Source organism: Parasteatoda tepidariorum, chromosome 1 (assembly GCF_043381705.1).
Source record: "Parasteatoda tepidariorum isolate YZ-2023 chromosome 1, CAS_Ptep_4.0, whole genome shotgun sequence".
NCBI classification, from domain to species: Eukaryota; Metazoa; Arthropoda; class Arachnida; order Araneae; family Theridiidae; genus Parasteatoda; species Parasteatoda tepidariorum.
The window spans coordinates 70,075,009-70,219,187 of NC_092204.1; the positions used below are offsets into that span (position 1 = coordinate 70,075,009).

The 144,179-nt window shown below is 28.9% G+C and overlaps 5 protein-coding genes across 5 annotated transcripts in view; 3 read left to right on the forward strand and 2 right to left on the reverse strand.

Annotated features, from left to right (window-relative positions):
- The window catches only part of LOC107437063 (desmosome associated protein-like protein pinnin), a 10,225-nt gene extending 6,086 nt beyond the window's left edge, over nt 1-4,139 (forward strand). Inside the window, exons 6-8 of the mRNA XM_043038982.2 lie at nt 496-651; nt 1,316-1,454; nt 3,259-4,139. Coding sequence (XP_042894916.1) covers nt 496-651; nt 1,316-1,454; nt 3,259-3,668 — 705 coding nt within the window. The 3' untranslated portion in view covers nt 3,669-4,139. The remainder of the gene's footprint in view (nt 1-495; nt 652-1,315; nt 1,455-3,258) is intronic.
- A 28,655-nt stretch (nt 4,140-32,794) lies between these two features.
- LOC139426500 (protein FAM200A-like) lies at nt 32,795-33,844 on the reverse strand. The gene has a single exon (XM_071185661.1). It carries the CDS (start codon nt 33,842-33,844, stop codon nt 32,795-32,797), a length of 1,050 nt encoding a protein of 349 aa, XP_071041762.1.
- A 1,359-nt stretch (nt 33,845-35,203) lies between these two features.
- Nucleotides 35,204-95,556, forward strand: LOC107437070 (VIR_N domain-containing protein). Its single transcript, XM_016048954.3, has 41 exons — nt 35,204-35,412; nt 35,916-36,028; nt 38,808-38,894; nt 39,529-39,577; nt 42,438-42,585; nt 44,304-45,484; nt 47,405-47,488; nt 49,079-49,221; nt 49,864-49,943; nt 51,110-51,270; nt 52,294-52,492; nt 53,263-53,330; nt 54,077-54,165; nt 56,365-56,569; nt 58,642-58,739; nt 59,633-59,813; nt 60,699-60,816; nt 61,698-61,853; nt 62,787-62,930; nt 64,027-64,212; nt 66,370-66,467; nt 67,943-68,089; nt 69,237-69,332; nt 69,424-69,496; nt 69,730-69,866; nt 70,535-70,643; nt 70,936-71,026; nt 72,527-72,733; nt 74,110-74,215; nt 74,916-74,990; nt 76,202-76,362; nt 77,129-77,420; nt 80,304-80,409; nt 82,576-82,733; nt 83,654-83,784; nt 83,865-83,941; nt 86,131-86,315; nt 86,402-86,522; nt 87,627-87,735; nt 88,607-88,804; nt 95,323-95,556. The coding sequence occupies exons 1-41, from the start codon at nt 35,350-35,352 to the stop codon at nt 95,402-95,404; spliced, it is 6,312 nt and encodes a 2,103-aa protein (XP_015904440.1). The 5' UTR covers nt 35,204-35,349; the 3' UTR covers nt 95,405-95,556.
- A 5,519-nt stretch (nt 95,557-101,075) lies between these two features.
- LOC107437069 (ras-related protein Rab-43) lies at nt 101,076-107,101 on the reverse strand. Its single transcript, XM_016048952.3, has 4 exons — nt 106,888-107,101; nt 105,327-105,489; nt 103,461-103,580; nt 101,076-102,836 (listed from the first exon to the last, which is right to left on the reverse strand). Exons 1-4 carry the CDS (start codon nt 107,077-107,079, stop codon nt 102,691-102,693), a joined length of 621 nt encoding a protein of 206 aa, XP_015904438.1. The 5' UTR covers nt 107,080-107,101; the 3' UTR covers nt 101,076-102,690.
- Nucleotides 107,102-107,250: 149 nt separating this feature from the next.
- Nucleotides 107,251-114,123, forward strand: LOC107437068 (zinc finger protein 28-like). The gene has a single exon (XM_071182071.1). It carries the CDS (start codon nt 107,476-107,478, stop codon nt 108,883-108,885), a length of 1,410 nt encoding a protein of 469 aa, XP_071038172.1. The 5' UTR covers nt 107,251-107,475; the 3' UTR covers nt 108,886-114,123.
- The last annotated feature ends 30,056 nt before the right edge of the window (nt 114,124-144,179 follow it).

The window sequence follows — 144,179 nt, forward strand, 5'->3', positions numbered from 1 at the left end:
GACCGACCACTTAAATCGAAAATTTGCTCCCACAGCCCAGGGTTAAGAAAACTAGGATGAGCACAATATGTCTTGGCCCTCTGTAGGCTGTAGTGTTTCTGAGTTTAGTTTTTTTTTTTTTTTAATTTTTTTATTGAGATTATAGTTCTTGAAATTATGAATGATAAGTTTTTATTAACTGAGACATTAAGAGTTAAAATTTATACTCCTGGATTAAAGTAATTACTGTTTGATTTTGAAAAATTCATCATGTTTGAAAGTTCATTATAGGCATTATTAAATTTTTAGTCACAATTGTTTGAATGAACAATCGTAAATTGATTGATTGATCATTTAATACATTCTATAGATGTGTTCATTTTCATTATAGATTCATTACAGATGTGTTCATTTCATTGTGTTTTTTATTTAATTAATGTTAGTATAATAGTGTCTCAATTATCAATATTACATTCTAAACTGAAGCAGTCTCAATTAATTTAAATCTTCCCATAGGACCAAAAGCGGGCAGAAATTGAACAAAAAATTGAAGCTGCTTCTGTAGAAGAGAAAGAGAGAATTAAAAAAGAAAAAGAAGAATGGTTTCAAACAAGACGTGAGAAACAAACACAATTGAGATGTTTAGAAAAGAAATTGGAAATTGCTGAGCTTGTATGTTAATTTATTGTTGTTAACTTGTGCCTATGAAAACTTTTTTTTTACTGCTCTTAAAAAGTTAAATTAAAATTATTCTTAAAGCTATATAAAGTATAGACTATTTTAAAAAAAATTCTATTTATATGTATAATTTTGAACAAATTTTGTCAAAATGAGGTGTTAGTGAATCGCTTAAGACTAGTTACAAGAGCTAATCAATTGCTTACAGAAAGTTTTTTGGTTGAGATTTTGTATTTGCAGAAAGTTTTCATTTTATCTAAGTCTGTTGTTTTATATTTCTAGTCTATTTATCTTCTAGCTGAAGGATAAAACTTTTTTTTTCTTCATATTATCTGGCTCATATCTATTTTTTAATACGTGTAAAATTAACAAATATGTTTTAACTTATTTAGCAGAACTGTGTAACTATTCTGATTATAATACCAATTCTGATAAGCTTTTTTATCAACTATATTATTTGTTAAGATTAGTAGTTTCTATTATCTGCTCTCATGTAAAAAATATTTAAAAAAAATAGTTATGCTTACATAAGTAATTCATATTACTTTCAAATATGATCTAAACCTTTACAATGCACATTAAAAGTTTAAGCTATAAATTGATAAGGCTTGTATTGTGATTATTTTTAAACTTTAAATTGTTCTTTTCTTTATTTCAGCATGAAGTGTGGGAAAAAAATCAAAAACATTTGATAAATTTCATTGTGACTAAAACTCAGCCACCTATTACATTTCTTCCCACTAGTCATACTCCTGAATCTTCAAAACTCTTGAAAGAGTCCAAGGCTAAAGTATTGGGTAAGATGATTTTAGAAATTTTTTTCTGAAGAAACTATAAAATTTTCCTTTGATTTTATCAGATATGTTTTTGTTATCATGCGTTAATCTATCGGTGCATAGCATTTATTTATCATCATATAAGTCAATAAAGTCATTTTTTTAAAATCAATTTAAAAATATTTATGTAATTTTTAGAAAGATATGTATATATATATTTTAATTATTTCTCTGCGTTTCCCAAAAGAAGACAAAGGGACAGAACAACTTATATCGATTTTTTAGAAAAATGACGATTATAACACCGTAATATGAAAAATTGGTTCTCTATAAGAATTATTACACAGTTAAGATGCATTGTACTTTTCTCAGAATCAACTTTAATGAACTTAAACTGTTCTTACCCCGTTATAAGTTTTCATACATTTCAACTTTTCAAATCAAAAATGGCACTGATTAGATTATATTAATATCAAATTGAGGATAAATAAGATCTGCATGTAGAAGGTTATTAAAGAAAATTAAGCTAACCATTTCACTAGAGCTAGATTTTTTATTTTAAAAAAATTGGGAAAAAAGTATGCATCTCGTTGGTGAGTTTTTATGGCTGAACAGAGCACAAAAGAATTCATTATTTTAGTTTTCAACTCAAATGAACAACTACACAAGGAATTATATGCTTAATTTTCCTAACTTATTTGAACACTAATTGTAATTATTGCGAGACAAAGTTCAGGATTGGATTGGCTAGGTATATTATCAGTGTAATTTTTCATGTGACATCTTTGTGTAGAGAACTCTAAGCAATAAACTGAGTTTTAAATCTCTAAATTTTTGCAACATAAATTTACTGCCACTTATTAAAAACCACTGTTGACTTCAAGATTCTTTCCACGGAAAAAACTAATTTAATGAAACTTATCAAGTAGTTTATACAAATAAACGATATCACATTTTGCATTCATTCCGAAAAAGATCACAATACTCATGAAAAAAAAAGTTTAAATATGGAATCAAATGCTATGTACATTTTCTTAAATACCCATTTTGAGCTGTGTTTATTCTCGTAAACAAACATTTTAAGCAGTGTCCATTTTTGTAAACAAGCATTTCAACCAGTGTCCATATTTGCAAACAAATATTTCAAGCAGTGTCCATTTTTGTAAAACATTTCAAGCTGTGTCCGGATTTAAAATCTCACCAATAATCTATATGTTCTTAGGAGTGTTTTTTACATTTTATTCTGTGAACATTGTGCATTTTTATATTAAAGATTAATGAGTGTGTTTTTATGTCATATTTTAGTAAAATTTGTTTTATTAAACATTTTATTTGACTTTTGTGCCTGGAAACTGGAATCTAAAATTTATTAAAAATCTGGCCATTAGATCAAAAATATTTAATTGACTTATGTCCAATAAACTGTCTGAGGTTCTTAATTTGTCTCTATCAACAGCTTGAGGCTCTCTTTAGTTTTGCAACTTATTTAAATAACTAGGGAATTTTAAACTGGGAACTTTCCTTCACTCAACTCTTTCTCAGTCTTCAAATTTTACATTTAATTTGACGTGTATTTAATTTTATTTTTTATTAAAATCTATATGTTTAAAAATCAATTTTTTAATAATAATGTACACTCTTAGTTTTAATTTTTAGGTACTTTTTGTTTTACTGATTATCACTTTAGTGTTTTCAAAGAAATCTCTTTTATCTTCTGACAACTTTAATAAACATTAACAATAAATAATTTTGATTGACAGTTTAGATATTTTTTTCAAAACTAAACTCTATAGTTTTTTTAAAATGTATTTATTTTTTATTTTAGAATCTATTCGTGACAAGAGAGAGAAAATGGAGCAAGAACTACAAGAAGTTGAAAAATGGTACCAAAAAGATAATTTCCCCAGTGACAAAGAAAATATTGGTCCAACTGAAGAAGAATTGATGGAATCGGCAGAACCTGCTGATAATCCTGAAGGAGAAAACAATGGGAATTCAACTACACAACCAGAAATGCAGGTTCCACAGAAAGAACTTGAAAGTAATACCGATGGAGTGTCAGAATCTCCTCAAACTGTACTAAATACCCAAGAACCTCTTGAAATTTCTCAAGAAATTTCTGTAAATGAATCCGAAAATGCTGCTAGTGATGAAGAGATGGCACAAAAAAATAATAATGAGGAGGAGATCAGTAAAAAACAATCTGATCAAGATTTTGAACCTATTTATGATTAAAATCATCTGTAGAAATGAAACTTCAACCTGAAACTGAAATTTTAATTAACTTGTTCAGATGATGGAGTTAAAACTACTTATGTAAATTTTAAAGATAATGATACTCTGATGTATTACTTGTGGCTTATTTAAGCAATAAGTGAACTGTTAAAATGTGTATAATACTTATTGAAACTGATAAGTAGATTGCTTTACTTGCTAGTTGACTATTTTGAAGCATTTGTTTCTTTTTTTGTTAAAAAAGAAAAAAAGAAAGGCATATTGAAATCAACTTTTATTTTTCAATTTTTGTATGATTTTCTTTTACTTAAGTAAATTTAAAAGAAAAATGCTACTTTGCTGTGTTATTCTTGACTTATTTAAGCAATAAGTGAACTGTTGAAAATTGAAACTGATTAATACAATTGCTTTAATTATTAATTTGGTTATTTTATGACACTTTTTTTGAATAAAAGATTTTACTTCTTGAAATGAACATATAATTTTAACTATTTTCTCAACAGCTTGTAAATTAACTAGTTAAATAGTTTTTAGCTAGAGCTTTTGCTGCTAACTTGGGTTGGGAATATTTTTATTCACATTTTTCTGCTATTTTTATATCCTACTGCGTGTGATGGGATTTAGCTAACACAAATGTATCAATTCTTAAAATGGAAATATTAGAAAAGTTTTTCAGAAACTTAATGCTCAGAAACATTATCACTTGAACTACATACACACATACCAGAACTTGTGCTAAGTATCTAACAATGCTGTTAAGGATTTCAAATTATTAGCCTGTAAATTAATCAAATATCAAAAGTATTAACCAATTTTCGACATTCTTAGCCAGAGACAAAACTTAAAAATTTTTATGATTGATTTTTTTCTTGTAAAGCATTTCAAATCAAAACACAAATATACTATAAATTGAATTATTTTATAAAATGCAAATCAAGAGTCATTTTGCTGTTAGGAGGAAATGGGAATAGGTTAGGGTTAACTTTTGATTACTTCTTAGGCTTGAGCAGTCAGGGTTTGTTGATTTAAATCAGCTTGATTTAAATCACGATTTAAATCATGATTAAAATCAAATGATTTTTTTAAAAAAATCATTGATTTAAATCAACTGATTTTTATATATATATTATATTGATTTTAAAAGTTAAAAAACAGTGCTTTAAATTATTGATACTTTTATTATTTTCTTTTCTTAGTTTTAAAATTTATTTTAAATAAATTGCTGCATTAATTAATTTTAGTTAACGAAATTACTNTTTTTTTTAATCGTAAATTAAAATTCTTACAGTGTATTTGAATAAAAATCAAAAAAATCTGATTTAAATCAAAAAAATCTGATTCTTTTGATTTTTTTTAAAAAAATCAAAAAAATCACGAACCCTGTGAGCAGTATATTAGGATAAACTTGAAGCAACATTATGTTGTTGTCACGTTATTATCACAAAAAAAATATTTTTTCAGCAAAAATAGTTGGATGATATTATGCATTTTACTACCACTTAATCATTGACATAAACTGCAGGAAAGAATCGGTAACAAACTTATTAATCTGTATTTTACTGTAATTTGTCTCATGTTTACGTATTCACTTGTTGCTTATGCTTGCATTATCTGGATTATAATTCTAATTGGTTATGCAACTTATCAAACAGAAATTACTTTAATCAAATAAAAAAATATATACAGGATTTGTAAAAAAAAAAGTTCCCTTTGACCTTTTTTTAAATTTTTTCCTTTTCAGGATTGAGGGGAATTTATATTTTTCTTTTGAGTAGAATAAAGACATTCCCCACAACACATATTTTCTCACTGAATTTACGTTTTTATCGTGTTTGGCGAGGTGGCAAAAGCTTAGCACAGACCCTGTAACAAAAATACTTCGAGTTTAAATGAATATCTTTTCCTTAATTCAATATTAATGTCTCTTCTTTACTATTTCCATGAAACACTGTTAAATTTTGGTATATTGATTCTTGAATAGTTTGAATTTTATCTCTGCTGCTTTTTTCATTAATACCTTTGAAGTTGCACATGACATAACTGCTTTGAATATTGCTTTGAAAAATCATTCTGTACATTAATATTTTGGCTTAATATTTTTTACCTTGTTATGTCTCCCTTTGACTTTGTGATATTACTGCATATTTACTATAATAGTTATTAATGCATTTTAATTTACCTTAAGTTTTCGGGGTGCGTAGCGTTTTTAAAAGGTGCTTATTTTCGTTTTTTAAAAGCCCTTAAAGGTGCTTTTTTCATTGGGTATTTTTAAAAAGTGCTTAATTTTCCCAATTTTAAAAATGAGATTTTTCCTTTACTATGTTGATTTTCGTTTTGAATTATGCATGATGGTTAAAGCAAGATAAAACCGTCAATTGTCAAAAAATTTCCAACCCTGCTTAGTTATATTTTTTTAAAGTGCTTAAAAATATTTTTTGAGTTCTAGAAAAGTGCTTAAAAGGTGCTTATTTTTTGTTGAATAATTTGGCTACGCTCCCTGGTTTTAAACTCATAACATTCGTATTAATTGTAATATTAAAAGAATTCTCAAAGTCAATGTGTTGAAACTTTAAAAAAATTATTTTTTTTAAACAAATTGCAAAAATAGATTAATAAAACAGTTACATAATAGATAAGTTTGCTCATTGTCAAAACCACTTAACTAAAATGCATTTTTTTTTTAAAAAAATTTAGTCAGTACTGTATTTTCTACATTTATCCCCAATTACATATTTTTTATGAGTTTACATAGTTTTTTGAGGCTCTTTTTTTTCAAGAAAAATTAAAAAAAAGCCACAGTTTAAGTGCCTTGAATTTAAAGCCAAGCTATAATTTTAGACTATCTTGCCATGAAGAATTAATTATCTGTTATCTGAAAGAATTATTTTGCCATAGAAAATTATCTAATTTACAATTCATTAAACTTTTTTAAAAATCACTAATTTGGCAGCATTTTTCCACTTAGATTAAAATTACCAAAATCCATGAATTATACTCATTTTTGCAAATTTTTATGAGAATGTAGCATTAAACCACAAACTTTTTATTTTCTCAAAACTGTGGCTTTTCTCCATATTGACATTTTCAGAATAAGCAAAGAGAGCTCTGGCTAAAGATAAGTTAAATTTGACCTAACAAAAAGAAGTAAATGTTGCAAACTCATAGCAGTTATAAAAAGCATATTATTCACAGAAAAACATTATTTCATGCGGTGACGAAGCCTTCAAAAATTAACCTTAAAATTCAAAAGTTTTTTAAGTATATTTGCTAGAATTACCAAACATTGTTTTAGCTTTTTGTAAAAAGGAAAAAAAAAAACTAAATTGTATACAGAACCATTATCATTTGACACCTGATTATACGACACTTAAATTATTCAAAATGCATAAAAAGCATTCTGATGCTCATTTGCTTACCATTATTACAGTTATGATTACCAATTTACTCTTCTGGGTGTTAGGAAATGAGAAACAGGGAATAAAAAAAATATATATTTTTTTGAATGAAATATCGTTAATGTTGGGAAATAAAACAAGTGATTTTTTTTCTGTTAAAAAAAACTTTTTTCTAGTTATAATTTACAAAATTATTGTGAAAAAAATCCCCAATTTTCTAGTCCATGTGTCTACTGTTTTTTGCAAAAAAAATATGTACCTGGAATAGAGAATGTCTCAATATTATTAATTATACAGTTTTTAATTATTATGAAATCAAAAAGTGCTTGACTAGAGTTTGGAGACTGTGTTTTTTCAGGAAGTTTAAAAAATTTCATATTAATTTTTTAATAGTTTCAATAATGTTTAAATTATTTTTGCACTTTGAACTGCTCAAGTTATGATTTCTCTTCAATTGTAAATGTTAATCATATCATTCTTAAAATTTAATCTTTTTTTCTTTCTGTAACCTACTGAAAATGTCTGAAAAATAATAATACAGTATATATGTATATATTTTTTTCCCTTTTAAAACTTGTTCTACTTTCAGTTTCGTTCATTGCATGTAAAAAGTATTTGTAAGTATATAAATATTTACTTTTTTTATTAGGTACTCTTTTGTTAGCCAGGAACAAGTAAATTGAGGTATATTAAAATAAATAAATAAAATTAGTTGCCTGTAATTGCACCCAGCTAACAGAAAAGTACCTTTCATTATATTTGCTTTCATGAAAATCGATAGATTTCTTATCGAATGTTGCTTTAAATTTTTTGTAATAAAATATTTTTCAGTATTTTTTGTGTCTTTAGCAATAAATATATCTTTCGCTTATTGGAAGAGATCTCTTTACTAAAACTATCATGGCGTTTATGACTTTAAAAAAAACTTACTTTTCAAATAATTTATATTTATACAATATCTCTTCATTAGGCAAATAACAATTTTCTTATGTGAAAAAAATTCCTGAATTTTTTATGTTTAGGCAAGAATAATAACTCCAAATTTCTAATTGTTCAATTCATTATCATTTATGTTCAACTCATTATATTCTTGATATCAAATTTCATAAGAAAATCTTAAAATCGTAATCTTAGTTTTCTATTAAAAAATATGAAATAAAAGCCATATGAGGTAAATAAAATAAGTTTAATATATTCCCATTTAATCTAAGAATATTCAACTTATTGTATTATGTTAGTGAAGAAAATTATTTTTTTATTATTTTTTTTTAATCACTATTAGAACATAATATGTAACAGACTGTTGAATTTTTATTTAGTAAACTGAGCCCTTGGAAGTGATAAATGTTTGCTTGTTGCTTGAAAGTCCATTTAAAAAAAAAATTATGCAGAAGGTACAACTAAAATCTGTGAAACAAACAATGAATACACACTTTCTATCGAATGACAATTTGTAATATAAATGTGAACTGAAGAAACTATAAAATAATCATGACTCTGTATTTTAACCTATAAATCAAAAAATAAGTCACAGTGTAAAATTGATTTAAATTGGGCTATCTTTAATTAAAATGCTAGCGTAATTTTTTTCCCCGTTATCCGAGAAAAACTTTGTGCTTTTCCGATACTTTTTTTTTTAAATGCTCTCTCATAGTTATGAATATCACCCAGTATCCTTTAAAAAAGGGAAGTCTTACAGTTCTATGATGGTATAACAGCTCAGATTAGTGTAAATTAAGGCTCCTACACTCTAATTCAGAAGCTCTAGTGTAAACTAATGCATTCGTATCATCAAGCGGAAGTTATAAACGCCTCTTATTGTACTGCCATCTGTTGATAACAGAGAGAACCTCTGTCAGGAAAAAGGTGAATGTATATATATATAATTCCTATTTTTTTAATGAATGCTTTAGCCAGCTCTTACCTGATAAATTAAACGATAAGTTCCCTTTTCATATGGATGGTTCACTAAATGTAAACAATAACATACTTCTTAAAACAGGAAAAAATTTAGAAAACTTCCGGTGTATCTTTCCGCTTACGAGGCGATGTGTAAACAGGTTTAATGTTCTAGGTCATAACCCTAAAACAAAATTAATATCACAACACGAATAAAGTGTAAGGTTTGCCATGTTTTGGGTGTTATCCCTTATTTGACGATATTTGTGTAAGCTCCGTTTGTTTTGTCCTTAATTGGAAATGTTAATAAAGCATTATTGATTTCGCTTAGTGACCTGATTCGCAAAATTTATAAGAAATTTTAAACTTAAATTGTCGTTTAGAAAAACACTAATTAGTTAAAATCACGCATTAAAGCGAATTTGTTTCAAACACAGGCTCTTACCTCTGGGGGTGCTGATCCAGGAGTTTCCTTGTCTTCTGGATTGGTTCAAGGCTACGGAGTTGAACGTAAGTAGTCGTAAACCCATGAAATTGGGTCGGCTTTTCAACGACGGTTATAAAAAAAATTAAACACAGGCTCTTACTCAAGGCACTGTCGCCTCCAGTTTTTTGGGGGGCTTTAGGACTTTCTGGAAAACCAATAACGACTAGCAGTGTTATTATATTGGTGATCGAAATGGCCTACAGGTGGCGTAGAGCAGAACTCTTTACGTATGGCAACACTTCTCATGCTTTCACCATTAGCCTGTGGAGAGTCTTAGAATAAGGAAGTACGTTAGTTTCTGTCTTGATTTTTAATTTAATTTGATTTGTTCATTTACGTCGAACTAGAGCTGCACAATGGGCTATTGGCGACGGTCTGGGAAACATCCCTGAGGATGATCCGAAGATATGCCATCACAATTTTGAACCTCTGCAGAGGGGATGGCACACCTGCTTCGGAAGCCCAACGACCTGCATGCGAAATCCAGCACTTAACGGTAGAACAATTTAAAGAGGACCAATACCGCACACCCTCAGTCCCTACGCAGACTGATCCAAGTGGTGACCCACCCGCACACTGACCGCAGCCAGTGATCTGCTGGGAACCGTGTCTTAATGATCAGTCCACCTCAGGACAAAGATAATTCAAAATCACCATATATTTTAAAAATTAATTGTTGTGTTACGTTGCCAAGAGCAGCAAACCGAACACCAAGGTTAAAAATTCTGCCGCAAAACTATGAGATATTTGATTATTTTACATATCTTCCAAATTACCAGCAAAGACATTCAAAGTTACCATACTTTTTACTCATTAATTACTATCTTATATTGTCAAAAGTAGAAAATTAAACACCCCCCATATGAAGAGACCACATCATGTCTTTTCAAAATACAGTACTCTAATTATATATATGTAGGAAAGAAATTGTGTTAAGATAGAGTTGCTGAAAATTTTCTTTTTTGTAATTACGTACCTACTACATAACATAAAGGAAAGGGTAAAAAACGGTAAAACACCTTTTCGCGAATTATTTCCCTTTCTCAAAAGAACAAACACGCTTTGCCGAGAAGGGGAAAGGCCACAGCTGCATGTAGTTGATTGTTAACACTTTCTGTATATTGCACTTCTGATTTACTTAGTTGTTTCCTCTACTTCCAGTGGCGTGCCAACCATGGGAGGCTGAGCGCCCCTTTAAAATTTAAGTGATGGGGCAAACGATGCGTTTTGCCCCTTCTGAAATTTAGACACTCACAAAAATAAAGTAAAATCGGTAATTTAAAATTTTTTTTTTTCAATTTTGAAGCTATTTTTGAAATAAGAAAACTTTATATTCCACTAACATTTATGTGCTTTGCCTCTTCTGATATTTAGTTATTCGCCAAGACGAAGTCCATTAAAATAGGTAATTTTAGAGAAGGAAAAAAAAAGCTATTCTTCCTCAGCTTTGAAGTTTTATTTTGTTATGGGCGATTCATGTGTTTTTTGACTTTTGGAAAAGTAAAGTGAAAGTGGAAAAAATATTTTATTTCCAATTTTCACTCCATTTTCTTCCGAAATAGTAATGAGGGGGCGAACATAGTGTTTCGCCCCTTTTGAAATTTCAAAGTGCTAAAAAATAATAGAAATTGGTAACTAAAAAAAATTTCATCTTTGAATCTATTTTCCAAACAGAAAACTATTTTCTTCTGAAATAAAAGTGAGAGGGGGGGGATTTTCTTCTCATCTTCTGAAATTTAGACATTAATAGAATAAAATCAAGTAAAGTAGGAAATTTTAGAAGAAAAATTTTTTTTGTTTCATAACTTCGACGATATTTTCCAAATAGAAAACTTCATTTTTCTCCTAAATTATAGTAAGGGGATAGAAAACTTTATTTTCTTTTGATATAAAGTAAGGGGGGCTAAAATGTGTTTTGTATCGTCTGAAATTTTGACATTTGAAATATTAAAGTCTAGCATCTATTTTCCAAAAAGAAAATTTTATTTTCCTCTTAAATTAAAGTGAGGGGGCGAAGAATATACTTCACCCCTTTTGAAATTCAGACATTCGCAGGAATAAAGTCAAGTAAAATTTATATTTAACTCTTATTTTCGACTTTATAGCTATTTCCCAAATCGAAAACTTTACTTTCCACTGAAATTTAATTGAGATGGAAGATGATGTGCGCCACCCCTTCTGAAAATTTGATATTCGCTACAATAAAGTAAAATAGAATCGAGAATTTTAGAAAAAGAAACTACTTTTTTTCCAATTCACTAGCTATTTTCCAAATTGAAGGTGAAGTCCCCCACCCAACAAGAAAAATACTTCGGTTTTGTTTCAATTTTTTTCTACATATTACGACTTTTAATTTATTAAAAAAATTTAAAACTAAAACAGGAAAAGAGAAGAGGAGCACATCATAAAAAAAAAACATAACAAGTGTTTAGAAAACTAAAATAAGTACCACTGTTTTGCATCTTGAAAAATGTATTCTACACTGAGACTAATAGATATATTTTAAAGCATCTTTTGACTGTGGGTGGTATGAAGGTGTTAAAACCTTCATACCACCCACAGTAATCTGACTCCTCAAAAAATAGCCATCTCCTTTTACACCATGGGAAAATGACCTTTTGTTTCTTTAAATTGCCTTAAACATTTTTATGACCCTGGGCTCTTTTGTGCTTTTATAAAATGTCATATATTTGCAGTATTTCCTAGATGTTCTAGGAAAACAGATGTAAGCTTTTAAGGGATCTAAGGGGATGACTCTTGTTGACATTAACTTAGGTCATTTTGTCAAGAGATTTTTTCTGAGATAAAACGTAAAACGTTCCAGTTAAATTCCAGTTTTTACCTCATTTAATTGCGTCATTTAAATTAACCATTTTTAATTCAGCTATAAATTTTCTGTTAGCTTTTATTTTATTAAATTTTTGAAATTAAAATTTAACTTTAATTAAGAGTTATTGAAATTACTTGCAACTTCCTTTTTTTCAAACATAAATCGTGATATCAATAATTCCCATTCTTAATGAAATTTTTCTTTGGAAAACAAGAAAACCAGATGTAAATTTATTTATAAGGAGGTAAGTAAACGTTTGCATTAACTCATTTAATGCATTTAAATTTTATATTTATATACTGTTCGAATTCTTTCATAAGAATGGTAACATAAAAATTGCTTTTTTTATGTTGGTATATAAAATTTAATTTGTATAGTAAATACTTTAATTGATAATTTTACTGTTTATTGTGTACATGGATTTTGTTCTTATTTTATATTTTTCAAATTATTAAGACCTTTAAATTTTTTAAATTTGAACTTCGAATTTATAGGGTTTTTAACAACTTTGTTTTCATTAAAAAGTGAAATGCAATCTTTATTTTATATAAAAAAAATCATATTTAATTTAATAAAAGAACGCATTTAAATTAATAAAAAAGCTATGAACATCAGCTTAGAAATCCGTAGCAATTAAAATTCATTTCCATGACAAACCATTAAAAAGAAATTTTTTCTTAATTGGCAAATATGCTTCGACTTTTTCTCATTTTTCTTTCATAAAAAAAACTATTACTCTTTGTCATAATTTTGTCACATATGATTACATGGCGTCATGAATACAGAGGCCAAATATTCAAGAACGATTTTCTAGGGATCTGTCCATATTGGAGTAAGGCAACTTTGTTTTTGTTAAGAGAAAAAATTTCTGAATATTTTTTCAATTAGGACGTTTTAAAATGTGGGTACATGTGCCGATAGAAAAAAAAGTCTATAATTTCCTTCAGTTTCCATAACGCGATCAAAAACTTTTAGATTTGAAACTAAAAAATAATTTTCATTTTTATAATGGTTTTGTCTTGAAAAGACCCTACTAACGATATAGTAACCGGATTCAACAGGTTTATAAAATTGGTATTTTATGATTAGCATTATATTTAGAGGAAAAGGAGGCTACTGAGGACATGGAAGACAGTACAACATGAATAGCTATTTTCCCCCTAGTCATATTTCCTCGGTGAGATGCCGTAAATTGGTAATATTTACGTACAGTGAACCAAAAAAGTACCACCCTGAATAACTTTTGATTTAATGATCGGATCTTCACGTTCTAGGACTCCATCTTAATAATTCGAGGGTGTGACATCAAATATGCAAATTAATTAGTGCACGATATTTTATTTTAAGTTACGCAATCAGACACAGAAACATACTTTCTCTGAATAAACGTAACTTTTGTTCAACAGATTCGATTTTCTAACCCCCGTAATATAGGAGGAAGCTGTAATCGGGGGAATATGGTCCCAATAGTTGGGTCGGTTGAGCTGTCCAAAGTTTGGACCCCCAAATGTTAATTTTATTTTTTTGTATTTCACTATAGATCGAGAGCTTTTTAAGGGAATTGCAAAAATTTTGCACACGATTATAAAATTCTGTTATCTAAAGATAATTCCATGCAAAAAATAACTTTTAGTAAATATTTATTATTTTTTATTTAATAATAGTCTGATGTTGATCATTTATATCGCACTAGTGCTGCACAATAGACTATTGGCGACGGTCTGGGAAACATCCCTTGAGGTTTGATCCTTTGTAGAAGGGATGGCACCCCCGCTTCGGTAGCCCGGTGACCTGCACCCGAAGTCGAGTCAGTTTAACGAGGATCAATACCGCACACCCTCGGTCCCAACGCAGACTGACCCAAGTGGTCACCCACCCGCACACTGACTGCAGCCAGTGATGCTTGACTTCGGTGATCTGCTAGGAACCGTGTTTTAACGATCCCTTTGGGACAATAATAGTCTGAAAACTTTTGAGTCGTAAGTCATATAGTTTTTTTTTATTATTATTATTTTAAAGTATCTAATTCCACATGGAAAATGCGAATTTGAGCGAAATTGGTTGAATAGTGCATTAGTTCCTTAGAAATCGAATTTTAAAAGTATGACTTTTTTAAATTTAATTTCTCAGGATTAATCGATTTCGCTGAAATTTTGCATTTTGTTATGTTTAAAATTTACAATGTTTTGTAATCCAATTTATATGCGAACAAATAACTTGTTTTCATAAATATATTCGCTAACATGATACATGAATAGCTAAAATGACGGTTAGAGATGGAGTACTGAAAGCTTTTGAAGGGACTCCCGCCAAAAATGTTTGACCCAGGGCCCCGATGGGTGAAGTTACGGCACTGCATCTTTCTTCCAGATGGCGTATTCGAGCCAAAGAATATATAAGCGGGATAAAAATCTTAGTGCTAACATAATACTCAATTTTCGGAAATGTTAAAAAAAAAAAGTGTTTTTCTTCCTTGTCAATACTGTTTTTGAATAAAATAAATATTATCAATATTGTACGTGAATTAAAAATTGTGTTGAACAAAGTTGTAACAACGTTTCTCAGTGACTTTAGTGCTAGTAATGTATAATCGTGGCTACCAAGTGTCAAAAGTCACAAAATAGTCACAGTTACTTTTATGTGATGGTACAAACTAAAGTAACGTCAAAGTCAGTGACCTTGGGACAATTCAAAACGGTCACAATTGTGACTGCTGTGACCCTTTTTGACTTTAATGTGACAATCTGGGTTATAACTAGTTGTTAGGAAAACTCCGATTTAAGAATGGTTTATTTCTGAAAACTTGATAAAGTAGGATTTTTTTTAATAGCTCAAAAAGCAAATAATGGATTTTCTTTTCTTTTTAGGGAATTTGAGTAGCACAAAGTGGGCGGTAATCCAACCAGTGTCCTTAGGCTAACCAAACCAGTTATTTTTTTAAAAACCATTAATTGTTAGAGGGGCAAAAAAATACATAAATAAAATAAAGATTCGATTAAGTTGCTATGGTATGTTATGTGCATTTAGTAATACATACATTAACTATTAATAGTTTTGAGTTTTTTTTTTCTTTTTCTTTTGTCATTAAGGTTAGGTTTGATAATTGATTCGAAAGAAGAAAAAAAGCACTAATTTTACGAAACGGCAACAAATAAATGCTTCCATAATTGCATTTTCCTAATTGAAAACCAATATTTTATTTACTGATGCCAAAAAAAAAAAATAATAATAAGAGAACAATGAGGTTCTCGTTTAAAACAGCCTTCTGAATTATTCATATTTTAGACAGAACATAAAAAGGTGAACGTAGTTGTTTTAGATTTAACGTATGAGTTGTGTTGAGAAAGATGTTATTTTGATCTTTTAAACTGCATTATTTACAAACATGAATTCTGTTTATCGTTTTTATTTTCAAAAATGATAAATAAATTGCACTACGATTGCTACATTTTTACATGTATTTCCTTTTATTGATTCAATTAGCTCTTGTTTCGTTGTTTTTGTAACGTTAAAAGATAGTGTATGGCAATTATTTTCAGTGTATTTTTATTCCGGTGGCAATTATTTTCATTCCGTCTGAGCTACTCTACACAAAAAAGTCACTCCATTTTAAATTAAACTGGTTTAAAAAACCACAAAATCAATAAATAGTTATATGTCGTATAGTGTGCAAAAGAAAATAAAAATAGCTCAACACCCTGAATAACTTTCGATTTAATAATCGGATTTTCACGTACTAAGATTCAATTTTAACGGTCCAAAGGGTTGATCTCAAATATCTTAATTAACTAGTTCAGACGATATTTTAAGTTCTAAAATCAGACACAAAAATGTACTTTCTCTGAATAAACATAACTTTCCTTCGACAAATTTGGATTCCTAATCTGAATATAGGGAGTAACGGCATTCTGGGAAATAAGGGTCCCAATATTTAGTGAGGACAGCGGACGAAAATTTGCTCCTCTTGCTGTTAATTTTACATTTTGTGTATTTCGCCATAACTCCAAACTATTTAAGCAGATCGAAAAAATTTTGCACCCAACTATAAAATTCATTTATCCAAAAATAATTCCATGTAGAAAACAATTGTAATAATTATTTAGTATTTTATTAAATAGTTGTTGAAGAAAATTTTGATTAAAATTTAAATTTAAAGTATACAAATTTTTTTTAAAGATTGTAATTTTATGAAGTACTTTTATTTACAACGCATTAGAGCTGCACAATGAGCTATTGCGTCGGTGTCTCAAACATCCCTCCCAGACAGCACAGATTGTCACTGCAATAAAAAGTCATAAAAAGTCAAAAATGGTCAAAAGTCGTTTTGAATTGTCCCAAGAAGGTCTTGCGATTTAGATGTTACTCTTTGTTGTGTTACTCGATCGTGTTTGTTAATAAAAAATTGTTTCCGTACATTCTCTGATGCTTACATAATGTCAGAAAAAAAAAGTTTTTTAATTTAAGCATACCTCCTTACCCAAATTACAGAGCAATATTTAAATAAATCTATTTCAATAATATATCTTCCTTATGTTTTTAAATTAGATGTATACAATCACATTTTTTTAAATTCATCATAGAAATTTTAACTTTTACACAACTGTTATGGCCATAAAACGTCTTGCTTTGATTTATCTTCTTCGAATGTAAAAAAAAAAGTGAGGTAAAAAAGAAGTGAGGTTTTTGAACAAACAAAAACATAAACTAAGAATTTTTGTAATCTTGTAATTTTAAATAAAATGCTTTATTCTATTTTGCGTACATTTGGACTAATATTGATTATGTTTACATTACAAAGATTTATTTTTTGGAGAAAAAAAATGAATGCAAATGTTCAATAGAATATGAAAGTCTTTGCATTGAAGCATATATTGTTTTCAGATACTTTTAGGTTTCTTTAATCCTATCACTTAAAATAAAAAGAATAATTTGTGCAAAATTTTAAATTTAATTTACAATTTGTAAAAATACAAACGGAGAGATTGTCAATAGGTGAAAATCATTCAAAATAATAAACATCTTTGTACCTTATAGACATAATTTTTAAACATTATAAGCCTATCTATATACCAGTTCATACAAGTAACTGTTTGAAATTTGCATCTTTTTTCAAGCAGTTTTTAGAAAGCATAATATAGTAGCGTTTTATGAATACTATAGTTTCATAAGCATTTCTTTATTTCTTATTTCTATTATGAATGTTTGGTGAAGTTCTAGTAAGCTACGTAGTATATTTTAGCAACACAATAAATATGTGTGGCAGCAATTAAATTAATTGAAAATAGGAAACTAAATTCTAGAGTTTAAACTTTATATATTAATTCTTAAAATGCGTTCAAGTTCGAATGCCTTAAAAATAAAATAAATTCGCAGAATACTTTATAAATAAAATTTAGAAATTAGTTATGCAATGCATATTCAGTATCCAGCTCAAAAGCCGAATAGTTCAGTCGAAGATTACTAACATTATTTATATTTACAATTATTTCAATTGACGTATTGTTATACGTGACATATTGAACGCAATAAGAAAATTCGAATAATTTTTAAATTTATAATAAAAAAACTTTTAAGTGTTAAATTAATACTTTATTTTCGATTTAATTAAATTATATTAATTTTATAGAGTAATATAAATTTGATAAGCCTTTGATTTTATTGAAATACTATCTGTATACATAAAAAACATAAGAAAAAGTGCTATTTAAAATTTGAAAAAAATGTAAAGCACAACGTGATTTATAGGAAAGAGTAAGCTCTTGAAATGAATATTTGTTCCAAAGAAAATGAAACTCGTTGAGGCTAGAAAAGATAAGGACATATTTTTCAGGATATATATTTGTTTCCTGATACATTTTAAGGATAGCTAAATAAGCATTAATTGACAATCTAAAGCATTAAAGACAATTTAACATAGAATACTGTACATGACTTTGATTGAATTTTTTTGATTTTGATATTACATTTATAATAGCAATTTATACTCTTCAATAAAAATAACGTACAATATGATTTATTTTGCAAATAAAATAATAAAGATGGTTCAACTTGCAATATCTAAAAGCTTCTTTAAAAACTAAAGTTTATTACAACCAGAGAGGGCAAGTTTCTTCCGAAATGGGGGAAAAAACGTGGAAAACCATCGACGGGACACCCTTTCAGTTGGTCCCCTTCTGTGATGTTTTTAGTTTCTCGAGCGAAGTTGGTCGTTTCGCTGCACGGAAGTTGCCAAGACTTGCCGATTATTTTACCGTAGATCAAGATACGAAAATATTCCCAGTATAGTATTGATGATTACAAATAGCATATTAATTATCCATAATCAAATGCTGTTAAAGAATGAGTACTCAAAACAATTTTTGGGAAGTATGCTGAAGGTATTTATCAATTGATATTTTTAATAAAAATTTCATTTTTACAAACTTAATCATAATACTGTAAGAAAATAAACGGAAGGATTTTTAGTCACTAATAACCGAATTTAAATTTTTCATTGATAATTAATTATATAAAATTTTAAGAAATGCAAGTGGTGAAAAAACTTTATAGCTTTTTTAATGTTTGAACTGAAAATCATGAAAATGCTCCAATAAAATCACGAATGAGCATTTAGAAATGCATTTGCAATTATGGAGTATTTACTTTAAATAAAACTTATAAGTTTTAAATATGAATGCTACAGCAAAATATTTTTTTTTTTGTAACAATTTGGTAGCTTTACAGTATTTTGCTTAAGATTTACTGATATTAAAACGTGACTGTAAAAAACTAGTACTTAATAATTTATTATTAAATTATATTAGTTTGTTTAAGGAAAATAAAATAAAAACAAAATCCCTATTTACAATTTCTAAAACATTTATTGACTCTGAAAAAAGATAAGCAGCCGAAAAAAAATTAGCAGAATAATCATTTTCAAATTAATATTTTTTGGAGCTCTCTATTAAATATAATTGTAAAACAAATATATCTGGTCATTTTTAATTTCTTCCATTTCGTCCATTTTCTTCCATTTCTTCTAGTTTCTTCCAGTGTTTTTTTTTTTTTCTTTTAAACTTTTTTTCAGTATCCTGAGAGAATTAGTACTGGACAAAATTTCAACCCTGATTATAACAAATGACAACCCAAAAACTGAAACTCATAAGTTAGTGAGAATGAACTATAATCATGTATTCAGAAGAATTCTTCTGATAAAATATTTTAATATTTAAATGTTGGACATTTTTGTTAAGTTTAGAAAAAATAAAAACTAATAAAATTTATTTTTTCTATATTTTATTAGCTAAGTTTTTTAATTAATAAACATCAACTAAATCAAGTTTGAAATTGAATAACTGATTGTTAGCCAAATATTCGATAATTGACCAAAACACTGTCCTCCTGATAACACCGTCACCAGATTGCGATAAAAATGTGACACTAAAGGAGACTCATCTGTTAAGTCACATGTGACTTATATTCTCTAAACTCTATTCAAATAATTTAAATGGTGATTTAAGGGGGACTTTTAAGGGACGATGGTTTCCATATCTCCTTAGGATCCATTCACTAAGAAAGTACAGAATTTAAAATAAGTGCAATTTATTTTGACACGGACAATACGAGAAACCGTTCCATTGAGCTTAATACTGTTTACTCATTTGTGCCTGTTTTAAAAGGATTTTTTTCCAAGAGGGAAAAAAATGGTAGGATTTTATTATTACGATTTAATAAATATAAACCAGACAGTTTTGTCTACCACAAAGTTAACATATTTTTAAACAGTATGTTATTAGAACCACTCTAAATTAAAAGAATTAATCAGACCATAAATTTTCCTTTTCACGCAACATCAAGAAAATGTCATTCATTTATTGTAGACTAGCCGCCTAAGGCGGCCAGCTGTCCGCCACGTTATTAATTTTTTATGGTATCAATTTCTATTTCTATATAATTTTTTATGGATACCATAAAAAATTATATAGAAATAGAAATTGATACCAATCAATTGATATCAATTTCTATTTCTATATAATTTTTTATGGTATCAATTTCTATTTCTATTTCGCTACAAAAATTATCGTCTTCGCTTAAGAAAAAAAAAATAGAGCGTGGAAAGAAGAAGAAAAACTTATTATAACAATTATGAACAACGACAAATATATCAAAGCGAATTGAGTATTGAGTATAGTAAAGTGCGGCGTGCTCTCTGCTTTCGCTTATAGCACTGTGTTTCAATAGGTAAGACTTAATTTAGCCTAATAAGATTTATTTGAGATCTGAGGCTCTTCTTCAAATTCCAGAAAATCCTGGTCATCAAAGCGAAGCGTTCTCTTTACGTATCGAATATGTTGCCACATTTTTAATACTAAAGTTAAACTTTTCTCCACTTTGATAAATGTAAACTAATGCGAACCTTACAATTAAATTATTAATTCCTTCGTATATTATTGGTTTAAGTTGTCGAAAATTAATATTTCAATTGTAAGGTTCGCCTTAGCATGCATTTATAAGAGTGGAGAAAAGTATATGCATTTTTTAATATGGCTCTTTGAAGACGAAAAAGCATAGAGTTTCTTACAAAATGACTGATAACTAAAAAATTAATCAAATTTTTGAAAAAGAAAAAAAATACTTCTTTATTAGGTCAAAACACAATTATGTGCCGATTTTCGTGCCTGAGCGAGGCTTCTGGGGCGATATATTGTGATTACAGACAGACACACACACAGCCGCGTTTATTATTATGTATAGATCACGAAAAATATTTTATCCTGATCTATGACTACTACTTCACGTTAACTAATGCGAGCCGGGAGTATCAACAAATTTTTCTTTTGTTATTCGAGTATTTATAGCCCAGAAGGATCTTATGGGTAAGGACCGACACTCTGCAACCCTAGGTATACTTTAACAATAATAAATTTTATTAATGTAAAAATTTCATACTTTAAAAGATAAATGTTTAAAATATTTTTTGTTGACCATATTAAAACAAGTTAGGAAAACAAACCGTGAAGATTTGTTTACTGAATTGGAAGACATAATTCTATTTGTTTAATGGGAGATTTGCCGCAGCAATAATTTGTAATGAAGTCGTGTTACGAGGTTATTCGTACCTATTAAAAAAATACAATAATAAAAGCACACCATTAAATTTAGCGAAGTTTCATTGAAATAAAGTTAAAAATTACGGTTTAATCAATTAATTGTTAACAGTTTCGTGACTTAACATTTTCCTATTTACTTTTCTTTCTTTAAGTCCATAGTTAACTGTTTATGATTTGAAAAAAAAAAAAAATAAGTATTTATGAATTATCTAGAACTTTATTAACAACATTAAACATGTATATTCCATTTATCTTTCATAGGTTTTGTTGATTTATGGATTATCTATTGTTTTCCTAATGATACGAAGAATATATTAAACCCTTCCTTATTTAAAATTGGTCTTGCTTCAATTGATATTTCTGTTTTTAAATTGTCTTATTTCGTGATTCTTTTTATTTGCATTTTTCCAATTGCATACCATATAAATTTTGTCATAAATAAAGATATGATATAAATAAATAATTACAAAATAAACAAAGAGGACAAACATTGGCATTGCTAGGGCATTCGAAAATACTTAATGGTTTTTAAATTGATCGTGAAAGAAAAAGCTCTATGCGCAGTCATGTCAAAATAAAATCACCAGTTCAAATACAAATGACTTTAAATAAATCAGGTGGTGTGGTTAATATTTAAAAAAAATCTTGGAATATTTTTTCAACATTTCTTCCATCATGAAATAATTATTCAGCTGTAAATCTGTTACAAATCCTTTTTCAACGGCATCTGATTACTTGGTCTGATTAAAAATTGAAACTTGTATTTAGACGCAGAAATCTTAAGTACGGAGAAATCTTAAACTATTATTTAAACATTATATTCTTGAAATGATTATTCAACCTTAAATTCCATAGTATCTGATTACTTAAGGATTTAGGCATATTGTGAGCTGCACTTTAATAATGCGAAAATTCTTGAAATATTTCATCTATACTTTCTGAATTTGAAATTTTTTTTATACTTTTTGCAAACGATTTTTGGAACTTCGAGTCATTTCTACAATGGAAAGTTCAAGTGAGTCCAATTACTGACAGATTATTTCATCATTGAGGACTGAAGACATTTTTTAATTTTAAAGAATTCTTGGAATATTTTTTCAACTTTTTCGCAATTTGAAATTTTTTGTGATAAATAAAGGTGTGTCTGGTTACCAAAGGGTTTTGATGTCATCAAGGGTTGAACTTTTATAATTCAAAAAATTATTAAAATATTATGTGCGAGTTTTCTAAGCTTAAAGTATTTTTTAATCGTAAAATTAAATGCACATCATTTGTTTAAGACTGTGACATCAGATTAAGAGAATTAAGAGAAAAATTAAGAGAAGAATTTTTGAGTCTCACCAAAGTTTTCTCAATTAGAAGAAATGCTTCTCTTTTAGCGTATGTGCAAGTAACAAGTGTATGCATAAAATAACCACTTGAAGCAAGATTTTATTACTTGCTGTTAGGGTCGTAAAAGCTTATAGCAAACGATTTCTGTTGGAAATAGGAAAAAGACTAAAATAATACACTTCTTTAGAAGCATTTTTATTCCAATCCACAAAAAGTTCAAACATGATTGGGGATAAAAAGTTCAGTACCTATGTAAACTCAGATGAAAACATCAATCTTGAAAAAGCTCTGCATCCTATCACAACACTGCTGCGTTTGTGCGGTGTAGCTATATTAAAAAGGAGAAAAGTAACCAAACCGCAAAAAATCATGCAGTGTTTTCTGACTTACTTCAGTCTTCTTATGGTGCTTTTGAATTTCATCTACATGACATTAATTGCTTTTCAGATGGGTTCCATGATTGGATACACGAATTTACTGGCTTTGGCGGCAGATGCTCTTCTAAGATGCTCGTTTCTTCTCGGCAAGAATCATCACGCAGCTCTCATAAAAGCTCTCAAACTTGCAACTAACAGTCTCGACACTCGGTTTTTTAAAACAATGCGTTTCTTTTCAAGTGTGAGTACGGTTGCTCTCGCTTTATTTTGTATAGTGTATTTAACCGTATTTATAATTGACGCACCAGAGGTCCACCAACAAACTAATGCGATATGGCACACCCTTCTCATTCGTTCGTTGTGGTGTTCAAGAGCTATTTACTTGCTCGTTCAAATAGGACTCATCGGTGGTTTCTGTCTATATTATTGCTTCTTGTGTTTGGTGTTTAGAAAACTTTTGAACAATTTGAGACTTAATATGAGACTTAATGACTCGTTTATAATGCAGTCTCAAAGGTTCGAACACATAGTGGATGTAGTTTATGCCATGGACAGTGCATGCAATTTGGAAGTCTTTTTGAACTTGTCATCAGCTCTGGTCTTAATATTTATGACAGCAAATACGTTTTTATCTGATGTTCAGCGCCCTACCTACATGGCCCGAATAATAACCTGCTTCAATATAATTAGAGTTTTTTTACTTTTGGTTTCGGCAGTCACAGTTATCGAAGCGGGCGATCGTTGCAGGATGACCTTAATTAAACAACAGAATTCACTCTTAAACGGAAAGCACGTTAAAAACATCAAATTTCCTGCTGCTTTTCTGACCATTTGGAATATTGGTAAAATAAGCAGGTCTCTGATATTTAGTTTACTGGGAGCTTTTTTAACCTACAGTGTTTTGTTTGCTACGCTTGGCAAAACTAGAGAGTGACCAATTCGTGATATATATAGTAGTTTTGAAGATCGTTACTGTAAATTTGGAAGATCGATAAAATAATCAAGCCTCAAATAGTTAGTTTAGTAGAATGTTTCTTTATTTTTCTTCTTCTTTTTTTTTGTATTTGCAGTGTTTAATTTTCCACTATTGACAATATAAGATAGTAATTAATGAGTAAAAAGTATGGTAACTTTGAATGCCTTTGCTGGTAATTTGGAAGATATGTAAAATAATCAAATCTCTCATAGTTTTGCGGCAGAATTTTTAACCTTGGTGTTCGGTTTGCTGCGCTTGGCAACGTAACACAACAATTAATTTTTAAAATATATGGTGATTTTGAATTATCTTTGTCCCGCGGTGGACTGATCATTAAGACACGGTTCCCAGCAGATCACCGAAGTCAAGCATCACTGGCTGCGGTCAGTGTGCGGGTAGGTCACCAATTGGATCAGTCTGCGTAGGGACTGAGGGTGTGCGGTATTAGTCCTCGTTAAATTGTTCTACCGTAAAGTGCTCGACTTCGCGTGCAGGTCGTTGGGCTACCGAAACAGGGGTGCCATCCCCTCTGCAGAGGATCAAAATTGTGATGGCATGTCTTCGGATCATCCTCGGGGATGTTTCCCAGACAGTCGCCAATAACCCATTATGCAGCTCCAGTGCGACGTAAATGAACTGCAACTGCAACAGCAACTGAAACTGCAACCGAATTATCCTTTTTCATCAATTTTAAAGATTAGAAAGAAAAAGAAAGATTACGATTGTCAGTTTAGCCAAAGAACTCAAGGTTAATTATAAATTATTTTAAATATTTTATTTTAAAATATATAATAAAATATATTTATTACCAGTATAATTTTATGTAAGAAAACTTTGATATCATTTTTATTGTAATGAAATGAACGGTTACCTTGTTTTGAAAAATAATGAAATGCAATTGGAATAAAATGCAAACTTACAAATACAGAATGTGTAATACGATAAGAAATAATAAATAGGAAGAATTTTTCCTCGTTAAAAAGTCTTTTTGAATCTTACTTGAATTAAGCTTTTTTTTTTCATTAAAAGAAAATTATTTAATGTAGATATTAGGGTTTATATCTTATAGTGCAGACAATAGAGCTTAAAAATAGACTTTTCCTGACAAAATTGGCGAGAGTTTTTGTTTTTCTGTTCTTAAGTCTTTTAGGGAGCTTCTAAATACAAATCCGCATTTTGCGACAAAAAAAATTTTTTCTTCAGAAAATATATTTTTTTTTCTAGCTCTTAATTTTTTTACTTTCTTAGATTATTATTTTTGCTTTTAATTGTTTTTTATACTTAAATCCCCATAATTTCAGACTTAACACAACTAAGTCTTAATGTGAGCAAACAGACATACAATTTATAAACGTTTAATGCATCTAGATGTTTTCGGTACCCAGCTCTGGACATTAAAAATCTGAATTATTTTTAATAAATTTTATATTTTTATGAACTAGACTCATGGTACAGGGGAAAGTGTTACAGCTTCTGTTGGCCGAAAGTGACCTGGAGCACCAAAGGTAGAAGAAATAAATAATTTTTGATAATTTAATAATTTTCATAATTTTTCATAATCATAATTTTTAATAATTTTTGGACTTATGGAATTGGTCTAATTGAGATGGACCTCTTGGGGATTAGAGACAACAACGACATATTTTTATTAAAAGGATATTAATAAACAGTTAGAGACTAAAACGTTTGTGTATAAAAGATATGTTAGAAATATTATTTATTTCTAATATTTGGCAACAAAATGTAATTCTATTAGAGTTTAATAAAAAAAAAAGAAAAAAAAGGAAAAAAAAACGTCTTGAAATTGAAATGCCGTTTTAGCACAAAAGCATATTTATGTTTATAATTATGACAATTAATTATAGTATATCTTTAATTTTCGATAACTTATATTACCCTGCATATTTTTTATACCTCGCATTTTCATTGCTGCATTTAAACAATGAGTTTAGCGAGATTTAATTATTGATTTAATTTCCTTCTCAAGATAACTGTTGCCCTCCATTTTTTTAAACATTTTGTAACAATAATGTTTCCAAGAAAGCTCAACTATGAAACAATGAAAAAGCACGGTTCTTAATATTGCATGTGACCAACTCAGCGCAGTAGGATAGAAAATATTTTCAAATTATCTAAAAATTTAAGTAATTAATAACATAAAATTCATTCAAATATATTTTTTAAACATTGGTCGCCGTCGAGTTTCAAAATTCTTCCGGAAAGAGCAATTTGTTGCTCCATAATAATTCTTCAAGATAATTTTTAAAAGTAGATCGGCCCCGGGTTTCGAACCAGGGTCCTCTAGCAAAAGCAATTCGTTGCTCCATACTACTAAACCCTGCAGGTCAATTTGACTGACCGACTTATACCAAGCTTTTTAAGTAATTTCTGCGGTTGGTTGCAGTTTTATGTTTACTGCTTCATTAATCTATCGTATGAACACAATCTATAATTCGTAAATCCATGGCTTTCTATGGATAAATTTGGTTAATCAAAGACCTGTATTTTTATATATCACAAAATGCGATATGCTTTCAAAAATAAAGGCTTCTGACTGATTGGCTTGATTGAACTATTGTAATGGCGAAAATTTAGCTGAATTCCGCCCTAATGTCAGCAAGGATATGAATTTTTCGCACCTAGATGATAAAGTTAACAAGGCCCGGGTTTACACTCGAAGCTCGATATATTGGTTCCCCATGTTCTCACGGTGAGAAATTTGTGTCGTCGCATTGACGTCTGCGATTCGCTTCTCTAATGTCACGAAAATGATCCATTTTTGAAGCGCATCCTTACTGGGGTCGAAAAATGGGTTGTCTATAACAATGTCAAACGCAAGAGATCATGGAGCAAAAAAGATTTACCGGCTCAAAGCATTTCGAAAGCCAATATCCATCATAAAAAGGTGATGCTGTCTGTTTGGTGGGATTTTAAAGGAATAATTTTTTTGAGCTTTTACCGGATAACGCAACAATTAATTCGGAAGTCTACTGTCGTCACCTGGACAAACTGAATGATGCACTTCAACAGAAAAGGCCAGAATTAATCAACAGAAAAGGTATAGTGTTCCACCAAGATAATGCGAGACTCATACAAGTTTGGTCACTCGCCAAAAGCTCTTACAGCTTGAATGGGATACACTGCCACACCCACCATATTCTCCAGATCTAGCGTCTTCGGATTATTATTTGTTCCGGTCACTGCAAAATTTTTTGAACTGTAAGACCTTCACTTCAAATGAAGAGGTCAAAAATCCCCTGGATCAGTTTTTTTGCCTGCAAAGACCAAAAATTTTACGAGCGTGGAATCATGCTACAACCAGAAAGATGGCAAAAGGTGTTGGACCAGAATGGCCAATATATAATTTAATAAAATATTTATTCATTATACGAAAATTGTCTTTCATCCCCCCCCCCCCAAAAAAGAAACGAAATTACTTTAAGAACAATCCAATATAAGGAGGTGAAAAATTTAAAAGCCTCAGTAAAGATCAGTTCTTCACTACTGAAGTAGTGAAGCACAGGGGGCCCCCAAAGAAGATTTTGCCCCGTGCCCCAATTAGGCTATGTCGGGCCCTGATTAAGGGCTTTATATATGTACAGTATATAGGAAAAATTTTATAACTTTAACGCTTTTTATTATATTAAGCAAAAAATAAAAAAAATCATATAATTAAGTAAAGGCATACATTATTTATGTCACAATATTGATAGAATAAAAAAATATAATTCTTCTTAAATATAATTTTTAAAATTTGACTGTCACCGGATTTCGAGCCAGGGTCCTCCTGCACTAGAAATTTGTTGCTCCTTACTACTAAATCTAGCCGGTCCTTCTGACTAGTAACTAGTCTCCTGGAGCTTTTCTCTCCTCTTTATTCCCCATTACTGCTCTTCTGTCACAATAAGGATTTAACGTCATGACGTGGACTATATGTTTAAGATTTCGTCGTCTGTTGTGACCTTCAATACTTATCACTTCATATATTACATCAGATAATCGTCGTGTTATTTTATATGGCCTGAAATATCTTCCTTGACAGCTTTTCGGAGAGTCCAACTCTTCGTATTGAAAGTGAAAACCGAAACTAAATCTCCAATATTGTAGGTGACTGGTCGATGTCGCTCGTCATGTCGTTGTTTATCTATTGCTTGAGCATCATGTATATGGAGCTTTGTAAGTTGTCAAGCTTCCTCAGCCCTGGTGATTAGGTGTTGCACACATTCATCTTAGTCCCCCTTTCCGTGAGGAAAAATCGTGCCTAGAGGTGTTCATATTTCCCTGCCATGAACAAGAAAGAAGGGACTGAATCCAGTGGAGACGAAGCGTAGCGAAGTCTTAGGTATACTCTCTTCAGCAGCATGAATAATTGAAGATTTAACAGAATCTACTGGTATTTATACTGGCACAAGTTGCCATGGTATCAGTGATTTGAGTAAGCTGAATAAATAGAGTCCAATTTGCGTGATAATAAATGAATCGGTCTAGGAGAGATGGGTGTGTTAGCAAAATGTGTAACAATCAGGGAAAAGTGATCGCTGTTATGTGTTAAAGTTGGGTAAAAGGCAAGAGCAGAAGACTGAGAAGAACCGGGTGAGCAGAAGACTGAGTTAATGGAATGAAACGTTTGCGTAGGCGCATAGAAATGTTTCTTCACTTTGGTTCAGTAAGCGAAGATCTTGGTCTTGAATGAGTTTTTCGATTTTCCGTTCCCGATCGTTGGAGGCAGAACTGCCCCACAATTCTCTATGGCTATTAAATTCTCCTACTAGAATGTAAGGTGCGGGAAACTGATTAATCGACGAGTTCAAATCAGTCAGTCATTCAGAGATAAATAAATGGAACATATTGTGATGAGTATATCAATGAATCTGAATAGTATTAGCCTTTCATGAGGTTGTCAATGGGATGTTAGAGAAAGGCAAGCTATTTGCAGTTAAAATCGCGACATCAGCATGTGGTCTGTTGCCACGTCGGTACGGAAACACGAGTAATTTCTCAAGTGAAACTTGTCAGAGGAGTTTGAAAGTGTTTCTTGGAATAAAATGCATGTAGGTTGATGTCTGGAGATTATATCTCTGATATCAGTTAATTTATTGCGAATAATCCCCTCAGGGGCACACTTTTGCGTGACGAGTAGGGCACATCTGGAGCCCCAAGCTGGACTTCAGCATTCTTCCATTTCTCTCCTGCGATAGTCCTGTTTTGAGTTTCCGATTTTCACTTAATAATTACATTGACCTAGTGAGCGAATATTATTTTCATTTACACTACTGGCCATTAAAATTGCTACACCAGGAAGGAATGCAAATAACATAATGATATTTATTGAGCACAAACATTATAGTTGAAAGAACAAGAGATTAAATTTTCAGGATATTTGGATGTATAGATCCTGAGGAATCAGTACTCAGAGCAGCCTCCCCTGACAGGAATAACAGCAATTATTCTACTGTGCATCGTGTTGAACAGAGATTGGATAGCATGGACGGGTACAGCATTCCATGCAGCTTTAACATTGTACCTCAATTAATTGACCGTAGTGACTGACGAAGGGTGGCATGGCAGTCGTTCGGCAACCATTGACCAGACGTTTTCAATTAGTGAGAGATCAGGAGAATAAGCGGGCCAGGGCAGCAGGCGAACATGTTCTGTTTCAGGGAAGGTCAGGACAGTGCGGGTTACATACGATTGTACATTGTCCTGCTGAAACGTAGCTTTATAGAGGCAATGCGAACAAGAGATGATCGAGACGTGTATCCAATGTCACCCCATACCATTACTCCAGGTGATGGATCAGTATGACGATGTGAAATGCAAGCTGCCAATGGGCGTTCTCCACGATGTCGCCAAACACGGATGCGGCCATCATGATGTTGTATACAGAACCTGTATTCGTCTGAAAAGAGGACGTCATGTCATTCCTGCTTCCAGATTCGTCGTTGATCACACCATTGGAGGCGCTTCTGCCTGTGATGCAGCGTTAAGGGTAGCCGAAGCCATGGTCACCGTGCTGACAGTCCATGTTGCTGCAGACACCGTCGAACTGTTCGTGCAGAAGCTTGTTGTCTTGCAAATGACACCATTTGTTGACTCAGGGTTCGTGACGTAGCTGAGCGATCCCTTAAGACCATGTGGATAACATTCTGTCTTAGTCATTAGTGATGTGGGTCCGCAGAGATCTTGCACGGCGTTCCATATGACCATCATGAACCCATCGATTCCATACTATTCTAACAATCATGGGATCTCGGCCTACGCGAGCAGTAATTCTTCTGTATGATAAACCGCAATCCCGGTAGGCTACAATTCGACTTCTATCAAACTCAGACACTTGTTGGTAGATTTTTCTTTTTCTTTCACGAGGCATAATAAAACTTTTTTTCATAAGAACAACGCTCAAATTCAATTTCTGTTTGAGAAACTTACTGTCAAATTTTTTCTTTCATACACATTGTAGGTCTTTTGTACACAGTTACCTATGCAGGTAAAGAAACTTGCGCCCGTTGCGGAGAAACAGGACACAATTTTAGATCATGTACACCCCCAGAGAAATGTTTCAACTGTAATAAACTCCATCCAGGAAATTCTCGATAGTGCTCCAAATGGAAAAGCAAGAAATACAAATTCTAAATATTAAAATCACATAAAACCTTTCGTGTTTCGATAAAGCTAAATCCAAATTCCTAAACTCAATGCCACGATCGAATTTTTCTTATGCTGCAGCAGTTACTACCCCAAAAGGAACAAAATATATAGCAATGCAATAAGACAATAGTGACGCAGATCCTCAAATAATAAAACTAAAGATTTTATATGATAACAAGAGTGGGTCAAAAACAAACTCCCCACAAAAGCCAATAGACATCCACTACTTTCAAATCAATATCGCAACCTTCTCAACTATAACGACGACCAGCTCAGAGCACTCCCTATCAGTTGACTTCACAAAAAAGTTCCGAAACTAACTATTATATAAAGCCAACACCACAACTAGCAAACGTTTTGCGCAAAATATTAACTGAGTCTCGTTTAGTAAGTAAACCTAAATTTGTTTCTAAAAATAAACAAACCGATTCAACAACACCGAAAAACACTCTCAAACAGCAAACGAGATGAACAAACGCAATCGGATGCAATGAGCACGGATGATAATTGTATAGAACTCCCAGAGTTTGAAATGCAGATTGAAAAAGGTATGGAAACACTAACGAATTTGTTATCTAAGTACACAAAATCTAAAACTAAAAAATAATGACAAATATATTTATTTATGTTGGAATTAATGTGATTTTTTCCCCAAAATTTATCAAACATTAAAAGCTTAATCGAAAAACGAAATCCCATGCATAGCACTATACAATGAATACTAAAAACCCTTCAAGAGAAATTTGCTTGAGAGTTAATAAGATAACAGGTCACTATCCCTCTCAAAGAATTATCCAATTAGAAATAAATGGATATTTAATTACACAAATAAAGGACATAGCTGACACCCCTGCAGATAAATTTTCTCTGCTAGTTACTCTAAATCTTTTCAGTAAGATAAAAAAACAGAGTGAAAAAAAATTCATCTTAAATGTCCGTTATACTCAATTTATGAATATAATCTACCAATTACATACTTTGAACTGAAATTTTCTATGAACAGTTTGCGAAATACCTCACCGGGATTTGATCACATTCATAATAATATGCTGAAAAATCTTAAAAAAACTGATCTTACCGTTTTCCTAAAATTGTACAATAGAATCTGGACCGACAGAAAACCTCCTATGTCTTGACGAAAATCTTTAGTAGTTGCAATCACTAAACGAGATAAAATTCCGAAAGATCATACAAATTATTGACCCATAACCTTAACTAGATGCTTATTCAAATTATGTTTATGCTAGAAAGAATTACCAACAATAGACTAGTAGATCTTTTAGAACAGTGGTGCACAAACTTTTTTCGCATGCGATCCCTTTTGTAGAGAGAAAATTTTTGGCGATCCCTAGAGATAAATGTTCACAAATACGATGTATATTTCGCGCATTTCTTTCGTTTCATCGAATAAGAACATCATCATATTTGACTCATATTAATTTTATTTATAATTTTAAGAAAATACTTTTTGTATAACACAAAAATCAGTAAATTATCCTTTAATGAGATGTATGTTGCTGCAAGTTTCTAATTATCTCATCGATGTTTGGATGTATGTTGCTAATTGCAATTCGCATATCATCTTCAGGGTTTAAACGCGAGCGGTAGTTAGTTTTTATTGAAACTAGTTTGCTAAATCCAGTTTCACATAAATACGTTGATGCAAATTGCATGAACACTCTGATGGCATTCTTGCATAAAACGGAATATTGTTTTTCCTCGAATAGCCAAAATTTATGGCAAGGCTGAGTCTTAAATTGGTTTCGAAGAGTATAATCACTAATTAGATCTATCAATTGCTCTTTCTCACTAATTTGAGGAGTTGAACTGCATATGTCAAAGGAAAATGGATCACGAATCCAACCAAGATCGTTTTCAGGAAAATCCTCGAATCTTCTCGAAAAATTTTTCTTTAAATTTTCAATGTGATTGGAAATGATGTTTTTAAATGTAAATATATCTACATTATTTTCCTTGATAAAATCGTTAAGGCAAAGGAACATGTCAGTGTTGTTTTTATTCAGTTCAGTTTGCCATCAGAGACTAAGCTGATTCTTAAAAGCTTGAATTTTACTGGCTGCAGTTATGATAGTTTAATTCTCACCCTGCAAGCTCAAATTTAAGTCATTAAGTTTTTCGAAAATATCAACTAAATAGCTCAGCTTCCCTAGCCAAACTTCATTGATATAACAACTTGCCACTCTATGTTTCTTTTCTATTAAAAACATGTACACTTCATTTCTCAAATAAAATATCCGTCGTAGTATTTTCCCACGTGAAAGCCATCTGACTTCGGTGTGTAACAGTAATCTCTCATACGTTGAGCCCATCTCATTGCAAAATATTGAAAAGAGACGGCTGTTGTGGCTGTTGCATTTAATGTAGTTAATTGAACTAACAGCGTCTTGTAATACGTTGTGCAACTCTTCATCCATATCTTTTGCAACAAGAGCTTGCCGATGAATCATACAGAGATTAAATACCATATGAGGCTCCACCTTCTGAATTAAGCCTCTGAGCCCTTTATTCGAACCTGTTAATGCTGCAGCACCATCAGTGCAAACCGCAACACAGTTTGCCCAGGTAACTTTGTTTCTACTAACTAACTTTAACCTTGCCTTGGTAACTTTTTGCCACTTTGTTTCAAAATATTCATTTATTACTTCGAATATTTTTTCTCCAGTTGTCTTTCCTTCCAAACTTTTGCAACATAGAAACGTTTCTATTACATCTTCATTAAAAATAAACCTAACGTAAATAATTAGTTGTGACATTTTAGTAATATCGGTAGTCTCGTCCAGTTGTAAAGCAAATACAGATGAATTTTGTATGCGTTTTATGACTTCTGACTCGATATTTCGTGACATTTCGGAAATCCACCGAGACACGGTATCTCTTGATAATGGTATTGTTTTTAGTTCATTTCCATATTTATCGCCATGCCTAATTGATGTCAATGTCATCTTAGTTGCTGCAGGAAGGATAAGGGATTCTCCGATTGTATGGGGTTTCATTGCTTTTCCTATTAGATAAGAAACTTCTAAAGAAGCTCGTAATGCTTTCTGAGGTATTATTGTAAATTTCTTTAAATGTGCACTTTGAATTTTCAGATTTTCAGCTCGTCTTTGAAAAAAAATCGGCATGTTTATTTTGAAGTTCTTTATGTTTAGTTTCCAGGTGCCTTTTTAACTTAGCTGGTTTCATGCTCTTGCAGCGGATCATCTCGCCATTACGGCGATAACGAACTATCCTGAAACGCTGATTTGGCCTGAACATTCAAAGTTGGCAACCCTGCCACAGAGACTGTTTTCCTCCCTTCGTTTTCTACCATTCGGGTTACAGTGTGGTGACCTGCCTACTACAACTCAACGCTGCCAGTCTCGTATCCCATAGCAACGAAGAACACAAATAAAAGAATACTAATGTTTTCTTTCTGCTGCTGCTGTTTGATAATTCTCCTGTTTTTGATATGTACGTTATTGTTATTATTCAAAGTTGTTAATATATTATATTTTATAATAAGAAGCGAGTCTACTTATTTCCTCCACATACAGCTTCGACCAGTGTAGCGTCATCATCTTCACGTTTGTGCTAAGGCACGCGTTTATTTATTCAGAATGTCTCATTTCCTATTTCATTAAATATGTTTAACTTTTTATCTATGACTGGCATAAATTAATTTCCTTTTAGATGTTTATTTAACTATTTAATCTTTAAGTATTTAATTTAATTGCATGTGGCTTACCCATGTGCACTTAACTCTCATTTGCTAATTTTTCGTTGCAAATGACACATATCGGACGTTCTTCATCATCAACAACACAAAATGTAAAGCCATACTTAATAAATTCCTCATTGTATTTTCTTATTTTTTTTAGATCGGGCATTTAGTTCAGTATTTTGCGACTCCTCATCAGTATTTGTTCGTTTGTTAGCTGAAGATGTACCTGGTGTACGTATTACCCATTTATCCATTATGAAGATAGGGGTTAAATTATTTAAACTAAAACAAATAATATATAAAATTTTATCATTTTTTTTCGAGAAATTCAATAAAATTAACAGAGATCTTTCTCTAATGATAGTACATACAACCTGATAACAAAGAGTAGCAAAGCCCGATAAAAATATAAAAAATCAAAATTACACAACGTCACATGATAAAACTCGAGGTGAATACATGATAAACAGTGAATGACGGCGCTTCTCTCTTTATATGTACACTGTATGGTATACAGCATGCAGGGATAATGCATTTCATAAAAATTTGGTGACCCCTGAAAGACTTCCGGCGACCTCCAGTTTGCGCACCACTGTTTTAGAATACTATAATCGTAATGTAAGACACGTACTTCGTACAATAACTCTCCACACGCTAATAGTGAAAGAATGTGAAATATTACCATGGGTAGAGAGTTTTGCTCTACGCCACCTGTAGCTCATTTCGACCAATAAGGTTGCAACTCGGCAAATTATAAGGTTAACAGTTACTGGCTTAGTTTAGCTTTGTTTTCAGGAAGGAAATATAAATGTCATTGTAACCGTAACTATTTTATTGCGGTTTGTTTATTTGCGTTCCGCATCTGATTGTTTTTGATCTTTATAAAGTTTTGTAAAGAATTTATTTCATTACTATCTATCAATCAGAATGGTTATGGGAGATGACTGTGAACTATTGTTTTTTGACACATTCTCTCATGATTCATGTGAAGTAAGTTAACATTTTCACGTTCGTTTCAAAGTGTTGTAAGAAATTTATATTAGTGAGTTGTTGATCCACCTTCACTCTTATCAGAATAAATCAATATATTAAGTGCTTTAATGTGAAATAAAGTAAATTTATCTTTAAAATAAGTTGTTGTTTTAAATTTTTATTTGAATGATACTCTTTAAATTGAATTATATTTCAAAATAGTTGGACGTTATTTGCCCAATTAATTTTGTTAACAGTTATTGATGTTCATCGTCTACTCCAGATTAACCTATCGTAGTGGATGCGAAATTTAGATGTATGATATCATAATCAAAGTGTTCAGATTTGATTTTGGCTCAAAATTTAACAGTTTTCCCTTGAGAATCCGCGTATATTTAAAGCATAGCAGTTTAGTTAATTTCGGCAAGTTTGAAGGTATAAATTGCAATGTAATTGATGCTTAGAGATTTTGTATTTTTGATATTTTGTGCAATTAAAGTTTTGATTAATGCAAATTTTAGGAGCTCAATCTTGATTTAGTCCAGTTCCCTCTGCCTGTTTATATATTTGAAATTAGAGTTGTTCCTCTTGGTGCAAGAGTTCAAGCTGATTTTCCTGGTGGACATCGTCTTGGGTAAATAATTTATGATATTATTTCTGAATCATGATCTGTCGCGCCAACTTTAATCGCCAAAGTGCTGAATAGATATTAAACTTTTAAAATTTTTTTGAAAGAAAGCATGTAGATATTTCCTTGGGGGTGGCTATGAGTTATACCCTTTGAGTTGATCCCTTTCTGTGATTTTTTTATAATGTTTTGTAGGCCCCTTCCCCTGAAATTGCCAGTCCTTGGCGATTTTTCTGCCACAGATCACAATACGGAAATCTCACTTTATTTCCATTATTCATTTTTTACTGAAATTCATTCATTTTTCTTAAGTAATCATGCATTACTATAATTCTTAACATTAAATATAACATCATAAACATTAAATTAATAAGTTTTTTCTGTGGGAAGTATTTGTTTTAAAGACACTACGATTTTCACAGGGTTTCCATGGTATGGAAATTTTTTTAAAGTGGTAGCAAAAGGGAGATGTTTTAATCTATCAATACATATATAATTTGAAAGAAATATATATGAAGGAAGAATGAATAACTCTGGAATAATTTCGTAATTTACAAATGAAAGATAAATTTAGGTATTTTTCAGTGGTTTTGAAAAATCTTAGTAATTAAATTACTTATTTGTTTTTTTCCAGGTCATGGGAACCTTGTTTCAAAGTTTTGGATACAATATTAACTTGTTTATCAATAACAGACATAATAAGTTTTGATAACAAGTTTTATTCCAAATTCTGTTGTTCGTAAGAACTAATTATCTAAGACAAAATTAGAATAAAAAATCCTTAAAAGCAACCTTTCTGTATTAAATAACATAGAGAAAAAAGTTTCAAGATTGTTTTCTTTTAGGTTATTGTTATATACTTAGATTAATGAATGTAAATCTATTGTTATTGGTTTGTATCATTAAAAGGTATTTTCAAAGCTGTTATAGAAATTTGTTTTGTTACTTTTAATAAGGAAACTGTCTTTGAATAAGTAAATAAAGCTTACAAATTAAGCACAGAAAAAAATAATGCAACTAAAATTTTTGCATTTCTTAAGAAACAATAATTAATAAGTTATATACATCAATTTATATTCCTTACTTTCTCAAAAATTTCTTAGTAGCCATCCATGAATGCAGGGTTTTATTGATTTTGTTAATCACCAATTTAATTTTAAAATTTTCCAAGAATTATACTATTTCTGTTACAAAGTAAATATTTTGTGTTTAAGTTTAAAAAACTATTTTTTTTTAATTTACATAGTAAATTCCCTACTCTAGGAAACTGAATTTGTTGCAAAGAATTATTGAATTACTTTTGTTGGTCCATAACAGTGTTATCTATGAAATACATACATAACTGGAAGGAAATCCTGTGTTTATAATTCGTACAATCAAGAGTCACTTTGCATTAACCTCTTGCAATCCAATATCACCTCTAAGTGTACATCAAAAGTTACCACACTAAAATATAAATTTTTTATATCTTATTAATAAGTAACCACATTATTTTATAAATTATATAAAAATATTGTATTCTGTAGTTTTATGTTGTATTACATTAGTTAAAACATCATAAAGTACTCAGAGAACAAACAGTTTCTCTTTTCTATCTTCCATTTATTTAATTTTTTTGTTGTCGTTGGAAAACCGCCTTGATCTTAATATTTGTTGGGAGTAGTCGGAATTTAATTTCAAAACATATTTTGCATAAGGCTGTGATAGTAATTTAAATAGTAATGTGTTCAGATTCATTGTAAAAAGTTCTGTAAATATAATTTATTCATTATGATAAGAATGAAAGAAATATTAATAAAATCTGTTTTAAAGCTATGTTAAATTTTTTCTTTACACTTTTCAATTTAAGTGTATATTGATTACCAGGGCCCCATCTTCAAGAAGACCCCATTATAACAGTTAGGGCCAAAGAGAAAAATTGCAATTTCAGGTCGATGGCCAGTCTGACCCTAAATGAATAATGTAACGCTTGTTGGGAGAAAGTGGTAATCGTAAAAGTGATATCCCACATTTTTGTTAAAATAAAAATTTTAGCAGACTAAATGTTTTTATGCTTTAATTTTTAATTTTTTATTCCAAAATAAGTACACATCCAATAATGCTCATCAATGTCATTAAAAGACATAGCTGAATTTTAAGCATAACTTTGACTTATAGTTTATGGTAATGTCACTCACAGTTGGCTATATTTTTTGTTATCTCCTATTAAGACAAAAATGACAATGTTTTTACAAATTAACATTACTTAATGATGCTATTTAATCTTCTAAACTAGTTTTTCTGTAATTATACTGTAAATTTCTCAATCAAATAAATTAGTAAATTTCCTTAATTTGGGAGCAAAACTAAAATAATATAACTAAAATAAGTCAGTTAGCAAAATGAATGAAAATGTAATAGGAATTAATTACTTTTGAAATAAAACAGTGTTACAAAAATATAAGAGGCATAAATAATAATTTGAAAATAATATAGTATGTAAAAAAATAATGAATGAAAATATGAAACAAATCATTGAAATTGAAAATAGTACATACTATTTTAAACCCCTGCAAATCCAATTTCCCTGCTTTTATTTCAGCAAAATGTATCAGCCCTATTCCACCCCCCCCCCGAAGTTTATTTGTTCTCATATTTCATGTTCATTGAACGTGAGTCAGGTTAAGTTGGTTCATGTGTATTGAGACGTGTATAGTTTAATTGGTGTTTTTTTTTTTTTTTAAATTGATTTATCACTATGTGTAACAATTATGGTTATGATTAAAATTCTGAAACTATTTTTTAGAGCTACTAATCCTTCATCTTTTCAACTGGAGTTCTTTGTTAATGACCTTAGTAAAAGAAGTGCTTCTACTTTTGAAAGGTTAGGAAGGTAAGAGTAAAATTTTATTGACTTTTTTCTGTTCAAGATATTGCATTACACTAAATATTTTTTTTCTAATAATATTTGTAAAAATTTCTGTTGTGTTAAAAAGAGTACAGTTTTTTATAAATCGCCATACCATGTTTATAATTTAAAAATTAGATTATATTTCTTTTAATTTTCACCTCAATATAGTTGCTAATATCCTTTTTCCAGCAAGTTTCTCATTGAGCCAAGCTGTAACTTCTATTTTTAGAGATATTTTCTTCAACTGTTTAATTAAATTTAAAAATCAGCTAAAATGAAAAATTATTATATGGTTGTTGTAATGTTTTGTTTTTATAAAAAAGAAGACATTTTTGATTACATTATCAACACATTTTGAAGACTTAAGGCTAAAAAAATAGACCTTGACAATAATTTATTATAGCTAAATCGTGGATTCTTTACCCTTGCTTCATAAAAGTTCATAGTGTCTAAAATAACCGCTATCTTTTTATAATTTCATGAAGACATGAGTTTTCTTTCTTTAAATTCATTTTTACTCAAATGATACAATAGTCTGTACATGATACAATAGTCTATATACATATCGATTTCTTGTGATAAATTTATATTGAATTTTTCTTTTATTTTCCTTTAGTCTAGATTACAAGCAGAATGTAGATATTCAATTTCCCGTTCCTAACAAGGTAAATTTTAATTTTATAAAGTTTTACTTTGAGTTGAATTTTAGTGTCTTCTGTGAAACTGTGTTTTTACCTTTTTAATAATGAAAAAAAAAAAAATGTCTTGTAAATTCATTGGTTTTGATTTTTAAAAAAAATATTTGTAGAATTTTTAATTTGTAGTTATGCACTAAATATTTTGTTTTTGTTCTGCCAAATTTGATCATCAATAATCTCATTCTGAATATTTAGCCAGGTTAGATTTTATACAAAAACTTAAATGTTTACACATTAATGTACAAAAATTTTTAAATGCTGACACAAATGAAATAAATATTTTTTAAAAGCACTATTATCCAGAAAGTACATTTAGCTTTAAATTGTAATATTTAGACAAGTTAGATTTTATACAAAAGCATAAATGTTTGCACGTTAATGTGTAAAAATTTACAAATGCTGACACAAATGAAATAAATATTTTTAAAAGCACTATTATCCAGAAAGTACATCAAGCTTTAAATTATAATATTTACCATAGCTCATAAAAATTTTATATGAAAGAGCATTACTTACAATTTTTTAAAAATACGTTAGTGAGCCTAGCATTTTTAAAGGGTATATTTTTTGTACAAACATTATGTACCTCATTTTTTGATTTATGCATCTACAGTTTTTAACTTCTGTAGAATTAAATTTAATAAATTCATTATGCAGAATTCATTTTAATAAATAATTTTTTATTGATACTGTGGTGAAAGTTTTTCAAAAATTTTATTTTGCTGCTGTTAAGGGTTCTGAAGACATCTATAAAATATTAGTAATTCAATTCTGTTAATAAATACATTCTGTTGAGAAATTTTCTAAACACACTAGTTTTTTAACTTTGAACGGTTAATTGAAAAGTCCATTTTTTGAAACTATAATTATTCCACTTGAGATTTATTATATGTTTTTATAATGGGTTAAAGTTATAAGTTCTAAAAAAAAATTTAAAATATCATAAAAAAATTAAAATTTTTTAATTCAAATTTAATGGTGTGTTAATGCACTATAGGCCAAACGCATGAGAAATAGACAAAATTTGAAAAAACATTTTTTACTTAAGGTTTCAGACTTTTATTGTATATTCAGAGTTTTATTATTTTTATTGTGTTGAGGCTAACAGGATCAACAAAATATGCCATTAGGAACAAGCGTTCTGAAGTTACTTGGCGTTGTTTCAAAACCTGAGATGCACAAAATTTATTTTGATAACTTTTTCTCTTTCTATAGTTTATTTGAAATTTTGAAACAAAAGGGTTTCTTTGCATCTGGCACAGCTCGTGAAAATCACATGTGAAAGAAGAAAAAAACATTGTGGTTCCTACGATTTTGTATTTAGCAAGGATGCAGAAGCATGTACAATAAAATGGATAATCGGGAGTTTACTGTTTTTGTTTGTTCTTTTCACTTGTCCAGTTTACTATGAAAATGTTTACCTAAAAAGCAGCAAACATCAATAAAATATCTTTAAGTTTCGCATAGTGACTCAAAAACTTATGGTCTCTTATTTAAATTATATTAAAACTATGTCCCTGTTCAGTAACCCGACTCAGTTCACCAAACTTTAAAGTTTGCTGTATAGTTGCTTTCAGATTGCTTTGCTTTCTGATCTCATCGATTCAAAAATTCAAAATAAAATTATAATTATGTATTAAATTTAATTTGAAGCTTGAACTGAAACATTTTAAAAACTAAATTTACTTGTTTAATTATTAAGTGGTAGTAAATACATTTAAATTATCTAACTCAATATAAAATTTTTTTAAAATAAAGTAAACATGTTTAAAAATTCAAATTGAGGTGATTTAAATTTAAAAATAATTCTTTGAAAGTAAATGAAGATATGGAAAAGAGGTAAGAAGAGTCTGACTTTTCACATGCCTCATTTAAGTGAGTAAGGGAAGAGATAAACATTTTTAGAAACATATGAAGAATTGAAGTTATTTGTTTATATAAAAATTAATATGTCCTGATAAAATAATCCAATAATTTTTTTTTAATTGGCAGAAGAACATTTGGCTTTGGTTTTTCACATAATATGGAAAAAAAATATCTTCTGTTAACCTTTCAGAATTATATAAAAAAATGTAAAATCTAATAACTCTGAAATTAAATCAAAATTTCGGAAAAATTCAAAAGTTTTTTACCCTCTGTCATGTGGTGTCAGTATATGGCTATAAAAAATTGCAATTTTTCTGCAAGTTTTTCTTTTACATTAAAATTTTCTAAAAACCATCAAGACTGATTTGGAACTTAAACAAAATGAAACAAGTTACACATTTTATGCATTATTCTTGGCTGTAAAAAACTCACAATGATCATGCTAATAATTTGCGCTAAACTGATTTGCTGCGCATGGAATAGTGTTCAACTTTGGCATAAAATAACTTAAAAAATTATGCTGGCATTAATAAAATTTTGATGTCAGAATGTTTTTTTTTTTTTTTTAACCATTTCTTTGAAAAGGTGCAAAATTTCATATTAGTTTTATCGAATAGTTTTTCAGTTGTAATAGTAAAAAGCCTGCTCAGAAAATTTTTCTTGTAACAGAACTTTTTTTTTTATGGAGAGATAAAATGCCTAAAATACTTTTTTTAAAATTAATAGTAATATAAATGTTTGAACTCTGCTTGTATGGAAGTTTTGAAGGAAACAAAATTGCCTATGAATTTTTAATCAATAATTTAATGTTTCTTTATGTTTATAAAAAATAAAATATTTTTAAAACTATTTTAAGGTAAGAATACTAGATTTATAAATATGTAAAGAAATCTAAAATGTAAATTGAAAGCATAAATCTGAGGGGGACATACAGTGATATGTTTCTTCCCTATAATTTCAGATCCCTACAGATGGATTAGTTTTACGAGGATGGTATAGTGCTGTCACTTTAGCTGTATATGGTGTACTAGCAAAAACAACTAGCAAAGAACGATCATCTCCGCCTCCCCCTCCTCCCCCACAAGCAACTTCTAGAGGATCTTCACAAGGTTTTACATCATGTTTTTTTTTTTTTTAATACAATACCTTTATTATGTTGCCTTTATTGTTAATATTATTACACAAATATTTTGGTGCGGTTTGATTCATATTTTTTTCTTTTATACTTATTTAATTTAATCCTTTTTTTAAAAAAAAATATTTTTAAAAGCTTTTTATGATAGTTTATGAATTTTTCATGAACTTTTGATTTCCAATTTACTATAAAGGCTTTTGTAACAAAAGTTTTTGACTTCTTTTGATGCTAATATACTCAGTACATTTTATAATCTTTAAAACATATTCCCATTACTGTGATCCTTCATAATACATATTATTCCACATGTTGGTAATTGTATTTTAATATCTATGGCAAGTGCTAATTCATCTGTTCTTCACTTAGAAGTAATGTTCAAATATTAATTAATTTTTTTTTCAATCCCAGGAAAATCGCTTAAAATTATCAATTCAAAAATTAGTTACCTTGCATAAAAATCTTAATGATTCTTTCTCTTGTACAGAATGTCTTTTGAAAAGGAGTTGAGATTTCAGATTAATACAGTGATTTTGGACTCATTAGTTTTGAAAAACAGTCTTTTAACTTCAGGAAACAATGCTATGAACAAAAATTTATAACAATATTTTTAGCTAAAATAAATACACCATTATAATTTAGTAATATTCATTATTATAATAATTTATTATTAAATTTCTTATAGCATTTTAATTAAAATTATTTAGAACAATAGAATTTCTCAGTCAGTGAATCCTTTCCTAAAAGGGAAACCTTTTATAAACATGCAATTTTCATGATCCTGAGGGTGCCTGTTTTACAAAGATTTTAATGTATATATGAATACTTTTTTACTTGATTTTGAAGCAAATTTTTTGTATTATAATTTTCATCTTTCATCAATTTTCAATTTTTCATCTTAAATTTTTTCTTATGATTTGAAATCTTTAATTATTGTATATTGTCAAATCTTGATATTACAAACTGGAACTAAGTACACTAGAAATTTTGTACTATCGAAAATTCAGGCTATCAAAAATTAAATATTTTAATCAGTTATTATCTGATCAGCCAAACAATACATAAACTTGTATTAACTATAAACATTTTAAATGTTGTTGAGTAGGCATTTATTTCCAAAAAAATTTATCTCAATATCTTTGCTTTTTCATTTGATTTTGCGTTTTGCTGTTCTTTTGTTTTGCTATAATCTTTTTCTGATATATTGCCTGATGACTTTGTTTCTTTAGATGTTCCTGATTTATCCCTATCACCACAATTTTACGGAAAGATTATTTTCCATTGTAACTATCTCCTCATAAATATTAGCTCATAAACTTAATTCATAAAACTTCTTGGAACTTTTTCAAGAATTGCAATTAAAAAAGGAATTTTAAATTTTTCAGGAATCAGGAAAGAAAGTTTTGCAATCAAAAATATTTCATGAAATTGAGGGTTATTTAAAAATTTATTCAACTTTAAAAAGTTTTTTTCCTTCAAATAGCTAACATTTTGGAAATCCAGATTTTTTTTGTGATGTTTAAAAAGTCATTTATTGAAATATGTGACATCGAGAATTAACTGTATTATTTGTTTTAAATCTTTAAATCAAATATTTGATTTAAAGATTTACCACTGAAAGTGGAAATTGAAAGAAAATTTAAATAACAAATTGAAAGAAAATAATAAATTCTAACATTGCAATGATATTTTTAGATTTATGTTCAAATAAGGATTTTGATTCACCAGCCGCTGATGGAACAATTAGTGATTGGGAGCGTAACTCCAGAATTCCAGAAGTGCCACCAGAACCACCTCCTCTGCCAGTTCGATCTCATTCTTCTGTTGTTGACACTCCTAGATTTGTAGATGTTCCCCCCTTAGGTCATCAGCCTGAACAACATGTAGCCTACCAATCAGAGATTCCAAGTGTCATTACAAACTTCTCAGAACCACCACCCCCAATTGTATATCAAGAATGTGTCCCTGCTCAAGTACCACAGGTTGTAGCAGCTCCTGCAACCTATGGACAGTATGAGTCACATTATTCTAAACCTTGGCCACCCCAAGAGGAGCAATATCAAGCCTCAACTGATCAGTATGATCATCAATTATACAATAGACCCACAGACAGTAATATATATCAGCCACCACCTGATAACAGCAGACAATTGTGGGATCCTAAAGACCATCATGGTCCTGGTGATGCTCCTAGCCACGAGCATGACTCCTATCCTAGACCCGCCCTTCTTGAAATTCCCTCCTTACACAGAGATAAGGATAAGGATCGCAACCGAGATCGGCCTTGGGACAGAGATATTCACGATTATAAAGACGATGATATAAGGTCGAGAGATCATGATTCAAAGAGAAAAGACAGGGGAAGGAGATCTCGAGAAACTAGCTGGGAGAGAAATTCTGCCGATTTGGATAGGTACAGAGATGGCAGGGACAGAGATCGAGATCGAAACAGAGATCCCAGTAGTCGCGACAGAGATAGAGACAGGGATAGAAATAGAGATCGTCCATACGTAGATCGAGGTAATCGCAAAGATGTGAGAGACGTTAAGAGGCCTACAACGCCGCCGTCCCCACGAAAGACGAGACCTCGTAGTCCTCAAACGCCACCTGACACTGAAAAACTGATATCTGGTCCTAGAACTCCTAAAGAGGATGAACCAATGGATACGTATGAGGACAGAGGTGCGGAAGAAATCCTTCATACCAATTATTTTGAACCTGTTCAGCGGGAGCGTGTTCCTGGGGAGCATTTATATAATTTATCCGAAGGTGAAATTCAAGAAGGCGATAACACGGAGGAAGATGATGGTTATGAAGAAATTGTGAGTGAAGAGGAAGATATGTCTGATGTTGAAGATAGAGTTGTATTAGATATGGTAATTTTTTGTATGCTTTATTTTTCTAGTTCAAAGCGTATATAATATTTTTACTTAGTGACTATAGTTATTTTTTTTTTCCAACAGTGTATATATTTTTATTTTTGCTACATTTAATTGTGAAATATTACAATAGTAGTTGCAAAAAAAGTAGTAAATTCTTTCAGATTTTTATTTAAATTTTGAAGTAAAAGAAGATGGTAAATAACTGCGCTTTGATTGGCATTTTTGATCGATATGCCAGTGGTTATTTGGTTTATATATTGTCATATTGAGAAATTATACAGAATTTCTCAGGTAAAAAAACCCTATGCATATACCTCCATGTGCATAAGTATATTTTAGAAATAAAATTTCTTAATAAAAATGCTACTGTTGAAATGACGATAAGTAGAAAAGACTGCTCTTAAATGTAGGGTATTTAAATCAGTGATTTGTCAGTATTTTATTCACTTGATTTTTTTTGTTGTTGTCAGAGAAAAAAATACATATAATTAAGAATTTAGTAAAAAATATAATCTTTCTAAAATAATTAAAACATTAAAAGAAAGTTTCTACAATTAAACATTTACTGTTAAAAAACTTAATAAAACTCCATATTAAATCTGCTTTTTTTGTACAATTGTAGGATGTTTGATTCAGGCACAGAAGTGTTAAAATCATTCTTAAATAAAATTTTATGTTTTAAAAACTTGTAAAAAAGTTATATTATTTTCATTCATGTATTTAAAATTAATTACAATGCATGATCTTACAATTCTGGTACCTTTGATTATAATTTCAATTAAGATTATTCTCCATACTTAGTGAGCTTTTTCCATGTGATTTTTGAACATATTTATTTAGAGATTGAGCTTGTTCAAACATATCTTCGTGCTCATTGAGAATTTCTTACTTTGAGTAAGGAAATTTTCTTTTTTGTTCATAATGAAAGTAATATCAATATGAAGTAAAATTTCCTTTAACTTTTGAGTAATGTAAGAAAATATTAATTCTATTTCAAATTTGCTGTTTAGTATAAAAAATATTGTGGTTTTCTACTCATAATGACCTTTTTTCATTTAAATTTTCAGCAGCTATTGAATTTCATTTATGTTTAATTAAATAAATTATAAAGTTAGGTCTTTTTTAGTGTAAAAAAAGTATTAGTAATTTCAAGAATAAAGTTATTGTATATATTAGAGTATAAGTCGAGCCTTTAAAATTCTACGAAAATCTGGGGTTGACTTATATGTTAGTAATAAAGTTGAATATTCTTTGATTGTGAAATATCGATGCATTATAAGCAATTATATAGGTATCAGTATCTCTGTATCAATTTGCCTTTTTCAGGAACTATTTTTAATATGTTAATTAATTAATTTTGGGACCATCATCTGTTTTGGATTCACAAACGTTCTCAGTGTCATCAGATGAATCACACTCTGCTATGGATTCTACATCATCCTCATTCGCTGTCTCCCATAAAAAAATTGTCTTCACCCTCATCCAAAAAATGTAAAATTCCACGCTTTTCAAAAAATTTTACAATAACATCTACATCCACCTTTTGCAATGTGCCTAATATCATTTAATGCATGATATCTCTAAGAGCAGCTCAGAAATCTCCTGTTTTTGTAAGCGTTTTTGATGCGATTTTTTACTTGAGACAATTTTTCAGACTTTTGAAATTATTTTTTTATGCACTTTAATTTCAGAAATTTTCCCAATTGGTTTGTTCTAGATCAAACCACTTATACACCTGACAGATCAGAAATTCGCTATCTCGTAATCAATAATATGGGGTCGACTTATGCACTGAGACGTATGGTATTTAATTATTATTAAAACAATAAAAAGACTGTTTTTGAAAAAAAGGAAATATTAATATTTTTATTTAATCTTCAGTAATTTTAGTTGTTTTTTTTAATTACATTTCAGGCTGATATAGATTATGATTTAGGTGATGAGACAGAGTTTATGTCAAGCTTTTCACCTTATAATTGTGAGCTCACAGCTTCTCAAGTATGTTATTACTTAACTCTTTTTAAAATTTATTATAACTATGAGCTTGATTTCTTTTTGTTTTGCATTTTATTAATTTTATTAGGTAGTTATACTTCTTTAACCAAATATCTGTTGTGACTTGTGATCAGAGTTTTTCTTTCCAATATATTGAGATTTAAAATGAAATTTTATTTAATTTTAGTTTTTTATGATCGATGTTGCAGTTGAGTTGTATAGATGTGTTTATTTTCTGTAATTGAACTCAATTAGAGTTATTTTTTTAGAAGTATAATCTTTTGGACCTAATTTATGAATTTTAGCTAAAGTAACTGAGTCTCTAAATTGTTGCCTAGATTTCCAATTTTTTTTCTAATTCTTATTTTTTTAATGTGATTTTTAATAATTACTGCTTTCTATTCTTTTTTTCTTCTTTAAGCAAGCACATCCTTATTCTGTGGGCATTCTTCTCAATTCCCTAGGCCAATATTATGATATTGATTAATTTTGTTCAATGATCTTTCCTGGGTCCTAATATTGAAGATATTGCAAAATTAAAAAATAAAAAGTTGATTATTCTATATGATGGCCATCTTATCACCATGTCTATTTATTGTTTTTTATTTTATTTTAAACCAAAAGGAGAGATTTCAAATTTATTTCTTTATATTTTGGAAACTTTACAAGCCACTTGTTTAACTGAACTGTAATATAAATTTTGTTGTTTTATTTAATTTTGAAAGAATAAAAAGGTAACAGAAGGTATTTAGTACTTTTATTGTTTCTAGTTTTTTGAAATGATTTGTGTTTTTGGAAGAATATTGTTTGCTAACCATTGAATTGATTGTTATTTAGTAATATTTCTGTAAAAGAAGCTGTAAGTTATAAAAAGTAACTCTTATTTTTTAACTTTTGAACACAATATTTTATTCTTTGAGTTTAATTATTAAATTTTCTTTTCATAATAGATATTTCAAAAAGAAAAAAAAGTATTTTTATTTGTAAAAAAAAGAAAAATTTGAAAAAAAAGTTTTATTTTTTCTTCACTTAACTGCTTAACAGCTTCTTTTTTCTGGCAAATTGGGTCAAAAAGTAAGCATATTTTTAAGAAACAAATTTCTGTTAAAATCTATTATATAAACTCAAATCAAGAGTCAAAACTATTACAATTATTGATTTTATGAAATAATTTTAATTTTTATTTAGAGCAAAAACAATTACATTTTTACTTAAGGTTGGCTTTACTACTAAGCTAGTGAAAACAAAATTCACGTCTTTTCCCGCATAAAAGAAAAGCGCCAAAACCTTTTGCAATCATACCTCTACTGGACTACCAGAGCCATCTGTTAGAAACATTGTAAACTAAAGAAAGAAAAAATTTGGGCAAATCATTGCAATAGAGTAAAAAAATCAGTCGCACGAGCGGCGCTCTGGCAAAACAGGGAAGACTCCTTTTCAAGTACCCAAACGGTGTTCGGGCAAAACTGGGAAGTTGTTAAACAAGCATTAAATTTTTGTAAAATTTTCGTACAAAAATTAGAAATTTAAAAAAAAAACTATTTTGTCCTTTCCCAACTCTCTTTCATTCACTCAAATTTATTTTTTTAATAGCATTTTTCAGATCCTACATTATTTCTGTTTGAAGCTTCTGAGAAGGAACAGATTAAGAAGTCAGTTGAAACAGATCAAGTTGAAGACACTGAAAGCATTCTTGCACCATTCATTTACCCTGATGATCAACCTCATGATGAAAGGTGTCATATTTTTGATAAAATTATTTTTTCAGCAGTACTTATGTGAAAAGTGTTATTAATTTAAGTCAACTATTTTAATTCTGATTTGATTTTAATAAAATTTTTTAAAACAGATCTGTGATTTAGAAAATAAAAGTAATTATTATTATTTTTTTTTATTTTTACTCTTTAATTTTTTTGTTTTATTTGGGGATTCACAAAAAGGTTTCACAATTTCCACTTTTTTCTTTATTGCTTCGAATATTTCTGATCTTAATTCTATTCAAATTCTCAGATACTCTTTGTAAAATATTGTTACTAAGTAAATATTCATTTCAACTTTTATATATTTTTTTCACCAGCTTCTTTTTTTATTTAATTTTTTCTGCTCGGTTCCTTTTTAACACCAGATTTTGTTTACAATATTGTTTGTTTAGTTTAAAATGACTTCTCTCTAGAATTAATAATGATTATATGACATGAAATTTAATGACTCTACTATAGTTATACTCTAAATCTTTCAACATTGAAATGTTTCATTGAAATATTATAAAAAATCACTGTTTTTTAGATAAATTTTTGTGAAACAACTCAATCATTTTTAATTTTTTATTTATTTTTAATTGATATTTTGAATTACGAAGTTTTCATTACTTTTATTAGGTGGGTTGATGTTTTAGAAGCAATTAATGAAGAATCTCTGTTTGGCTTATTAAGTTTAAAGAACTCAGAAAAAATAAAAGGTAAGTTTGCTGATAATGTTAAGAGTAATTTCTTAGCTTCTCTTCAAAACTTGCTTTTTTAACCAAATAGTGATTTACTATATTTTCCTGAGTTAGAGGCATAAGAATAGATCTATCTAGTATCTTGGTTCATCTTTAATACCTGTAACATACTTCTCATGGTTTATAATATATGTATGTTTATGTGTGGCCAATTTTTTTATAAAGCTCACTACTAATCTTTGAAATTTTGCTATCTGTATCAATTATTGCTTCATATATTTTATCAAAAATTATTACATCTTCATAAATTTATTTACAGTTTTCAAAGGATAATCTGCACACATTTTACTAGAATTTCTACTTTCCATAAAATTATTTTGTTTACTTATTTTATAAACTAAAGTCTTGTAAAGGACTGCCGTCACGTTCTCATTTACACAGTAGCAATGTAGTCACTATAATGAATATGATAGCAGCAGTAATCGTACCACTTCTGCTTCTTATATTCTTTTTTCATATCCATGACATTTGAGAAAAATAGATGACATATAATAAGGTAACATTGCAAATGTTTTTTGTTTGAAAAAATTTTTTTTCATTAATTTTTCAACTTATTTTGTATTTTAGAAATTAAAATTTTATTTTCATGAATTGTAAATTAATGTTCAAATAAAATGCGTAAATTTGAAGTATAAAATAGAGAATCAGTGTGCATAACAAATAGATTATATGCTTAAAATCAGGGTAATTGAATATGGGATTATGTAACAGCCTATAAAGACCGCAATTGAAGTTCAAAGGGAAAGAATGGTTTCTGTCCACTGTTTAAAAAAGTGACGTTTACTCCGAAATCTGTTGCATTTTAGGGATTATTAGGATTTTATTTTGGCGAATCAGAATTGTAGAAAATCAGTTTTCTCTAACAGTTATTACACAGTGAAAATTGGCCTAGGTAGGGACACAAGGTTATTTCCACCTTGAAATTCATTGTTTCACAAAATCAACTTTCATGGACATAGTATATTATTCTTTTCTCTTGATCTTCAATTATTTTCTATGAAATGTAATCGTTCAATGTGACCTTTAACTTTTCCCACACATAAACTTATAATTTTAGATTTTTTTAAAACTTGCTCTAAACAATTATACAGAGCATTTCTATATAGGAAAATTTTTCTCAATAGATATCATCAAGGTGATTGTTGATTGGATTGTTGAAGGACTTGATTTTGATTTAGCATTGAAGCAACCCCAAACGGCGTACAAAGTTCGTCACCTGAAGGCAGGCATTCGATTAGCAACTTTAATGTTCCAAACAAATAAAGAAGTCATCAATATGCTTATGGTATTAGTTAACTGCGCTTCTGCATCTACCATATTTTTTTTCCTTTTTTGCTGTTGTGAATCTGTAATGAACATTAAAAATGTGTTTAATTTAGTTAAAATGACTATATTAAATGTATTTATCATAAAATTACCAAATTTCAGACATAAGTATATATATATATATATATTTAAATTTTCAATGTAAACAAATATTTTTTTTGCAAAAATATGTTTGTTTTGAGATTATTACTTTTAAAACTAAATCTTTTTTAATAATATTATGTTTTAAGTGTCCTAAAAAATTTGAAAATAGTCCTGATAAGTATGCTTACCTGCCAACTTCTGCACTTTTCAAATAAGTGTTTTCCTAGTGATATTCTTTATTTTATTTTATTACCAACTTACTACCTTATTTTATTATTCTGAGTTTATAACTATCAATGTTCAGCTCTGTAGCTGTGTAATTTTGAACCCTATCCAAATACAAGGGCACTCATGAATCAAGTATTGGGACAAACTAGACTTTCTGGAGAAATTAACCTGTAATTGCATTATATGGAAGGGAATAGTATGAAAACCTCCTACGATTATCCCGATGGCCAAAGGATTCTAACCCATAATCCTTCTACCACTCACTTCTAATCAGTGCAAACAGGGAACGGAATTTGTATTGACCAGCCCACGTTGAGACTCGAACCTTGGTCATCTCATTGGAAGGCAGGCACTTCTTTCTACTGGTTGTGAAATGCCAATTGAAGCAATTGCCTTGAAGTTATTTTTATTTAGCAAACACAGAATAAAATAACTAGCAGACCTGCTATAACTATGTTTAAACTATTTAAATCTAATGATAGGTAAAATCAATGAAAATTTTTTTTAAAACTGGAAAAAAATGAATATAGAAATTTCGTGTTACATTATATATAAAATCTTCCGCGAAATCCTGAAGACTTGGCAGGTATGCCTTAAAAAGCTGTAAATTTAAATGTTAGTTATTAGTGACAATCTTATTATTGAAATATTGTAAATTTTCATTTTTTAGGAGAGAGATATTCCCAAAAAATTGCTACAGTTATTTGATCAACCATATATGGTTCTGCCAGTCAAGCTGCTGATTTTACGAGGCATAGATGCAGTAATATCCACAAAAGCTGGACTTCAATATGTGGTTCACAAAACTTTGCAGATACCTCCAGCTAAAAGTTTTGCTGTGAAGCAAACAACTGAGATACCAAAAAACGGTTATTTTAATAATTTATATGTTTGTAATATCACCCATTGTTTTGCCACATTTTTATTCAAGATTTTAAACAAATATTTTGTAATTGTCTGTTTAAAAATTGTCTATGAATTTAAAATTCTGATTTAAATTGTTTATACTGTAAGAGAATTTAATACAAACCAATTGATTGTTTATTTGATAGGTTTAAAAAAATATTTGAACTTATTTTATTCAAGAGGTTATTTTTTTTGGTCTAATTTTTTGTTCCTTATTTTAAGTAATTTTGTTAGTATTTATAATTTAAACCTTCAATTATTAAGTGGATTTTAGTGGTTAATAGTGTTAATTGTTTTTTATAATCCTTTTTCTTCATATCTTTATATTATTGAAAATGATTAATCAGTAGTTATTTTATACAATTTTATTTTAATGACAAAGATTGCATTGTTTTTTAAAAATAAATTATTTTTAATTATTTGATATTAAAATTTCAACCTTTTTCTATATTTATGTAGTAGTTTCTATGCTCTTTAAGATATGATGTTTAGTAATATTAACTACTGAAATAGAAATTTGTTGTTATTAAAATTGTTCAAAGTAGTAAAATGAAGAACAGTTTATTTGTGTTGATAGTTTATCTGTATTTAATATAAAAAAAAGAAAGAAAATCAAAATATAGTGTATCTGTTTGCTTATATTTAGATGCAATAAAATATTTGTATATGTTTTACTTTTTTTAATTACCTTTAATAATTTTATGTAACTTTTTCTTTCATTTTCATTCTTTAGATATCACCTTGAATATTTCAACCAAAACATGCTATCAAAGGCTTTTGGATTTATTATTATCTAAACCGGTATGTATTTTAAAAATTTGAGTATTTAAAAAAGTTAAAATGAAAACTCCTTTTGTCTTTATTGGATTTTTTCCTTATTATTAATTGTTGTAAGTTGATGTATGTTATGTTACGTTTATTATTTCTTATATCACACACACATATCACACATTTAATTTCCTACATATTCATTTACATATCATTTATTCATTAAAATCTTTTATTTGGAGGGGAAAATGGAAGAAATTTGTATTTGTTTATTTCATATTTGTTTATTTCAGATAATAATTGTTAAAGAAAACAAAATAAGAAAAATACTAATTTGTTCACAGTTGAGTAAAGTTGTGTTTTATGTACTTTAAATCTGTGTTTCAATATACTGTGCTTGTATGGTACTAGTCTTTTTTAAAAAAAGGCAATATTTGTAGGTATTTGCAGTAGAATAAGTATGCTTTATTTATGAACACTAAAAGAGAAGTTTCCTACACAAATTGGTAATTAAAGATGAGAAAAAACTTCAGTTGTCTATACCCTAGTTTATTTGCAGCTTCGTAATTGTTATTAACTATGTAATTAAAAAATAATGTTCTGTTGTGTGCTTCTTTATATTTACTGAATAACTTTTTCTATTTAAAACTTTTTCCTGTTTAATATTGAATTGACTTTTAATATATTTTTAACCAAGTATGTACATAGTTTATAATTTAGCTTTCATTGTTAATTATTTTGTGAAAAAAGCATCGTTTAATATGGTTTTTTATTTTTAGTTAACAAGAGCTGTGGTATCGATATCTGCTTTATTGAATAAAATCCATCTTTATGAATTACTTATTGAACTATCAGATTCTGTAGAAAAGTTAGTATTCAAATTCATTAAAATTTGCATTAGTAGTATTGATTGTATATTTTAAAATTTTTCTGCGATTTTCTTTTTCAATAGTGATTACATGCTATTCTGAGTCTTTAAAGACAAAAGTTTTTAATCATTGCGTATTACTAGAGCCCATGAATCATGTGGAAATATTTTTAAAACTATGAAACAAAGGTTTGGCAAATTTTTGAAATAATGTGGACAAGTTGCAAATGAGATAGAAAACAAGTAAAACAGAGCAAAAAAGGAAAACTCAATTTGAAAAAACTTTTTTTGTTGTTTTAATTATTGATTTTCAATTTTTATAGCAGCGATTTTAACTGTGTTACCTTATATTCATATTCAGCATCTCAATAATTATTAAAGTGAAGTTAAGTTAGTAGAGAAGTTGAACATTAATTCAAATTTTGTTTTGTGAAATTCGTTCGTTACATGATACAGCTCTTTAAAGTTTGTATTTCTGAATCTAATTGAGTATAGTTCTTTAACATATTCTTTTTGAATAACAAATTGGATTTTTATGGATAAATCACTCATTCTTAGAATATTTTTAAGTACTTAGTTGCCCTCAATATTTAAATTAGCTGTTGGTTCTGGGTCAGAAAAAAGGGATCAAAAAACTGCAAGCATGACAGTTTAATGAAATTAGAAAAGTAGCAGGTGTAAACTTAAAGGCAAAAGCAGCAGATCAAATTTTTTGTAAAAGTTTGGCAAAGGCACCTTCATCCAGTGTTGGATTGATAATGGTTAATGATGATTATCATAAACTTTTCTAAGTTACTTTACTAGCCTCTAGAGTATCTTTTGTTCACTTCTGTCTTTTAAATTAAGAATTATTTTGTGGTTCAGTTAAAAAGATGTAGTTTAGCATTGAAATAAATTTGTACCAAATTTTAATTTAAAAGCAATGTCTTAGTTTGTCAGGATATATCTACGATCCCTGTCAGTTTAATTATATTTCTGCATACAAAAATTAATATTGTAAAATGCATATTAAACCCATCTTTTTTTAAATTGGTTGTAATTGTTTTTTTCTGAATACATTTTCAACCTGAATATCCTTGATTGTAGCAAATTGAAAGATATTAGCCATAACATCACAGCTTTTTGACATTATCCTTTTATTGATTTATACCTTTTACTTCTTACAAATTTTCTAAAATTACCCTTGGTAGAAATGATGATAAATAAATTAGATTATTTTAACGTTTTGTATTGTATTTCTTTTTTCGTTTTCTTTATTATATTGCTGGAACTGATTTATTTTTTGCTTTAAAATTATTATTAAGTCAGTGCATGCAAATAGTTAAAGTCATTTTATAAAGGAATGCTTAATTTGGGATATTGATGCAACATAAATGTATCTTAAGTAATTTTTCTGATGTATTCAAGCAAGTTATAAATTATCAAAAACCAAATTTTAAAATTTTATTTATTCCATGTAGTTTCAATTTTACGACTAGCCGCACAAAACCCAATGTGTGATAATATTTTTGTGTCTAAATTTGTTGAGCTTATTAAAATAACATGCTAAGCAACATTTTTAAACATTAAAATTTTGATTTTTAAGAACAAGTCATGGTTAGTTCAGTTAAGTTGTAAATCCTTTTTGGAAATCCTTAAGTTCCTGAGTTCCTTAATTTCATTTTCCAATTAATACTATCACGCTATCGTGCCACAGGTCATGGGTTCGATCGTCGAGGCCGGGCAGGGTTGACTCAGCCTTTCATCCCTTCAGTGGGTCAATAAATGAGTACCAGGCATGCTTGGGAACTAAACACTGGGGTTCGCCGTTCGGCTGACCACCTGACCGGAACATCTGCTCCTGCACCCCAGAGCCCAAGGTCAAGAAAACTGAGATGGGCACAGTAGTCCTTGGCCCTCAATGGGCTGTCGCGCGACTGAGTCTAGTTAAATTAATACTATCATTAAATGATTTACGTTTAGTTTTTTCTACAAGTTTACTTATAAACAATTTTAGTAAATTATTGTGAAGTCATGAATAAAATAATGTGTTAAGTGAAGCTCTTGGAACTCCAATTGCAGAGTTTAGGAGCCTTTTATAGATTCTTCCATGCTTTTAAATTAATAGTTTTTAATTGAAAAGAATTGTTTTCTTAATGACTTCCTGATGTAACTACTCATTCCAAAGGAAATATCTTATCACTTATTTCCATTTACTAGAGTCATCCAGAGCACTCAATTACCTGAATCGAAAATTACTGTTTCCGAGGACTCAGTAGATGCGGGTGAGCCTAGGGCAGCTTCTGTTGAACCAGATTTAGAAGTTCTGGAAGCAGTCTCCAATTCTGGTGAAAACTTAATTCAGGTGATCGTGTCCTGCTTGCAAGAAATGACTTCCTCATATCATAATGCCTGGATGAATGTGGTTAGTTTTTTATTTCTTTACATTTAGATTTTATTGAGACCCAAGGCTGATCCAAAATTTGTTGTGTATAAATCCCAGGGGTGATTGTGCTCCGGAAAAAATCCGGATTTCCGGAATTTTCGCTAAAAGTGATCTGGAAGTTTCCGGAGATCGAAGGTCCAGACGTTTCAAAATATCATTTATCACAGAAGTTTCCGGAAATCAAATTTTCAAAGGTGGAACTTAAAAACACAGTTTATTTTATTTGTTTGTAAGGGAGAACCAGAGAGATACTTTATAAGCTTATATTCATGATTAATATTCATTTTTTATCAGTAAATAGTTGTTATAATCATAAACTCGAGAAAGAAATACATATTTGTAAATTTTAATTACTTCTCCAGGTCATCATAGCTATGTGTAAATGGTATAGGTATGTGTAAAATTTTAAATATATTTTAAGTAAACTAAGAAATATAGGAAAAAAACCTTGTTTAAATTTCTTTCAATTTAAAATGTTGTTTTTTTTTAACTCAAGAAATTTTCCGGAATTTTGACTTGGGCTCACAATCACCCCTGAAATCCTCACTACTGAAAAATGACTATTGCAAAGAGAGATGTTTAGATTCTCTGTGCTAACTCTGATTGAATGCCCTAAAAGAAAGAAGTATAAATGCTGCAAGGAAAAAAACTAGTTTAGTTAAGAAAAATATTTTATACATATTTCTTCTTCTTGGGCACTACATCCTATGACAGGCCAAGGCTGTCCCAATAAGTACATATTTATGTACAATAAGACTTATTTCAAGGTAAATTTATTATTTCCCCTAAAATATTAAATTTTTTTTTTCTTCTTAAAAGAAATGAATTTTTAAATTCAAAAATTATATTACTTTAGGCAAATATTTCTTTGTTAATTTTTTTTAAAATTTCATAATAAAAAAAGTAATACATTTAATGCTTTTTTGAGCATAGTCATCAATTGGATGCCCCCTTTGGTTTGATGCTAGGGCCGTAACCTCCACTATGCACCTCACTGTACCAAATATCATTAGCATTTATTTTTGATTATAAAAAACAAAGTTTTGAAATTAATAAAACAAAATGCAAATTTTAAAATAATTTATAATGTATTACAATAAAATATTGTTTGCATGCTACAAAAATGTAACATATAATTTTATAATAAAAATAAAATATTAAGTAACTCATTAAAAAGGCAAACAAATAATAAAAAAAGAGAAAATTCCTACTATGTTTCATATTTTATCTATGAATCTTTTTTTTTTGATGGAGGGCAACCATTGCAATTCTTTTTATGATTATTCAAACAGTTTTCATAAAAATAGTAGGAGATTTTTAAATTTTGTTTTAAATTTCAGAAAATACATTACTATTAGATTTGCAAAGCTATGTATTATATTTGTAAACATTTTTATGAATGGCAACAAACAGCATACCTTGATTTCGAATTTACTAGTGTTGCTGTAATTCTGGTTAATCAAAATGTTACCACTTCTGGCAAGTGTGCGACATTTTCTCTGAGTAAAATGATGATGCAATTACCTTTTGCCACTAAAATTTATGTAATTTTGCATTGTTCAGATTTGGATTCTTCCATCTTAACATGACTTTACATTCACTTGTCAGCTAATTTATTAATCACATGTAGTCTAGGTACAATCCTTTTAGTTTCCTTTATAACTCTGAATGGTATCTCTGTCATTGCTACTGTATTTCTGATTCTATGACACCTGTCCTTGTCATTTGGGCAATCCTATTTATTTTTCATAAGAATCACAGTATAGTTTTCTAAACATCTTTAAAAATAAACTGAATGTAGTTATCTCTCTCTTTCTTTTCTTCTTTTTTTTAAATTTAATTTAATTTTATTTTTTATTTAAGAAATCCCACTTTATCTATGTATTTTAAGTTAATCAAGAAAGTTTAATTATTTGGTGTAAACTTAGAGTAGTTATCTCGCTTTCCTTTTCTTTACTTTTTTAAATTTTTTTTTATTTTATCTATGTATTTTTAGTTAATCAAGAAAGTTTCATTATTTGGTGTTTGCCATAAACTGTCTTTTATTTAAGGCTCAAATGAAACGATCCTTGCCAGCCAGATCTCAGTTTGAATTTCAGAAATCTCCTGATAATCCTCAGCCTGCATTGCTTCGAATGTTTAAAGAAAAGTAAGTATTATTTGTATGAATATAATCTTTTATTGTTGAAGTTGTTAATTTTTAATGCATAGCATAGATATGTCTCTTTTGAATTCTGTAATGATCTATGTTTTAATGAATGTATAAAACAATAAATATGAAAATATTCATTATTTAAAAATCTGACTTTTATCGTTTATGATAAAAAATTTTATACAAGTTTTCTTTCTTATAAATATTTTATAAAAATTATGTTCTGGCTATAATAACTATATCAATTGTAAGTACTTAATTTCTTTTAAACTACTTACATAATCGACATTTCTTCTTTGTATAAACAAAATATCTATACATATAGAATGAGTTTTTGTATTATTAAGAAAGGCAGAAACTGGAGTAGATAGAAGAAAGAATAAATCACATAGATTTCTCTCTTCTTTTTTTGCTATTAAGAAAATTTTGCTCAATTTATTCTTGATTACCAAATCTAACTTTAAATTTTTTTAAAATTCTTGCTTTTTTAAAATTTTTTTAATTTGTATAGATATTTTAACAATTGAGGTCGATATATTTTTTTATTATCCAGAAATGCACAAACTGGTTTAGACAGAAGAAAGAATATTATGGAGACTTTTTTTCTCATTCTTTTAGCTCTTAAAAACTTTTAGGAATAAAGTGTTTCAACAATGACGTCCAAAAATAATTTAGTATTAAATTTTTTTCTCCTGAGAAACAGAGAGCATTGATTGGAAATTTAAGGAATTTGAAAATTCAATTATAATGTCACATTTTGGTAATTTTTTCAATAAATCTGTTTCAAGCAAACACCTTTCTTAAACTTTGTTTATTATTTGAATTTAAATTAATTCTATACTGCAAGTTTTTCATGATTATAGTCTCTTTTTTTCCCCTCCCGTTTATAGCAAACTTCTAGAAAACATTTTTGTTTTGCTGTCTTCTCCAGCTTTGTCTGGACATCCATACGTTTTATCAGCTATAAAAGATCTTTTTCAAGAATTTCTTTCAACACAAGAAGGAATGTTATTTCTTTTATCGAATTCTGAACTTATGAACAATATTGGAAGAGCACTTTTGCATTCTGTTGTAAGTATTTACACAAAGCATTAACTAATTCTTGTGTTTAGTTTACTGTTAGTAATAGTGGTCATTTAGTTTAGTTAAGTTATAGTGTTTCAAGTTTAAGGATTGAACTCAGTTTTACATTTCTAAATCTTGAATTAATCTATTTGAGTTATTAAGTTCTTTAACTGTATAGTGTATATGGGTCATTCTCACAAAAACAGTCATTTTCATGTCCCCAGTATAATTTATGCATGTTTTACAACTTATGATAAAAAAAAATTCAGGGAAAGTGTCTTTCAGAATGCAGGCTAACTAAGGAATAAAAATAAAATTATCAATTTTTATTTTTTATTTATTTTAGGTAATTAAAATATACCAATATGTCATTCCCTCACTTGTCCCCACTGCTGATTTAAAAAAAGAANTATATTTATTTTTGTCATTTATAATTATAAATATATCAATAATGACTTTAAAATTAAAGAAATTCAGTGATGAATAACTCTTTCTTTTAGATCTAAATAAGTGCACATTTGAAAAATTTGTATTTAGAAGTGAATATACAATGACAAGATTAAGAGACAACTGCAGCAACAAAAATAAAGATTAATATATTAAACCAACATCATTAAAAAAAGTAATATAAAATCTTAAGATCAAGTATGAACCCATATTGTTTTTTTTAATTTAATAAACTGGTTTAATTTTTTTTATGAAACAATGAGCAAGGAGGCTAATTGTGGATTGCACATATCTACAAATTTTAGCTTTGGCTAGTGAAACTGTAGTGACATAATAAACTATAATTTTTAAACTATGGAAAAATTTAGATTTTATTCTAATCTACAATTTTCATCAACATATATTTCTTTCATACTTTATGTCCAAATTTCATCTTTTTAATAGGATGAAACTAGAGAAGAAGGTGCTGAAGAAAGTGTTGCACAAAACTTAGGAATGCAAATCGCATATCATTTACAAACCTTATTATATGTAGATTCCTTACTGGCTTATCATGAACGAGGTATAGTAATTAATAATACTGAAAGTTAATTTTTTGACAATTTCTTGATAAAAATGATTCAAGTTTATATTTTTATACTGTGGGCTATCTTTAATTATTTATTTTTATGCATCTCTAAGATTTTAAATATTCTTTACTAAATTTTTAAATTAATTTTGATTTTTAATCTTTATTTTTGAAATAGTTTGATCTAACATTTTTTAAAATTGTTGTTAATAATAATTTCATGTTTACAACCGGTGTGTTTTGTTAAATACATTATTTATTGATAAATGTATATAAATTTAAAATCCTTTCACTTTCAAATAATCTGAAATATTTTCATAACATTTGAAATATTGATTGGCATTAAAAATGGGTTTGCATGGCAAGGATTAATGAATTATTTTTAGACATGTTAGAACTTCACCAATAGTCTATTATAAAAACTAATAATAATATTCAAAAGAGAGTAACACATGTGTGCATTACACTACTACAATTTAAATAAGAAAAGTTGATGGAGTTATTTCGTGGAATCTTCACATCGTGCAACCCAGCCATCAATTATGTGGACTTATACAACTTCTAAATCAAACGAAACATTATTTTAATGCTAGTTTCAAACTACTAAATGATCAATTAAAATACTTTCTGATCATGCATCTAGCCTTTTCTGTAGGAAATTGAATATGAGAAGTGAACTGATTTGAAAGGGGAAAAAAATGTATCTTAGATTATGTTCTTCCTTTAATCAAAAATTTAGCTGCACTGTTTTGGTACTAATTTCGCACTCATTAAAATGTTTTTCTGATGTGATACAAAACTGAATTAAAGTCTCGTTTTGCTTAATAAATTAATTTCATGATTTGCTTCTCATGTTACTGTTTTAAAATTTTTAGGTGGTGTTAAAAAAGCACCTGATGATCCAGAAATTGTTTCTGTACTCCACCACATGTATACTATGATTTTCTCTCCTATCGGCCGTCCTGCTGTAGTCAATGTTTTGACTACTTCTGAAAACTTACGAGCACTTCTGCCTTTTGTGCAATTAACTGGTTAGTGAAATTTACTTGATTAATTGATTAAAATTTTCATTTATTATATATTTTCATTCATATATATTTTTAATGGATTATTTAATGGTTGCATTTGTTGCAAGGTTTTTTTCTATTTTATTGAAAAAAGAAGAATTTTTACTAATTGATATTTAAAATATTAATTCTAAAACAAAATATTGTTTAAAATTTTTATATATAGATTTTTATAAATGTATCAATTCAAAATCTAACATTGAAGGAATAGGTGCACAAATATGAAATTAATTGACTAGAAATAAAAATGGTATTAAGCCTAAATTTCTACCCCTCCTGTTTATATTTTCAGATCATATTTTATTATTATCCTTATGCTTTAAAGCACAGTAATTATATATAATTGTAATTATTTGAGATTATAATTATTTATATGTATTATATTACTTACGCCATAACGCAGTGCTCTATTGCGTGTAGTATTCTTACTTTGTACTTTTGTAATGAAAATTTGCTATAAGAAATGCCAAAATCTGGAAGTGTGGGAAATTACAAAAAATAAATTTTTATAATTGCCTTATCTTAAATATTTGTTGATTTCGTTTAAATTAGTTCATAAATAGTTGAGCAAATTAACCTTTTTTTTGGCATTGGTGAAACTACTTTTAAGTTTGACTTAAAAATGCTGCATTTTCTATGAAGCAATGTTGCATGCATTTTTACATTATTAATTGTTTGTCATTCATTTATTTTCAAATTTAAAAGTAACAGTTTATAAAACTGAAAAAAAGTGAACGCCTGCAAATAATTTCTGTAAAATTTACGCCCAAAAAAAATAGTTCTGTTTTCATGATGTAATTTTTGAACTGTCTCCAAAAAGGTACTGTGGTCATTAATGCTTTAAAATATTTTTAAAATTAGTAACTTTTAACCTAACTTTTTTAATGTTTTCTTTAGGAGAAGAAAGCTGGGATTTAAAACTAAGTAAATCATCATGTGCTGGTTATGTGACTGAACTTTTGATGTTGGTAACTCACTACTCAGAAGATGTGCAGATTCTAGAAAAGTTTTCGGATGCTCTTTTTAACTTAAGTCAGCAAGGTAGTTCTTTTACAATTTGCTTTAATTTTTTTACTCTCACAAAAGCATTCTTTACAAATATAGATATTTTTCTGTGTTTCTCTAATTTTTTCCTAATTGTCCTATTATTTAAAATTCATTCTGGCTGGAATTTTATTTTTGCTTTTGTGGATCATGATAATATTCTTCGATTTAGAACTTTCATTGAAATAATTTAAATAATATAAATTCATAATAGAGTGTTAAAATAAATTATTAAAAATACATTGAATGGAAATTATTTTCCATGCAGCTATAATTAAAGAAATTAATGGAAGAACATGTTATTCTCACATTAGACACTTAAATTAATTTTCATCCCACAGGTAGCATCACTTTGTATTTATGTTATATCACTGTTAACAATGAACGTAATGATACAATATTTGACATTGTAAAAATATATTGTCTTCCATTCGTTCACATAGTGAAAATAATATTTATTTCTTTTTATAACAGGGTTCCCAAGGGGCAGGGAGCACAGGGAAAACCTGGAATTTTCAGGGAATTTTATTTCAACTCCAAAAATCACTCATACTCAGGGAAAGTTGAAATTTTTTTACAAAAACCTGGAAAATTCCTTCATTATACCTGAAAAAAAAAACCAGTCTTAAAATTGCCAGTAACACTACTCAGTTGTTGAGATTCCAGTTAAATAATTCCAACATCTATTACAATTATTTATTGTTATAATTTCACATTTTAGACAAACTGAAATGCTTCCTTCCTCAGATAATAATATTTATTTTACATAGAATATCTAATACTTGGCATTACAAATAAAAGAATCAAAATTTTCTGATGAAAAATTTCATAGTATAGATAAAATATGGTATTGATTTTCATTGAAATTTACCTGATATACCTGGAAAAGTCAGGGAATTTTTTTTCTCAAATTGAGTGGGTACCCTGTTATAATTTTCTTTAGATAGTTTTGAAAATTTCATACCTTCATATTTTTTGTTTTAAAAATTATTTACCAGTAATTTTATAACTGTCCATAAATAAATTAAGATGCCTATTTTTGATTATTAAGTGTTTCACTAATTATTTTATTATTACATAATGTACTTCATAGAAATCACTCCTAAACTTCATGATTTGGGCTTATGGATGGCTCCTACTCGGGCAATTTCGAATTACACATATGAGTGTGTTAATGCATTGATGCCTATTCTAAAAGCACATAAGGATGATGCTGCTTCTCTACCACCAGAGTTAATAACTGCCCTCCGGATTTTGCAATATGTTTCTTTGCCACAAGGTAATCTTAAAAACTTTCTTATTATTAAGTGCAGAGTTGGTAGTTGTCCTTATATTCCTGAATTTTTTGATGAAAAAAATATTTTGTCCTGATTTTTAGCTTTTTTTCCTGATATTCCTGGTTTGTGTGAGTGTTTAGAACATTCCATTTTCTATAAATGCAAATTTGGGTTTTTAACAATTGATATGTAGAATCTAAAGATTTGAATTATTGATCTAAATTTCTTTAACTTTAATTGATAATGCTGGTAATAATCGCAAAAGTTTGATTGTTCAAACTCAGGGACTGTTCGCTAATTACAAATAAATACTTAGTCCAGACCGTTGCTCTAATTGCAAAATTCATTATTTCAAACTTTTTTGGGAATTCAGTCAGCTTATGAAAACGAACAAATTTGCATTATCAAATTTTTATGTGATTGATTCAATTTTTGTGTGATTGATTGATTCTCTACTCTTATTATCAGCAAATGTAGTAACCAATATTGTAAAGTGTGGCTTTTTATTTTTTAAATTAATTTTTCCCTATCTGATATTAAGAAGAATTGATTCCAATAAACAATTCAAAAACCGTATCATGGAATTTTCAATTGGTTAATTAAGGCATCACTTGCAAAATTATTTTCACACAAAAATAGTTGAATGGCATATTCACTGTGTTTCTGTTTCAAGATTTTAAAAAAATTGCTTTAAATTATTTAATAAAAGATGTTTTGAACTCAGTTATAAAATTTAATTTAGCATTGGTTTGAAGGAATATTATCTAATTGATATTGGTTAATTTTATAAAACTATGAGTTTTTCCGCATTGTTAAAATTATGTGAGAAATTGTAAAAACTTTTGTTCTTAAAATTTAATGGTAATATTTATTATTTCTTGCAGTTGAGTGTGCTTCTATTATTAAATAGAGCAATATATACTTTTGAATTTTTTTTGTTTTTTTTTTGTAAACTGTTCCAAAAAATGTCCTGATTTTTTTGAAAAAATATTGTCCTGATTTTTCTTTAACCTATTACAAAGCCATCAATCTTTCAGCAAGTTTTGATGGTTGGATATTCCAATGCTAACTTCAATAAGCAAGATTATATGCATGTACATATATATTGCTCCTTTCTTGAAACCTTTATATATTTATACTGGTTTGAAAGTCGCATATGATTGAATATACATTTTTGATAAAACAACAAATGTTTCTAATTGCAACTGTCTGAAATAATGCTGTGTTGTAAGAAGTACATAAAGATACATGAAATTTATTGTCATAATCCAATTAATACTACACATAAAGAAATATTCCTAAAATTAATTACAGTAAAAAAGTGGTAGGAGCCACAAATATCTTATCAACCGAAACTCGTCTTGGTCGAGCCACATTTAAGTTGTCCTGGAGTCAGGTTCTACTTCCCCCATCTCTCATGTTAATGCATGGAAAATTATGTGAATACCGGTTCTTTGTTTATTCATTTGTTTTATCTTAGCTATCAAAATTTATTTTATGGATTTTCATTACCAAATATGAAGTTTTAAATATTTTTTTAAATTGAAATTAGTATAATAAGTTAAGTAAAGTTTGACAAAGTTTAGAAAAGACTTAAAACATAATTAAAATTTGGTAATTAGGTTCAATAAAATACATTTTAATAAATAAAATGAAACAAGAAATATTCCTAAATATTAGTTACTGGCCTAGTTAATAGGGAATTGGTATTCATGTATTTCACCATAGTTGAATGTGTGAGTTAGAGAAAACTGGAATCTGGTCTCCAGGACATCCTTAAAGAGAGGCCTCTGTATTGTAATATTTTTGTGCTTGAAATACATCTATTGCATAGTTTAAATACGTAACAGTTAAAAAATATCATCTTATGATTAATGATAGGTTATTAAATATTATTATTATATTTTAATTATTGTATAAATCTTTTACTTTAATTCTGGACTTAAAAGGAGATCTCTCAACAATGGCTTGTTCACTATTATGTTTTTTTCTCTTTGTGTAACCTGTTGGGGACATCTTCTCTTATTTATCTCTCTGTGTGATTTGTCTTGTATTATAATTTCTTTCGATAAATAAATAAGTAGCCGCTTGCTTACAATATGCAATATATTTTTGCTTTTCCATCTGACGAACGGTTTGTTTTTTTCTATATCTTTTAGGTCAATTTGGTGATGAGCGTGTGGAATTAAAATACATGTATGCTGTAATACAAATCGCTGCAAATGATGGAATGGATAGTTTAAAATGTATTCTTCAGGTGTGTACTGGGAATCTTCACTTTTAATTTTTTTGTCAGTATTTATAATATTTATAAATTCTTTGTGTAAATTGTATGACTTTTCAACCAAAATATTTATTGAAAATACATACTATTAATAATTATTAAATATTATAATTTTTGATCTTATTTAATGCTGACCAATTATCATTTAGAAATTTGAAAAATGTAACTAGTTTTCACGAAATCAAACATTTATACAATTTTATTAGACTTTTAATGAAAAATAAAATACTTTGAAATTCAGCTCTTTTCCATTTTGTTAAAAATGTGACTAACTTTTGTCAAAAAATTAAATTTGTAAAAATATTCTTTTTTTTTTAAATTTACATCAGCATCATGTTTATTATTATTATTTTTTATAGATTAATTCAACTTTGTAATTTTTAAATGCTAGGTTTATTCCCAGCTTCATTTTGACTTATTTGATGATTATATATTTTTTATTTCAAATTTTTTATTTATTTTAAATATATATTTTTTAATACTGTGAAAAGGGTAGTGGCTCAGGGGATAGAGCGTTGGCTTGCCTAACAATTAGGTGAATCGGGTTTGAATCCGGATGACTGGTTGATACGAATTCCGCACCTGGCTCACAATGACCAGAGTACAATACCCTTGGTGGTAGACGGATAATGAATTAGAGTCCCCCCTTGCTGTCAGGCTAACTGTGAGGGGTTTTCATGGTTTTCCTCTCCATGTAATGCAAATGCGGGTTTGTTCCATCTAAAAGTCCTCCATGAAGGCAAAATTTCAGAGATACTTTATCCAGGAGTTCCTTTGTCTTCTGGATTGGGTTCAAAATTACAAGGCTTCAGAGTTGAACAATAGTAGTCGTAAACTCAAAATTAGGTCGACTGTTCAATGACGGTTATAAAATACTGAGAAAATGAAGACTTGCAATCTGTACCTATGCAAATTTTTAGATTATCTTTTACTTCATTAAACATATTAGTTACCTTAGATAATACAATTAGATAATTTTCAACATTTCTTAAATTTCTCAGTAATTACTTAATTGGCATGTTTTTTCACATAAATTTCAAATGAATAAATGTATATTTTATATTTAAAAAATATTTTGGCAAAAAGTAGACATGATTTCAAGGTAAATTTCATCCTAAAGAAATACTCAATTATCTGATGTTGCTTTATTATTGTTTTTTATGTTTTCTTATTAATTTTTTACCCAATAGCTCAATAAATAAAACTAGACCATATGTATTCTATTGTTTTTGGTGACATTTGTTTATTCTATTTTAAATGTTATTTAAAGTTTTTTTTGGGCTGTTATATAAGATATAGTGAGTTTAAAATGATGTTCTAAACAGTATTAAAATATAGTATTTTTAGAATAATTTTAATTTCTCCTTAAAATTAATTTGTATTATGTATTGCATTCTGAAATATAATTTATATTTTGCTTATACAAAAAAGTATTGTTTTATTTTTAGAATATTTGTGATACATTTCTAAAACCATCACACCAGTCTCCAGCTTTAGTTGGTTTGCAAGGCGTTTTAACTGTTGCCATTATAAAACCTTCTGTTTTCATAATGAAGTCAAATTTAGCTCACCTAATATCAAGTCGGGGCACAGAAGTAAGTTTTATCTAATAGAAATTATTGTTTATTAAATTGAGAATATCAAAACAAATTTGAATAAGCAAAAATTTTGTATGTAATAACTTCTGCATTTCTGTATTTTCCTTTTCGATTTTGGTACTGATAAAGGTGCTAACATTATATTGGTTGAGTGTTTATATCTCTGATTTTATGACATTATATGTTCTCTTTTCACATTGATTATGCTTTATTCAACTAAAATCAAACTATCAAAACTACATGTTATTTTTATTAAAAAATTTTTTTTTTATCTGCATATTAGATTTTAAAGCCTCTTTTCTGGATTAAAATGTTTTTTAACCCACTGACAGTTCTGCACGTAAAAAGTCGCATTTTAACCTGCAGTCTTCTCTGCATAGCAGAACCGGTTTTTCCATGCTAATGGATAGGGGAGAAACATTCTCCCAATTTTGCCCATTTCCTTAACTGCCAGTGGGTTAAGCTGAACATTTAATTGTCTTGTTTTTCGTAAAAATAGATAGGTTGAGACTCAAAACACTGCTGAATAAATTTTGTTTAGTTCCAGAAACTTAAGATATTTTCTATACTATTGCAAGCCTCTTATTTAAAATGATTTTAATGTTAGATCATCTTTACTTTATTTTCATTAATAAAGGTGTACCAAATGCTTGACCCAGGAGTACCCTTGTCTTCTGGATTGGGTTCAAAATTGCAAAGCTACGGAATTAAGCATTGATAGTTGTAATCTCAAAATTGGGTTGACTTTTCAACAACAAGGAAAAAATAAATTATGCTGTGTAGCTTTCTTTATGAATATGAATCTAGTTTATGAACTACTGAGTTCCTTTAATTATTTGACTTAATTAAGGCTTATAAATTTATGTAATTTTTTAAAACTATCTTTGGTGCATATGACTATATCTGTAGTTTGCCTACTAAGTAATATGTATTACTAAGTAATATGTATTACTTTTAGCCAAAAAGGCGTTTGCTAGAATTTACTTTACATTGTTTCCAATTACTATTCTCACATCTTAATTTTTATCAGTTATAATGCTTAATATTTCATTTTAGATCTTAAAATAATCATACTCCAAACTTGAATGTTATTTCGTATAACTTTCTGAATATAAATTCTTAATTTTATAATCTTTTTTTGCAGTTCAAGGATTTAACAGCTGTTCCAATTCTTCTAAAAGTTTTTTCTCTAATGCTTCTTGTGCCACCTACATCTTTTTCTTACCAACTTTCCCAGATGGTAAGAATTTACTTAATTAATTTTACTATTAACTTCTTAAAACGTAATTGAGTATTAGAATATTGATTTATTTTTGATTAAAATTTTTTAGGTTCAAGCTGAAATTATTGAAGCACTTTTAACTTATACACAACCATTTTTAGGATCTGCAGAGTCAGAAGAAGGTATGTTTTTTTTGTTGATGTTAAAAATATTATGCACTTGAAAATAGTTTTTGCTAACTCATCTCTGGTCTCCAACAGTATTCTATAGAATTTTTATTAATAAGTTTTTTTCTCCTGAAAAGTTGTTAGTAGTTATTTAAAGTGAAAATATTAGCTATGTGTTTGTTTTGCGCTGTTTATTACTGATTATTTTTGTTTTAACTTGATGTAAAGTGATATTTTTTCTTTTACAGCTCTGAGCAAAAGTTTATGGACTGAAATGGTCCAGGAAGTGTTGAAGTTTATAAGTCTATCTCCTAGTAACTTTGTTACTGGTTTAACAGTATTGTCTGAACTGTTACCATTACCTCTGCCATTGCAGACAAGAGAGGTAAAATGTTTGTTTGGTTTTAAAATAAATTATTTTATAACATAAGTTGACCAAATAGTTTGGAAATTATAAAATATCAATCAAGAAAGATGAGCCAGAACAAATATCTAAAACTGCAAACAGGAAACATTTTTTAAAATTGTGTTCAATAATATCAAACTCAACCCCCCCCCCCAAACTCACGGAATGGGGTTCGAATAACATAAAATTGTAACTGCTTTCTTTTAATGCAAAGTTGGATTCTATGGGAAAAAATACCCTAATTTAACTTGAAAGTTATTGCTGTTTGATTTACAAATAGCACTGCAATGGCAAATTTAAAGTGGAGTACAAACTGTTTCAAATTGAGGTATGTCGAGAAAATAGTATGTTTCAGATTGAAAAAATATGGAAGTGTTTCATATTTTGAAAAACCTATATCTAACCTAATGATACCAAACTCCACTCCTGTTACTCTCTTGACATCGGAATGCCACCAGGTGGAGTCAAGTGTTAAACAGGCCCTTTTTTGTTTAGAATACCATGTATAAGCAATATTCATTTTCCATGTTCAATATCTTTAAATTGTGAGGACTTACTTTTGCTTTTCTAAATATTTATCTTTGCTTATGCATAATCATAATAAAAGAATTATACTAATTTGTTTTTATGCTTTCATTATAAATTAGCCTCTTTCTGATGACGAGATTGTTAAAATGGTTAATTATCGTAAGTTGTGGAGTGCTCATTTACATTCCCTGAGCAGCACTATTCAAGAGGTGATAGTTAGTTTAGCAGGTAAGTCAGTACTACTATTTTCATTCATTTTTAATGCAAATGTTGTGTGAATACCAGGTTGTTTAAAATTCAAAGGTTTGTGTAGCAATAACATTTATAAAATCAAAGAACTATGTCCCTTTTTTTGACAGTGAAACCTTTTATATTAACTTTGCTTTGAGATCTGCAAATGCAAATGTACATTTAACATTTAGAATTTAAAAAAAAAGGCATAGTTGGCTTGTTTGAAACAAATCTGATTGTTAATTTCTCTTAATATTTCTCAGCATTTTGAATGTTTAAATTGTTTCAGCTACAAGCTGCCATCCACTACAACAACTTTTGCGACGCGTATGTGTTCAACTAGCTGATTTAGCTGCTCCAACAGCTTCATTTATTGTTAGGTTAGTATATTTACATTTTAAAATATTCACTGTTTAATTTTATTACTTTTTATTTTGAATTTTTAATTCTACTTATTTCAATTGCTTTTCAAAATCAGTTTTTTTTTATTTTTTAAGTTAATGTTTCACTGAACTGCTAATTTTGAAAAGGTGGTATTTATTTATTTTTTGCACACTTTCAACTACTTCTCTCTCTTCAAAAATACAGGGTCCATAAATGGTCCTCTTTTTCCTCTAAAGTCCGTATTGTCCCTCTTTTTAATATTTTATCCTCTTTTGAATGATTTGAAAACCAATTTAAGAAAATGTTTTGATTATAAACTTTTGATGGCTGCTAAATTTGCACATCAGCGGCTTTCTTCAATGTTCACATCATTGGAAAGCTCCATTAGTGGACTAATCTATTTATAGATCAGTACCACAATCCTAGAACTTGGATATCACTCATGAATTAAGTTTTCTCATGTGAATTCAAGATAGTCAACTGTAACGAAGCGCCGTCACTTCAAAATTGTTTTGTCTCTTTCATTCATTTGATTTAATATAGATAAATCACTTTTCTGTAAATCCTATGAATTCTGCTTTTTTGTCTGCTTCCCATCAAAAATCTTAATTAACAATTCTAGAATTGCAAGCTGTGGGACCATCCAAAAAGTGCACAAAGTAATTAAACTATCATATCAATTCTACCAAACTTGTTTCTGAATTTTAAGGACTCTTGTGAATTATGTTATAAAAAAATGAATATATAAATTTTCCTACCATGAAATTTATAAAGGTGAATCGGGTATTATGTACTTGATTACTATTTTTAGAAGATAATCTTCTATGATAAAGGAAGGTTAGTTGCATTGCTCTGAAGACTGAGGAAACTGAGTTGGGCAGGGTTTGTACTCACCAGGAATTGTGAGAGGAAACTGTGATTTCCGTAATCTGAGGATTTGGTTTAAAAATAAATAATCTTCAGAGTATTGCCATGTTAGTTTTTCTAAAATTTAATTTTGTTTCTCAATTTTCATTATTCTTGCTTATTTATGAAAAATAATTGTTTCATAATTACAGATAATGCCTGAATTATTACAAACAAAACTTTTTTTTTGTCATCTTCTATGTTTATTTTTTTGATATCTATTGAAGAAAATATCTTTTATTGAATGCATTCTGATTCCTCAAAGGCAATTTGCAATTTTTGCCTGATGTGGAATCACATCCGCTTTCATTAAAAATGGTTTTCTTTCATAAATAAAAAATGGTCTGTTTTTATAATATTTTTTTTAATTCATTCATCATTTGCTTTTTTATATATCTAATGTAGAAGCAAACAATTATGCAGGTGTGATGAAAGGGAAGAATTGTCATCCTAAAATTTTGAATACTTTTTTTTAAAAGGAGTTTCTTCATTAACAACTTTTTTTTAGCAAACATTTGAGACGCTTTCTTTTAAATGAATGTATTCTAATTGTTAAGTAATTATTATTCATCATTTAAATTTTTTTTCAGAGCTGTTTTAGATGCCTTGCTAGAAACACTACTATTGCCTCCACCAGATCAAAAGGAGAACTTGGATCCAGTTCCTGCTACTATTCAGGAAGTAAAACCTATGCTAAAGACTCCCACTTCTACAACTGCCAGAATTTTAAATCTCGTAGCTTATCTTGTTTCTCATGCTTCATTTAAAGTACCTCTTCTGCATGTTATGAAAGGAAGGTATGTGACGCTACTTAATTTCCTATTCATATATTTGAATGGATAGAGGGGATAAAATATTAAAAAATACTATAAATCTTAAGCTTAAAAATCAAAACTAATAAAAGTAAAACTATTAAAAGTACTCTAAAATTTGAAAAATTCTATTTAAAGAATGAAACACACAACTTTTGTAATTGCATTTTCTTTAAAATAAAAATCATTTGAAAAATGTTCCAAATGAAAGGAAGCTGCATTTCTGAAATTCTACTTCAATAAATATTTAGATTTTGTAAAACGATAACATTGAGCATAAAATAAAAAAACTTAAACATTTGAATAGTTTTGGGTTTAATGATCTGATTATCCAGTACTATGTTTGAGGTAATAATGAATGGTTGAGGTAATAATGAATTAAAGAGGTGTTCTCCTCAGACCATTTAAACCTATAGTAACAAATCTGTGCCATAGATTTTTTATGCTAAAAAATAAGATTTTAAATACAAATATTCTTTAAATAAAATGTTTTTTTGTTGATGGATTTGAGTTTTTGGTCTATCATATTTAAGGGGTATTTACAGCATTCTGTTAAATATGTTCACAGGGATTTCAGAAAATTTAAATTTTATTACATAATGCATGTTTATTCAAGGAAAATTTAATGCAAAAATGTTAGTTTAAAGATTATTTATAGTTTCCTTTAATTTAATTATGAATAATACAAATTTTATTAAAATTATAATCTTAATTAATTTTCTTTTATAATATTTCATTTTAGTTTATGTGTAATTTTAATTTTATGTTCTATTTACTTATTTTAAACTAGGTTAATTTTATACAAAATTTTACTAAATAACTTGTATAATTTCAAACAACAAAACACGATATTTAAATTTTTTATCTCACTTTTTGAGTGCAAAAAATTCCAATTTGTTAAGGGAAAAAAGGTTTATTTATTTAGTTTATGCTAAGTACTTTTTTGTATCTGATTTCATGACTCGATATTATTTATATTAGTAAATTAGCATTTTTCGTATCAACCATGACGATAGCATGTTAGTCTGTGATAATCTTATCTCTAGATCCATAGTTGGAGTTTTAGTTTTTTTTTATTTTGCGCACTGAAAAAATATTGAAGAAATTGATAGGAGAACTAAAAAAAAAAAAAAAAAAAATTAAAATTTNAAAAAAAAAAAAAAAAAAAAAAAAAAAAAAAAAACATTAAAATTTTAAAATTTATGTAGAAAAGCCTCCAAGAATGTGAAGCAGAATCATATACTAATACATTATACTTAAAAAAAAACCATTAATACAAGAGTATTTAAAATTTTTTTTTATCAAACACTATTAAATGTAATAAAAATTCAAAACGATTCAATTTTTTATACTCTTTTTAGCATAAAAACTGACGAAAAGTATCTTGACGTTTTACCTCTCATCTTGGAACTTTTCAATACACCATCTGAAAAGTCTTTTGTTATTCAATCTCAAGAATGTATTGTTGTAAGTATACTTAATACATTTATTTCTTTTTTTCAAAATCCCCTTTATCTGTTAGAGGTCACTCAAACTTTAAATTTAGAAATCTACATTTTTCTTTTAAAACCACAATATATGAATTATTAACTAATTTATTAAGAATTTTCGTGGAATTTTTTTTAATGAACTATGGTACTCAGCAAGTAAAGCTACTTTTTAAGGCAATCAGTTTGAGTAAGAGTGTTTACTCAACCTATGCTCTGGCATTTCAAAAGCAATAAATGTTTTGATGGCTTAAGGATTATATATGATTTTTTTGATATTTCACTTCAGTGGTGAACTATAAAATTTTTTCTAATGACAAAAAAGTTAGCTAGTATATAACTGAAAGAAGTTTATAAAAAAATGAAAAACTTTTATGGACAAATTAGATAATGATTTGACAAAAATGACTCAAATTCTTCACAATGAAGAAATAAAGGTAATAATTGATTCATAACAGTTGGCATTATGTTTTTAAAGTTTTTGCTACTTATGTAGTATATGTTATGCTACTATATTATGATATTGTATGCGTTTATGTTATGTTTAACCATGTTTCCTAATTCTTATTTAATAAAAATTTTTCATTTTTTGACTATTATTGTATTTGGTACTTTTTTGTATTTTACTTAATATTTTATTGGTGATTTTTTAATATGCTATGAAATCGATTTTATTTTAGTCTATCTTGCAATCTTTTTGTGATCCAGATATTGGCTTCATAACTTTTGAAAGCGGAAATACTATTAATGAAGTGGTAAGGATTAGTTATTTCATAATGTTAATAATATTAGATACTTATTAATAAAGCACATTTGCTTTTTATATATTTTGATATACTAAAATGATTAATTTAATATATTTTTCTTAAAAATATAAAGTATAACAAGAATTTTTTCATTTGAAAAATGTGTCAGTAAGAAATGGAAAAAATATTAAGCAAACATTACTATTCATTAAATTTAGCAAAATTTCCTTTAAGCTCTCTCTGGTATCTTTTTTTTATTACAAAGTCTCTTGAGGGATGCAAAAAATAAGTACCTTCTAGATCTTTAGGAATTTGAAGCATTGAAATCGAAGGATTTGAAAAAAAATTTCAGACTAAACCTTTGATTGTGCTTTTGAAAATAGTTATATTATTAGATTCTCTGCCCATTTATAAATGTTTCGAAATTTATACACTCTAATTTTTAAAGAGATACTTTTTCCAATTAAGGTTTCAAAAATTTATTTCTTATATGTATACATTTCATATCAAGTTAGTTTGATATTTTCAGAATTTAATTTCAATCTTTAAAAAAAAAAAAAAAATCCAAAACCGATTTTTTCTTGATCCGAAAGCACTTTCTGCCATTCCCATCCCATGTTTTCTCTTAAATTAGCGAGTTAACATTTTATTTATAAAATCATTTCCTAATTGGTACTTTTCACTTTAACTCTTTATTTCCCTGGGAGTTGATGAGAGACCACTCTGTGGTGCTGGATACTGTTTTCTATCTTTAGCTATCACAAAAGATGATTATACTGCTATAAAATAATAAATCAGTACTATGTATTAATAAAAAATGTACATATAATTATGTTTTCTTAGGTTACAGGTCATTCTAAGTTACAATAATAATTAATTAGCTACTGATTAATTAAAACTGAATTTGTTAACTAAACTGGTGGGTACGGAAAATAAAGTTTTATTAATAAATATCATTGAAAATTCTCAAACTCTCATGTGTTAAAATAGATATTATTTTATAACAATATCAATAAAGAAAATATCCCCTCTTAACTGGCTTACCTCTTTTCATCAAATTCTCTTTTTCTTAAAAAATTTAGTGCTGCCCGTTAGCAATGGTTAGTCAATCACTAACCAACTGTCTGATTTTTTATTAAAATGTATGACAAGCATAGTTGATTTTTATTACTAAAAAAATCTCTTTGATCATAACATATCTATTTATTTATTTTTTCTAGCTTTCCAGCAATCTACCTAGTAAAGAGCAAATGCCTTTAATTTGTGGTGCATTAATACAACATATTGGTTGTCATACAAATAGCTACTCTTCACTTCTACCTACTCTACGAACTTTAGTGATGCTAACAGAATACGACTATGGATATTATTACATTAAACAGTATGTTTTTCTTAATTTCATTGCAAAAAAAAGAGAAAAAGATAACCCTCAATAGGTTGAAAAGATAAATTTATTTTTGGTATAAATTAATTCTTTATTTTTATAAATGCAAACACAATATGATTATAGATATTAATATACAATATTAGTACATAAGTCATCTGTATCTTTTGTTGTTATCATAGGCCATTAAGGCAAAGGGTGGGATTGTTCTTGTTTTCCAGTAGCGCCATCTATGGTCCAGAATTCAACTTGTGCCACGCCCATGTGTCATACCAGTCTTATAGGGCGGACCCACTCATATATCCATTCATTCCTCCACAGATCATAATTTTAAACTGAATCAGAGAACGATCAATCTCCAATTCAGTATATTCTGAGATATAATTTGTTATGGGAACATGGAGAACTTAGTGACTCGACAGATTTAACCTGCAACAGTCAGTATTTACAACATGAATCTTCGGCTGGTTGGATTCGAACTCGTGTTTTCACAAAAGTGAATCTAGCGCCCTGCCAACCAGGCTATCCCGGCCTTGTATCTTTTGTTAATGAATACATATGATAGTGTTGTTAATATTAATCCACTATAACACTTGTTAATGATGATCAAGTTTATAATAAGTAATGTGATTTAATAGCGAAATAACTGCCATATCTTTATTTTATTTTGTGTTTAAATAAAAATTACAGTTAGAGTATCATTAAGATCCTTTTTTGAGTGATCGATTTGGTATAGAAACTGTGGCAATGTTTATTTTCATAGGGGATTGGAACAACACCCTGGTGCAGTTTACTCTTTATTTACCCGGTTTAGTCAGTCTTTTAGTAAAGATTCCAGTGACTGTTTGTCTACTTTGTCAACTGCTTTAGAATTTTTAAGACTGATGGAAAGCAGTTTTGAAGATGGTGCTCCAAGTGGAAGAACCATGTTTTTATCTAGTGGAGAATTAGCAGATCTTCTAAGAGGTGACTGCACGCCAACAGAAGACAAAGAGAAAGAAGTTAAATTACCTGCGCCTTTCCAGCCTGTGACAGAGCTTGCTAAGCAGTTAGAAGTAAATGTTGATTTCTATAATAATTTTTTTTAGCTATTAAGTATAAATCTAATTGTTTTAAAAGATAGTTATGAATGTTTACTAAAAAAATAAATAAATTTTTTTTTCATTAACTTATACCAAAGTGTGAGTAATTGAAATAAACTATTTAAATCGGAATCTTAATTGCTTTTTTTCTCTTTTAATTCTTAATTTGAATTATTTAAATTTGAAAAGATGATTAGGATAAGTTAGAATATTTTTAAAGAAATTTTGTAAACTGGAAAGAAAAATAAAATCTAAGTAAGAAAAACTGTATGTTTATTTTAAAATGATGCAAAGGTAGTTGATATATTTAATTCAGAATTAAGTACCTTTCTTACCTTCAGAACTAGTCACATCGAGCAGGTGGCTGGTATGTTCTCATAAATTTACTGCTTTACAGCTCTGCATTGATTCTGCTGTCTTTAGCAACATTGCTTTGAGGTCTTGTTCTTCTCAAACTTTTTTGTAGTGTGAGTTTGAGAAGAAATTTCTTATTGGTCAGTCTCTCTAACAATTTTTTTTTAAGAATGGGGTTACACCTTTGATTTTACAACAAAAAAATCTATTGAAAAATAGTGCCAATCGGTGAGAGTGAAAATTGTAAATGGAACCTGCCATTTCACTGATCAGCAAAGATAAGCTCACCGGACAAAAAATTAGTCACCCTAGAGCGCAAGCACTGATGAATCATTAAGTTTCGTTAGATGACATAGTGGTTGGGTAGCGTGCTCAACTATGTGCACATTGCTTCAACGTGATCAAAGGCAAGTAGCTATCAGTGAGATATTTTTGTTTGAAGTGGAAATTGTGTGCAATTATGGCGAAGTATAAGGATGTGATAGAGTGGAAAAAAGGGGGAATTGTGTTTGGCCGTGCCGATGGTCATACGGTGAATGTAGTAGCTAAATTTGTTACTGTTTCAATGCGAACTGTTCTATGTGTCTGCAAGTAGTGGTGTAATACATGTGGTCACGAAAGACGTCAGAATTGTGGTTGGAAAAAGATCCTGCATGAAAGGGACCGGAGACGTGTTTCCCGACTTGTCAATCAAAATGACTTCTAAACCCGGCAGGAATTGCTTCAGTTAATGAATAAAGCGCCATTCCAACCTGTTAGTGTGAGAAAATTGCAACGGGAGTTGCATACAATGAACATTTAGAGTCGAACATCTCGTAAGAGGCCATTGCTCACACAGGCACATAAAGCTGTGCGACTTCAGTGAGCTAGAAGTCCTCGAACATTGACAGTTGTTGAATGGCGAAATGTAACATGGTCTGACCAATCACGTTTTTGTCTTTATTCAAAAGACTCACGTCGTCGAGTGCACCAAAGAGCAGACGAAGCATTTCATCCCTGTCTGTAGGGTCAGGTTCAAGCAGAGGGTGGGTTTGTCATGTTTTGGGGGCGTTTTTCTTATTATAGATAGTGCCCCCTCACTGTGGTGGCCACTAACATGAACCAATATATTTATTTGAAAATTTTGGATGATTAGATGCTGCCTTTCAGTCAACATCTTCATAAAGAGTGTCTTGTCAATACCCCTATTTTTAAAGATGACAACAGCGAAGTTTATCGTGATGGAAGAATATGTTACTGGTTTTATGAACGCTCTGACACTCAATTACATCTCGACTAATTGAGTGTCAGAATTACATCTCGACTAATTGAGTGTAAAATCATCTGACTTGAACCCCATTGAAAATTTGTGGGAAATGTTGGAATAACGGGTAAAACGCCGAAATCAGCATCCTCGCAATTTGGTGGATTTGCACGATCAAATCCTGAACGAGTGGCTTATACTGGATTTGACGTACCTGAAAAACCTTCTGGACTCACTTCCTACCCGAATCCATGTGGTTACCGAATACAGAGGCGGTGTTACATGCTATTAAATTATGTTTTTAATGATTTCTCTAAGAGAGACTAATTTTTTGTCCGGTGTACTTATGTAAACATAGTAAATTAAGAAAGCTAGAAGATAGTGTTCGTTAAAATTTTTTAAACATTTAGAATTCTTGAGTTTTATTAAAATTTTTCCACTCTTTGGCATACATGTAAAGTTTTATCATTTAAAAAAAAAAAAATTTCATACTTTTATTTTTGAAGTTTGCTATGAGTTGTTAAATGAAGCTTATTAGGGCTGTTTATTAAGGCTTTGCCATCATATAAAATAATGCTTTTTGTGAATAATATACTATTTTTATAATTAATGTGAGTTTTTATTTATGACTGTTAGATCAAGTTAAACCTATCTTTAGCCTGTGCCTAAATACTAGAAATGGTGCAAAACATAAATGGGAAGGATAGCCTCAATTACGTGAAAATGAAAAGCATTTTTGATCTAATTTGTTTTATCTGAAATTTTATAAAAATTTGCAAAAATTTAGAATTTATTGATTTTGATAAATTTTATCTAGGTGAAAAAAATTGCCAAGCGGTGATTTTTAAAAAAAGTTACCTTATAAAATATTTAAGCCACGAGTACTTTCCTAGGCTCTGATAATTCTGCATAGCAAGATAATGTATGGTAACATTGGCTCTAGTGTAAACTGTTGCTTTTTTATTTTCCTTGGTGGAAGAACTTCGGAAAACACTGTTAAATAATTTCATGCATTTGAAGAAATGTTTTTTTAGCAAAAAAATTTGTAGCTAAGCATTTTTATTCTAACTGTTTTTTTTAAAGTTCTGATCATAGCAGAGAATTAAAATTTTTGTTTATATTTTATTTTTTAAGCGACATAAAACAATGTAATTACTGAATTATATAATTTTGCTGATATATAATATTAATTATGCTAATATTATATATTTGTTATAATTATTTCATCAACAAGAAAATTTATTATTATTTATTTGAAGGAATTTGGAAATGATGAAGATGCTGTTGAAAGTTTAATTGAAAGCAATTCATCTCTTCTCACGCTACTAAACAGCACTTTAACTAAAGAAAAGAAATCAGAGAAAGGTATTGTTATTAATATTGTTCATCTATTGCTTTCACCCCACAAGAAATTTAACCTAAATTGTTAAATACAGTGAAACCTCGGTTAAGCAGACATTCTTGGGACCGAAAAAATTGTCTGTTTATGGGAAAGGTACCCTAATAAAGAAATTTACCACTGTAAATTGTTTTAAGAATATTTTATAAGATAAAGAAATAATTAAATAATCTACAGTAACTGTCTACAAGGATATTTATTTAAACTTTAAAAAAAAATTTTTCTATTCAAAAAGAATTCTAGATGTAGCTACAGAAAAATTAATATAATTTTCCTATTAACTCAGATATTCAAGTTAGTCATATACTGGATAGAGCTTTTAGTCCTCAGTCAGTTTCAATAATTAGGTTTACACTCCCTTACAGCTACCTATCACTTGATAGGAAGCATTGTTAATACTTCCTTGAAAGTTAACCTCCCACAATTCACAGAAGAAAGCAAAGCAATGCATACTTGTAGGGCATGAGGACCTAAGGAGTTGATTATTCACAATTGATCATCTATGAAGTGTCTGAATAAATGTTTCATTGTACACGAACAACACAAAGATGATACATCTATTTTCTTTTTTCTACCCCAACTGTGTTAAGTACTACTTCGTCTTCAAATTGATAAGAAAATTAAAGAAATTTTCAGTGGGGAAGAAGCATTGAGAGCATTTAAGACTTCATTTCAACTTGCAGGTCTCATAACCTGTGTGGTCCAGATGAAAAGATGCCACTGTCCATATCATTTTCTCTCCTTTCTTTGTAAATATAAGGCAAGATGACAGAAGAAAGATTGATTCTTCAGTAGTGAAATAGCGTAACTATATTTTTAGTTATGGATAAGGAAAAAAATTTATGTGTTTTAAAAATGGTGAAAAGTTGCATAGTTTTATTCTTGCAAGTATCCGGTTTAAAGAAATAGAAAATAATGTTTCAGGGCAAAAGTGTCTACTTTGCGGTGAATATACATAATGACTTATTGACAGAAGATTCCCTGGGAATTAAAAATATAAATATGTCCGTAATGAGAGGCGCATGTTTTGCAGTAGTGTCCATAACAGGAGGATTCTCTGTATTTTGTTGGATGTTAGATTATATTTTTCCTAACAGAACATAGAATCTTCAGCCAGCCCCTAATAATTGTAAAATATATATGGTATAATAGCATATAATTGTAAACTCATAAAGTAGCTGAAACATATTTTTTGCAAATAATTTTCATAAAATAAAGTTTTTGCTCAATTCTTTTTAGTGAAATAAAATTAAAAAATGACCTTGTTTTTGTTTATTTGTGAAATGGATGTAGATTAATGTTCTGGAATATTTTTGTTTTGTATTAGATACTCTTTTGTTTTGTTACTTACTTCATGATATATCTATTTATGCTAGTAATATGTATTCCTTTGTTTTTATTATACAATCAAGACAATTCACTCATTGATTCACAGTATTTGTAAATTTGAGTTGACCCAATTTATCAAAAAATAAAAGCTATGATGTTAAAAAATGAACTAGAAAATGATCAAACGCAGCTTATTTTTTTATAATTTCTTTATTTACACCAAATTGAAATAATTCATAAATTCTTTTTGATTGATTGATTTTTTTGGTGATCATTAGACATTACAACATGCACATAAAGAAATAAATTTGTACTAATGCCTATTTATTTTAAAAAAATTTGCACTTTTTTCTGAATATTGTTTTTGGGTGTGAATTGCAATTTTTTTTCACAAAGTTCTAATTAAATAATTTTCAACAGAAAAATTCTTCTTTGAATCAGAACCATTCTTGTAATGACAGGTTATTTTTGATGCTTTAACATTAAGCCAATTATTTAATAAAAAATTTTCTTGCTAAATGTTTTCTCATTAAATTCAGGTTTGCAGTAAATGAGGTTAACTGTGTTTTATTTGTAGTTGACAGGTAAATTATATAATTTATTTGGGTATCTTATAATGTAATGTTATGCGAATCATGTAATCTTTGGGTATTACTATTGTGATTTATAATTTATAGATTATACATGTATATCAAAGTAAATTTGTAGTTCAAATTAAATCTGTTTTTAACCTTACCTAATTATGTAACCATTTTTGAACTGTTTAGTTTGCACTTAAAATTTGTAAATTTTTATTATTTCAGAGGTTGTAGAACCTGTACTTCCGGCACCTGAAAGTCAGTCGGCACAGTTTTCCTCTCGGGCTATTTTCATGGTTGGTGAAGTGGAAGAAGGCAGACTAAGTCCTGCTTATTGGTTGTCTCTACCTGGAGCAGATGATGCCGATCAAGAACAAGAGCAAGTAAGAGTGCTTATAATTCCTTAATTATAAATAAAAATCAACATATGTTTCAATGTCACTTTTACCTTAAAACATTCTATGCACTAGAGAATTTTAATGTACTTTATTTTATTTTTAAATTTTTTTTTTAATTGGGACAGTTTTATAGCTGTCCATTTATAAAATCACTGTAGCATATATGAAATCCATAAAGCCTTTTCTTATCCACCAGCCTTCGTATCTTAAGATCAAAGCTCAGCTGATTTTTTTAAATTAAATCTTTTTATGAAAGTTTATATCTTATGAAGTTCCATACATTTTTTTTTCTTAAGGGATCTTTAATTGAAATAAATATTAGATTTTACTTACATTTAGGTAAGAAACAATTTTATAACTGGATTTTCTAATCAATGTTCTTCAATTTTTGATAGCTTAATAATAAGCTTGATTTTGCAACATCTTATTACTCTGCATTTATAAAGTTTTGTTATGTTCACGATTTAAACATTAAAAGTAGAAGGTGTAATTTCTGGTAATTTTATATTTCATTTTCAAATTATTAGTTTCGACTTCTTTTGTTCACCTTCATTCTTACTTACTTTAAAATACTGCATTTGCTTCAACTTAAGGAACAATTCTTGGACTGCCATTTGCTCATCGTCTTGAAAGTTGTAGCTATTTTGTTAGAAATTACAAAAATATTTCTACACTTATTTTATTATAAATAAACTGCTGTAGAAATACTATTTAAAAAGAACAATTAACGGCTATGCACTTTTTATTTATTATACATTAAATTTTATGTTCTGTTAAAATGAAAAATAAAATAAAAATATTTTCTTTTGGCCCTTTTAAGAATATTTCTATTAGTTAATTATTTCTTAATTCAATTTTGTAAAAATTTGAACCCTTCTGTAAATTTTATTAATTGTTTTATGTAGGTAACTGTTGATTTGGTATCTATTGCTGAGAAGAATATCTCTCCTGAATTTAATTTAAAATTGTCTTTAGAGAATTTATGCTTAAGTACAGAAGGTGATAACGATTTAAAGACAAAAAAGAAAGGCATAAGGTAAATATATATACATAGATTGCTTATTTGTTGATGAAGTTATATTACACATATCTTTTTTTAATTTTTTTGTGTTACAGCACTATTTGTGGAAAGAGAAAATATGCTCCCTTTATCAATCCAGCTCTTGTGGATGTGAACAATAAAAGACCATTTAGTGAGTTTATTTTCCATTATAATTTTCTAAAAATGTCCATTATAATTTTCTAAAAAAGTACATAAAAAAAAAAGTCGAGTGTTACTACTTACTCTACAAGGGTGGTTATAGTTGTAGTATAGTGGTAATACATATCAAAATAGAAATAAATGAGAATAATTTTTGATTTTTAGAATAAAAGTTGAAGAGTAAAGTAACTGTTATTAAATATACATGACCTATCTTAAATGTTATCTCAGCACTTTCACTTTGTTATAACGATACCCATGTTAAAACTATACACTCATCCTTATCTACACTCTAAAACAATCTTACCATTGTATCAATTTTCATCCTTAAGTCTTGAATGTCATTAGAAGTTGGTCCCAATGTAGTTACATTTATATGCAAAATTATTTTCTAAAACTTACAGGCCTGACCTTTTTTAAACATATGTGTATATATTCTTAAGAATTTTTTTTTATGAGTTGAAAGGTTAATTTCTATATATTTGCTTTTAGTTTGAACAAAAGGCGGTTGAAGTTTTTTTGTTCACAATGAGTATGCAGATGTGTTATTTTTTGTAATTTGTAACGATGTAATCATTTTTATACAGGCTTTACTGATTCTTAACATTCTACCTATTAGGTAAATTTGAGTTTTCTGAATAAAAATCTTGTGGTTTACTCTCTCTCTCTCTCTGACAATCTGAAGAATTATGCATTAGTCAGCCCTCAATTAAATTATCTTTTAATTTTTACCTGCAATTTTGAATCAATTTGCACACATTTTTTTTAAATTTTTTATTTTATTTAAACGACTTAAAACTCCTCATGCACCACAAAGTATAGCATGAGGCTTACAGTTGTAAGTAGAAAACAAAAGGAGAAAAATTTACAAATTTACATTAAAAACAAAATTCTGCAAAACTTTCAATACTTTTGACCAGTTCTGATAAGACAGGTGGCCAACAAATAGAAAGACGTCTCAAATCAGTCTTTAAATTCATTCGGGCACTCGCATACAGACTACAGTGAAGAAGAATATGTTCAGCATCTTCATCAGCATCACCGCAAGCACAAATTCCACTGGTCTGCAGATGGAAACGAAATAAATATCTCTTAAAATTTCCATGGTTTGTTAAAATTTGGGTCAATTTAAAATCAGTTGCAAAGAATTTACATTGCAAACGGTGAAAAATGGATGGAAAGAACCTTTTCGTCCAAAGCGACCGAGGCGAAGCAAGAAATTCAGCATTCCAGTCCGCAATGATTTTATCTCTAGCGATGCGCTTCCAGTGAGAAGCTGGAACAGACACCCTTAAGTCTATTTCACCACACGTAGCTTCCCTAGCCAATTGGTCTGCTCTTTCATTGCCCAAAATACCGCTATGGCCACGAACGTAAGAAAAATGAATAGTTACGTTTTCAAGAGCGTTCAAAATCGAGTGAATTTCCACCACAAGCTTCTCAGTAGAAGTCGTGTCACGCAAAAGAAAAAGTGAAGAAAGAGAATCTGTACAAATGAGATATTTAAAAATTTGGTTTTCACTAAAAGAATTTTGTATCCATTTAACAACCAGGTTTATACACAAAAGTTCAGCCTGGAAAACAGTACATTCATCATGTAGTCGGTGCTTGGCAGTAACCTTCTCTGTTCCATTTTCATAAATTACAAAAGCAAGACCAGCCCTTCCATCAAGCACACATAGAGATTTAATTTTGAAATGTCTTAATTTATTATGGAGAAATCTGTACCATTAGTACAGATCTCGAATGATTGATTTTGTAGCTCTATAGAACATAATTATATGTAAATTGTATTCAGAGTTGTACATCATCATAAAATCATTTGATTTAAATATCAAATATCATTTAAAATTTGATGTAATATGTTTGATTATCATACTTAACTATCGTTGCAAAAAATGTGCTATGCAACAAAAACATCAAATTGATCACAACATAACACGCTATTTCTTATACTAATATAGTTAAGAATAAATAAACATGTGGTTAATTACTTAAGTATATTAGTGATTATTATATATACAGCTATAAACTATTTTAAATGCATGTCATCAGACTTGACTTAAAGTTCATGAGATTTAAAAAGAACTACATTTGTTTATTGACATTTAAAAACTAACTTTTAAGTATTCCTAAATAACTTCGTTGTGATTTTTTATTTGTTTAAACTTTTCTTCTAAGTTGCACCAATGAGAGGCCGTGGCTTTAACAGAGGCAATTCCCACACATCGAGGGCCAACGATCCATTCAGATCTCGACCACCTAATACTAGTCGTCCTCCATCAATGCATGTAGATGATTTTGTAGCTCTTGAAAGCCATCATTCTGGAGGTACATCTCAAGCTCAAGTTAAACGACCACAAAAGGTATTTGTTTTACTTGAAAAATATTCTCAATGTTTATGAAGTATTACAATAATATTGTCCTCATTCAGTAAAAAATTTTTTTTTAGGAAAATACAAGAGGCAGAGGGCGTGGATTTGAAAGAAATCAAGCGTTTTCTTCTACAAGAGGGGCTGGTGGTAGATTTTTTAGCCCACCAGGGCCCTATGGCAGGAGGGATAATAATAGAGGTGAGATGCTTATATAACATTTCATCAACTTTGAACTTAATATTTTTAATGTGTTTGACAGGTAAGGTAGTTAGATAGTTTATGATATTATGTGATTTAAATTATTTTAAGTATGAAATATCATTTGTAATTTGATGTAATATGTTTGATTAACATAACTAAAACTATCAGTGTTGCAAAAAATGTGATATGCAACATAACATCAAATTGATCATAACATAACACACTATTTATCTTGCAGTTTATTTTTTGATCCTGAGTCAAATTCTTTTCTCAGCCTGGCAAGAATAGAAAAGTGCCTTTTTTAAAATTAAATTAAATAATATTTTTTAAAACGTATTTCGTGAAGATAATTTTTGCATATCAATTAGTTTGTAAAAAACTACTTGCTAAAATTTATATTATAATGTATGTGTTGTATTTGGTGTTTGAGGGAATAACATTTGATTAAAAAAATATTCTGAACGTTTGAAACCCATTTGTATCGCAAGCATATAGATGTGTTTATTTTTACTTTGAAACTAATGTATCTTTGTCATGATGCAAATGGTTATGTTGACCATCCCCCCCTTCTAATTTTCCATGCAATTGAATGCTTTCATAAGTCCACGTAATTAAAATATATAGCATTTCCTTTTTATGGATAGTTTTTACATGAAATACCGAAAAAAAAATGGCTATTATTTACCTACAGTTTTTAGAAAAAAAAAAAGAAAATACGATTATTTGTGGCATTAAGTTTAAAATGAAAGATAGATCAGCTCTCCAAGTAAACAAAAATAGATTGTTCGGATATTTTAATGCTTAGAACATTAAAACAGTTCATGTTTTGTTAACGATAGTTTTCATTGTCAAAAACATTTTAGTTTATATGCAAATTAGCTTATAGTTAGTTTTGATTTGTTAATTTGATGCGAGACATAATGAATGTCTTAATTGTTGTGTTACTGCTACTTCAAACAACTTTGTAGATGAAGGTTTTATTCATTGGAATGGAATAATTTAGAGTAAGTATTTTCGTGTTGTGTGAAAAGAAGCAAAATAACCTATTGTGTTGTGTGAAAAGAAGCAAAATAACCTATTGTGTTAACATATTTATCACAGGAGGAAATCGTGGCAGTGGAAGAATATCTAATAATGCCTGGAATAATCGTTCTAATCAAAACTCTGGTCAAAAGCTGTCGCCAGGAAATAATCAAAGAAATAATTTTAGGTAGGATTTTCCTTTTTTATCTGTTAATTTTTAAACTCATTATAAAGATATATGATTGAATTTTGAAGTACAATATTTTATTCTTACAATTAGTTGTTATTCATCTGATTAATTTGCATATAACTTCTTGACCATGCTGGTAGATGGATCATGGATTAGCCTTTTTGTTGTTGGACTTATACTACAAGGTTTTTCTTTTAAGGAATAAGAAAAAAAAATCAAAAATATATAATTAAAGAAAATATAAATTTTTTTTTTTTAACAAATAAGACTTAGTGCTGGTGCTTGATTAAAGAGTTCATCTATCCTGAGTTAAAAAATATAAAGATATGGGGGTAAATATTATTATCTTAAACTTTCATATTAGGGTATGATCTTTGGCAATGATTAAAAACACTAGGTCTAATAATTTTTCTCCATAAAATATAAATGCTGCTCACTTGCTAAAATTCCTTTATATCTGCCTTGTTTTTCGTTAATGTAAAACAAATAATTGTAAAATAATGCATAATATTATTACTTGAATTAATTTCTCTTCTGCATTTCTAAACAATCACAAAAATTTTTTTCTCAGTACTTTAAATATATTTTGTGATATAGTTAGACGAAATTTAAATAAAACAAGAGTGAGTACTGCCAACAGCATAATAGTAGGAAACAAGATTACATGACAAGATACGAGGCATATATTCCATTGATGCTTTTAAATTACATTTCAGTAATTATTTCCTCCTTTTTGTTGTAACAAGTATGTTTTTAAGCTTGTGTGCATTGCATAAAAAAATATTATTTTTCAAGGTATAAGAGTTTGAAAAAATATTGCTTAACATAATTTGTATTATTTAGACTTTTTTTATCATGTTTGTTTTAGAAGTGATTATAATTCTCCATTTGGACAGCAAGATTCCAGACCTGGTCAAAGAAATAGAGATTCTTATCCTGATATGGGTCGAACTTCAAATATTATTCCATTAGGAAGATTTTCAAGAGGTTCTAGAGTTGGAGGTGGAATGGGACAACAATCTCAAGGCCATTGGCAAGACAATCGAAACAAATCCCAAAATCAAAGGTACTAACACCGCTATATTAATTTGCGTATAATGAATTGAATATATGTGTTCAACTTCTCAGTGAGATTTAAACAGGGATTACACGTTTTTTGAAATTAAAATGTTTAGTTACTAACGGTTTTTCCTTCTGTTTTTTATTATTCATTTATCTAACATATTAAAGACAATATCAACTTGTTTTGTCAAGATAATTAAAGATAATGTCATCTATGTTTGGTTATCATTATGGAAAATATTGTAAACCAGATTTAATGTGAATTTTTAACAATTTATATAGGTATCATTTAAATGAAGAAAACCTTGTATACTATGGTATCAACGAGAGTAATAATAATAAGCAAATAAGAAAACTGTCATTTTAATTTATTAATATCTTAAGATCATTCATTGTGATTTATACTTAGGAAATCCGGGAATCTTTTTAGATTCCTTCTGCTAATTAATTAAAAATTCAAATAAAATTTTTATGGCTAAGGATTTAAAAAAAAAAAAAAAAAAAAGTTGTGTGCAGTTACTGTTATCCTTATTCAAATTTTATTTTTTTAAAAAAAATCCTGTGTATTCACAATTACCAATTAAATATTTTAGCTCATATTTATATCATATATAAGTCTGGCTCTTGTACTTAAAAATTTTGGTTGCATCATGGCTTTTCTGGAAAACGATGTCAATGACTTAATTTGAAAACACTGACTGGTGTGATTATTACAACACATTGAAAGGATTCATAATAACTTCCTCTTGTACTGATACATTGCCTCCTGTAAGATTTGAAGGTGATGAGGAAGACACTGTGTGCATTTTCCAAAATGTACTTTAAAGCTTTGCTGCAACCCTTTGACATTATCAATTCTCAAAACGATGAGAGCAGGTTTGAGATGAAATGTCAGGACTATAACCTGTAGGGCTGGGAAACTATAGCCACCTTAAAAGCTAGACACAAAGAACATGGAGTGGCAAATCTTTTTTCACACTTTTTTCTCATCGATTGTTCACCACAATCTCGTGAACAGTAGTACTTTCTAAAATTTTTAATGCCTGTACACTCTTATAATGGGCTGAGTTTAGCCACACACATTGAAATTTTATCTGTAGCCCTTTCAGTCTCAATTCGGCTTTGTCACTCACATCTTGAGGAAAATAAATAAATAAATGCCTTGTGCTAACTGTTGACTGACATCCTTTTTGGCCTTCGGATATCTCTATTACTGGAAAGTTTCCATTGTTTAGTTTCTCTTAAAATTAGATTGCATTCACATCTTACTATTTAGAAGTGATTTAAATTGTTTTTTTGTATTTCTATACCATCGTCTGGTATTAATATTTTCAAAAATTTACAATATATTAGGAAATAATTAGATTAGTTTTTCTAGCAATTCAACTCGTAATATGTAAACTCATTATATAATCATTGGATTAAAAAAAACTTTTGTTCTGATGATAGGATATTCACTTTCTAAGACTTAATCTTAAGGTTCAAGGGGGTGACTCCAAATATGCTAAATTAGTGCAGATGTTTTAAGTTACAAAATCCGACACAAAAATGTACTTTCTCTGAATGAAAAAAAAAAAACTTTTTTCAATTGATTTGCATTTCTGACTCCCAAAATATAGGGGATAGCCGCAATCTGAGAAATATTGGCCCAATAGTTCAAGGTCGAAGGACAGCGATAAGTTTGGACCCCTCAATTTCACTTTTAGCAATTCATAAAATTTGTTTAGTCAAAATTAACTCAATGTGAAAAACGTTAATAATNCCAAAATATAGGGCAGGAGTGGCGAACCTTTATACACCAACGTGCCATTTTTTCTAAAAAAATTGCTTAATGAGGTCATAAACGTGCCGTCAAATAATTTTGACTTCGTGATTAATGGGAAAATAATGATACTTAACACTATCAACTCAAAACTCTTTATTTACATTGAAAATAAATACATTTTAAGTACTTAAAGTAACATCAGTGTGACTTCTGTTGTTGCAGATTCGATGACAAATAACTTATGTTAGGTTGTAAAATGTTAGTTTAAGCAGGACTGTTAATTTTTTTTTTTGCTAGTTGTTTATTGTTGGCTTGTTTTTTTTTAGTATTAATTGTTAATTTTTTATTAATAATTGTTTATTATTTTGTTTGTTTTTGTGAATTTTAATTTAGCTGTTACATATGCTTCATAGTGTAATAACATTTGTGTAATAACAATTGTGATCTGTGGCGTGCCCAAAATATTGTGCCTCGTCGTGCCATTGGTTCGCCATCCCTGATATAGGGGATAGCCGCAATCTGAGAAATATGGTCCCAATAGTTCAAGGTCGAAGGACAGCGCTAAGTTTGGACCCCTCAATTTCACTTTTAGCAATTCATAAAATTTGTTTAGTCAAAGTTAACTCAATGTGAAAAATTTTAATAATTTTTTTTTCAAAACGCAACATTTGGACGAAATTGAATGAATAGTTTCTTAATAATCTAATTTTTAAAAGACTTATGTTTTAAGTTTAAATTTCCAAGAAAGTTTAATTTGATTGATTTTGTATTTTAAAATGTAAAATCTTGTATGCCTCACAATTTAAAATTTCCTGTCTATTATTAAATAGTTATTAAACATTATTTTACATATTAGTGTGAAATTTTTTTTCGATTCATTTAAAAAATTGTCAAGATATAGTAAAATGAGAAAACAAATTAACACTAAGAAGTAAAAACTCTCCTACGTAAACTATAAGGAAATTTTTAGACTTGTAGCTACCCAAAAAATTTTGAGATCGCAAATTCAATTATCCATCAATAAAGGGCATAGAGAAAATCTGCTTACATATCTAATTTTCTAACTTAAAATATAGTCTACTCTAATTTATGGTTAGACCCTCAAACCATTTAATCTTAGTATGAGAAATTCCAATCACTGCTCACTGTTTTTCGAACACTAAAAATTGCACAAAATCAGCAAAAATTACAGTTTGTATAGTCTAGGTCGGAGAGTTAAAAAATTTGGGCCTCTTAATGTTGTTTCTCCTTTCTGTGTATTTCTAAATAAGAAATATTTGAACACAATTATAAAACTTGTTTATGTAAAGATAATTCCATGCAAAATTTGTTTTTAGTACTTAATTTACTAATAGTCAAAAATATTTTAAGATATATTGATTTCTACAATAATATTTCAAGGAAATCGGTTTTTGAGGAATGGAAATTTAAAAATTAAGACTTTTTGAACAAATGAAGAAATTAGCATTCAGTGGCGAAAACTTTTATCTGCCTAAACTATTGATACCATATTTTTCAGGATGAGACTAATTATGTTTTATTATTTGGATTTTTGACTCATTTGAATTTTGAGGGTTAAGAATCCAAATCTGTTAAAGTAAAGATGTGTTCAGAAAAAGTACCGTGTCCTCAAACCTATGAGTATTAATTTGTTCATTAGATCAAAATTTTATTTTTATTTTGAACACTCTACGGTGCAACAAAAAAAAAATGAATCCATCTGAATAACTTTTGATCTAATGATCGGATCTTCACATTCTAGGACTCAATCTTAATGGTTCAAGAGGGTGACTTTAAATATGCTAATTATTTAGTGCAGATGATATTTAAGTTATGAAATCAGTCACAAAACATACTTTTTTTCCAGGCGGATTCAGAAATTTGACCCCCAAAATATAGGAGGTAGCCGCAATTTAAAAAATATGGTCCCCATATTTTGGTTAGGAGAGCGTATTATTTTTGCTAAGATTTAATGGTTTGAGAGCCTAACCTTAAATATGCTAATTAGTTAGAGAAGACTTTAAGTTACAAAATTAGATATGTAAACACATTTCTCTACATGCCCTTTTTTGATGGATAATTGAATTTGTGACCTCAAAATATTGTGGGTAGCTAGTCTAAAAAGTTCCTTCTAGTTTAGGTAGGAGAGTGGTTGAAAGTTTTTACTTTTTAGTGTTAATTTTTTTCTCATTTTACTGTATCTTGACAACTTTTTAAATGAATCTAAATATTTTTTCAGACAAATATAATTCCACATCAGGGGTGAAAGTTTTCCATATTTTGATGCATTTCCATCTTTTTAAAAAAACCCTCACAAGACAGAGCGAAAAGCAATATTACTATAAGTAAATTCTAAGTTTGTTTTTTTAATTACATGCGATAGACGGATTCAGTGTGAAAATTCCCAAACGACCGATTCATTCTTTCTTTCTTTCCCCCGGTTCCGTATATAGGTTAATGTCAGAGGAGAGAACCGGTTTTCTCAAATGCGCGAAGGTGTGTAGGGGAACACGTAACTGCAACATGTGACTTCACCTTCCTGTTTAAGGTCGATAAGTAAGTTCCGCGCTTGCGCAAATAAATTTCCGTTTATATTTTTCTTTAGAAAAAAAATTGGTATTGGTTAGAAGTGAAATAGGGACTCACAAAAATATATAATTGTATAAATATTATATTTATACACTATATTATATATGAAAAGAATTAATATATAACTTTTTGTTTACTTAAAATTATTGGACGGGACGACACGCCACTTCTGATTTTGACATTTTCAGTCTTGACAATTTTTGAAACTTTCACCCCTGTTCCACATAAAAATTAATGTTTAATAATTATTTAATAATACACAGAAAATTTTGAATTGTGAGATTTTACATTTTAAATGAAACACAAAATCAGTCAAATTAAACTCTCTCAAGAACTTTGAACATACGTCTTTTTAAAATTAGATAATTTAGAACTATTTATTCAATTTTGTTCAAATAATGTAAAATATTTTAGATTATTATTAAACAAAATAATAAAATTAATTAAAATTTTTCACATAGAATTAACTTTGACTAAACAAATTTTATTTGTGTACAGAACTTTTCAATTTGCATAAAAAGCTTTTGATATGCAGCCAAATATGCTAACAGTGAAACTAAGGGGTCCAAACTTATGACTGCTTTTCTACTATTAAAATAATATATCCCAGATTGGGGCTGTCCTCCATATTTTGAGAGTCAAAGAGCGTGCTTACGGGACATTTTAGAAGCTGCTGTACTTCGGCAATGTAAAAAGGGTTTTTCAACAAGACTCTGCACCAGCTCACAAGGCCAAACAGTTCTGAGGCAGATACTAAACCACACAAACCTTACTCTTGAAAGGAATCCCTTCAGCGGAAATGGGATAGATTTAAGGTAGATGACTTGTGGCTCATTACTGAAAATTTCAATAAGCATTTGTGCCTTTGAATCGCTGACAAAAGTATCCAGTTTGAAACCAAAAAAATTTATTATTATATTTTGTTAATTTTTTTATATTTAATAAAGGTATATTAAAAATTATAGGGCTTTTTTTTGTCCCACCTCGTAAAATATTTAACTAACCAATTAGCTTGCCCTCAAGCTGCTAACATTGAGTCTTCATTTGTGAAAAACTTTATTATTAGATCAAAAGTTATTCCATGTGTTCACTTCTCTTTTTTATGCAGGAAAGCAAAAAAGGTTACTCTAAATAACCTTTGGCCTGATGATCTGCTCTTTTGTCTTGCACACACAACCTATCTAATCAAGCTTTAAAGAGCCAAGAAGATATTCTTATCAATTACTTGAATACATATCTTTAGCTAATTCAGGTTTTTGACTCAAAATATGACTCCGCAGAGTCGTCATGTCAGCGCAGAGGTTAAGAGTTTAAATCCTTTTGTTAATTTGGCCATATCTGTATAACCAATTGTGCAAATCTTTCCGTCTTATAAAATTTTTGCATTGGTTTTAAATTTTGTTTACCCTTAAGTCAAAAATTTGATTTGTAAGTAAGATGAAATTTTCAATCAATAAAATAATTACTTTTCTCTGACTGTATACTATTTTAGGATTAACAGGTTTTAAAATTTTTTGATAGGCATAATTAGCTCCATATATATAAAAAAATATGTAAAAAAAAAAAAAAATGTGAAGGAGTTCTAACATTTACATGAAAAGTGAAAAATAAATTAAATTATAAAACTACTTAATACTTCTGAAGTCATAATCTTTTGCATACAAAGGTATCAAAGTAAACATAAATAAAACCCTCTAGCATTTTTTCTGAAATTTTCAAAAAGAAAATATATATCTTCTTTACATAAAATGCAGTATAGTACTGATAAAAAATATAGATTGCACTATTTATGGAACATTTTAACTAACAAATAGAAAAATATACCTCCTCATAAGTAGCACGAGTTTTAACTGAAGTGTGAAAAATACACAGTTCAAAGTCAATAAAATACTCCAGTCAACTTGAAAATATAGATGGTGCTTTGCATTAAGGAAATCTATCAAGTCAAAAAATTGTTGTTTGTACGCAACAGCTAGAAGAACAATATTTTTAAAACAGCATAGAAATTCTGGACAAAACTAATTAGTGTATAAACAGAAAATTGCAACGTAGAAGTAAATCTATGAAAAAAATAAACAAATCAAATGCAATTCAAATTATGTGATTTAAATATTAGCACTTATACATAATGTTGTCATAATAATTTTTATCATACCTTTATTTTTCAGATTTATAACACCAAATTCTGCAAACAGAGGAGGTGGACGTAGAGATATGAATAATAGACATAATCGTTCCTTCACTCGATAGTGCTGTTGAACCTTTAATGAACTTTAAAGATTTCATGATAAAACATCTACAAGTCACAAGATGAACAAATATGATTCTGTTATAAAAAAGTGGTCATCTGTAAATTATTTTGTTGATATTCAAATAAAAAATAAAACAAGTCATAACTTTCATTGGCAATTCTTTTTTAAACTATCTTAAAATAAAATCTGAACACTAGTCTTCAAATAAATTAGAGCGAAAATCCAGTTAAACATAGAAATAAAATCTAATTATGAAGTCAGAGCTAAACACCTTTGAGTTAGATTTAAAAAGTCAAAAACAAAACAAAAAAGGTGTTAGGAGCATGAAATGAATCCTGAAAAACATAGTAATAACTTATTGTATATTAATAAAAATCTGGCTAAGGAGTCATAGCTAAACATTTATACAATGACGAAAAATCCCCAGTGAGAAATTTGATACAGTGCATTTAGTTGCAAAAAAAAAAAGTTAAGTAAAAAATCACGAACTATTCTCTCACATGTAACAGTATCAAAACAACATTAATCTATGAGTATTTTTTTAATAAAGTTCAGAAATAAAAATATTTAAAACAGCTAACATAATTAAAAAAGGACATCTTAGTGCCATATTATAATAAAGCAGAACACAAAGTATAAAAGTTCAAATGAAACATACTATTGTCTCATTACTACCAAAAGATTCCTTATCATCGTCTAAACGCAGATGATAATAGTGCTTGTACTAAAATAATTGTTTGTCTTAGCTAACTATGTAATTTTTGCATTTATAAGTCCCATTTCCTTTCAAAGATCTTTTTAAAAAAGATTTATTCAACTGCTACAATAACGGAAAGTTCAACTATAAATGTGAAAACAAAGAAATAATTATGAATGAATCATCCTCTCTTTTCATGTGGGTGTTGATCAAAGATAAATTCTGCTCGCTTTTGAAGGTCTGTATCTAAAAAATTTTAATCCAAGCTAGAAATACTTTTATATAAAGATATACTAGGGGGCTCGATCCCCTGCTCTCGAACGTGCTCGCATCACTAACATGCACGATACATTTAATATTACTGTTTACTATAAAACTCAACAGAATCTTTCACCGTGGCATTTCAATATAATAAGTTCGTCACACTAACTCAATGCATTTTGCCTACATTGACCCATCGGGGAACAAAGTATAATACCTTGTATTGTACCGACTAAACTTAAAAACAAAATAAAACTTGTAAACTAAATAAAAGTAATTTCACAATAGTGTTAGTTTCACAAAGCAAAAGCACTGGACAAAACAGTAACAGAAGTAGCAAATCAGTGTAATTTTTTAATTCTTACAATTTTTACATTATTTATACTAAATCAAATATTTCTTTAAAAGTAGTAAAAAAGTTAATGAAAATTTTATCATGAGATTGAGCCTAAAACCTTTTTTCAGTAAATGCCTGTGTCGGATCTGGGTTCTTGGATTCAGCCTGTCTCATCTCAAATGCTTACGCGCGAGTTCCTAATTGCAAAAAATGTAATTTAACTGAATTAATAATTTGTATTTTATGTTTTTATTTTAGCATCTAGAACAATTTAAAGGTTTTGAAACAGGTTGGTAAAAGGTAATGTATTGATGCAAACCAAACAGAGTTTTCTTGTAATTTATTAGTTTGTATAAAAAGTAAATATAAACATGGAGCAAAGAAAATGTTACAAACGCAAAAGTACCAAAAATAATGTACAGTTAAAAACAAAGTTATTGAATTATTTACAATCAGATCAAAATACACATAAAATTATATGAAATACAACTTATCAATACATAAAATAGTCCACCATTTATCGTTAGACTAATGAATAGTTAGTCCTTTAATGTTTTTTAACTACACAAATTTTATTTACATAACATACATATGAATGAACATGGAAGCATGAATAGGAAGAGATTTATGCAATAAGGTGAAAAAATAATAAAAAAAGTGAGAATATATCATAATGCATACTATATAATCCATAATGTTTATAAATAAGTCATCAGTGTAAGATTCAGCATGATCAAAAAAAAATTTTTTTTTTTTTAAAATTCCAGATCTAGTGTTTTTTATTTTTATTTTTAAAAAACTAACAAAAAAACAATATTTATATATATCAGTCAAACTTCGTTTTTTTTAATAAACACTAAAGTATTTGAGACACAGAAAATCATATTAACACTGTGTTGGCAGTTATTTTAAAAACAGCAAAGTAATAATATTTTTATGATTAATATATCATCAATGATTTACTTACTTTTATGTCTTCATTCTTATTCCTTAATTTCTTTTGTTTTCATTGTATTCAGCTGAAGATATTATTAATATAGAAAATACATAGAGAATTGATATATTTTTTTGTGACGGAAAAATACACAAATTCGAAGTTTGGCTATGGGCATGTATATATATAGCAGAATAAAGACAAAAAGGATAAGAAAAAAGAAGAGAAAAACGAAGAAAAGAAAAATTATTAAAATAAAATATTTAAAAAAATAAAAAAATATACACATATTTAAAAGCCGGAAGACAAAAAAAATAAACAAAATGAAAAGATATAATCTCTTCATTAGCTCACACGATTATATCCACAAATAATATACTTTTTTTAGTATTTTTAGGTCAAATTTTGTTTCTATCAGAAAATCATTATCTTAAGCAATGGAATGCATCAATTAAAAATGAGTATTGCAGTAACTATTTCAGACATATTTTCATACATTGTTTTGTATAACAGTTAGAGTTTAGGGGAGAAAAATAAAGCATATAATTTTATAGTTAAATACTGAATAATCCCAAAAAGATTAAATATGTATATATAAAAACAATTCTTTCATAAATAATACTAAAAAAAGTGACCACATCATGTTTGCAATCTAAAAGTATTGAAAACCAGCTTCTTCATGGAAGAAAGTGTATTTTGAATGTCATATATTAACTTAGTCAAATGAAATATTAAGTATATTGCAAGATTCTTTTAGTGATTGTCAAAAGTAATGTGTGATAGAATTTTGATGGCCCATAATTTATTTGTATCATAAGCTCATACGTGCACAGAATTTTTCTTGACATTATCACCTAAGAGCTGCACTAGTTTTTTGTGGATCATAGCCACAGAATAGCAATAAGTACTAATTTTACCTGGTTGAAGTGTTTTTTCAAGGAAAAAAAATGAAATACAATAGGGGCTGTTATAAAAATAAAATCTGGTTTAACTTTTTCAATAGTTTTTTGAAGTATGTATGAAGCGTGAATTTTCAAACATTTCCATCATGATATGATCAAAAAATTTTTTTTGGCTATATAAGCAAATGTTTAATTTTTTGGAATGATTAAAATAAGTTCAGATATTTTCCAAAAATTCTTCAAAAACTGCATTTTTGGGAGGGAGAGAAATGGTATAATCATATAAAAAGTCTGAACATTGAAATTAAAGAAACTTGTAGGAAAAAAATCTTGAAGAATTAAGCATGAAAATAAGTTATTTACATTCATCTTATTGCATATATTTAAGTTAAAGGAATTAACATGTACAAGAATACTAACATTCTCAGAATTGGTCCATTCATATCGGCCAAGTCTGAATAAATTACAAAAAAGAATTCCACACAAAACACTAATTACCACCAATTTTATGATTATGAGGTCTGACAATTTTACCTACTTGTGGTTAACATTTGAACTTTTGGCTCTAATCACAGGCAATATTAAATAAAACATAAGAGTTATAATGCACTGCAATAACATCTTACAGTGTTAGATTACAGCTTTGAAAGTAACTTGTTATGGTTGAATAAAATTCTATTTGTAACTTCTTCAACTAATACATTTAAAACAAATTTCAATACTAAACAGATCCAAATCCAAACAAAATATGACATACTTTCAAAACTTTACTACAGTAATATCAATAGTTTGAGAAATAATGTGTGGTATGCATACAAAGGTTTATTAGCATTTTAAGTAAGTTTCAACTAATAACAAATTTAATAGCAGCTTTAAGGCCTTAAATAAGAGTCAATTTTTAGTAAGACAACTTTTTATTAAAAATACAGTTGCTAATTAACACCCTTGATAATAAAATTTGTATTCTAATTATATCTAAATACTATCAGCATGAATAGTGAATTACTTACAACCATAAGTTACAGGCATAGAAAAGAAAAGGAATTACACAAATTCATCAAATAAATGCTTTGTTTTCCTTTAAACTACAAATAATACAAACTAGAAAAAAAGGCATAGGCAAAAATCAACACTACGAATAAAAATAATATCTTTTTTTAAAAGAAATATCAAAGCTATTCACGCTAAAAAGGAAAAAAAATTATTTATCAATGCTGAGTTCGAAGTTGTTTTGATACTCCTGATAAAAAATAAAAAAAAAAAAACATTTTGTCCTATTTGCCCTGATTCTTAGCTTTTTGTCCTGATATTTCTGATTTTTGATTGTGTTCTGAACGTACGATTTTCAAGAATCCAAAGTAGATTTGAAAAAGTGAAAGATTTGGAATTTTAATCAATCTTTTTTATATGAGATCTATTTATTAAAAATGCTGGTAGAAACAGCAAAACATTTAGCTTTACCCACAGGTTTCATTGTTTAAACTCTATGAAAAACAAACTTAATTAACAATTTTATGTTCCCAAATTTTCATGGTGATGAATTCAGAGGTTAAACCCTTATTAATTACATTATTATTACTATTTTACATGCAGTGACAAATCTTGTAGGATGAACTTTTGTAATTTCACCGATATTGATTGGTTTCTTTCATGTGATTACAAAAATGAATGCTTTCAATCAACAGTACAATAATCACATTATAGAATTCTTAAATGATGAATTGAGGGATCATCCACTAAATTACTTTTGTACAAAATGTTAAGTGGCATGTTCGTTGTGTTTTTGCATTTCAAGATTTTTGAAACCATACTTTAAACTTATGGTGAATGAAATCTTTAAATCAAATTCAATTAAATATTGGTATGAGGGTTTATCAACTAATTGATACTGGATTTTCTTTTGATGCAACAATACTATGAAAGCTTTTCATGAATTGATTTTATGCTATTATGTGTTGTTTAGTGCTGATAAAACTATACTAGAAGTTGTTAAAACAAAGTAATTCTGATATAAAAAACAAATCATAATTTTTTTAACTATTTTGTAATAAAATTTGATTTTATTACACTTAAGTAGAGCAAATTATACTTTTTCAGTTTGCTCTTAACAAAACTAGTTATATACGTATACTGTCCCAAAAAATGCCCTGATTTTTTGAAAAATATCTAGATTTTTTCTTTGACAGACTACAAAGCCTGATTAATTTTTTTAAGACAACTTTTTAGGAAAATAAATAAATTAAAGCTGCAAAGTTAAAAAATGAATTATAAATTTGTGTTTGATAGCATTTTAATAAATGACTATATATATATATATTAAATAAGCTACATTTTTCTTAAAATATGAATAAGTTTGATAATTATTATGAACTTTGTTTCCAGAAATAAGAAAAGGATTTTTTTTTATGAAGATGTATACTAACAAAATTTAATAGATTCACATGCACATTAAAAACATAGCTTTTGAAAAAAGAAAAAAAAGTATCATTCCTCAGCAAAAGCATTGATTGAAAACTATATAAAAGATAGAATTTTGGATAATAACACGATAAATTAAAAAATTTATTGAGAACTCTAACTGATGTATCACAAATACAAAGAAAATAGATGCGTCAATTAAAAAAAATAAATGCAAATAAATTAAGTATCTATTAAAATGTATTTAGATTAAAAGTACAGAGATTCATAAAATAAAAGATTTCTTAGAAATTATGTGAGATATTTCTGATACTTTTTAATTTTTACAATGCACAGATTCATTTTTACACAAAATTGTATAAAAATATTGAGTGTTTTTTTTTAGATACATAAAGGAAGGACTACAAGTGATTATCACATTTCAGATAAGAAGAAATTATTCTTCTAACTTTCTTCATCTCATTATAAAAATTGTTTATTATGAAATTTGACCCTAACAAAAGATTATATAATATCAAGAATATAGTTTAATTTTGTTCACACATCTTTTAATGTTCATAAGTTATTTAAGAATTTTTTAAAGATTGAGAGTGCATAATTATTGAGTTCTTTATAAATTACTATATAGAAAACTAAATTAAAAATATCAGTATACCTGAACTGAAATTATAGTTAAGTGTTTATGAGGGGAAAAATATGCTTATTAAAATTTGTTGATTGTGACAATGTGTTCATCAGGTAACAAATGTACAATGTAACTATATGATCAATATAGATTTGTGATCATTTGGCACAATTGTTATAAAGAAACTATTTTTTTAAAAATTTTAATTGAAACGTTACTGCTTTAAAATAGTAAAAAAGAAATACAATTCAAGTAACCAATATGCATAGTGTTTTCAAGATAATTCACAGTTAAAAGAATTCAGTGTTTCTGTGAAAATATATGATAAAAAAAAGAAAAAGAAACTTTTAAATTTTTTTGTTGATAATAAACAGTTAAAAATCCAAATTTAAACTGTTGCAAAGTTATTTATTTCAATTGGAAGAACACTCTTCTCAATTTAACTAAATCTTTTTCAAAACAAATAAATATCAGGGGGAAAAAATGTTTTATGTCCACATAAGCTGACTTTAACCACTGATCTAACTTAACTAAACTGGCTTGACCAATTTAAGTATGAACAGGAACCTTTTACACCCAGCATAGCCTTTTGTCACTGGGGCCATTTTTGTGAAAAACGGACAGAAACCGTTCTTCCCCCTTTATATACTATCTCAAGATGTAAATGCATAGTAACCAGCACGAAAATTTACAATTACAATAAAGATCTTAGTAGAAGAAGGTACTGAGTGGCAATCAGAAAAAGTGCAAGATTATGTGCTTAAAAAGCATATTATGGTTAGCTGTATATACTGAATTAAAATTTTTTGTGCAAGGTTATTAAACAACATACTTTTAATGAGAAAATATATTTCATAAATAGCATTTTGTTGTTGCCCTATCTTTCTGAAATGTTTTTCTCTAATTAGTATCACTAAAAACCTTCTTTTATTAAGCTCTAAAAATAAAGGCTGCCTTGGAAAATAATATCAGATCTTGTATTATAAAAAGACATTAAGATAGTGAATTTATTTGAAACATTTTTTGAAATATGTTTGCTTTCATAAAGGTTAAGTGTAAGGAAAAAATAAATATTTTCATTTGAAAAAGTCTTTCTTTTACTTTTTTTTCTTAACAGCAGGTAGCTTTAACATCCACTTCATGAGCATCTAATTGATGAACATCTCTTTCAAACAATGATTGATTTTTCTGTACACGACTGCTTTTTAAAATGAGCTTTTGCGCAATCGTTTTGAACATTTCTTGAATCCCTTCCCCTATTGAAGGCAAGAAAATTTATGGTTAATTCAATTACAGAGATAATCACTAAAATATAACTAAAATGTATTAAGAGAAATTTTTTTTCCCCCAGGATTATTTTAATAAAGTTACTTTAAATATTATTCTAAAATCAGAAATTCTGCTTTAAATTAATTACACTGTTAAAAGTAATATAGAATGAATTATTTTTTCGCCCTTCATTCATTACAAACTAGGGATTTAATGAATAATCTGGTTCAGCAAATTATTATTAAGAAAAATATTTTTCGACTATAAGTTTTTTTTGGGGGTAAATTTTAATAGATTTAATGAAGAATAATCAAATTTTTTTTAATTTTTTACTCGATGTTATTATAAATAGTTTTAACACATATTTATTAAGCTCCAAAACTTGTTAATTTATGTACTGAAAGACAAATGGAAAAGGGAAACTTAAAGAACTGTAACTTCAGATTATTATACACTGAACCACGTGTTTTATAATGCTGATTTTGTTCTTTTTTTATTATGTTCAGGCAAGTCAATTTCGTCATTTTTTCAACACCTTATGTTTTAAAAATTTACAAACAAGTTCTTTACTTTGACAAAATATGACAAGAAAACTGTTTCAGAGAGATTACCTGTCTTTGCAGAAATGTTAAACACAATATCACAGTCATGGTGATGGGCAAATGCATTAACTTTTTCTTGAGCAATCAGACATTTTAAATCATTTTTATTTCTTATCAATGCTTTCAATGCTGAAAAATAATTGTGAATGAGTAATACTAGTTTATATATATTTAAGTTAAAAATATAGAGAAAACATGGAAAATAATAAAGATTAATCAAAAGAAAAATTATAAAATATTTAAAAAAAATATTTATAATATACATACATTAAAAAGCGGGGGAAAAAAAAGAAAAATATATTTCTGCAGCTTATGAGCAGTAAATAAAACTTCTTATTTTTCTTAATTCTCTTCGTTTTTCTTTATTGTGCTATGTTTTAGTGATCATATTTAATGCAGCTTTGGCACTTAATATTCTACGATTAACTTACTTTTGTTTTCATTCTGTTTCGTCTCTTAATTTGTTTTCCTAATTTTGTGTGTTTGGGATGTTGTTCTTTGAGCCTATTTTAACGGTTTTGAATAGTAATATCCAATTTGGGCAAATCCTGGGCTATAAAAATCTGTGCAAAACGGGTAAATCATGTTTCTCTCTCTGAGTTTTTGTTAAATAAATGTTAATTTTTTAAAATTATTAAAATTGTGTAGTTAAATATCAACCTTATTAATTATAAACTTCTTTAAATTATTTAGTATAATATTATTACCTTGCAAACATCCATTTTAGAACCAATCCTTAGTAACTAACAAATCAAATACGGTTCAGTACTGCAGTAAGAAAGTGCCATAAACAAAATCCTTCCATTTAAGCTTCTCTTTTCATGTTCTGCAATCTGGCAATCTTATTACGAAAATATTTTAAATCATTCTTGAAAGATTACGAAGCATGTAAGTTCATTTGAATTTGCTACTCGCTCTACAGATTTCATTTTGTGTCTTGTTCTGTTTTTTCTTAACATTTAATTTCCTGTTTTCTGTGTAATATATTTTTGATTTAATGTGTTCAATTTCATTAAAAAAATTTTTTTAGTGCTCCTTACACTATTGTATTGATATATTTCGCTTTGGCTACATTGATACAATATTAGAAAGCACTCCTTTTCGCAGATATAATCATTTTATAAAATCATTTATCACAATATATAATTATTTTATATAATTGAATATAATAGTCATGGATATAATTGTTTTTTGTTATAATCATTTTATAATTTTTTAAAAATATTTTATTTTAATAATTTTTCTTCTTTTCTTTTCATTAATCTTTATTATTTTTCATGTTTTCTCTATATTATTAACTTATTTTAAGAGTTCTATATACTTGTAGCTTATGCTAAGTAAATAAAGCTTATTATTTTTCTTAATTCTCCTCGTTTTTTTTCTTTTTGTCTTTATTATAAATAGATAATAAATGTATAAGTTAATATATAAGAATTATTTTATTCAATATGTGAGTTAAATTTTATCTTGGATAAAACTTTAAATAAAAAAAATAAAAAAAACCAAGTAAATTAAATTGTTAAACTATGCACATATTTTGTAAAAAATTTTTTATGTTATTACTAAATTTTTTAAATATTTACTTTTGACCTTTCATGTTGTTGAGTTGAAAATGCAACAATATCTCTGTTAAAATTCCTAATACTTAATTGTTAAATAAATTAATCATTTCAATCTTCTCTTAATATTTAATTATGTTTATAATGTGGTACACATAGTATTCAAAAATATTTAAAGAAAACATAAACAATGTAATAAGAAGAATTTAAGAATGTCCCAGAAAAATAGTGAGCATACAAAGCAGGATTAAAATTTGACTCATTAATGGCTAGATTTCAGATAATATTTACAATTATTATTATTTAACATACTAACCATTTTCTGAAAAATCATCAGCATCTCGCACCCATTGTGTCAAGCTAGTGAGAGTCTCAGGCTCATTAGAGCTGAATACAATAAGACAAGCATCAGCATTCCGAAAGTAGTTCCTAGTAAGAGTTCGAAATCGCTCTGTCCCAACAGTATCCCAAAGTACAAGCTATAAATAAAATAAATAACTATTAATACACCCTCTCAGGACTTTTAAATGTAAAATTTAGCTAGGCTGATAAAAGCAAAAGAAGGAAACATGCAACGCAAATATCAAAAAGGTCGTGTATGATTTTTATTAAAATTTTTTTTAGAACAGAATGAGACTGGCTTTTGTTTGAAGAGATTATAATTTGTTTTTGGTGTACTTAGAAATGCAGTTTAATAAATGAATAGATTTAAGTGTCTTTTCTATTTTCTAATTGCAATATTTTCCATAATATTGATTGGTAATTCTGCTAGTTTAGACCCAGACCGGTGCACTATTCCCTGATGCAAACATTTAAACAAAAGTGCTTACTAAACATCAGCAGTTGAATCAAAGTGATTATATCTGACGTAACTAATTCATAAAAACTTTAAAAGTTACAAATTATATTATACAGGCTTTAAAGGTAAAAGAGATTTCTATTAAAATAAAAATAGCACTCTGTTTACTAAAAGTTATTTTAGTTGATAAGAGTTTTTTTTAATTCTTTTTTAAAAACTTTATACTATTGATGGAAAATTACTCAGAACAACAGCAATTTAACCAAAATGAGTACATTAAATGACTTAACTAATTCATAAAAGCTTTCAAGGACAAGAGAAAGAAAACGACAATAAGGGTATGACTTGTAGCCACCCTGACAAACCTCTAGATTTTTTTTTCTTAAAAAAATTTGCAAATTTAAAATTTATTTGGCCATTGTAGTTGACATGACAGATCACGATATATAAATATCATCATAATATTTAAAATCCACTTTGAAAAACGCACAAAAACATGCAACTTTCTATAATGCATCAACAAACTAACATAAATTTACACTTAAGTTTGATAAAATAAAAGTTGATTAAATGATATGTAAATTAGATAGAAATTTTTATTCTCTAATATTCACCTCTGGTTACGATATTAAAACTTAAATATTCCATCTATTGGTAAGATACTTAAGAAAAATTTTCATTCATGAGATGTTTAAAAAAAAAAAAATGTCTTAAAATTCATTTTGGATAAAATAGAACCATTATAAATATACGCTATACATCTTATACACGAATCAATTAGCAATTTTAAATGTCAATGAATAACATGAAATTTAGTCCTCTCATAACCAAGTTTCTGAGGAAAGTAAATAGTTTCCTAAGACAATAAGTAATAAATTATATACTTCATAATCATAACTGTTCGCCTGAAGATATCTTTCAGTGGATTGTCAAAAGTAAAATAGTACAGTTTAAAAGGTTTCAAAATATTCATATTGAATAAAAATTAAAAGTTTGCTTTTTCAAAAGTTCTCTCATTAGAGCTAATTAAGAAAATGTGATAAATTGAATAACTATAAGGAAATAACTTAGGTCTTACGGTAACATTTTGTCCGTCAACTTCTATAACTTTTGAATAATTGTCGATTCCGACGCTTAAATTTCCACTTTCTTTGAACTCATTATCTTTGAATCGACGAAATATTGACGTTTTACCAACATTATAGTCTCCTAATAAAATAAGCTTGAAATAAAAGTCAGACGGCCTATCTTTGTTTACATTTTTGGCCATAATGACAACATTATTAATTCGTGTATATTGCCAATATCAAAAAGAAATGTTGCTATGGCTGTTTCTGGCAGCTGATCCACTTTTAATATAAAAGCTATAAGCTGAGTCACAAGCAACTCATCTACTGAGTCATACGTACTCAAACTTTTAAATCTTTTCAACCTTTTAGACTGATTATCCGTAGAAAGATTTAAATTTATGAACAAAACCTGAGAGATTTATGAGTTTTATCTGAAAAGTTACTATTTAACGTACGAGTTTAGAGAATATTTTCATTTGTTTATTTTGAATCGAGGGTTGTTCAATCTACAAAATTAGACGAAATACTAGCATATATAATTATTGAGAATTAATTGATGGAGCAATGGCAAGCATAGATTAAATTACAGTTGAAAAATGAATAAAATTCATATTACACCTGAAAATATTTTTTATATTTGTGATATACGTCGGAAAAGTTATTTACAAAATAATTATCTCGAAAATCTGACGTTTACTGAGGATGAATATCATATGTGTGATGTCTATAACCAAAGCTTTGTTGTGCGTAAACTCGTAGATTGTCCTTATTTAGCTTTGCATCAAGAAGAATACGACGATAGCGATAATTCAGAAGAAAATTCAGATACGATTCAAAACTGCAATTGCCTCAAAGAGTATGAAAGTATGGCGTATGTTTGTAATAAATGTAATTTACGGTTTCCGTACCAATCAAGTCTTAATAGGCATTTTCAAAGGCCTGAACATTATAAAAGGACGTCAGTTGTACGAGACAAGAAATATTTTCGTGATCATCATTTAAAAACTTGTCATTTATATAAAGAAAAAGATCGCCCCTATCATTGTGTTGCTTGCGATAAAAAATTTTCCTCTAAGACTTCAGTAAGTGCTCACATTAGTAAAGTGCACGAGAAAGAGGATCGCCATGTGTGTGTTATTTGTGATAAAAGTTTTATCGATAAAGTTCGCCTAGAAAAACATTTATTTACTCATACTGAAAAATATAGGGAATGTGATGTGTGTGGTAAAAAGTTTACGAATGAGGATAAGTATCATAAGCATTATTCGCTTCATTTAAATATGACTTACGTTTGTGCTATCTGTGATAAAAAATTTAACAGTCGAGGTCGTTTCCGGCGGCATCAGAAACGCCACATTAAACCACCCAATCATTGTGATGTGTGTAATAAAACATATACAAATAAATACTATTTCCAAAAACATTATCTTGCTCATTTTACAGATAAAAAACCTTATGAATGTGATTTGTGTGAAGGTAGCTTTTATGAAAGGCATATTCTCGAGACCCATTACCGTACCCACACTAAAGAGAAACCGTATGAATGTGATCAATGTCATAAATGTTTTGGTTTAAAATCGACTCTCAGAAGTCATTATCTTATGCATACTAAAGAAAAACGACATAAGTGCCCAGTTTGTAATAAAGGCTTTGGGCGCAGCACACATGCTAGAGCACATTATATTGCAGTTCACACTCAAGAAAAACCATTTCTGTGTGAATTATGCGATAAAACATTTTCTCTTAAATCTCATCTTTCTTCGCATTTTATACGTGTTCATACAAATCAAGAAAGGAAACATTTGTGTCCTATTTGTGGGAAAGGTTTTACAAGAGCTCATAAAGTGAAAGTTCATCTTGTGACTCACACAAAAGAAAAATTACATATTTGTGAAGTTTGTGGTAAGAGTTTTACACAGAGAAGTTCTCTTAAGACTCATTATCGCATTCATGAAAGAGATAATACTTTGCCTGACAGAATACGGGAAGAGTTTAAAATTAACTGAGTCAGTCAAATAAAAGAGGGTTTACTTTGTGCTTAATCAAAGTGAATATAAATAATGTAAAAAAAGAAACACCCTCAAATTATGTCATGTAAACAAACATACAACAATTTTAGTATTTTCTTTCTGGTTAACCATCTTTAATCGCATCAGAAATCACCTTTTTTAGTTTAATTCTTTATTCTTGACAGTAAAGAAGGTGCAACTATATAATACAGGGCTGATTGTGCTTCGGAAAAAATCCGGATTTTCGGAATTTTCGCAAACAGTGATCCGGAAGTTTCCGGAGATCGATGGTTCAGACGTTTCAAAAAATCATTGATCACAGAAGTTTCTGGAAATGAAATTTTCAAAGATGGAGCTTAAAAACATAGTTTATTTTATTTGTTTGTAAGGGAGAGCCAGAGAGATACTTTATAAGCTAATATTCATGATTAATATTCATTTTTTATCAGTAAATAGTTGTTATAATCATAAACTCAAGAAAGAAAGGCATAATTGTAAATTTTAATTACTTCTCCAGGTCATCATAGGTATTTGTAAATGGTATTGGTATGTGTAAAATTTAAAATATATTTTAAGTAAACTAAGAGATATTGAGAAAAAGGAAAAAAACCTTGTTTAAATTTTTTTCTTATGTTTCAATTTTAACTGTTTTTTTTTTAACTCTAGAAATTTTCCGGAATTTTGACTTGGGCTCACAATCACTCCTGATAATATCAAAACTATGTTATGTTTGTTTATGTGACAATATATGTGCCTTTGTCATATTTTAACTTTATTTAATTTAAATCATATTTTTGTTTCATGTTAGTGCCTTTTACTTTAGGAATGCTTAAAGTAATATTTTAGTTTATCATCATAACACATTTAATTGATTACATACTTTTTAGATTTTGGATTTACAGCATTTTGAATGAAGTAATGACATCTTAAGTTTATTTTAAATTTTTTGGGGAGAATTTGAACATTTATTTTTCGAAGTAATTGTGTTGCTTGTTTCTGTTGAAATTCATTTCTGTTAAAATTTATAAATTATCAAATGTTGAGATTTATCCTTATGTTAATGTTGAGAAAATTCAAATAGTAATTATTTAGAAATGCATTAAAATGCAGGACTGTAATTTTAACCCGTCAAAATTGGACCCTGGAAAAGTAGTCCTGAAGCATCTGGACAGTTAAAAATGGTCTTAAAATGTCTTAATTATTAATATTTCATTCTATTTCTTTCTTTGTTTATTTTTTGCATGTAAAAGTAATTAAATACAGTGGGTGATCAGTTAACGAACATAATCCGTTCCAAGACTATGTTCGGTGTCCGAACTGTTCGTTAACCGATCATCGATTCACCATGGACTTCTATGTGAAATCGATTAATTCGTTCTGGAGACCCTAAAAATTTAATTTTAAAAAATATATGATTTCTTAGTAAGTTTTTTTAAAAATAATACATACATATAGTCTTGCATATTAATCAGTCCTTTTCATTTTTTGCTTATGGGGCATTGAAGAACATGTCCAATGTCGATTGCTTTTCTCTCTTTTTCAGGATTTTCCGGAAGTAATTAATAGCATTGTCGTTGTAAAGATCCCCAACCCTACTGACATCAGCTTGGTTTGGGTGCCATTCTAAGACCATTGCTCTGACATCCTCCCACTTTTTCAAAAGATCTTTAATGGCAGATGTCGGTATTGGTCCTCTTTCGTCTTCCTCTTGTTCAGAAGGAGACACATTTCGCTGTGTTTCTTGGTGTTCTTCATTCAAAATTTCTTGGAGTTCTTCTGTCGTCAGTCATCTTCATGTCCCATTATGAGCTCTTCTAGGTCATCCTCGTTCACCTCCACTTCCAGATCTCTAGCAGTTGTCAAAATTTCATCCATAATCTCAGGGGTGTTTCCTTGATCACATCCGTCTCCTTGAATGAAGGATGGACACAGCTTCCGCCAAGCAGAAATCAACTGTCGCTGTGTGACTTCTGACCGCGCCTTTTGAATGATACGAATAGCTTCTAGAATGTCAAATTTTTCTTTCCAAAACTGTTTTAAAGTCATTGTTGAGGAGAATTGGTATGCTTCAAAACATCGACGAAACAGCGTGCGAGTGAACAATTTATTGAAAGCCGCAATAACCTCCTGATTCATCGGCAGAAGAAGTCGTATTCGGAGGTAAAAACTGAACTGTCAGCCAGGGAAAGTCTGTCAACACATTATCTTCAAGATAATTTGGATGTCCTGGTGCATTGTCCAATAGCAGCAGTGCTTTCAACGGCAAGTCATTGGCATCAAGGTAGTCCTTGATGCTCGGGGTACAAACTTTAAATAGCCATTCTTTGAAAAGATACTGCGTGACCCATGCCCTCTGATTCGATCTCTACATTACTGGCAATTTGCTCTTAATTATGGAATTTGTTTTTAATGCTCTGGGATTCTCAGAGTGGTAAACGAGAAGTGGTTTAAGCTTCATATCACCACTAGCATTAGATCCCAAAAGTAACGTCAATCGGTCTTTCATAGGTTTATGCCCAGGAACACTTTTCTCATCTTTCGTGATGTAGGTACGGTTCGCATGCGCTTCCAAAACAAATCAGCTTCATCACAATTAAATATTTGTTGTGGACGATACCCTTCTGTTTCAATGAACTCTTGAAATTTGAGACAGTACTTCTCAGCTGCTTCTTTATCTGCACTAGTAGACTCACCACGCATTAATACATGTTTAATTCCAGACCTTCCTTTAAACTTTGTAAACCAGCCAGTGGTAGCCTTGAATTCTAACTCCTCGGATGACGAACCTGGAGTTTGTTCTTTCAATTTCTCAAAACTTTCTCTAGCCTTCTCTTGAATGATAGGCATACTCGATAGATGTTAGACTCGATAGATGTATGATAGGTTACATCTCATTTCATTTCCCGTTCATTTATCCAAACTAAAAGCAACTTCTCCATTTTATCATGGATGGCACTTCTTTGTGTCGCAGATGTGATTTTCGTTACTCCTTCAGCTCCTCATAATAATAATTATTGAATGACCTTTAAATTCATTGTTAATTCAAATTTCATTTAGTAATTATTAATACTAAGCATGCTTTAAACATTTCACCTTTCACTGATCTTATTTTGCATGCAAAATGATGACAAATGTTTAATATAAATTTTTCTTCAGGCCGAGAAGTGTTCGTTAGAATTCGTTTTGTTCATTATCCGAATATGTGTTCGTTGTCTGAACTCAAAAAATATTTTTTGAAAGTGTTCGTTATCCGAATATGTGTTCGTTATCCGAACACAAAAAACTCTCGGGAAAGTGTTCGTTAACCGATTTGTTTGTTATCCGATCTGTTCATTAACCGATCACCCACTGTAATTAATAAAAGTAAGAGTGCTGCTACAAAAATAAAACAGTCAGCCCTGCTTAAAGGATTGCCATTGGTTTCCACCAAATGTATTTAAATAAGTGGATTATTCGATTACAAGGAAAGTGCATTAGTCAATTTTAAATACTATGTTTTTACTAAATTGTATGTAATTGTATAATGTTTTTAAACAATAAATTCATTTTAATGACCTATAAACAATAATACTTAGAGTTAATGGTGTTAGCACCATAAAATATTTATGTGATTGAAATTTATGTAAAAATTAATCAAAGCTAAAAGTACCCCATATATATACTATACTATTTATTTCCTTCCAAGTAATCTGTAATTACAGACTGTTTTGACATTTAACGGAACATTTTTTTAAAATCGTGTGTGCTAATGAAGTGTGTCAAACAGGAGTAAAAAACCCTGTATTTTACTGTATTTTAAAATGGTTTATTAATAACTGCTGCTCTTTACTGTATAACTGCTGACAAGATTTGATTAATTTTTAAATTACAACTTGACTTGTTTGGATTTAGAATTTGACAGAAAGTTTCTCTTAAAGTGACCACATATTCAGTGGTCTGTCCAGGCCGAATTTTCTACCGTTTAGCGGTACCTTCACTAATTCAATTTTAGGTAAAACGGTAGTTTCGCAAATTCAACTTTAGGAAAAATGGTAGTTTCACAAAATACTTTTTCTTAAAATTTTATTTTTGTATTCCTTAAGAAACGATAAATCTATATTTTTACCATATTTTTTGTGTTGATTTTTTAATATAATTTTTAATTTTTCACAAATTATGTCTAAATTTTCACAAAAAAGGTACCTTTCAGAAAAACCTAGACAGACCTCTGATATTATATTCTCTTCTTAACTGGAAAATAGAAATTCTATCTGATTAAACATTTCTTTTCTTTATGCACATAAATAAGAACTGACAATCATAAATAATAATTTAAACAATGTAATTTAACATTAGTTTCATTAAAATTAATTTGGTTCCATTAAAATTTATTCCTATGAGCAGGTTATTCAATTGTCTGATATGCATTTATAGATGGGGATGACTATACATTGACAAGTTTATGAGGATAGTTTATAAAATATGCTTATGCAATAAGTGTGTTAAAATTTACCAGGCAGCTATAAAATCTTAGCTAGTTATAGTTAAAACACGAGCTTATTAAATGGATTCACATCAAGTCTAATAAACTGTTGTACTAGTTCTTCATCAACAAAAATATAATTTTTAAAATTTGGAATAATCTAAAATGAATTACAAAAATGTCTCAGTTTGAAAGTAACAGAAAAACTTGTTAGTTGTAATTGTTTTTAAAATTCAATACAAATTATTTAAAACAGCTTGTGTAAAAAAATAATTAAAACTGTTATGACATTTTTAAAAGCATTATTTTTCATCACATTTGTGAATAAAATTTATTTTATTAGTTACATAAGCTAAAAAGCATTATATAAGAAAAGAATTAGTATTTTATAAGTTTTATTTTTGCAGTCAAAATTAATATTAACCAGGATGATTAAAACCTGTCGAAACTACTGCTTTAAATCAATACAACTCTGAAGTGCATCAAATTATTTATCTTATTTTATGACAAATTCATTCTTAAGTTACATGGACAATGTATAATATTAATATATGACTTAAAGTGTCATATGACAGTGTTTATTCCTAAAAGTTGTCCATATCATTCTGGGATGAATCTACTTCTGTAGAAAGTTAGGCTGACATTGATATTTTTCATAATTTAACAAAACTAAATCAAGAACAATAATAAAAATATAAGTATCCATTTATGCTTTCTTTCTTTTTTCTATTTTAATAGAAATAAATTTGATACATGCACAAAAATAAGGACGATTTCAGTGGTTTGTGTTTTTTTTTTAATTGGGTTGTATACATATCAGCCAATTAAAAAATTCACAAATTTATTCCTAAAGTCTGTCTTAGAATATTTTAGGTTTATTCTGCACTTTTTTATTCTTTACAATTCTATTTAACAGTGGGACCACTACTATAAAATTTAAATCTGATCATATGCTTTAAGTATATTTTATATAATTGGCAACTTTTCTCAATATAAATTGCAAAAAAAAATTCTATCTAAAAAAAAGATTTTTTTCTTCCTCCTTTTAAATTTTTTTCAAGAATATATAAATAAGAATTGCTGCATTTATTTCTCTAGTAATTTATTAACAAACTGAAAAAAAATTTATATCACCATGAAAAATTCACTTACCATTAAAAGTAATTAACATATACTAATTATCTTTTGTCTCAGAAATTTCTTCAAAATTAGTATACTAATACTTCAACTTACGAATTGTTTAGATATATGTATATGGTATATCTATTAAAGCAGTAATTACACCAGGGCAGTTGGGGCCCCATATAAAGGGAGAAAAATTGGCAATTTTAGAAAAAAAATTATTATTTTTTTTTTTTTTTAAATCAAATTTAAAGCTATTTTCCAAATAGAAAACTTCATCTTCCTCTCAAATTAAAATGCGGGTTTGAAAAATGTTATTCACCCCTCCTGAAATTTAGACATTAGGAAAAATAAAGTCAAGTAAAATTAGTATTTAGCTCTTTTTTTTCTTCAAATTTAAAGCTATTTCCCAAATAGAAAACTTTATTTTCCTCTGAAATTTAATTGAGGGTGAGGATAATATGTGTCTGAAACTTAGACATTCGCTGCAATGAAGTAAAATAAAATTGATAATTTTAGAAAAAGAAACTAAATTTTTATTTCCTACTTTGTAGCTAGTTTGCAAATAGAACCCCTCCCCAAGACAAATACTTCTGTTTTGTTTCAATTTTTTTCTACGTATGCAACTTTTAATGTATTAAAATATTTTAAAAAAATACTCCAAAGAAAAGGTGCAGTATAAAAAAAAAATAAGCAAGTGTTTAGAAAACTAAGGTAATTTCCACTCTTTTACATTTCTCTGGATAAAGCAATAAAATGCATCCTTCTTCGACAAAGAGATTTATTTTAAAGCATCCCTTGTCTTTCAACACCTTTCTTCATACCACTCACAGAGACAACTCTCAGTTGTATGACTCCTCAAAAAAAATCCACTACATTTTACACTATGGGAAATTGCTTCCTTAAATTGCATTTATCATTTTATGGCCCTGAGCTCTTTTGTCCTTTTATAAAATGTCATATATTCACAGGACTATCTATTTGTTGAATATCTATTTATAAATTCTCTTAAACAAGCAATGATGTTCTACGGAAACAGAATATATGCTTTTAAAGGATCTAAGGGGATAATTTTTTCTGAGACAAAACGTTCCAATCACTCTCTGTTAAATTTAAATTTTTTAGCTCATTTAATTGCATCATTTAAATTAAGTTATTATTTTTAATTCAAATAGAAATTTTTTGTTAACTTTTATTTTGCTCAGTATTTCAAATTAAAATTTATATTTTATTGAGACTAATTAAAATTATTTGCAAATGCCTTTTCGAATTCCCAGTCTTAAGAAAGTTTTTCTTTGGATAGTAAAAAAATGCAAAATAGATTAATTTCTAAGGAGTTAAGCAAATGTTTGCATTAAATGATTTAATATATTTAAAATTGGGTATTTATGTACTGTTAGAATTAGTTTATATGAATGATCATATAAAAATTGCCTTTTATTTATGTTCGTATATCAATTTCATTTATATAGTACATCAGTTCATGTTTTTACCATTTATTACGTTCGTATGGATTTATATTTTATATTTTTAAAATTGTTAAGACCTTTAAATTTTTAAAACTGCAACTTTGGAGTTTTTTATGCTTTAAAACAACTTAGTTTTCATTCAAAAATCAAAAGCTACCTTTAGTTTTATAAAAAAAAATCACATTAAATTTAATAAAAAAAATCGCATTTAATTTAATAAAAAAAACTATAAACATTGTTTCTTGGAGAATAACAGAAAATATGTCATCATTTAAGGTATTTTAGTCTAAATCAATTTCTGTTTTTTAGCCAATAAAAAATAAAGTTCTTAGAAAAAATTATTTTATTTTGCTGTTTCAATATTTCTTTCGAATTTCACGAGAGACTTTCTTATATCAATTCTTTAAGATCAACATTATCTTTATTTTATTGAAATGAAACTAATTTCAATTCATTTGTTTTCATTGACAAAAAATTTAAATGTGTTGCAGTTTCATTAACTGTTGAGTCAAAAAGCTGGGAAATAACACGATTGGGTTGAGAATGCAATTCATCTTCTTTCAAATTTATTATTTTATTCTTAACTTGTATGATAACCGCGTTATGTAGAGCGGAGCTGAAACGCCAAATCCGTGACACATTTACTCTTTCTTATTTGAAATAAACCATATAAAATGTCTTTTATGCGCCAACAATAAATTATATAAACGAAGGTAATTTTTATTCTAATAGAAAAATTTAGCCTCAACTTGTACTTTAAACAATTGAAATAACTGTGAAATATTTTTAATGAAGATTCATTGAAAAATTACATAAAATTTTATTATTATCAGCTCTCTTTAATTAGAAAAAAAACAACATATTTTTAAAAATTATTTTCACGAAAAATATAAACAATTTTTAAATGTTAGCACTTTGCGATCTCGTCTTGTAAATTAAATACAAACACGTGACCGATCGTGCACACCTTCCCATTTGGCAATAGTTAGATGTAGCTGTTGAAAATAAGAGGTGCATAGCTTATACTCGGGCGCAATTCGTTCGGTCTACCAACTATTAAATGATGTAACTATTAGATGTCTTGAACCATAAAAGAATGTAGAAATTGAAGAATGGAAAACATATATTGCAAAGTAATGATAACTAATAATAAGGTTCTAAAAAACCTAATAATATCTAAGAAACTTGAAATAGGGTTCCTGTAAGGTCCCAATGGTTTCAATATCATACACGCATTATTAAATTTCATTAATATGGAAAAAAAATATAAGAAATACCATCTGTCAATTGTAACCTTAGTGTCTAACTCTCAATCTGTTATTCTCAGGTCAAATTCTCTTACATTTGAGCCAAAGTCTGTTACAGTCGAGTCAAAACTTTGTTACTTACTCTTTAGTTCTAAATATTCGGTCACCAATGGCGAGTTGTAATTTCGCACCATGGGCTAGATGTTTTGCAGAATCAGATAATTCCAATGAACCTTGTGCATGAATTTTTTCATTTAACACAAAGAAGTATAAGGATATCTGTACAATTATCCAAAAAGTTTGTGCCAGAATTTCATATTTTATCCACTTACAGTGACATTATTAAGATAATCTTTTGTCTGAGTTCAACTTCTACCACAAGTAAGTAATACCAAATGGTCGAAAGCAATTGAATCGTTCTTAAACGTTGATTACTTGTATAAATAAACAATCAAAAAATTGCAGGATCAGTTGTCAACTTTTACAACTTTGTGCTTAGGTATTCTCAAAATGTGACTGCTCCACTTCTACCTTCTTCTTTTGATATTATTTGAGAGTAATTTTTGCTGAAAATAATTTGTGACCGGTATATTTTAAAACATTTTCTCTAGCATCTATTTTGTCTACTATCAAATTTTTGTTTTGTACTTTCGGTAGTTTCGTTTCGATATAAATGTAACTTTCTTTACTATTGAATTATTTATGTTAATTTTTGTCTTTCACATTAAATTATTTAATCGCCAGATTTTAATAAATTTTGTAAACAATTTTGCACTTTTGATTTTCACATCGATTCTCCCTTCTTGTGAATTTTTGTTGCCAGATGTGTAAATTTGTCAACATATTGCTCTGCAGTTTAACTACATGTACAATTTTTTCATCTTTTCTCATTGGGATTTCGCTTTATTAATATTCAATACTACAATTTCAGCATTCTTTTCAAATGTACTTGTCTTGAGTTTCAGATATTTAAATTTTGCTGGCAATGGTTGTTCAGAGGATAAAGCGTTCGCCTCCCAATAAGGTGAACCCGGTTCGAATCCCAGCGATGGCTGGTAGATACGAATTTCACACTCGGCTCGCACCGACCACAGTGCTGACGTAATATATCATCAGTGGGAGACGAATCATGGGTTAGAGTCCCTTTGCCGTCAGACTAACCGTGAAGGTTTTTGTATTTTTCCTCTCTACGTAACGCAAATGCGGTTTAGTTTCATCAAAAAAAAAAAAAAAAATNCAAAAAAAAAAAAAAAAAACTTCTACAAAGGCAAAATTTCTTCCAATACTTGATTTTGGAATTCCCTTGTCTTCTGGATTGGGTTCAAAATTACAAAGCTACGGCGTTGAACATTGATAGCCGTAAACTCGAAATCGGCTGTTCAACGACGGTTTTAAAATGAAAAAGTTGTAATTATGAATTATAATCCTTTCATGATCTTGTTTTACCCTAGTCTCGATTAAAAAACGCTTTGTCATCAGGCTTCAATTAACTTCTATGCAGCACTTTGATTCTTTGTAAAATTTTATAATGATGTTTATAAGTTTTTTGAGAATGTCATATATTTCCATAATATTGATAGAGTCAAAAATGTTCTGAAATTCAATAAAATTCATGCTTAATGATGCGTTAAATTCATGACTAGTTCAGTTGAAATTTTTAAAGAAATATTTTTCGATTTTTTTTCCCGCCTCCATTTTTGAATCCGACTGGCTCTTTATGTAATATAACTTTCATTATGTAACTGTAGCGGTGAGTGCGATTTTCTCTCCATTTCCAAACACACATATTGGTTAATTTAAAACCCAGAAAATCATTTTATTGTTTAATTAAAAAAAACTAGGCAACATTCATAGGATACGAGGTACTAAGAAATACTTTTCGAAACTTCGATACAACAATTTCATGGCAGTACATGATTGCGGAAAGTGGAAAATAAAAATATATAAATCCTCGAAGGCCGGGTATTTTATAAAACTCTTATGGTGGACCAAAATCCAACAGAAAAGTAATTACTTCCACTCTTTCTTACTGAAGTGGAAGGAAAGTCCTGGCCAAGAGTTGTTGTTTTCTCCATTCCGAAGAGATACAATAAAACAATGACGTGTGGCCGGAAAATGAAATAAAAGCTGAAATGAAGGCCTCCAAAAATTCGGCCATATAGGGGCGGCGAAAAGTCGTAAAGCTAACATGGCGTGGATTTAACGACTTCGCAGCTCATATCTTAGAGATTCCGGTGAAAGCATTTTATGGGAATGCCATGCCTGCCCTTCGATAAGGGAGCAAGAATATTGCACTTCTTATACTTAAAAAGCAACTCCCGATTCTTACAAAAGTGTTCGCCAACCTCGTCATACCCTCTCCCTTGAAGCTTTAGCCTCCAAGCTCAATTAACTTAATTAGTACTTTTGAATTGAAAGAGGTTAGTAAACGAGGAAAAAATTGAGTTAGTGTGGAATTGTTTTAAAGTACAGTACAGAACCCGTTATCCGGAAATCAGAAAACCGGAAAACCAGAAAACTGGAACGAAATTCGATAAATTTTCCCTCCATCTTTAGAAAATTTTTTTTTTCCTCATAAGATTTTAGGATTTTTCTTTCTTTTTTGAAAGATGTTTACCGTACCATCGTTTTGGAAATAATCATTAGTGTATTACTTCATCGTTTTTTCTTCTTTTTAAGATTATTTAAAAATATTTTTTTTTCAGTTGGGTTTAACAATAAGAAAACGGCTTTTTGTAGCGATTCAGAAAACCGGAAAAATCAGTTATCCGGAATAGCGATCGTTCCGGATAATCGGTTCCCCACTGTACTACATTCTACGATCAGTTAAATTTACAGAAAAAAACTGTCAGTTCGTGTTGCCAGTATAAAAGCGTTTATTTCACAGAAAAATGCTGTTATTTAATAACGGGTGCCTATTTTTTAAGAAGATAAGTATTTTAGCAAGCTAACTTTGTTACTTTAAAGAAAAAGTAAACCCTCTATAAAATAACTATGTCAGTCACGGGGCGAGCCGAGAGCAGAATTCGTATGATCAGTCAAATCCGGGATTTGAACTCGGGTCACCTCATAAGGAGGCGAGTTTTCAATCCCTTGAGAAAAAGGCAACTCTACTGTTTAGTTTTGAAGAAAAATCTTACATTTTCTTTACCGTAAAAGTTTTACTTGTTGGAATCGTATTAAAGAGTAAAAATATTTAAAACTATAGTGGCCCCCCACCCTTGTAAAAATATAACTTACCGTAAAATTATATCTAAAGATGGATAATAATCAGATAGAGTATCAATTTCACAATAAAGTCGATTCGCTTTTTTATTTACACTATATTTAAAACAATTAAATAATTGCAGAAAAGTAAGAGCAAGTATAGAAAATAATCGCAAAATGATTTGAAAAAATAAATAAATAAAATAAAGTTATCTAACGGTGAGCAAAACTGCATGGCAAAAACTAGAATTTGAACTGAGAGTTTTAATCCGTTTGTGAGTTGGGTGATAAACGGATAAAAACTGTTTTGTGAAAAACAGTTTTGAACCGTCACTGGATAAAAAAAGGGGAATTTTTTGCAGCTGGCGGATAAGGATAAAAAACAGAAAAAAATCCGAATTTATCTTGAAACTTTTTTTTTCTGCTATAAATATGTTGTGTCTTCTGTAGAATTTACAGCTATTTATTTACAGTGTAACAACAATGATGTGTACTCTTAGAAGAATCGTTTTAAACACGTTATTAGAAAATAATATTCTGCAAATTTACTGTAACCGTATCAATTTGTAAAGGTGAAAACATTTCCGTTTTTGTTGAATTATAATTTAAGAAAGAATAAATAATTTATGCTGTGAACTATGTACTTTTGTTCCCAATTAAAAGTTTTGATGGTTGAGTATGATACCTTTAATGAGGATCAGGAATGAAGAATATGTTTCATTATAAGAGAGAGAGAGAGAGAGAAACACGTGATAATTTTTAGAACTTCTGCAGATTTTTCTCAACGCTTTAAAGTTATAATGAAATGAGTAATTTTGATTAGATAATTCAATGTTGCATATTTGTGTGTTTTTAATTTTATTTTTTTTAAATTTTATTTTTGTTAAAACTGAAAACAAACTGAATTGACGCTTAAAAGTTCTTCTAACATAAATTACGCAATAGCTAAGGATGATCTTCAAAACTCTTAACAACAAGTAAATGTATAATACTAAATTAGCTTTTTAAATATGTCTCAAACAGAATTATATTAATATAATTTTGTCAGAAAAATCCATTGGAACTCCCACTACATCTCCTTCAATCTAAACAGGCAATGGCATTGTATTTTCAAGGCTTCAACTTACGCTGGATAGTAGAAATTTTTTTTTCAAGAACAGTTTATTTAAAAAAGAAATAATAATAAAGATTGCTAAAATCATATTTAACATCCCCTCTCCGTTTGCAAACCTTTTGATTATTAAATTCGGTCGTAAAGAAAGATGTCTCTTATAGCTTGCAGAAATTTATGAAATCTGTTGAACATAATACTCATTACATTTTAACAGTATGGAAATTTAGTTCACGCATGCAGTATCATAAAATTATTGCACAGGTTGTTTTGCAAAGTTCGTCCTTAATATGTATTTTTTAGAATCCTTATCAAAAATAAGAGCAAAAAAAGCATTGGGGTAAAAATGTATAAACCATACATTTTTACCCCAATGCTTTTTAAAGTGAAGGAAAACAAAAATGCTATCAAAATCGTATAAAATACGATAATGGTAATAAACATCAAAACAGTTTTAATTGGAGATTGAAACTTGTAGGTGTTTCTAATAATCATCTTTTAAATTCTCTCTGCCTTGTTTATAACATTCGCCCACCTATACTGTGATTTATCAGATTTTGATAGCATTTTTGTCTTTTCGTCGGTTAAATATTCATTTGCGACCCCGTGTCTGAGTGTTTTTTTGTTTTGTTTTCATAATTGATAAAAAAACAAATCAAAGGTGGTTTTTTACGGAACACCCTGTATAAATGAAAATATGATAATGTGTATAGCATAGAAAAGTGAAAAGGATGATCTTGAAATTATTTTCTGTTTCCTTCACACACTTAACACTTCAAATGTGCTCGTATTTATAAATTTTTTCTTTTGTTCCGTAAATTAGTAAAATTACATGTATTAAAAATAAGTGAGGTGTATTTAAATAATTTTGTTTAAATTGCTTACAACATTTTAACATTTTCCACATTAACTTAAACATTTATTGATTAGCTTATGCACTGAGGTTCAAAAATATCATAAATATTTAGTATTTTATGTATTTATTTATTTTTTTTAATAAAAAATTAAAAAATAACTTCACTTTTCCCACTCCCAACATTTCAGAATTAATAATCCTGATTGTTATAGTACTGTATACTACACATTCCCTTGCTTTGAATAAATATAAATCAGAAAACATCTACAAATATCTTTTTTCTTTTGCTCTCGGAAAATAAGCTTATAAATGCCTTAGCATTCTTAAAGATGTTTTCACTAAAAAGGAATAAAAATAGTTAGGAAAAAGTTTTTTCAACTATAAAAACGTTCTCCACCTATTTTCTTTAAAAAAGTGTAAAAACGCATGGACCACTTTTCGAATGATAATGATTTAAATCCTATTAAACATGAATTGAGATCATCCAAAAAAAAAAGAACCTTTAGCAGGAATTTTTGTTTTGTTGGACGAAGTAATGAATATATTTTGATGGATATTTCAATAAACACAGTTCTGTCAAATCTATGAGAGCAATATTTATTCTTAAAACAATACGATGGAAAATTTTGTCCCCATATTTCGAAAAATGATAGTTTACAGAAATGGCGCTTATTTCTCTCAGATCATTTTGTTTCTAAATAGTCAGCAAATGAGAAATGTTGCTTTTTATCTTCAGATATTACCCTTTCTCTGTTACAGTCGTAAGGATTAGAATAAAATTACTACAAGTCACATTTTCAAATTGTTCAAGAGAGCTTTTTTGATGAAAATTTTACGATTTGGCTATTACATGATTGATAATGGCATAATACGCTGACACATGTGTCAGCGTATTATGCCATTATCAAGGAGAAAGTAAGGAAGCTTGTAAAGTACCTATCTAGAAATAATATTAAGTATCAATTAGGTGGCAAAAAATGTAACCTTTTGTAAGAGTTTGACTTCTCGTTATATTATTCCAATGATGCGTTCAACTAACACAAATTATGATAAAAAAAAATTTTTGTACGAAATAAGTAATATTTAGAATGAAAGTGCTATTAAACATTTAAGTCACTGACATTATTATTTTCATAAAAGTATTTAGGAGATAGAATGAGAGGGTGTAATAAATGTGGAGTGATTGAGAGTGTCTTCCTTTCGCGTAAATCGAACGAAATGGCAAAGTAAATGGAAAAGCGAAAAGTTAAAGCGATTTTATTACGGGTAATTCCTCCAATAATGCGATCGGCTGAAATTGTTTACCGTGGTTTTGTTTTTACATCAGCAATTTTTATGGTTTCGCCCGGGTTTTCTTACTTTCCACGTCATAAACGCCGCCTTTTTATCACTTTCCCTAGACATACTTTTAGTTGACACTATTTCTCGCTAGATGTCGTTACTATAACATGAAATACAATTGATTATGAGAGAGAATTGCTAATGCTTTGGGATTTGCAGTTGTCCGAAAGTGCTTTTTACTTTATTCGTATTTATTTCAATTATTCAAATTAAAACAAATCCCATACATTTTTATTTCTCTTCTATAAGTATGATAAGAGTTGTTCGATAAACTATAAGTTTAATCATGCATTACGTTTGATGTAATTTAAAATTAAAATATAAATACAGTATTTGAAGAACTCAGATTATACGATACTTCGGTTTATACGACACTTCAGCTCTTTTGATACGTGAAAAAAGCATTCCGATTCGCGTTTTATTTTTACTTCAACCTATGGATTGACAGAACCGATTGGAAAGTTGTATCGATTAATTTTATTTCAAAGCTGTTATTATAATAATCAATGTTGTTGCATTTTTAAAGTCTTACGCAGCGGCTCGAATGCCACTTTCAATATAGCTGCAGGCAGAAAGCTTATAAAATATAATAATTATGTAAAAAAGCTATTTTGAGACATAGTTGGAAATAGTTATAGTGGAACAATTTAGAAGAGAAGATGGATTAGGAAACTAACTAATGACGCGTTGCATTTTATTTCATTCTCATTGCAAATCCCGCAATTTGAAAGTACTTCTGAGGAAGTTTTAGGTTGGTTAAACTGGGACAAGAGTAATACGTATGATGCATAAATTAGCTGTCTCATGAATAAATTAGAGGTGAAATTGTTGGGATATTCATCCACTTTTAGATGCACCTGGATTATTTTCTTAAAAAATTTTTTTCCGCACATGTGCTGTATAAAGCAACTACTTCAATTACTCTTATCTGGCGCAGTTTTTATTATAATTTTTTTAATTTTAAAGCAATAATTTCGTTATCAGTTTAAAATTGATTCAAACGCTTTGTTTAATTTTTTTTAAATATTTAAGCTATAGCAAAAGTGGCACTAGACCTAGTATATATTTCGGACATTTACCAAAGGTCTAGTCATACTAGGTCTGGTTAAGTGCCATTGCCCGGTATACATTTGCCCGGTATATCCTACACTGATGTTTTTTTAATGTCAAGTGCCATTGCCCGGTATACCCTACACTGATGCTTTTTTAATGTCAAGTGCCATTGCCTGGTATATATTTGCCCGATATTCCAAACACTGATGTTTGTTCTAATCTATCGTCAGTAAGTATTAAAATATCGAATAAATGTAATTATATCCACGAATAAATTAATATCAAATCGGATGTAATAAATATTTCGGACATTCACCAAAGCGACTAATTTGATTGTCAACATTCACCGGTGAAAGTCAACAACCACCGATTTCGGTCATTCACAGTAACATGCACATCATTTACATAATAACCTCATCAGGACGATTATTTCATACTTTGCCTAAATAGCATCCGGCATTTCAAAAAATAAAAATAATTGGTTTTGTTGGCGATGATCTCGTAAGGCGATAAAGAATCATGCATAGTACAGGTAAGGAAGATATTAACCTCGATGGAAAAGTGGATGAATACCCCAAGGAACCGAAATTGTTCAATGAGTATTGCATCAAACAGAATTTTAATCTAATAATTCAGACAGACATGATAAAAGTAATAAGAGCATTAGATTATATCAGATATATGAGAAGTGAATCAAATATATGATAAGTGTATCAGATTCATGATAAGTCTGATGTTGATGCACTTAACGCGAACAATTTGGAGGTGATGAAATTGTTAGGTATTCGTATTAAATCTAATGTTCTGAAACTAACGATTCCGACACGGATGAATCAGTTAGTTGCACATATCATGAATATATTAGTGGCGATGAAATAGTTCAGTATGCGTGTTAAATCAAACATGAATTGGAGTTTGATATTAGTGTTGTAACTGAGACGAATGTAACCCAATGAATCATAGGTATTCTTCAGTAGAAGACATGTTACTAAATATGCTGAGTGGTTTGAAAATTAAGAACACTGATGTTATCCTATTACTATCGTTACGATGAGTCCCTAAATCTGGTTTGCAGAAAAAGACGATTAAACATGAAACATAAATATGTCACTGATTGAAGTAAAAAATTTAAAGATGGCTTTTATTTAATATTAAAAAACTTCATTAAATAGTAGGCTTTTTTATATGTGACGTCGTTATTCTTTATTTAATAATAATTCTTTTATCAATATTTCTTTCTGAAAATTAAACTGCAGTAAAAATTAAAATCTTATTAGAAGAATTATATAATTCATGATTTTTACCAAATCACATTCAGTAGAAACATTCCTACTGAATATGGTTTGATCGTTCTACTTTAAATGAGCCAATCAAATTCTCAATTTCTGAATGTATATTCTATGTGAATTTTTTTTCTTGATGAAAAAGTGTCGTAAAAACAAAAAAAAATATTGTCGCTGTAGCTTTGGGAAATATTTTCTATTAAAATAAAAGTTTGTTTTTAAAATATTTAAATTTTACACAAAATTATTTATGTATAACAAGAAGATAAGGAAAGAATGTCTCCACTCTTCTCTAAAGATGAAAACCGATTAAACTTTTCGGTTTTTTTAACATTTTAATTATGCATGCACATATTGTGTACAAAATAATGAAAAGTTTTTGATTGAGATTAGATCAGACAAGTTCCCAATTTTGATATTTATCTCGCACTTTATTTTTGTTAAATTTTATGTTCACAATATCGTTGTATTTTGCAAATTGTTAGTATTTCTTAATGCATTTATGACAAAAATCTTCCAAGACAATATTTTCAAAACAGGGTTCGAATCCCAGCAATGGCTGCTTGATATGAATTCCGCACCCGGCTCGCACCGATCACAGTGCTGACGTAGAAATATTCTCAGTGGTAGACGGATCATAGGTTAGAGTCTCCTTGCCATCAGGCTAACCGTGGGAGCTTGGGGATAAGGAAAACCACGAAGGGGTTTTCCTTACCAAGTAACGCAAATGCGGGTTAGTTCCATCAAGAAGTCTTCCACGAAGGCAAATTTCTCCCAATACTTGATCCAGTAGTTCACATGTCTTCCGGATTGGATTTAAAATTACGAGGTTATGCAGATGAGCATTGGTATTCATAAACCCAAAATTGGGTCGGCTGTTCAACTACGGTAATAAAATAATATAAAATTTGAAAACGTAGACAAACGTCTAAACTTTTGAAACATAATGCAAAAGTTTCAAAAAATTTCAAATTCTAAAATTATTTGAAAGAACTGTAAGCATTTTATAGATATTTTTCATTTTATTTCTCTCTATATTAAAAAGTCGTAAACGTAAGCCTCTGTTTTAGGTATTTAATTCAATGTTGTATTTTATTTTGAACCTAAGCTTGAATCTACGAAGGTAATTAAAAAAATTGCACAGGGAGTACAATAGAATTTTTTTTCATTCGATAATAAGTTCGAGCATTATTAGTTGTTAAACTTCATAATTTTCATTTTTTATATTTTTGAAATTCTTATCGTTTGAAATTTATGGCGAATATTACTGCTTTCGTTGCGATTTTTTTCTCTGTTTTTGATTTATGCTGTATTTTGTTTTAGTGCGGAAAAAGTGTATGACTTAGAAACTTGAATTCAGGAAGGTGTTTAATCAAAATTTAGATGCGTTGTGATGGAATAAAAAAATTAAGATTCGATTCGTTCAAGATTCAATATTCATACTTTCGTTTGATGTGACTGGAAAGTTAAGATTAGATTGGATTCGTTCGAGAATTATCAACAGTTAAACTTGTTGAATAAAAGTATTGTATGGGCTGATGTGCGGGCTAAAATATAATTAAGTTGAAATTTGAAATTAACTAGAAATTTTTTTTCTTCTTCAAAATTTTAATTTCTTCTAAAGTTTTAAGTAGGGAAGAGTTGGGTCAATTGTAAAATTTTTTACTTTTTAACTGACAAAAAAATCCAATTTACTATTTTAACTGACAAAAAAATCCAATATATTATTAGTATTAATTGAAAGACGAGTAAAGTAGTCTATCCTCTACTAGAAAAAAAAAAAAAAATACCTTATTTAAAATGTTATTATATTAGTTATTAACAATTTTTGACAGTCGTGCACTTGTTACAATTGTCCCCACTTACGGGGTCAATTGTAACAGTTCATAAATTCAACTAAAACATAGTTAATTATACATATTATCATAGTTGTGATATATTTTTTTATTGATCAAAATAGTAGTGATATTTTAGGAGTAAAAATAATAATGAGCAGAGACCTAAAGGGTTAAACTTTTAACTTTAAGGGGTTAAAAATTTTAATTTATGCTGTGAAAGGTGACAAATAAAATAATGCACATGCAACATAATATAAATGATATAGGAAACTATTGGTGGCTCTTAAAGAGTTAAGTAATGGTTTGTAAACGTAAGATTATTTATTTTCAGCAGTTACAATTGTCCCTTTACTTATTGTTACAATCGTGCCCAAGACGCCATTTCAGCTTCATTTGTTAAAAACAATGCTAGTTAATTAAAAAAATTAATCTTTTTTTTTGTTAATTAAGGTGTCCACTTACATATTCGGTTAATAATTTTTATTTGTTTAAACAAAATTACTTTGTTACAATATAATATTCTAATACCAAAAAAAGTACTTGCGTAGCGTGAAAATATCTTTTGTGATGTAACTCTTTCAAAAGTACATAAAAATGGTTGCCAGCAGGGGTGTACATGTAGATTTATTAAATACACCTTGTGCGCCACCTAGGAACCAAATCTAGAACCCGACACTCGAAATTTTTGCTCTGTTACAATCGTACTCTATTACAATTGACCCCACTCTCCCCTACTTTTTGCGATTTGCGATATCTTTCCTCATTTTTTTTGCTTTAAATAATTACTATTTATCCATTGTTGCTTAAACATTTATCTCTTACGCTTGATTTTATGTCAAAAGTGACACAAAAAATAAATTCATGTTGTAAAAAAATAAGAGAATGAATTATTAAATATTGCTACATATAAACCTTAAGTCTTTTATCGAAATTTTAAAAAATCTGAAACACTTAAGCGAGGTTAAATATGGTCTGAAATTTTAACTGCTACACAATCTAAGGTTAGTGTTACATAGTTTCTACAAATAAAATTACTTCTCATTTATTGTTCCTTATTGAATCACATATTTTGTATTCTTAAATTTAAATATTTTTTCAAGTTAATTTTTTTTGTTTTCCAAGCAGTTGTTCATTTCTTTCCGATTAGCATATTAACAAAATGGTATTACATAAAATTCTAAAAATTATATATTTTCTAAGCAAAATGATTTTTTTTTTATAAAAAGAAATATCAGTTTTGAGAGGGAAAAAAAAACACAATGATTAATGCCAGGAAACCATGTGGGTTGATGAGCTGAGCCTCCTAGTGGTAGTAAAACAACTTAGAAATTAAGCTTAAACTAACTTGCTTACTTTCGCTTATTTCCCAATATAAATTATTTACTAAAAAAGTTCGTTATGGACAGTAATTGGTTAAAAGAAATTAAGATATCTTTAATAATCGTTTTTAATAAATTGTATAATTTCCTTTTAATTTTTGCGAATATTAATTTCATTTGAATAACATTACCTTTAAAAGCCTGTATTCTTTGATTATCTTCTATAATGAAGCATTCTGAAGGGAAATGGTAATCTCTGATATATAGACAAGCAATCTAAATTAAGAGTGGATTTCTTGGTTAACCACGTAGTGTCCATTGCCAAACACAGATGCATCAGCAGGAACTGTCTTTTATTATTTACTCGAAAGTATTTTATGTATTTTATTCTCGAGAAGCTGCCCCTATGCATTTATTGGTTAAAAAAAATAAACATCTGTTTAATATTTAGTATTTTTAATAAATTATGATAATTGAAAATTCGTTTTACATTATTTTCACTTGACATTAATTTCACTTGAAAAATGTATCTTTAACTGTCTACATTCTATACCTATCTTCTCTATATAATGAAAAGTATTTATTAAGTATTGTACTCTTTATAATGAAAAGTATTTAAAAGGACATGTTAACCTCTGAATGTATAGGTACAGACAAACAATAAGCTATCTAAATTAAGAGTGGCCTTCTTGCGTAGTGTCCATTGCCAATGCATTAGCAGGAACTTTCATTCATTATTTACTCGAAGTTGATCTATGCATTTTATTCTCTAAAAAGCAAAGTTAGGCGTTAATAAGTTGAAAAGATTGTACATGTATAGGCAAACGAAGATTGTATATGTATAGACAAACAAAAACAATTTAAACTAAGAGTGGCCTTCTCGCTTAACCACGTACTGCTCATTGCCATTCACAGATACATTAGCAAGAACTTTCATTTATTATTTACCCGAAGATATTTTATGCATTTTATTTTCTAAAAAGGCACTCTAGTCATTAATTGGTTAAAAATAATTAAGATCTGTTTAGTAATTGTTTTTAGAATAAATTATGAAAATTATTTATTAGTTTTACAAACATTAATTTCATTTGAACAATGTATTTTAACTGTCTGTATTCTATGCTTATCTTCTATTTATAATGAAAAGGATTCTGAAGGGACATGTTAACCTCTGATTGTATATGTATAGGCAAACAAAAAAACAATCTAAATTAAGAGTGGCCTTCTCACTTAACCACGTAGTGTCCATTGCCAATCACAGATGCATTAGCAGGGACTTCCATTCGTTGCTTATTCGAAGGGGTAAAAAGGGCATTAAGTTAATCACTGGGCTGCAAGCGAGAAAGCAATTTCATCACATCGCACTCAGCACTTTGGGTGACAATTCCAAAAGCGAACGCCTTTTTATTCTGTCGAGAGAATAAGACCTTTTTCTTCTTATTCTTCGTTTCAATTAAGAATGTATTCTGAAAACACTCTAGAACAATGACAATGTAACTGATAGTGTTACTCAGATATTTTCTTGCTAATCTCAAAAGATTATTTCGTCTATAAATATTAATGAAATGAAACAATTTCAGAAAAACTAATTCCTTTAAATTGATATAATTTCTAGCTCGTAAAAAGAATTGAATTTACTTAGAGAGTATTGCTTTATTAAATGTTTGGAGAAGGAGATATTTTTTTATTCTTTTCTCATTTTTTTACCTTTTTGTAGTGCGGTCTACATTCTATAACCATTTAAATATTGTTTATTTACAGAACGGTAACGGTGTAAAGTGGTTTTACCCTTTGAACAGCAAATTTTCTTTGCAAATTTTAGTCAAGCAACACATTAGCAAATGTGGCGTCAGACAGTGTATTCTTATTGAAGAGACATACTTTATCTCTTGGTAGCTAAAGGAATAGCGGGAGCTAAAAATTGGTGAACGCTAAGAAACAAATAGTTTTACATTTCTAGTGGTCTGTAACATTTTTGTATTAAGTGTTGCCATTTTGGCAACACTGCTCCGGAAGAGGTTGACTTTAGATTAAACATGATTTTCGAAATCCTTATTGGCGGTGACATAGGCCTGTCAAAGCATGGGGGGTTGAACCCAAGCTTTCCCGAAGGACTCAGAATCTTGTAAATGGGAATTGTAATTTATATTTCAGAATTAGGAACAATTGAGATCGAAGAAGAACAGTGGCCATATGACTAAGTAATATCCGTTCTTTTTTTTCTGATCAGATGAATATAATTCTTTTTCTACGATAATATGTGACACTGCGCATAATACGCCATTAAAAGTTGTGATAGGCATTAAGTAAATATGAAAGAGTTTCATACCAAATCTCAGGTGTTATAATAATTAGTCTAAAAACATTTAAAATGTTATTTTTTATCAATCCAAATTGTTAATTGACCGTTAAATTACGGTCTGAAGTAAAGTGATAAATATTTCTGCCATAAGAAGAAATTTCGCCAGCTTTTCTGTAGTTCACCATTAATAACATATAAAACTAGGATATTACTTGGCCCATTTTAAAATACTTAATGTATTTTATATTAAATATTAATTTTACAAAAATAGATTTTGAAAAAAAGTAAACATTTTAATTTCTTCCTTACTTTTTTTTCTTCCTTCAAATTTTGTAATGGTGTGGTGTGGTTTACAACATTGTTCCCCAACCTTTCTATCACTGCAGATCGGTCAATGCTTAATAATTTTACCGCAGCTGCTGAGGTGGGGACGTTGATTGTTCATATTTTAAATTTCTTTGATTTAATAATTTTAAGTTTAAGTTTAGTATTTAAACATGCCTTCAAATTAAAATACAATTACAAGCGTGATATTGGTGCAACTTTAGGTAATGTCTCTCAGCTCCCGGTTAACCTTGATAATAATTAAATTATGAATGAAATGATAATAATTTAATGTTCCTATACGGCCCGTTACCATTTGATCTACGGCCCGGAGGTTGGAGAACATTGGTTTAGAGCACTTCTACTACCCAAATACTATCATATTGTCTGCTGTCTAATAGCAGTTGTAATATAATAAATGAAAAAAAATATTGATAACAATCTTAAAAATTAAAAATATATAATGTAAAATATGTTAAAAGAAAAAGACGATGATATTGGTTCTGAATTTCTGTTTAATTTCAAAAACGAAATTTTATTCATGAATTTAAAAATTTTGTAGAATTTTCAAAAAGAATTTTTGTCTACGTTACAACTTTTTTACATTGTAAAATAGGATTATTGTAAAATCTGTATAACTTGGTTATTTTGTGATGTACCAATTTAGCCACGTGGTCAACTTATAAATAGGTGATCTAACTATTTTTAAAAAAAAAATTTGGTGCTTGATTACTAAGAACAATTTAGACAGGTGATGAACTTAACCAGGTTAGAACGCACCAGTATAAATTTGATAAATAAATAAACCATTTTACTGCATATGTATGAATCAGTAAAATTTCTATTATTCTATTCCTATTCAGAAAATGAATCTAATTTACAAATACAGAAAAGGCTCCTGCGTGTTTGTGGGCAGTGTGTCCCCTGAAGAAGTGCTGTCTTGTCAACACACACATCTTTTATTTTATTGTTTTTTATTACTTTTTAATGCTTTAATTGTTTGTTTGAATTATCAATTCCTATTCAGTTATTTCTTTTGCATTCTATTGCACGCTATTTTGTTCAAATTGTAATGAAACTTTAAAAAAAAAAAGACTAAATTATAAATGGTGGACTAATGGAAATATTTTTCGAACTTTCAAAATATATGAATGAAAGCAAAAAATATCATTTCGATCAGCATAACTGATAATTCGTTCCTTAAGCAACATTTCAACAATCAGAAAAGATTTTTGTCTTAACTAAATAGAAAAATGGATGATGTTATTCTTTTCCGTATCTATCACTAACTGATCAAAAATTCGTTTGCTTCAATTTGAAGAAATTTGATTTTTACACGATAATTTTGCAAAAGAGCATCGATTTATGTGTTCGACGTGTTTTAACGATTCTTATTTGAAATGTTTCTTTCTATGCCAAGTCTAAGAAATGAAGCAGTAGGGAACGTACCAGGCATAATTAGTTGACGGTATATATATNTGTTCAAATAAAAGTTACTCTGATTTAATTAAAATCCTGTGTCTGTTTTCCTGCTCGGTCCGACTGCAACATTTTACATATATATATATATACATAGCCGAGTGGAAGGATAGAAACAGGTCTTAGGCAGGGAAAGAGGGTATAAAATTTATTTATTAATTATGAAAGTGAGAACAGCTGTAGAAGTAGTTACCCAATTGTTGTCTCAATATATGTTAAGGAAAAACTTGCAAAGTAAATCCGTAAAGTGCTTCGCTTTAGGGAATAAGGGAAATCTTAGTAATTGTAATTGGTTTGTTAAATAGGTCGCGCGATCCCCACAAGGAGCAAAGGGAAAATGTCTCGCACTTAATTAATGCATACTTGAACCAAAAATAGATTAAAGGACAGGAAGTGAATTTAAAAATGTGAGAAATCGTTTTTCAATTCATATCCTGTGATAACCACTCTTAATATAGATTTTTAGAATCCTTGCAAAGTAGGAAGTACCCTAACGAAAGGTAAACGTTTACCACTCGCACTAATATGATTATTATCTTTCCTCTTATTAGTCCCGATATTGATTATTCAAGGTAGGTCCGGTAATATTTTCCATTTACATAAATATTAGATTGTAATCTTTAATGTAAAAATGCTTTGATTTTATCTTTTACAAAGATTCTAAACATGCTTATTAAAAATGGTCATTGAATTACACCCGGAATGCATGATATGGATACCGTTAGAAATTTTCGAAACTTGCTGTAGAGAACACACATAATGTTCAAATTTGGCTCTACCTTAACATGGTGCTCAGTTATATCAAATTGTCATACTTCTTAGAATTGTTTACATGATGCCGTGGCTTAACTCGAATGTGGAATTATGATTCCCTTTAACACATTGTTGCCATTGTTACAGTTGTAGTGAATGTGTACGATATTATAGTTCAAGGTAGCGACGTAATGGTTTAAAATTTAACTGATTTTTTTTTAGTGTGTAGGAGAAATGTGCAGAAGAAAACTAATTTGCTTTTCCAAAATGTATGCTTTTCCTTAGACTGAAATAAAATACCTTATTTTATTTTTAAATGAACAATTTCAACCTTCTTATAGATTAGTTTATACTACAACTATTACGTGACATTGCGAAGTCTTTAATAAGAATCGCAAGCAATCAAGCGTTCGGGAATCGAAAGTTTACAAAAGCAACAATAAAAAATGGTTCCCAAAAAGAAAAACGAGTTTTTTTTTACTTGGAAAATGCATCTGCTGTCCACGGAATTCAATAAGAGAAATTTCGCTCGTTTCTTCCTTCGTCAAAATACCTGAAGTTAGGGACGCCTTCAGGCTACAATTGCGCAACGCCTTAGATAGTACCATCCGCATAGGTCAAACAAAAGAAAAAGTTATAAAAATTCCTTACCATCGGATTCCAAACACACACACGCAACGAAAGGAAGAGAGAAACAAAAAAGCAGAGAAAAAAAGGATAACAAACTAAAAGTCCCCTAAAAGCCGATAAACACAAGAAAGTCATCTTTTCACTTCCACCCCTCTTCCCTGCCATGCCTTAAAACTCTCTAAAAAAGGATGAGATTGAAAGGGATGGAGAGTTGAGAGAGAGAGAGGGGGAATAAAAAAGAGGGACGATTCTGTACTTTTACTTCATGGATTAGAGAGTGAAAAAGAAACTCACAGTTTGAAGATCCCGCAATTAGTATTCTCCCGTGAGTCTTCGCGGTAAACAGTTGGCGCGCCATCCTTCGGACTGTGTTGACATTAAATTCAATTTGAGGCCCTGGGGAATTTGAAGAAGTGTCCTCAGGGTATCTACCAAGGTGATGGGTGGGTGATGTCCAGAAAAACGAAGAATACTTCGCACCCCCTTTCCCCTATTTCCTATACGCTGACCGAAGTTTTAAAATGGAAGTCCTGACTCCAGATTCTGTCATTTCTGAAAAGAAAATGGAGGCTTCAGTAAATCCTGTCCACTTAATTCCTTTCCTATTTTCTGCCATAGTTTTCTTTTATTTCAGATAAGAATAGCATAAGAATATAGTGTGTTGGGCCGAGATCTAAAGTCTGAACAGGTTCAAATAAACAAAAAAAAAAAAAAAAACTGTATCAGAGAAAACTTTATGGATGGTCTTTAGAACTCAACTTCTCTTGAATGCTTTTTTGCACTCTTTTGCTGAAATACAACTTTCGTTCACATTTAAAAATATCCCACTAAGTTTAATCTTCTATAGTTTGAAAAGTGTAGAGGCTATAGGGTGAAAAAGCCATAGATTGAAGTTATAGATTGAAAAGATATTTCTTAGAGAGTAAATTTACGTTTAAAAATATTCCAGTAAGTTTACTTTCTTATAGATTGAGGAGCTTAGCGGCTACAGACTGAAACGCTATATCTTAGAAAATGTATTTAAATTTAAAAATATTTCCCTAAGTTTAATCTTTCATAGATTGAAGTATTTTGTGGCTATATTAGACTGATAATTTATAGATTGAAAAACTGTTTCTTAGAAAATAAATTTGCATTTAAAAATATTCTTCGAAGTTTAATCTTTTATAGATTGAAGAGCTTAGCGGCTATGGACTGAAAAGCTATTTCGCAGAAACTAAATTTATATTTAAGAATATTCCCCTAAGTTTAATCTTTTATAGATTGAAGAGCTTAGTGGTTATAGAATGAAAAGTTATAGATTGAAAAGCTATTTCTTAGAAGGTAAATTTATATTTAAAGATATTCCACAAAGTTTAATCTTTTTTTAGATTGAAAAACTAAGCAGCTATAGACTGAAGTTACAGATATAAAAGCTATTTCTTAGAAAATTGAAATGACTCGGTTAACGCTCGGTTGTCTCCTTTAACCGAACAACGTGGATTTCCTTATTCAAGCCAATAAATTTCAAAGATTTCAGTAAATAAAGGAACTAAGTGGTAAACTTTGCGCGTTTTTGAAGTTGAAGAAAGTTACATGTGCACTTGGCATCAAAAAAATCAACATGTAGCCTTAGACATCCTTTCTTCAAGTATTTGGCAGTAAATTAAAATACCAATTATGCGACCAGTATTGCGATAGTAAATGTTTAGGATTTAGCCAATCGGAAGAAATAAAGGTATAATGCATTGAGTTTTATTATTTCATACACAGAACAGAGAAGTGTAAATTTAAACCTAATTTACACAATTGAACTAAAATGTCATTTTAAACTTTCATTCCCACAGCTCTTCAATTATCATCACTATTTTAACACAGCATAGCAGACTAGTATTAACTGATACCGGTATTTTCCACAAAAACTTCCTCTTATCTTTCCCTTTTTTAGGTCTTCGAAGCAAAATTTGTTATCTATTTCATTTTTTATGTCAAAATGTACCACAAAATATTCCCCTTTATCTTTCAACTATTTCTAATCTCTGCTTCATCTAATTTTTGAATTTTTTTTTAAAATTGTCTTCAGTCTCTATTCTAGTCATAATTTTTCCTAAGCAACTCTTTTAGTTACAACTTCATACATTGCACCTTCTCTACTTTCTACTCTATGAAATGTTTTGAATATATCTCCAGTTCTTACACCAGCCTGGATATCAAATGCTCATTATCTAGGTTCTATTTCATTCAGACTTGGAAATACAACTTCGTTATTGATTTCCTAATATACACATTATCTACCTATTTTTTATCTAAAAGTCTTCCATCAGACTTTGGAATGAAATATCTACTTTCGCTTCAAATGTAGAATGTGACTGTATTTTTCCAATTCATCTCAATCATGTTGTGATGCCATTATAGACATTACCTATTTCCAAGCTCTTGAACTTCTTTCATAAATTTATATTCATGTTTAATCATTTCTAATCTCTTTTTAAATAAATAAATCAAGTAACTTTTAGTCAATTTTACAAAGAGCGAATGTAAATACAGTCAAACCCCGCTATAGTGAACCTTCAAGGGACCGACATTTTGGTTCACTATAACCAGGAGTTCACTATATCCGTTACACAAACAATTTAATTAAGGTTCCTTAAATCCTCCCTTTTATTACACATTATTCAAATAAATGACTTAAAAATATTATGCAGAAAATGTGTTATTTTTTTATTATTCTTCGTCTTGCGTACAAAAAAAAAGTTAGTAATCTCTAGCTGATGAGCAATCCTCAAACATCAGATATGGAAACACTTCCCGACTCTCAGATAATTTTTCCTGAATTTCTGTTATTCCGTTTTTTAAACCTGCCTACTGCCATTTTAGCACATTAAAGTAGTCTCATAAAATCGCTTAACAAATTCATCGACATTTGTTTGCATACTGAGAGATTGCGGTTTCTTCTAATGCTGAACCACTTCAGTAATGCTTCTTCAAGATCTTGTGATCTGCTTTTCTCAACTTTTTTCTGGCATCTAAATTTTTTTCATGAGAAGAAATTAGTAACTGCCTATTTTTTCATGTGTTACAAACTGCAGATTTGGATAGTTTATATTCTCCGCAAATATCAGCTTGATTGCATCCATTTTAAATTTTTCTGATTATGCCCATTTTATCATAAATGAAGAACGTTTTACGTTTACAGCTCGCCATAGTTAAATTTGAGACGCTTGTTTACAGGATTTTTTAAACGGAACTGACAAAAAGGAGTTGAAATGGGGGCCTTATCAACACATATTAGTGTCCAATGGTTGGAAACATCTGCATGGTTTGTTTATGGATGGGAAAGTGAGATAAAAGAAGCAAACAAGAAAAAATGCTTATCGCTACATTCCCCGCTATAGATGATTTTAAAAATCGGTATATGTATTTATTTTGAAATAGAAATTTTAAAATTATTACAAAAAAAAATGAAGAAAAAATCAGTCGAAGACAGGAAAAAGTTCATTATATCCAACTTCCTCATTTTTTTGGCTCACTATATCCAGAAAAAATAACGTTATACGTGTATAGCAAGGCACGGGGACGAACATTTCGTTCACTATATCCGGGAGTTCACTATAAACCGTGTTCACTATAGCGGGGTTTGACTGTATATCAATTCTCGATAAATGTAACAGCCAACTTCTTATTTTAGGCTGACCGGACTGTGTAGGGGTCAGGGAACTGGACTTGCACCAGAAAGGTTTTGGGTTCAAATCCCGGACATGGTATGGATGTTCTTTCATTCTCGGTACTATCTATCTTTACAGTGGGAGAAACGTTGATCCACCTAATATGGTGCCCCTGAAAGAGTGGCCGAAAAATCTGCTCTAATACTTTCCCTAATACATTCATTTTTTCACACTATGTGAGAAAAAAAAGTAATGATTTTTAATTCTTGTGACCTATTCTGATAAAATTTTGAATTACCTTTCTTAAACTTTCTACCATTTTTCTGTCTAAATTATAGACCCTATTTTTCAAATTTTACATAACTTTTAGAGTAAAAAAAAAATCGAAATTCGTCGGGGAAATTATGTTATTTTCAGAAAAAGTACGTTTTAGTATCTGATTTCGCAATTTAAAACATCGTCTGCCGTAATCATAATGGGATGTTTGCAAGTGACGTAGTATGGGTATCTCGATCCTGNTCTATACTTCATTACAAATGTTTCGAATAGTTCTTACACCAGCCTGGATATCAAATGCACATTATTTAGGTTCCATTCAGACTTTCAAATACAACTACGTTATTAATTTCCTAATATACACAATATCTATCTATCTTTCATTTAAAAATCTTCTATCAGACTTTGAAATAAAATATCTACTTTCGCTTCAAATGTAGAATGTGACTGTATTTTTCCAATTCATCTCAACCATGTTGTGATGCCATTATAGACATTATCTATTTCCAAGCTCTTGCATTTCTTTCATAAATTTATATTCATGCTTAATCATTCCCAATCTCTTTTTAAATAAGTAAATCAATTAACTTTTAGTCAATTTTACAAAGAGCGAATGTAAATATATCAATTCTCGATGAATGTAACAGCCAACTTCTTATTTCAGGCTGACCGGACTAAGTAGGGGTCAGGGAACTGGCCTTGCACCAGAAAGGTTTTGGGTTCTAATCCCGGATATGGTATGGATGTTCTTTCATTTTCGGAACTATCTATCCTTTCAGTGGGAGAAACGTTGGTCCACTTAATATGGTGCCCCTGAAAGAGTGGCCGAAAAATCTGCTCGAATACTTTTCCTAATACATTCATTTTTTCACACTATGTGAGAAAAAAAAGTAATGATTTTAAATTCTTGAGACCTATTCTGATTAAATTTTGAATTACCATTCTTAAACTTTCTACCATTTTTCTGTCTAAATTATAGACCCTATTTTTCAAATTTTACATAACTTTTAGAGTAAAAAAAAAATCGAAATTCGTCGGGGAAATTATGTTATTTTCAGAAAAAGTACGTTTTAGTATCTGATTTCGCAATTTAAAACATCGTCTGCCGTAATCATAATGGGATGTTTGCAAGTGACGTAGTATGGGTATCTCGATCCTGATTGATTTTTGAAACGTGGCAATTTTTTACGTTAGTAACAGTTCTTTCCATTCTATTTAAAGTAAGCCAAGCCTGTCAAGTATTAATTCTCTTAAGTGCACATTCCTTATTCTTACTCGAAGGTTCTTTCACAAAGATTTCAATTTTTTTCACTACATATTTCTTACTTAACAGAAAGACAAGCATGAAGCCACGCAGAACAGGAACAACCTAATTCTGGATCGAAATTGCCAGGTACACAAAACAAAAATATGTCACGGTTACAATAAAATATGTTGACAAATAATAAATCTAAGTTAAGTAAAAGACGTAAACGAGAAAGAATTATATTTCAACAAATTTGATGAGCGATACGGCGCTGTATTGAATTAACTTTAACTTAATTAACATTCTACCTTATGTTGAGAAACTTAGCTCAACTTTAAAAAGCCATTTTGCTTATAAACGACCAGCTGGCACTGACGTCATAAGTCTCATGCATGAGTATCCGTGATCTTCTTCGTCTTGAAGCTCAAGTAACTAATTAGCAGATTTAAGTTCTACCATTCAAACCAATCGGATTGCAAATTAATAATTATAAATCTGGCCACCACATGAAAAGTTATTTTGGATGTTTCATTTTTTATTGTGTATTAAAAAGCATTCTGTACATTATTTAAAATTACATTAAATATTTGTATTAAATATCCGTGTTTACTCTTTTTATAATGATATATTAAAAGAACAAAGTAATATTAAATTCACGGAATTTGTGATATAATTTTAAACACAACGTGAGATGAATTATTACAAATTAAAAGATCCTATTAAAACACGTGTTATAAATACCTGCATTTTCTGCGAAAGAATTAGCAACTAGAATGCTTTTTTACAACATAAATAGTAACAAAACACCCACATAAATGAATAACGTGTTCATTTTTAAGTGCTTTCCATTTTATATTATCTACGCTCTTTCTAAGACTACAAACACGTTTTCCATTGTTTGTACACTCTCGCATATAGCTAGCGATGAGTATGTAAGTCAATATTTGACGGAAGGGTTGGAGAGATATTTATTTTAAGTGCAGAGAAGGCGAAAGGGTTAAAACAGAGAGGTTATGCCCCCTAATTAATATTCCCTTCACTCTTTGATGCATTTAATTAGTTTTTGGATATATCTTGGACACTTGTTGGTTGTTAAAAGGGTTATATAACTTGGCAGTCAAATATTTGGCGATCAGATGTGAAAAAGGAAATTATTACCAGTCCAGATGCAATGCATACATTCATTATAAGATAAAAGGGATGTTTTCTTTATTTATATCAAGTGATGTATTCTTAGTCAATTACGTTATTGCCTAAAAGTATTACTGATTTGATTAAAAGAGATCCTAAACTTTTCGAAAATCATATATTTCTTTTTCCCATTTGCTGAAAGCTCACAGTGAGTAAACATATATTAAAATGATTTCCAACTTACTAATTTTCAATGCTACAAATGGTTTCAAATAGAAAAATATGGTACCAATAAATACTGAAAGTTTACAGTGAGTAAACATATACCAAAAGAATTTTTAACAAATTAAATTCCAATTTCACTGCTACAAATGGTTGCAATTTTGAAAAATGGTAGCAATAAATACAGAAAGTTTACAGAGAGTAAACATATACCAAAATGATTTCCAACATAGTAATTTTGAATTTTACTGTTACAAATAGTTGCAATTTGGAGAATATGGTACCAATAATTTAGTCAAGAGATCGGAAATTTAATTTTCTCTTTTTGGTTCTTTCGATAAACTCTAAAAACTTCTAAGAGAATGGAATTCATGTTATGATTTGCCACTGCAACGGCCACTATATAAAACTTCCTATTTCTGCTTGAAATGGGGTGTGCAACTGTGGTGGTTAGAGCAACCTCTGCTATGTACCCGGAGGTCTTTGGTACGAGTCCTGCCAGTAGCCAACGAACATCTCTCGCTCACACATTTTTCCTCACTTAAGCATTTTGCTCAAAAATAAGTATATGCTGCATCAATTTTGAATACATGGGATTTTCAAATCTAACTATTATTTGTTACGGAACTTATTTGGCATTTCTTACCTCAATTTCAAGAAACGCCTTTTTACAGTGCTAGAATTATTTTTATACAGAAATATTGTCGAAGAAAAAGCGAGTTATATTAATGTTTTTTAGAATCAGAGCTTTTAATTCTGCCCCTGTGTTACGACACTCTCAAATTTACAACTGACGGGATGTTTTCAGGAGGGCCTAGTTTTAAACTCATCGATTCAAATTAAATTTTTGTTATAATGATACCTCCATTTTTCAACATTATTGCTATGCTTCCCAATTTTTTGGTATTTAAACATATAAGATCATATAAGAATAAAGGATTTGAAACTGTTGTATTCCCAAACATTATTGACATTTAAAATTGTGAATTCTACGTTGCATATTTTCAGAATTCTAATTATCAAAATTTGCACAACTCTATACTTCATTACAAGTTAAGAAAAGACTATTGTGGTATAGTTATTTAAAAGAGTTATTTAAAAGTTAAACACGTCAGGCAGAAATGTAATTCGTGCTATATTTTACGATATATATCATAGAATTGTTAAAAAAATAAGGTTGTAGTTTCGTAGCCTTACTGGATTCTTAGACTTGGCGACATATTTCGATAAATAAGGGGAGCATTCGTTCTTTAAAAAAAAAAAGAAACTATATGGCGCTGAATAATTGGAGATCCAAAAGAATTGGATTTAATTCTACCACTAAAAATGGCCTGTCTTATGCTAACATGCTCTAAACAAATAAAATGCGTGATAAAGAAGTTTTACTTTTGTTTCGATGTAGAAAAAAAAATCGTCTGCAAGTAACAATATTTATTTTTCTTTCATCAGTTTCTTTAAAACGGAACATAAAGACGTATATTTGCTACGATTCTTAGATATCGTTATTATTATTTCTTATTAGTTGTTAGTTGATTATTGTTGTTAACTGTTATTATTATTAATAAGAAAGCAAGCAAAAAAGAAGGCTGCGTATTTCAAAGTTTCGTTTCAAGAGTTGGCGATATTGACATACGTTCTCACTGGGAGCTTGGCATCCATTCTGTGTGCACTTAGATGCAAACAAGCTCGGTCCATAGGGACGATGATTTTTTTTCTTAACTTACAACAGAGTTTAAACAAAAATAGATCTATGTCCAAAGAGTGAAGAAGCGATCTTGGATTTCAAAGCCATCAGAAAGGAACAGCGAAAGCAGTTACAGTTTGAGTACCGCAAGCTGAGATTGTTACTCCGATTTCAATAAATTGTTTTCAGAGACATCAAAAATTTCCGGTTTGCACTAAATCCGCCATAGATGGAGACTATTTTTTCTCTTGGTACCTTAAAGGCTTTAAATTTTTCTTAATTCACAAATAGAAAATTGACTAATAGTTTAATTCTCTAATAGTTTAACTAATATTTCAAGAATATTAAACTCTGCTTTATTATAATGATGTTTTCGGAAGAAGAATCGTCTAGAGTTCACCAAAGAGAAAAGTAAGTGTATCATCTGTTTAGAAATGTATGAAGATAGTTTCTTCCTTTCCCCCCACCTGAATCTATCCCCACGAGAAAAGGTTGCATTAATAAACGAATCACGAACTATTAAAAAGTCGATTCATATGTTCACTTTATTTAAGTAAACAAGCTCTGGTGCTCCCCTTTATTCGGGGTGGTAAGACTCCTGGGAAAATTTTGGAAGACGGGATGGGGAAAAGACAGCAAATATTGTAATAGCAGACTTTGTTCCAAAATTATATTCTCCGTATAGGAGAGGAATATCGCCAAGTGAGTTCCATTTGGCGACAAACTCTTATAATTCATCCATACGTAAAAATAATTATTTACCTATAACAGTGAGATGGTAAGCAAATTAATAAATATTTATTGTATTTTTAAGGATAAACAATAACTTTAGAGAGGTTTAACTTTGAATTTTACCTAAAGCCAACAAGATAAAAATTTCAGTCACGTGTTAGCAAATGTACGGGGGTAGAACGGTTTCTGAGAAAAAAAATGATGGGCAGGTTGTGTTTTTAAATAGCATGGCCTGTCTTCACTGTGTAATAACTCTTAGGAAGAATCAATTTTCCTGCTATTGATATGTAAAAATCTAGTGATCTTCAAAACGCGCTTCCAATGGGGATAAAATCGCCATTTTTGTGAAAAATAGTCGAACCGTTCTTTCCCCTAGATCTTCAAATGTTTTGCTTTCATTATTCAAAATCAGATGATAAAATTTTTATAGATTGTAAATATATGTAAACGAAGATGATAGATCAGAGAATTGAACACTTCAGTGAAAAGAAATTGTTTCTTTTGTTTTTATTTACAATGGTTAGGTTATGATTTATTTAACTTGGATGTGATCAGTGGGA

Bases quoted from the DNA above. Each gene is read 5' to 3' on its own strand.
- LOC139426500 (XM_071185661.1), bottom strand. From the start codon at position 33,844: ATGCCGATTTTTTTTCAAAGACGAGCTGAAAATCTGAAAATTCAAAGT.
- LOC107437068 (XM_071182071.1), top strand. From the start codon at position 107,476: ATGAATAAAATTCATATTACACCTGAAAATATTTTTTATATTTGTGAT.
- LOC107437070 (XM_016048954.3), top strand. From the start codon at position 35,350: ATGGTTATGGGAGATGACTGTGAACTATTGTTTTTTGACACATTCTCT. The intron at 54,166-56,364 runs GTTAGTATTCAA...TCCATTTACTAG, and splicing joins CTATCAGATTCTGTAGAAAA to AGTCATCCAGAGCACTCAAT. The intron at 66,468-67,942 runs GTGTGTACTGGG...TTTTATTTTTAG, and splicing joins GTTTAAAATGTATTCTTCAG to AATATTTGTGATACATTTCT.
- LOC107437069 (XM_016048952.3), bottom strand. From the start codon at position 107,079: ATGGCCAAAAATGTAAACAAAGATAGGCCGTCTGACTTTTATTTCAAG. The intron at 105,490-106,887 runs GTAAGACCTAAG...TTTTATTTATAG, and splicing joins TTGACGGACAAAATGTTACC to CTTGTACTTTGGGATACTGT. The intron at 102,837-103,460 runs GTAATCTCTCTG...TGCCTTCAATAG, and splicing joins TAACATTTCTGCAAAGACAG to GGGAAGGGATTCAAGAAATG.